Source organism: Micromys minutus, assembly GCF_963924665.1.
Source record: "Micromys minutus genome assembly, chromosome: 2".
In the NCBI taxonomy this organism is placed as follows: domain Eukaryota; kingdom Metazoa; phylum Chordata; class Mammalia; order Rodentia; family Muridae; genus Micromys; species Micromys minutus.
This window is the reverse complement of record NC_137971.1, coordinates 13,112,314-13,250,365: the sequence shown is the minus strand read 5'-3', so window position 1 is coordinate 13,250,365 and position 138,052 is coordinate 13,112,314. Positions and strand designations below refer to the sequence as shown.

Genomic DNA, 138,052 nt, shown 5'->3' with positions numbered 1-138,052 from the left:
CCATGATTACTGATTATTCTATTTTTACATTTATAGACCATTTATATATTCTTATAATGGAAATGTTTACTCAAATTTTTTTTTAGCATTTGAATTAAGATCCTTTTTCTCCTTATTTGTTTTATCAGTTACACACACAGAGAGAGACACAGACTCACATACACACATTACATTTCATCTCATGGTTTGTGGCATCCATTTTGACTTCACTTAAATGCCTTTGATAAACATAGCTTTTAACATAGCTTTTATTAATCAATTTATGTCTTATTTATTTCCATTTCTTAGGGCCATGAATATCTTTTCACTTCTAAGTTATCATTTAAAATAACACCAACCTTCTCCCATTTGCTTCTGAATCACGCTGTTCGTGTGTGTGTGTGTGTGTGTGTGTGTGTGTGTGTGTGTGTGTGTGTGTGTGTTGGCTGTAGCAAGAGGTCAACTATACAAGGCTTTGGGTTCAGTCTCCAGCACTGAAACAAACAGGTAAGTCTTTCTCTTTGTGGGACTACCATTCTCATGAGAGGCGTCTCTGTGTGTGCGCTGGATGCTTCCAGACTCCGTTTCCCACCGGCTCATGATACACAAATGCATGAACATGCTTAGAACCTGCTAAGATTTTGTTTTACACTGAAATTGCACAAAATCCAAAGGTTAACTAGACATCTTTGACATATAGAGTCTTCTGGTTCATGAGCTTTTCCCCCCTAAAATAAAACATGGAACGTTTGATAAATTTGTGTGTCATCTGCACACAGGCCCCCCGCTGGTCCCCATATCAATGCAGTTTTAGTAAATGCATTGCTGAGCCAAACACCTATGAGCTCCTTTTAAACCTCATTCACTAAGGCCCAGGGTTTGAAATAGTATTTCATGGTTTTATGTATTTTATAGTTTATATGTTTTATAAACATATGGTTCATATGTCTTCATGTTTATAGTTTATGCGTTTGTCTGCTTTATCCCAACTGTTTACATGTTGTGTAGTTTACGTTGTCTGTATGTCGTTCTGGCTGAGCTCCAGGTTCTGGTCTCAAGCACTGGCCTCAGACACTTGAGAAGCTGGCACTGGAGACACGGCCCGGTGCATCTGGGCGACGCTTCGTGTGTTTGGCACTGTTTGAAATAACAGCCATTGAAATTCCATTTTCTGTTAGAAGTGTAAGAGATTTTTTTTTTCCATATTGACTTTTTATGTAGTAAAGTTTCTGTACGTATGTTGAGAAACTTGGAGGATCTTTTTGATGTTTTATAATCTCATTTATATCATCTGCAAATGTTTTATTTTTCTTTTTAATCCTCATACATTATATTTCCTTTTCCTCCCTTATTACATTCTCTTGAGTAGAATCTCAAATAGAAGTGACTGGAGTACACATCCTTATTATTCTGAATTTTAATAATTTTTTTTGTGGCTCTGGGGGTTGTTTTCAACATTAAAGGAAAAAAAAATTCACTATCTCACCACCATCCTTACCATGAATCTTAAAATTAAATTCTTTATCAAATAAGGAAGCTTCTTTAAACACTAATTTCTTTTTTATCATTATGTATTACATTATTATATCTTCTATTTTGTTTGAATGCCCTGTCACTGAGCTACACCCCATTCCAGTGCTCTATGTGTGTGTGTGTGTATGTGTGTGTGTGTGTGTATATGTGTGTGTGTGTGTATGTGTGTGTATCTCAAATTTATCTGGCCTCTAGCTCACCATCTTCCTGTCTCAGCCTCCAGCATTCTGAATTAAAGGCCTCTCTCTCTATCTCTCTCCCTCCCTCTCCCTCGCCCCCTTCTTCCTCCCCTCTCTATTTTATGCACACTTGCCATGCACAGGTGTGGAGGTCAGAGGCCAGTTATAGAATCATTTCTCTCCTTCCACTTTTGAGTTCCAGAGATCAAACTCAGGGCGTCAGCTTTGCATCCCGAGGCAGGAAGTACCTTTACCCACTGAGCTATCCGCTGCCCCAGGCCCTCTTTTTATGTAGATGCCGGGGATATGAACACAGACTTGACAGCAAGCACTTTACCTGTGGAGCCAGTGCTTGTCACAACCATCTGTTTGGGTGGTCGTGCACGTTTTACATGTTTCATTGTGTTACTGTAATGCTCACTATATAAGAATTAACCAGAGTGTTGGAGGGATGGTTCAACGGTTAAGAGCACTGGCTGATCTTCTGAAGGGGCCTGGGTCCAATTCCCAGCATCCACATGGTAGCTTACAACTGTCTGTAACTCTAGTTCCAGGGGACTGAATAGTCTCACATAGACATACACGTAGGTAGAACACCAATGCACATTTAAAAAAACCTACTTCTTTATCCCCATAATAAACTCAGTTTGATCATTCTTTTTTATGCCTTTTAGATTGATATGCTTACAATACTAAGGGTCAGAAGCTATAATAAGAAATAAGACCTTTCCAAGAAAACCTTCCACAAGAATTATAAATTCTCCTTGTTTTTAAATGTAAAACTAGGTACTGGAGACGTGGCTCAGCTGTTATTACTGCAGAGGACCCAGGTTTGGTCCTTAGCACCCATGTTGGGCAGCTCACCACTGCATGGACCTCCAGTTCCACGGGATCAATCGCCCTCTTCTGGCCTCCGTGAGCATTACACTCACTTGGTGCACATAAACAAAAATAAACAAACCAGAAATGGTAAAGTTAACTATCAAGCATTTTTAAAACAAATCCAACTGTAATCAGAAGGTGAAATTGCTATTCCTAATTTCTGTTAGCATACCAGGTTCACTTCCCAGTAACAACACCAGCAATTAAGACAAAAATAAGCAAAAAGAGCAAACTAAATATATAATTAGGGTAGCTCCTTAAATGTATAGCATGATTTACAAAACCGATGCTTGGCTCAAACCGATGTTTTCATCCAGGCGCTCAGTAGGATGAGATCATCCAGAAAAGCTGGACACGGGTCCCTAAAATAATGCTATATTCTTCAAGCCTTCCTGTGGATCTGAATAATGATCCCCTCGTCCTTTTTCATATCTCTCAATAAGCAAGAGAAACACAGAAGAATAGACACCAAAGAAGTAGCACTAAGCTCTAGCATCTGATGAAGGTTGCCCAAGGCTGATGGACAGATGGGTGTGCTCCAGACTCACCCCAACAGCTCAGTTGCAAGATGGCCATTGCTTGTTCTTGCTTCAGTGGCTGATCGAGCACATTGCTATAGCAGGACCTCCTTCCTCTGAAGTTCCCATTTCTCCTGTGCTTATTCTTTGGGATGCTTGCATAGAGTGAGACCGGGTATCCTCTTAAACTTCATTTATAAGCAAACCCCAAAGGGTAGAATTACGGGTGGCAGACATTTTGTTGTTTTAAAGCAAGTTATGAACAAATACTCCCATATGTGTGTGTGTGTGTGTGTGTGTGTGTGTGTATACTTATATATACTCCAAATACTTAGGAGAGGAACAACCTGGGCTATCTGTGGACAGTCTTCTTTGGAGCTCTGAATAGTCAGACAATGGTAGGCCACACAGTTCCATAGATGGTCAAGGTGCTGTGATCTGGATTTTCCCAGCTCAAAAAGTTCTGGATTAAAGGTGTGTAGAAAAACATGAACTCATTTTGTTATACTGTGGCAGAGGTTCTAGTCTTCTCGGGAATGAATTCAGTCAAGAGGCAGAGTTTGAGTGAAAGTTTATCCAGCAAAGCAGCCGTTCAGTTGGGGAAGTTGAGCAGAGAGAGCCCTCTAAGGAATTGGAGTTCCAAGGCAGAGGAGCATACTGGGGTCTGCGCTGTGGGTTTTAAATAAGTTTTAAGGACTACTTATGACATGGGTGACATGCTCATTAGTTAAGGTGACTCTTTTCCTGTCACAAATCATGGTGGATGAGATCTTCCTTTTAGAGTTTTCTATCATGATCTACACAAAAAGAGAGGGTTATAAAAGCCACAATGTAAGCAATATTAAAATGACTTCATGAATCCCATAATGAGGATGCAGAGCCCTGTGTATTAGTCAGGGTTCTCTAGAGTAACAACTTATAAAATGAGTTTCTCTATACAGAGGAAGGTTTACTAGAATGTCCCACAGGCTGTGGTCCTGCTAATCCAACATAGCCAGCCAACAGAGGCTGGCTATGAATCAAAAGTCCTAGATCCAGTAGCTACTCAGTCCATGAGGCTGGATACTTCAGCTGGTCTTAGTATCCTCTGGAATCCTGAAGAGGTAGGCTCTAATGTAGTGGATCTCAACCTTCTTAATGCTGTGGCCCTTTGATATAGTTCCTCGTGTTGTGGTGACCCCCAACCATAAAATTATTGTCATTGTTAGTTTATGACTGTGATTTTCATACTGTTACAGGTTTTGTAATGTGAACATCTGTGTTTTCTGATGGTCTTGGGTGATCCCCGTGAAAGAATCATTCAGTCCCCAAGGAGGTCATAACCCATGGATTGAGAACTACTGCTCCAATGCTAGTGAGTGGACTTGTTAGCAAGGTGAGAGCAAGCAGGCAAAGAGCAGACATTTTCTTTTATGTCTTTATATAGGCTTCCAGAAGAAGGTGTGGCCAAGATTAGATATGGATGAAAAGTGTATCTTCCTGTCTCGAGGTCCAGATTAAGATGAGTGTCTTAGTCAGGGTTTCTATTCCTGCACAAAACATCATGACCAAGAAGCAAGCTGGGGAGGAAAGGGTTTATTCAGCTTACACTTTCCACATTGCTGTTCATTACCAAAGGAAGTCAGAACTGGAACTCAAGAAGGTCAGGAAGCAGGAGCTGATGCAGAGGCCATGGAGGGATGTTACTTACTGGCTTGCTTCCCCTGGTTTGCTCAGCCTGCTTTCTTATAGAACCCAGGTCTACCAGCCCAGGGATGGCACCACCCACAATGGGCTGGGCCCTCCCGGCCTTGATCACTAGTTGAGAAAATGCCTTACAGCTGCATCTCATGGAGGCATTTCCTCAGCTGAGGCTCCTTTCTCTGTGATAGCTCCAGCCTGTGCCAAGTTGACACAAAACCAGCCAGTACAGTGTATGTGCCTTTTCCCTGCTCAAAAGATCTAGATTAAAGGTGTGTCTTCCTCCCTCAGAGATCTAGAGTAGATGTAGTCAGACAACCAGGAATAGCTATTATGCTTTGGTAATGAGTGTGTGTGCAAAGGTATGGCGGGAACAACCCAACTGCAATGTCAAGGATGTCTAACCTCAGAAAGGAGTCTGTCCGGAGATGCAACTCCCACAGTGTAATGGTTATTTTCCTTTGCTACCCACAAATCTACCCCCTTGTCTGTGTGCGGTCTGTGGCGGTCCCTTCTTGGAGTAGATGTTAAGAATCATCCTTACCTGTAGTTTAGTCAGTTGTGTTAGAGGAACTACCCAGGAAAGGGAAATGGCACCTGTATATGTTCTTCAGGGAAGCCTACGGGGTGCCTGTCAGAGGCTGCCAAGATTAAGACTGACTTTGCTCCTTTTCTCCTGGAGTCCTGGCTTTTATACCACCTGACCAGCTTGGTGTTTTCATGCCCAGACCTCTCAATTCTCCTCTCTAGCATTGCTGACCTTGTCATTTGAAGCATAATGGTCCCTTTGATCCCAATATCATACTAGCAAGAAAATGGCCAAACACAGTAGATCGTCAAAAAGTATTTGTTGGTCTTGTGGATGTTTACATGTCTTTTTTTAAAGATTTATTTATTTTATGTATATGAGTACACTGCAGCTGTCTTCAGACACACCAGAAGAGGGCATCTGATCCCATTACAGATGGCTGTGAGCAACCATGTGGTTGCTGGGAATTGAACTCAGGACCTCTGGAAGAGCAGTTGGTGCTCTGAACCACTGAACCATCTCTCCAGCCCCTTATATGTCTTTAGAATTGTTTCTCTATACCAAGGCTAGATTTGAACTCCGATTCTCCTGCGTTATCCTCCTGAGTGATGGGACTGAGGGGCAAGACAAATTCAGGCAAATAAAATGGATAAATGAGACAAATAAAACATGTTTTTCAGAGAATTTAAAAGAGTACCTTCTTACGTCCTTCCTGAAAAGACTCCTGTCTCTATCATTTTTAGATATTATACTATTGGCATGGTATGTAGCAAAACTTATATTTTTTCCAAGTTGTATTTTTAATTGATAAACAACATTTCTATGTTAATGGAGTTCCATAGGCCAATAGGTACCTGTATGCAAGCTTGAATTTAAAACTGGTATTTCTATGTGCTACCCAACATATGCTTACTTACGCCATATTGTCTGACTTGTTTTCCTATAGCTGGAATAACAGATTGATTTCTACCAACCTTACTTTGTTCTATTTTCTGGCCACATGGACAACAGGAGTGGGCAAGAGGTGTGTGTATATTATTGTAACAGGGCCTTATCCTTTAGTAGGGCCTCAACACCTTAGCATGACTGGCTCCATAATGGAAGTACGATTCACGTCAAACCATAACATTCAACATGTAGACAGTGCTACTTGTCAAAATGAAAACAAAGACCTGGTCTACCGAAGTCCATAGTTACAGGAAAGTCTCTAAACGCACTAACCTTGCTTTCTGGCTCCTGCTGTTCTGCCTCTGGCTGACTGTTCCTGTTCACTGAAGTCTGTCAAGCTAGAATATGGTTCTCGTGCTTAAAAGCTCATGAGGAGAAAGGCTTAGGGAATCCCAACCCCCAGTGCAGTTGCCAGATGACTAATAAATACTTCCTACTGGCTTAAACCCGTGCCTGAACAGTCTTCGGTGGGTACTGTACAACATTTCTAGAACCCCCACTGAGATCCCTGGAGGCCAGAACTCAAGACACCAAGGGTCTCAAAGCCCCTCAGAGTAGGGAAGAGTGAGGTCAAGGTACACACAGCCTCAGTTAGGGGACATACAGCTTGAATTCCCCATCCCTAAGACTCTCTTTGATCAATCGTTGCCTAATGCTTTGGAGGGATCTCACACCTCCACCCCAAAGAAATCATTTAGAAAGTCTGGTCTATTACCCCTGGAGGTAAGTCTGGTTAAGGTACCAGTGTCCAGGATTCATGTGAGATGTCACTAGATTCTCCCAGTCTGTTCATGTGTATGAATATGTGGTAGCCACTCTTGGTTGTCCCCACCCTCCCACCTTCCCTCCCTTCCTCTCTCCCTCCCCACACCTGTGTGTGTGTGTTTCTATTAATTTCTGTTAGTTCTGTATTGACTTATGGCCTTCTCTGAGACCTACCCTAAGACCTGCTCTTTGGTACTGGCTGGTTTTGTGTCAACTTGACACAAGCTGGAGTTATCACAGAGAAAGGAGCCTCAGCTGAGGAAATGCCTCCATGACATCCAGCTGTAAGGCATTTTCTCAACTAGTGGTCAAGGTGGGGAGGGCCCAGTCCATTGTGGGTGGTGCCATCCCTGGGCTGGTAGACCTGGGTTCTATAAGAAAGTAAGCTGAGCAAACCAGGGGAAGCAAGCCAGTTTATAACATCCCTCCATGGCCTCTGCATCAGCTCCTGCTTCCTGACCTTCTTGAGTTCAAGTCCTGACTTCCTTTGGTGATGAACAGCAATATGGAAGTATAAGCTGAATAAACCCTTTCCTCCCCAACTTGCTTCTTGGTCATTATGTTTGTGCAGGAATAGAAACCCTGATGAGGACACCTTTCTTATTGGGGATCTGAATCTTTTTGGCTCTGATAGATCATCCAGAATACCCATCCCCAAATCCTCTGCCTCCTCAAGTGCTCAGCTGACTCCTGCCCATGCTCAGGGTTAGTCCCGGTCCCTGTGTAGAGGTGATGAAGGGTTGGGCCTTCCTGCCATCTAAGTAGAATGCAGACAGGGCTGGGGAAATAGTTCCCCACGGCATGTATGCCCTCTGCTCCAAGGTCAAGTGATTGGGACAAGGCCATTGCCACCTTCTTTAATGATCAGACATGGTTTACAGATACCCAGTGAAAATGTGATGTCTTACCTTCTGTTCGAAGACTATCTCCTAGCTGAAAGTTCTGTCTTCAATTAATAGATATAGTTAGGCTATCTCTCAGGTTGTCAAAAAAGATCCTCCAGGTTATGGGCAGAAACCAAACCCCAGGACTGTTCCAACATCAAGTTACTGTAATTGTTCAACTAAATTCAGCTGCCTCCCTCCAGACTAAACAAGACCCTTGGAAACAGAAAGAAACTCGCAGTCCTTATTGCCTGGCTTGGGGAGATGGACACCCTGGTACCCAGATGGTCATACTGGAATATGTCTCTCCTGCCCATGAAGAAGCTCATGAGTCTGATTCCTCCAGAGAAACAGGTGCACAGTGTCTTGGACCTGAAAGATGTAAAGATGGAGGCTTCAGCCTCCTGCTGGCAGGGGTGAGTCAACCCATCTTTGCTTTTAAGCAGACAGACCCGAGAGAAGTTGCAATAGGCAACTTGCATGAACCAGGTTGCCTCAAGGGTTTTAAAGACCTCCAATCCTGTTTGATGAGACACTAAATGTGGACCGCCTGCCTTTCTCTCAGAGCCTCTCCAGAGACCATATGCTTACAATATGTAAATGACTTCCTTCTAGCCTTGAAAACTAAAATAAAGTATGATAGGACCACCAAGCAATTGCTGCAAGAGTTGCAGACCTTGAAAGCCCAACGTTGTGTATCAGTGGCTACCTAACTTGGGTACCAGCTGAGGAGAGGCCAAAGGAGCCTGTCACTGAGCAGAATTGAAGCTATCCCCCAAATCTCAACTTGAAAGACTAAGAGATATGCTCAAGAGTCCCTAGGAGCAGCAGAATGTTGCTGCTTCTGAATATCAGTCTGTGGAAATAGCAAGTCCTCTATACGTCAGCACAAAGAGAGACACCACGCCCCTAATCTCCACTGAGAGTCAACGAATAAACCAAGACATTCGAGGCTTTAAAGCTCTGACTTCAGCTCCTGCCCTAATACTACCTGATGTACCTGTGTGTCCCTAAAACAAAAGACAAAAGGAGGTTTAACCCAAATTTCAGGGCCATGGAATTGCCTTGTGATGTACCTGCCCAAAGGATTGAACCCTGAAGTCACAGGATGGACAACCTATCTAAGAGCTGTGGCAGCTACTGCTGGTCTAACACAAAACACAGAACAAAAAGGCTAACTCTGGGTCGAGATAATATACCCATTCCATGCCCTTGAGGGTCTCCACTGAGAAACACTAGAAAGCTGGTCACCTAATGCCTGTGGGACTCAGTACCAGGCCCTACTCCTGGACCACCCTTGAGTCAGGTTTGAGAAATCCACCACCACCATCCATCAATCCTGCTAGATGATGATGGTCTCTTGCCTGATGCCAACCTGCAGGTGCTCATCCATGATGTCACAGATGAAAGATGGGACCAGGTGCTGCTCCAGTCTTCTCTGGTGAACACCCCACAATATTAGGATTGGAATATGAAGTCTTCCCATAGGTTCATATGTTGAATGCTTGCTTGCCAGGTGGTAGTGCTACTTTGGAGTCTCTGGAAAGTTGGAGGTGGGATCTAGGTAGAGGGTGATCTCTGGGGCCATGCCTTTGAAGGATATACTTGGACCCCTGTCCCTCACTTGCTCTCTGCTTCCTGTTTGGCATGAGGTAAAGAATCCCTTCTACCATACACTCAGTCAATCACGATATCCTGCCCAAGCACACAGAGCAAAGCAGTCGTGGACTGAGCCCTTTGAAACTGTGAGCAAACAAAACCAAACACAAACAAATGACCGAAAAACCCCAAGACTTTTCTCCCTTAAGATTCCGGTTTTTGGACATTAGGAATGTGGCTGGAATGACAAGGACTACCCGGTGAGAATTAGTCTGAAGCCGGGCTAGGGAAGATGATCTATAAAGAGTGGTCTTCAATCTATCTGAAATCTTAGCACTCTGGGGACTGAGGCAGGAAGCTCAAGAGTTCCATACCACTGGAGGGATGGCTCAGTGGTTAAGAGTGCTTGTTGCTCTTGTAAAGGACCCAGCATCCATGGTGGATGGTTCACACCTGCTTGCAACTCCAGCTCCAAGAGATCCGATGCCTTTTTCTGGCCTCCATAGGCTTTTGCAAACACATGGCGCATACACAAATACATATATAAGTGAAAAAAAAAATAGTTTTACAAGAAGAGTTAATGACCAGCCTGGGATACATCCCTGTCTCAATGAAGAAATAAAGAAGGGAGGTCATGGAAGAAAATTATTTCTATGCCAAGACTCTCCAGGGCTCACTCTGATCAACTCTATGTCATACATACTAGTGTAGCCTGCAACATCCTTCATATATGTTTCCCCCAGAGCTACTAGTGGTTTATCATCGTCCCTGTTTCTAGGACATCTTACTCATTACTATTTATCTGGAGGAAACTGATGATTTCTGCAATACCAAAATGCATCCAAACTGAAGCCATGGCAGCACAGACTTGGAAAGTGAGTATGTTCTGTCCACAGTCTGTAACAGAGAGGACTAAGGACGAGGAGCTGCATTGTGTTTGCTCATGGGAACACCCACAGTTGGTCACCAGGTCAACTCAGAAAAACAGCTCAGATCCTCTGATTAATTCATCCCTCTTCCATGCTGAAGCCATTGGAAGGAAACACAAGGAGGAAATGTCGCAAACATAGTATCATTTCTGTTCACCAAAGTTTATATTCAACCCAACATTTCCAAACACTTCCCTAAATGTCTCAAACTGACAGCCCATGATTATCTCTGGGTAGGAAACATGTGAGCAACCTCCCCTTCCCCACCTATGACCACAACCCATCCTGTCCCCAGCTCAGTGCACACTGTGATGAGAATCAACACACACGGGGTCAGGAGTGGACACAGAAGCTCAAGGGTGCAAGGTCAAGTCACAGGACTTGACCACTGAACCCATTCAAAATTTCCCTATTATAAAGTGCAGCTAATCAAACTTACAAGGTGTAGTCGAGCTGAACCTGGTGATTACAGCATCGCATTTATCGGTAGCACCTGCTTACATCACTATTAATGGCAGAATACTGATGTCCTATAACCCTTTATGTCCAGTGATATAAAAAGGCCTTAAGAACATGACTTTCCCAGAGTTTAGTTCCGTTAATGTACTCAAAATCAATACGGTTTGGTCTGTTGTTTATATCTCAAAATCCAGTTTGAATCTATCTGTAGAATTATTAACTTTATGGGATAAACAAGCCAGTAATCTGTTATGAACCAGAGTTGTTTTTGCTTCATAGCAAGATACAGTTCCGTGTACCCCCCCCCCCCCATCTCCTCCCACACAGTTCTTGGCAGAACAATTTTTGAACATTCAAGAGACCTTTTTTTCACTTGGGGACACATGGTCCAGGGATGCTTCCCCTATCTGCTTGAATAATCACTGATTGAAAAGCGGTGAGTTTTCGAGGCTTGCTTTGGGAGCTGCTAACATGCCAACGCTCAATTCCAACTTTCTCAATATTCTCCTTAATCCACACAGTCCTTACCTGGGATCTTTCAAACATGCTGGTTTTTTTTTTTTTTTTTTTTTTCACTCATCAAAACCAAGCCACCAGGTATCAATTCACTTTACCTCCCATTTGATATCCTCGAACTTACTTTTCTGGAATAAATATTCTTTATTTGTTCTGGGAAGCTTAGTTGTATCACGGGGAAGAAAAAATTTATAAGATGGGGTTTTTTACATTGTAAAAATGGGAAGTATTCACTTCAGACAAGGTGATGTTGATTTTAAAATGAGTTGGTTGATCCACTCTGAAAATTTGTGCCTAAAAATAATGCCTGAGAAGAAACGGTTCCTGTGGGGAATTGTTGGAATGACACAGGGTAAACTTGACGTCTCTTCAAATCCCATGGCAAGCAGCCCTGAGGAAAACATGGACCTATGATGCTACTTTCCTCCTTTCCCGTCCTGTCCCCTGCCCTCCCCCCTCTTCTTTCAGAGAGAAGAGAGCATCTTGCCAAAGATTCAAATTCATTCCTTTCGGGTGTAGTTTAATTACACAAGTCTTATGCTAATTACTGTTGTACTGCAGATTTGGCCGCTTGACAAAAATCTCAAACGTGTGCACACAAGTTCACAAACTCTGTTTCAGTGGCCCAGAGGGGCTAGGAAGGGATTTCAGAGGAGGCCAATCCACCGTGAGGCTGGCTTTTTTTTTTTTTTTTAAACTTACGTGTAGCTTGTAATTTGTAGTTTCGTAGGAATTTGTTTGACTAATGTGTGTATGTGATTAGCTGCCTGTTAATCTGAAGCCCGGATCTATATTCCTTAATATCTTGGGATGTTGACTACTAAATGACAGACCAAAAGCCTGAGAAGTCCAAACTTCCTCATGGCTGCTACTCCTACACTGGCCATGTAGTCTTCTCACCTCAGACCCTTGGCAGCGGGGACGTTGAATTTCCAACATCCGGCATTCATAGAAGAGTGTAGATTGGGAAGTCCCAGCAAAGCAAGGGGGAAGAGGTAAAGATGTCCTCATCCTCTCTGAGATTCGGGGGGGGGGGTGGCATTGGGGAAGAATTCTTTCAGTGGCCCGTTCCTTGATTTTAAGAAGGGGCTGAAAGAGCCTGTAAGGAGAGGACACTTGACATAGAGGAAGTGAGACCATGGGGTGCTTGAGAGACAAAGTAATAGCAACTAGAAGGGAAGCCATGAGCAAAAAAGCAGAACCACTTAGAAATTGAGTTAGAGGTTTGCACTGTTGAAGGCAAGGTATCATCTTTCTTCACGTTGTGTTAACAGAACCCAAATAGATAGTTGGGGGAAGCTTGGAGGAGCAGGTATGGGTTCTGTCCTCTGCTTCTTTTCCATAAACTTCTTTTCATGAAGTTCAGGGGTCAGGGGAGCTACAACTACATTAGACATTCAACAAAGATTGACTGGTCAAAACTGGGACATGGTATTTGGGGCAACCTGAATCTGTGTTCCCAGGAAACTGTCACTCATATCTGGGTGCAAAATAAATTATTCCTTATTTCCTGTGAGATAAGAACTGTTTTGTGTCAAAAATATTTATCTATGGAAAAGTTTTTTTTTTTTCTACCAAAAAATAAAAAAATAAAAATAGTGAAGTCATACCAGTTCTGGGCCACCAGCACTGTCATTACACTGTGTGTTCTTTACTGATAGCACCAGAAGTGTACTGGGGCTAGAAAGCTAGTTAACAGTATCGCTGACAAGTTGCAGGGCTTGGACTCAGAGCAGGAAATAAGAGCAGTGAGCGGATCTAGGAAGCAGGAAGATGGATGAAGAGGTGAGTCTGCCCAAGCCCCGGCTGCAAATCCTTGAGCAACAGGATTGTCTTATAATCATCTTTAACCACACTGAAGTTTGAGAGAGAACAGCTCCCGGGATAATTTCACAGTCTTGAAATCTGTTTGATGTGTTGGTAAACATGTCAGCTCGGTATTCTCCCCCTGCCTCTCATTACTGCTTCAGTCCCGAGGGTAGACATTCACTGGGGACTTTCTTAGTTGGAAGGGGAAACAGGAAATGGGAGGCCAGAGACTACCAGCGACTACCATGCTTCAGCTCTTGCTGCTGCTTGGTTCCCGCTCTTACACACCTTTGGCAAGCTCTGGTGATATGGAGAACGAGAGCAAATACGTGAATTTAGGCTAACCAGACTTTTTTTCCTCAGATGAATTCAGGGGCGACATTTCTGAGTTAATAAAGGACCTGAGGAAGAAGTGGTCCTGAGCAATAGCTTTAGTCTCTCTCCTTGTAGCCACACACTCCTGCCACAGCCCACACAGCCCTCCTCTGTTGGTATTCAGCCTGAACCACTCCTCCACTCCTCTCTGAGGGAACAGCTCGCCCAGCCACAGCAGTGAGTCCCAGAAAAGTTTGCTTCTCTAGACCGTAATGGACCTGACCAGATGCCGGATCTGATAGGACAAAAAAGCAGGAGCTTCATGAGAAGGGAGCTCATTGGATTTTTGTTTGTTGTTCTGCGCCTTAGTTAGCAGAAGCTTTCCTAGATGCCTTCTGCTGGAAATAGGCCTGTCACAGTAGTGACATCGACGGGCACCCCCCCCCCCCCCCCCCCGTCCCTAGCATCATGGTATTTCCTCACCCTAGGTACCCATTCTCTTCAGTGAGGCAAACATCTTAAGGATGCCTGGAATAAGTAAGGGCCTTTCATCCTGTGGTTTAAAATAAATACAATTCCTTCATGATTCCTTCACGAGATAGCTTAAGATTATGTGTGTGTGTGTGTGTGTGTGTGTGTGTGTGTGTGTGTGTGTGTGTATTATATCACACATACCACACAGAGGTCACCCTATGGTATTTGATAAGCTCTAAAAGTAGATTAATCACACGTTCTTGAGTTCCCCATAAGCCCCATTGGCAACAGAGAAAGAACAAGAAACACGGAGTCCATTATTCTCAAAAGGAAAGTTAAGAACTGACCAAGCAATAGAACAAACACCTCCACACCATGGAGAGGTCTGCGAGATGCCCCCCGCAAGAGAAACCTGGACAAGAGGGTTTGAAGGTATTTTTCTCTTATACACAGTAAGAATATGTAATAATAAATAGTTTAGAAAACCCACTGTTTTTTTGTGCTGTGCAAATGTGGGTTTTTATGTAATTCTTCACCTAAATGGTTTATAATCATAGTTTTGCAAGTGTTCATATCTTAAGGGAAAAAAAATCCTCTGGATACTAGCTATGTCTTCATGAGACGAAAGTTTTGTCAATATAGAAAAGTCTATAAAATAAATTATCCTAAGTTCATGCTAGAATTTAAAAAATGCTAAAGCTGAGAGGTTAGAAGAAAAGGAAATCTACTGAACATTTCAACTGTGCTTAAAAATACCTTTATTGTTGCATAGGAAACAAGAGAGAGGCAGAGGTGGGTGGGAGTGGGGGAGGGACAAGGAGAAAGACTGAGAGTGTATAAAATTGTCTTCTTGCATTTAAACATGAACAATAAAACCAAGCCTCATAAAGACGTCTAGGTCCATGTCACCGTCCAGCAACAGTAACCACAGCTCTGGAGACACATTTTACCACTCCCTGGTGAATAATAATGGAGTCAACAGTAGCCTCAGGAATTGAAGAAACTCAGAAACGCAGAGAAAGTCTGACTTCAGATGAAATTAATTACTATTATCCCTGAATCCTAGGACAGTTCTCCCACTGTTCTCTGAGGCAGGGTTAGGAGTCTTTGTTCTCTGGCTCACAAGCACCTTTTACTACTTAAAAATTTCATACGAAAGTAAAAATGTCCTATGTGACAGACACCAAACTCTTTGTAGGCAAATGGATTTCAGGTCGATAAAGACAAGAAAATATTTATCTAAAGACACATGGAACCTGCAATGGCCGCTTTTAGTCCCTGTCTCCACCCCAGGGTTAATGTTTGAATACAGGGCCTTGTGAAGGGCAGGCAAGCATCCCATCACAGCCCCCCATCTCCGTTTGCACAGGGACAGTTTATCATATTCCAGATCCTCTGCACTGAACTGAATATGGAAAATAAAATACAAACATATGGGAAGATCAGTGACACATAAAGGCACACAGAAGAGAGAGCAGCCAACAGACACATGTTTGAGCTGACAGGTTTTCCTGAGATCTAGCTCAGAGGTCCTTTGAAAGTTTGGCCAGTCTCCTTTTAACACACCAGTTTCACATAGAAACAAGTCACAACATTCGCAAGGCAAGATGTTGTTTTCCTTCATGTAGTCAGCAAAAGCATAGCTCTAAGATTAGGCTGTAATGATAAAAGAATTCGGGAGCAGCTGATTTTAGACTTATAAAAACAACTCACCCTTATGCCTCAAGGCATCCTGAATATGCAGTGTGCAACGTGCTTCAAGTGTTAAGGCAAGTTTGCTCTTTTGTAACACAGTGAACTCATGTCAAGGAAAAAATGAGAAATTATTGTACAGAGTCATCTATGAGTTGGTGAGTAACACCTATATCATAAAATCATCCATTTTACTGCCCTTCCCTTAAGTTCAGGACACAGAGGCAGGAGGATCTCTGTGAATTCCAGGCCAGTCTGGTCTACAAAGTGAGGTCCAGAACAGCCAGGGAGGTCACACAGAGAAATCCTGTCTTGAAATACCATAAAGCAAAAGAAAGCAACGCTCCCTCCCCATCATGAATTCTGTTGTTCTAAAGTCCATGAGGTTAATTTATGTTTCTTAAACATTTAGGAGTGGAACGTTAATTTATTAATGGTCATATGTGAAGGTCCAAAGTTTTCTGGTATTTATGGATTAAGTTGTGTGGAATTTCAGATATCACAGTACTATTTTTAAACATCCGTGCTTTTGGGAAAGGTAGGGGATAAAAGCTTGTGATACATTGCTTTAAGTCAATTAGGGAATGACGAATATGCTTGAATAAAGCTGTTAAACGTTTCTTTGTTATTTTGGTAACTAGCTGCCTCTCATAAATTATCATTTAATTTCCCTGTCTCTAGGAGGTAGTGTTCTCACTTACCAAACCATCAAAATGACATACACAGCCACACTACATATGCTCCACAGCAATAAAACAAAAACAAAACAAATAAAAAAACCACGGTGCCAGCAACTGCAACATTTGCAGATCTAATCACCTCATTAAGTTTTGTTAGGTTTTGTATTTATAACTGACTGCTTAAGACTCCAACCACTTCTTTCGGGTTACTTTAAAGCCACCATTAGCAGATATTCGGAAAGAGATTTGTCCCCTGTTACAAACTTCCCAGTGACTCACAAGTTACTCAGCTGACTTCTCTACACCCAGTACTCCACCCAAGCTAGTTCCCTCTGCTGTTGGCATAGCAACAGAACATCCCTAATGCCAGAAGGCGTTGCAGCCTCTCGAGTCTAGCAAGGGGCCTCCTAGGGGCCCCCCCAGATCTAGCAAGGGGCCTCCCAGGAGTCGAGCCAGAGGCTCCCCAGTGTCTAGCAAGGGGCCTCCTAGGGCCCTCCCCAGATCTAGCAAGGGGCCTCCCAGGGGCCCTGCAGGGTCTAGCAAGGGGTCTAGTTCTCAAACATCTTAACTCTAGACTGACTGCGTCGGATTGGCTGCCCCACTTCCTGTTCAGCGCCATAATACTCTTCCTGAGGTTGCGTTTTCTTAGATTTGACCAAAACATGCGAAGCCAAGCAGGGGTGGGCATAGACCAAAATAAAGGGGCGAGACAGCAAGGCAAGCTGGAGATGCTCTCGCTGCTCGTGCAGAGACGCCCCGATAGATTCCTACCAAGCCTCCTTCCAAACAGACCACAAAAAAAGCTAAGGAAGCGTTGGCCAGCAGGGGGGCGAACGGGCCCCGCGGCTTCCGGCCCTGCCACGTCTGAGGAAAAGCTTTTGTTGTTGTGAAAGCGGAGACTGCCAGGGGGCGGGCACGCGGGGGCGGTGCTCTCGGGCGCGTTACCCAGATGATGTACCCTCCCCCCCCCAGGGAAGCTGCTTGGGAAGGCGGCTGGCACATCAACCTGCAAAGGAAATGGAGAACGGAAGCGCGCCCCCCTCAGGCCCGTCCAGAGGCCTAACACTGTTTTTTCCATGGAGGCCATCCCGAGGCTGACGGCCACGCGCGCGTAGCCGAGCTCTGGAGCGCGCCGGCCAGTCCTGCCAATCACGAACTGTGCCCGCCTTCCGCTCGGCCCCGTCCCGCCCCTTGGCTGAGGCGCGTGGGGGGGGGGGATCTTGCGCACGCGCAGTAGGAGTTAGACAAGTACATCCGCCCGCTACGGTCAAGCTAGCCAATCGCACGTCTCTCCTCCGGTGGGGCTCCGCCCCCGGGGCGAGGTCAGTGTACTGAGGGCGCTACGCTGGTTGTGTGTACGCTGTCTCTCTGCTGCGAGCATGGCTGAGGAAGGTATTGAGCTTTTTTTCCTGAGACTGGTCTGAGCGTCAGGCCTGCGGGTGTCTGAGTATCTGATAGAGAAGCTCTTGGCGGCGTCGCGGGAGCTCGGCCTCCTGCTCTGTAGGGTAGAGGGCTTTCTGTGGTGAGGGAGGTGGAGGAGCGGAGGAGATGGAGGAGGAGGGGAACGGGGAACGGGGGGGTTGGAAAAGAGAAGAGCGCGGGAGGGTGCAGGGGGAGAGCGCTTTCTGTGGTGAGGGGGGCGGGGGAGGGAGTGGAGAAGGAAGGGAGAGGGAGGGGGACAGGGAGGTGAGGGAGAGGGGGCGGAGGAGTGGGCGGGGCTTGCTGGAGAAGATGGGCGGGGAGGAGGAGGACGGAGGCTTTAACCCTAGAAAACCAGAAAGGGCTGACGCTGGCTTCTGACACCTTGGGACTCATTCCTGGTTCTAGGCACAAAGCTTTTTAAGATTCAAGATTCGGACTGTATCGTTTTTATTTACGAAATAATAACAAAATTTAAAATTCTTGTCTTAAGTGTAGTTAGTTCCCATCCCAGAAATGCAAATTTTGGGGGATGTTTTGAAGGAGAAAAGTGAGAGTCAGTGAGACATTAGCCGGTCTGTTTGTGAAAGAAACAAAATTTGGTTACTCTCCATGTGGAGAGGTAAATGGAAAAATAAGAAAAGAATTTGAATAAATTACAGCTACATATGGTTGGGAGAAATTGCTGGCCTTTTTGGTGTTTAGTTCACTGAAGGAAATTTTGTTGAGAAAAATTGAGGTCTGTTTTGAGATAATTTGATTATCATTTGTCTCTTTTCCTTTTTAGAAGGAAATCAGGAAATCACTTCCAAGATGGAAAACCCAACAGATTCGGCATCGACTTTACTTGACAAATCGGCTTTACCTGAAAAATCGGCATTACCTGACAAGTCGGCTTTACCTGACAAAACGACTTTACCTGACACTTCTCAGACCAGTGAGAATCCACCATCACCCCCGACTTCACCTGACACCCCTCAGACCAGTGAGAATCCACCATCACCCCATTCAAATAGTTCAGGAAAACAAGTATGAAAATCTTGTGTTGTCCTCTACCACCTTCCCATCTATTCTGTGTTTCAAAATCGTCTGATAGTGGCAGTTTTAAGGGAACTGGAGTGAGAATTAATGTATAGCCCATACTATTCCGGCTAATTGCCAGATTTTCTTCTCAAATCAGTTCATTTTAATTTCTTACCAGGTTACTGAGATGCTCGAAACCTTGGTAGTAGCTGGTTAGTTTATAGTTCTGAAGCATCTCTAGTATTGTCAAGCAAATACTAGCTGCCAGTGACTGGTGAAGTGTGTCAGTCCTGTTTTAGTTAACCTTGCTAAAGTAAGACTAAAGTTAGCCTCTGGAAGTTAGAGACATTGATGAGGCTCGCTTGAAATTTGTGGAGACAGAGGGGACTGGAGAGATGGCTCAGCGGTTAAGAGCACTGACTGTTCTTCCAGAGGTCCTGGGCTCAGTTTCCAGCAACCACCACATGGTGGCTCACAACCATCTGTAATGGGATCCAGTGCTCTCTTCTGGTGTGCATGAAGAGATCAATAGTGTATATATAAAACATAAATAAATCTTTAAAAAGTTCTTAAGAGATTTGTGGAGACAGAAAGCCATCCATTATACCAGTCATAGAAGCATACAGCCTTTATTTCTAAAAGATTGATTTAATTCAAGAATAGATTATTAACATTTTTGATGTTTTGTGTATTTTTCAGCCTATGAGTGGAACACTTAAAGAAAGATTAAAGAAAGCAAGATCTTCATCTCATTCTTTTTGTAGTGTGGTGAAGCGTATTAAGGTAGAGAATGAAGAAAATGATCAGACCCTTTCAGAACCAGGAGAATCTTCAAAAGAAGAAAATGGTTCAAAGACCCAAGAAAGCTTGAAAAATAAAGACAATGAGCCTGAAAAAGAGAGCTCAGAGAATAAAAATCCATCTGAATCTAAGTCGCTTGAGAATAAAAATCCATCTGAATCTAAGTCACTTGATACTGGGTCATCTAGTACCCTACAACAAGATTCTGAGAGTAAGACTATTAAACAAAGATTAAAGGAAGAAAAGATAAAATTGACTAGGCAGATTCAAGAGAAGGAAGACCTTCTTCGGAGGTTAAAGCTGGTCAAGATGTATAGAATAAAGGTGAGAAGAACCATTGAATCATTTTTACACAAATTGCTGTAATTTCAAAAATTGGAAATAAATTTTAGTCTGGTAAGCAAGAAACCAAATAACCAGAAACCTGGGTTACAAGAGCTTTGACTAAAATAGAAGTAATTGGTTCAGAGTGAGGCAGGTGAACCTCTTCAACAAGAGGTAAAACTTAGAAAGCTTTGGCTTTTGTTTAATGCACAGGTGAAGCCAGCAGCAAGATTAGAAGTGTGAATTGTTAGATGAAGATGTAGTGGGAACAGACCAAAGAATGCTGGGTGCTTTGAGTAACAATCATGCATCTGATAAAATGTCAGGCATTTTGAGAAAACATAGACTTAAGGTTTCAGCTCACATGTTGAGTACATAGAACACAGGTGTCTGGAAGGAAGAGTTGTTTATTATCTGTGGTTCTTAACCCATATAATACCTCATTCTATCCCAAAATGTGGAGTAAATGACAATAGCATATCTTATATGTGGTTTTGGATTTTTAGGACTTTTCTAAACGTAGCTGATTCTAAACGTTAAATACTTTAAACTTCGACCTTTAAGAACAGTTTGCAGTTCACAGAAAAATTAGGAAGGTATAACACAGCATCCTGTCTTAAAAGTATAGTTACAATACAAGAAGTGTATTGAGAACCTCAATTTGTTCTTACATTTAATATGTGAAAAAAGGTTTGCCCAGAGCGTGTACTGCCCTTTATGCCTGTGTCACTGGCCATTAAAGTTAGACAGGAACTAAGTACTTTAGCTGCTTGATGTAAGTTAAAATGCACAGCGTCTGATTACAGACTGACTTTCTCTGTTTCAGAATGACGTGACTGAGTTAGAGGATTTAATAAAGAAGTGGAGGAGATGTGGCCAGCGGCTGCTGCGTGAGCTGCAGTCGATCATGTCTGAGGATGAGGATGAGAAACTGACCCTCACCGAGTTGATCGACTACTATGGGATAGATGACAAACTGCTTCACTATAATAGAAGTGAAGAAGAATTTACAGGGGTTTGATCCTTTTCTTTTTAAGGCCTTTTTCCCCTCTTCTTGGGGTGATGGTATCATACCCAGGGCCTCAAGAAAATGTGCTCTGTTCCTGAACTGTACGATTGGGCCCCTTTATAGAATATCTTTGGGAATGGCAATGAAAAGAGAAATGTTTTAAAGGGAAAAAAAGGTCTAAGCTGTTATGGCTTAGAGGGAGGAATGTGAGCAGTTTGGGATATTCTGACACAAAATTATAAAACAAAGCCTAGTATTTTGGATATGTTTGCTAAAGAAAATATTTAAGTATAAAAAATTTAAATTGTGCTTAAAAGGAAGGAAGTTTGGATAATTCTAGAAACCATGGTTAATACATGATTTTGGGGGCAAAAGTTTTTATATTCAGTATTAAAAAGTAGTCTGTTGAATGTCTAAACCTCCAGTGGCATAAATGTACCTTGCTCCTCCTAAGTTTGTGGACCTATCCTCATCTAACATACTATCTGCTACTCTAGCAACTGATTAAACTTACATGTCTACAGTTTACTCCCGTTTGTTGTTATTTTCTTTAGTTAGTAAAATGAGCATCTGATTCTTGGGATGCTTCATATCCATATTTCCTACTTGAAAGATCCTGGCATGAAAGGTTCTTCACAGTTGCCTCTGTAGCTTTATCTGTGATAGAAATTGGAACCTCAGCCAGAACCCTGTCTCAATAACTAGGATACCTCTAGTCTTAGCTATATGTGAAGATGTGACATAAGCTGGCCCAGTTGCTGAGAAAGCATGATGCTGTTGCTGTAGTTACTGTATGAACTTGAAAGACACAGGGCTGTCATCTTTAAGAATAGCTAGTCTGTATAGGCAGATAGACGGAGGGAGAGCCTTGTGGCTTCCTTGTTCTGTCTACTAATTATTCCTGAAGCTTCATGATTTCTGCTTTGAGATCTACAAAAAGTTTTAGTTTCTAAATGGCCAGTATTCTAGAGTCTTTTCCAAGAACTTTTAGTTGAGCACATCCCTTCCCTTCTAATCTAAAAGTTCTTGCTGTTTGATACAATGGGAGATTCAAACCTGCACACACTCAACTACCATATACTACATGTATGAGTTCTCTCTTGCCATCTGCATTTGTGAATCTGTTCTTCTTCTACATAAGGTCATAAATGACTATATCACTAGTTGGTAATGAACTGTAAAAAAAATTATGAACATAATTGCTGTTCAGCAGAAGCTGAGAGGCATTGGTACCATGAACAGTGTTGAAGGATGGGCCAGAGCATATGATACGAGCCCTACTACCAAAGGACCTGTCAGACCACTGAACTGGAAGGGATCTTTGGAAAGTCGTCCTCCAAGCTCAGCTTATCCATGTTTCAAAGCTGAGACAGCTGAGGATGGAGCACCACCAAGAATTGGTGATAAGCCAGAAGTGGCACAGGCTGTTTGCTCCATTAAGAGCAGAATTAGCCCAGTAAATTTAGGACATTGCCTTTTAGCTAAGAGAGTATTCAGGCAACTCAAGTGACATGACTGTAATACTAGGAAAGAGAAAAACCAAATCTAGTATATCCATGGTTGGCTCTACAGTTGTCAGACCTGGAGATTCCATGCTAAGTATAAAGTGCCTGTACCTCTTGATCCCATCCCTACTCCTCAGTTTCTCAGAAGTCATACAGGAAGTATGGCTTCTCTGCTAAATCATCTAAACTCCATAGAGAGTCAGTCTAGTGAAGAAAGAGTCAGCAAAGAGGTGTTGGTCTTGCTGAGCATTCATGGGAAAAATCAGTTAATATACCTTGAGAGTTTCTTCTAAATGGATTTTTAAAAACTTTTTTTACATCTGTGATAGTTGGTGGTAGTAATTTTTTTCCTCTTATTGGAAATAGCTTTTTTCCCCCTTAAATATATTCTGATTACAGTTTCCCTTCCCTCTACTCCCCGTTTCTCCTTCCCCTCCCATCCAGATCCACTCCTCTGTCTCAGAAAACTAAAACAGGCTCCTAGGGATAATAATAAAATAGGATTAAAAACGGATAAACAAGAATAGGGCAAGACAAACTAAATGGAAAAAAAATTTTTTTGAGGTAGTCTATGTAACCCATATTGGCAGCTAATTCCAATAATTGTGAAATCACAGGAGTATGCTCCTAAGTAAAAGATTTGTTTTGATTACTCTTTTTACCCATTCAAGCATGTGCTAGATATTGTGATGTACATTAAGCTTAAGTCCAGATTATAAATTACAGAAAATTGGGAGGGACATTGCTATCACGTGGGGACAATGATAAGTGATCCTGATGTCATTTGGAATCAGCAAACCACAGCTATTGGAGAGTGGGATGGGATTTAGTTCACCAGCGAGTTGTCTTACAGAATTAGCATATTTTACAGGAGTAGAATGAATTAAGGGAGTGAGCACTTGTTTGCTGAACCCTTTTTGGGTAAAACATAAAAATTGAGTTCGGTTACTATAGGGAAGGAAGGAAGACTGTTCCAAAATATAGTTTACAATCTGGTGTTTCTTGGCTGAAAACCACTGTTCTTTAATATAAACGACACTGATATTTTACTCATTTATTCATGTAGGACAAGTATCTATACGGAGTAACCACCTAAACTGTATTATTAAAAATGTGCGGCTAAGAGGTGATCCACTTAAGTTTTCTGATACGAGAGAAAGAAGATTCTATCCAAGAGACATTAGTTCAGGCATTGGTCTACCTTCTGCTGGTGTTCTACATTGGGACGAGAGCAGGGAATGTTTTCATCCTCAGTCTTTCTACTTCAGCCTGCAGTATTGAAATCTGCTCAGCTTGCTGCTTGGAGAGGTGTGTCAGCTTTTGCTGCTTCATCAGGTTGTCGTAGCGTTCTTTGGCAATCTTCTCACAGGTCAGCTTAGAGCCTAATCCAGAGATGGAGTACGGAAGCAGTTACTACTCCTATGGAAGCAACCCTAAGATCAGTCCAGTCACAGGGGATGCTGGGAGCTGTGACTGTTGTTCAGCTCTCGGGAACTGGCTAGAGTCCCTTTAATTGAGAAAAAGAGCTCACCTATTACATTGCAAATGTCTTGTCTCTCTGAGATGGCCACCAGTTCTTCCCGTAGATTACAGCTTAGAGTGTAGTTAGCTACATCCTTCTGATTGCTGTATTTCCCCAATTTCTTGAGTAGTTTTTTGCAGTTTTCTACATTCTTCTTGTGATTCTGAAATTTTTGTTCCCACAGAACCCCAAAACAATGTTGGAAAAAAGTTCATAAAAGATTTGTACTTTTAAAATACTTTATCATCACTAAGATAATAATTATATATATATATATATATATATATATATATATATATATATATATATATATCTCCATCCCCCTCTGTTGGACAGTCTGTCCATAGTAGACACTCAGGTTTTTTGTTAAAAGATAGAATGTTAATACCACACTTCAGATAAGATTTTATGTGGTCTTAACAATGAACATTTTAAAACTTTGGCAATTGCTTCCCTTCAATCTTACATGCTATACAGTAAACCAGTTTTTTTTATTGTTATACTAAAAAAAAAAAAATTCCAAAATTCGAAGAAAACAATTAGTACTTGTGTGGCTCAGATTTAGCTACTGTGAAAGCAAGTCCACGCTCAGAGATTATTTCCAATATCCAGAGAAAAGCTGCTGCCTTATCACTGGCTATGGCTACAAAGACACATTCAGGGGCCTCTGGTTTTCATGAATATCAGTAAATTATCAAGTTCCTATTAGTTGTGACTGAAATATTACTTTGTCCACATGAGTAACAATGTTAGCTTTATAATAACTGATAGGCTTGAGACTGACCTTATCTATAACACTAATGGTTTGCTCCATTATTCCGATCTGAATGGCAATCACATTCTCGTAGTTTGGTTCATTTAGGTACTTTAAAAAAAAAGGGGGTGGGGGGAAGGCATCACAATACATGCAAGGATAATTTTTATTTTGTTTAGGTAACTGTAAGCAGCTTTGAAAGTTATAGTTATAGCAAATATCTGTATGTTAAGATTTGGCTTTTGTGCTATAAAAGTTACTTGTATTTAGCTATCAATACACTCTATCCATATGCTAATTATTACTTGATTTTTTTTTTTTTTTCCATTTGTTCAACTCACCAAACATAGTGTCTGTGTGAACTAGCCTTCAAGAAAAAAAGAGGGCAAGCAGAAACCATTAGTTACCAGCAGATATGTCCCGTGTTAGCAGAGGCAGTTTGTGAGGGGTTAGGGTTTCTCCAGACTTGGGAAATCAAGAAAGACTTAATGGAGAAAATGGCCTAAGTTAAATGTTCACAAACCAAGTAGATAAGGTGGAGAAGGGCAGGGGACAAGGAACAAAGGAAAGCAAGACTGGAGTGAGGTGGGGGAGGGGAGGATGTTTCTGATCCGGAGCCCTTGAGAACAAAAGCAAATCCTTTTGAGCCCTTGAGGGATGGCTCGGTTGAAACCATGTTTGCCTGATAAGCAGGAGGGTCTGACTTCAGATTCCCAGCACTAGGGGTGCCCTGGAGCTTGCTGGTCAGCCAGTCCAGCTGAAGTATGTGGAAACATTCCTAAGAAAAACACCCAAGGCCGATTGTTAGCCTTCACACCCTTACCCCTCCTTCCCTCCCTTCCCCATTTTGTTTGAGAATACCGGATGGATAAGAGTTATACCTTACTTTCCCTGAAGGCAAGTTGAAAGACACTGTCTACCTAGGGGCTTTGTGGTTTATTTGGTAGCTAAATAGTATCGTTTAAAATATTTGAGTAGACATTACTAAAATCAAGTAGGAGTTCAGTATGACAGCAGTATACAAAATAATAAACCAAGTGGATTTTGAGAGGAAAGGGAGGGGTGGGGAGGGGAGAGGAAGGAAGAGAGACAGAGACAGAGAGAATCAGAATGAATAAGAATGAGAGACGCCAAGGCAAGAGACTAGTTAGGGGCTAATTATAAGACAGAGTATCTTATAGAAACAGGAGACAAAAATCGATAAATTGGGAAAGACAAGTACAGGAACAACACCAAAGCCGACTCAAAATTTTAAACCTGAGTGAGTGTCTAGAGAGATGGGAAATTTAAGAGTCTCGGAATAAGCAAATTAAACCTCTGTAAGCAAAAGAAATTGGTCATGTCCACAGATCTGGCTTGGTGTATGCTCGCCATTAGGGAGGCTTCCTATTATTTGTGAATGAGCTCTTGCACGCATGCACACACACACACACACACACACACACACACGCACGCACGCACGCTGGGACAAGGAAGACTTGCCTTCTGTCGATCTCGAGAGAAGAATAGCATCTGGATGTCCCAGGCCTTCTGGTTTAGGTCCTCCATCTCCATCTCCATTTTCTTGTGCTCCCACTCAATCTGATATATTCCTTTGTGGACCTCTTTACTTTCCACCATGCTAGCCACTTTCCTTTGTCCTTGAGCCTAAAACGGTAAATGAGTAGTCACGCTCTGATTCTGAACATCCGAAACTGCTCTCCAAGACTCAGTCTGATAACCTGTATGGGTTTGGAAGCCTTCACGTCTGTGCATCTGATCCTCCTGGATAAAGCGTGCAGTTAGCGTGGTTAGGCACACCAGCATCTATCTTGTAGCTAGTAGCAAAGAGTTGGATTGGAGGTACAAACACAAACTCCCTAATTTTGGTCTGTCTAACTTCCTAGGTTGTCTCGACCAATCTCGTGGCTTAAAATTATCTATTGGTAGATATCTGTGCAATAATCTATATGCAATTAGTTACATGTGATCTATAGAGAGGACTCGACTCTGAACTCAGTCAAGGTTAGACATTCCACTGAAAAGTTTTAAATACGTCTTAAATTAACAAAGGTCAAAACTCTTCACTCTCTGACTCCAGCCAAAGCTACAGTCTCCCAGTCTTTCCACCCACAGTTATCAATACTATTTTCAGCTACTCAACATACAACTTTAACTATTTATTTATTTATTGTATATGAGTACATAGTAGCCATCTTCAGACACACCAGAAGAGGACATCAGATCCCATCACAGATGGTTGTGAGCCACCATGTGGTTCCTGGGAATTGAACTCAGGACCTCTGGAAGAGCAGTCAGTCCTCTTAACTGCTGAGCCATCTCTCCAGCCCCCAATTTTAACAATTTTAAGATCTTCTGAGACATGATCTTGGTACGTAATCCAGGCTGGCACTGAACTTGTATCTTTCTGCCCTGGCCTCTTGAATTCTGGAGTTTATAGACATCACCAAACCTGGCTAAGCATGATGTTTTCTGCAAACCTCCACTCCATGTTTACCAAGAACACTTGAAGAACGTAGAAGGCTGGGGACCCTACGTTGATTGTCTAGTTTTGGCTCGAGATTGGAACCAGCATTTCTGGCTCAGAGGAGTGGTTTTGGTAGTGAAAGGGTAAGAGAAACCAAAACAGAAAAACTGAAGCAAAGCAAAAACTAGAGAAAAGCTAAGGGAGAAAAGATTGAAAGAAAACAAAAGAGAAAAGACACCCTGCAAGTCCTGTCAACCAAGAATTTAAGAATAGTGTAGTTACAAAAGCCATGTTTCAGAAATGAAGGCTAAGTTGGATGGATTCTAAGTTTGAGGCCAGCCTAGGCAATGTAGCAAGACCTTTCTCAAAAATCGGAATGAAGAGTGGGATATTTTTAAATGAAGGACAAAACTAAGACATTTTGAGGGGAACTGAGTGGATGGAAGAAATCCAGTGTTCGTGGACCAGTTGTGTAAAGATGCTAAAGGAAGTCTTCAAACAAGGTAAGAGATAGTAGAAGGAACTCAAAGAAGGACAGGGGTAAAAATATTAAGGAGGAACTCTGAATACATATGTAGATGTAAAAGCCATTCTGGTTCCTAATTACTCCTTTTAAAAGAAAAAGGCACACAACCGTCTCCATACGTCAATGTTAATGAGTGCATACTATGGAAAGACAGAGTGACTACAGCACGGAGCCCAGGTTTAGAGAGGCAGAGATTCCAATACCCCTAAAGCTAAGTAGGCATTAATTCAGATTTCCTTGCTATACAGTTAAGAAAAAGAGAAGTTTGCATCAGTAATTTAACTGTATGTGTGTGTGGGGGGGGGGGGGTAAAGCCAAAGCCAGCAGAAAGATAAGAGTAACTCGGATGGATGGATGGGTGGGTGGGTGGGCGAGTGGGTGGGTAGATGGATGAGTGGGTGGATGGGTGAGTGGGTGGGTGGATGGATGGATGGATGGATGGATGGATGGATGGATGGATGGAGATATATAGGAAAACATAAAGAATGAAAGCCATGAAATCAAAAGTTGGTTACTGAAAGAAAAAAATCAGTAAGATTGGCAAACCTTAGCTAGATTAAAGTACTGGTGGGGTGTGGTGGGGGTGGGAACTCTCATATCTAAAGCTAGAATTGTAAATAGAGATATAACAGAACTATGTAAATCAAAGAGATTATATACTACGGGTTGTATAAACTAAGGTACATTAGAAAGGACATTTAACCTCACTGTCCTGAACTTGTTGTACCTTAGAATCATGTAGAAGAGATTTTTATAAATACTTAGAGATAGGGGCAAGGTCTGGACACATTTACAAAGTTCTATGGGTGATTCTAATGGCAGCTACTGAGAGAAAACACGGATACAACTAAGTTAAGTACTGTCTTAGGGTTACCTTTGCAGTGATGACACGCCATATCCGAAAACAACCTGGGGAATGGGTTCATTAGGCCTACCTTCCACGTTAGTGTTCATCATCATCAGAAATCAGGAAAAGAACCCAAACAGGGCAGGAACCTGCAGGAGAAGCTAACGCAGAGGCCATAAGGGGGAGTGTGGGGGAGCTGCTTACTGGCTTACTCCTCATGGCTTAGCCTGCTTTCTTATAGAACCTGAGAAGGATGGACCCATCCACAAGGGGTAGGAGCCTCCCCACCAGTCACTAACTTGAGAATGTCCTCCAGGCTTAGCTAATGCCCCATCTTTATGAAGACATGTTTTCAATTGAGGCTTCCTCTCTCCAGTGTCTCCAGCTTGTGTTAAATTGACGTAAAATAACCAGCACTCTTACCACGGGAACGAGAGATACTATAAAGCATTTTATACAAAAGGCAGTATGTTTATAAAAAAAAAAAAAAAAAAAAAAAAAAAAAAAACCTATAATTACCCGAATCACAGAATTCAAGTCTTCAATTATATTCTTATTGATGAGAATTGCATCAGAATACTCCAGAATAAACTGGAAATTCTCCAGTTCCACTTGTCCTTGTTTAAGAAGAATCTGCACTGTCAAATTCACCTGGAATTTCACTTTCTCCTCCTGTAATCTAAATGGAAAAAGACTTCAAAGAGTATTTGTGCACGTTTATGTTTAGTATATGTTCGGGTTTTCTAACTTCACCTATTGTATGAGACTTAGAATTCTGACCGAAGGGATGCACCCGGGGTGACACAGAGTCACCCCAAAGATGAAACTATCTAGAAGACCCTCCAGGCACCTCTTCACTTTGAGCTGGGATTCTACTTGGATTGTTGAAACAACAGTGTGGACAAAATTACAGTCATAAACGCTTCAAGATTAAGAGAAAAATTGTATCATTTGTATTGCAATGAAAAGAATTTTTAAATGCACTAGAAAAGCTCTAAATAGAAGTTTGACCTTATTGATTTTTAATAATGTAACAATAATATATATATGCTACTTTTCAAGTCTATTACATAATTCATATTCTCCCTACAGTCTACATCTAAAACTGATATTTGGTGATGAATTTGGGATGCTCACACAAGTATTTATTCATGTGGCTGCACATAGAGCCTTTTGAAGCAAAAACTTTATATAAAGCACCCAGGCTCCATGAAGAAAGACATAAACCGGGTGGGTGTTTATAGAGAAATTATCTGGAAATCTGCTTGGTCTTCTACTCCATCTTGAGCCCAGAAGTCTCTCCATTGGCAGAGACAGGTTCTTTGTATTTTTATATGGTGGGATCATATTTCCACAAAAGTACAACCCCCTCCCCCAAAGTTTGCTTTTGTGTTAAGACAACACTTGGGGAATTCTCTTTTGAAACTAGTCTTGTGTAACAAAGTGCACATTTTAAAAAGAGAACATTTCAGCCCAGGGCCAGGGCCGCAACAGACAGAGCCCGCAGTGGCTCAGCCAGGCAGGAGGCTGGCACTGCAAAGATGGCCCTGCTTCCGAGAGCCCAGCTCACGCTGTGGCTGTGGATGAGAGACACGCAGGCCCCGGGAAGCTTGAGTTACCGGATGAGCTCGTGGAACACTTTCTCGATCTCCTGGTGCACCGCGTCGTCCTCTTCCATACGCTTCCGGAGAAAAGTGGTCATTTCCAGCATGCAGGCGGCCTTCTGCTTCAACTGATAAACGCAACCGCAGCGCGTCAGGGCTTAACAAGCCTACCTTTCTCGGAGACTGACATTAATTTAAATCTCTTCCCAACCCTTTTGTAAAACATGGCTGGCACATTCCACAAGAAAGAACGTCAAGTTGGCCTCTTGCTGGAAATCAAGTGTGCAGTTGTGCGTGTATCATGTACCTGTATATATACCATTTTAAAATCCGTTCCTATCGCTTTAGATGAAAGTCTAGACTCATAAACACTTAATGCACATTTGCCAATCTGATGCTGTGTGTCCCCACTTTAGGGCGTTAGGAGGGAGGAGAGAGAGGTGTTCAGGAGGCAGCAGGCCTCTCAACAGCTAAACACGCTCTCGGCCCTTTCCCTTTATTTCATCCTCATCACCTCTCCCAGCACAGGATGAAGCTGCTTCTGGCCAACTAAATATAACCCCGTGTAAAACTAGACCGTTTCTAACAGTGCTGTCCAGGAGAAAGGCAGTGTGAGCCACACGTGCGATTTCAAATGTGTTGTGGTCACTTTATCAGAAGTGAAAGAAAGAGGTGGATTTAATTTTACTAACACTTTTTACGGAACACGATCTCTCCAAGATATTATTCTGCTCAGAGGCAATGCAAAAATTGTTAATGAGACATTTTTCTCTTGTTTCGTGGTAGGTCTTCTTCCCTTGCTTTATGGTAGGACTTCTAAATCTGTATGTGTTTTCCACTCCGAGGACATTGCAGTTCTGGGCACATCTATTTCCAGTGCACAGTGACTGCTTAACACTAGTGGCCCTCATTTTGGACCTTGAGGATTTACATCATTGGAAATAATACTTACTATGTGACTTCTGTTATGTTATTATTGTTATTACTAATTACCACCCAGCAAGAGAGCCTTAGTCTTCCTGGATACACTGACAGGTGTGTTATTTTCTATTAGCACACTTAAAATACAATTTAAAATGAAGTTATATACTTTGTATTCATTTTCCACTTTTGCTCGTCTAGCTGCACAGAAGTGTTCCCAGACGGAGGGGTCCAAGCCTTCAGGCATGTAATTGATATTGTCCAACTCATCCATGGATTTCATTAGCTGGGCAAAGTTTTCCTTATTTAACTTGCCGGATCCTGGTCGCTCTCCATAAGGAACAAGACTGGTCACATCTGCCTGTGTTTTCTGTTTGTGAACCCTGGTATTAGCAAGAAAAAAAAAATCCATCAACCTTTAATACTCTCACAAATACCAAAACCCAAACCAACCAACCAACCAACCAAAAACAAACAGAAAAATACTGTTAAGTAACAGACAGTTAGCCTAAGCCTGACACTGTATGGTAATTTCCTTTGTCACTTCAGGGTTGGTGAGTGGGTTACTTCAGGGACAAGTGCCCATTTTATCTGTTTGTACCCTAGGTCCCTAAACATGCCCCAGAATTACAGACATCTGTAATTATTGTTGACAATGGCAGCTTTTCCTACATTAGGAAACCATTTTTTTTCCCTGTGTATTGTAAGCAGGCAGGCAGACACCCGATAGTAGTGTGAGTGACCCCTGGGTCTGTCTGGCCAACCACTTCTGGCATCTTTTCTTCAATAGGGCATGCCTGGACATAGGTAGAAAGGGAGAAGGGCCTTTTTGTCTGCATTGATAAATTAGCTTAGTTTTCTTGGGCTGCAGCTGGGAAGCAGAGAAGGTTACAGAGTTGTGTTGGGGACACCTTGTGGAGACACTTGACAATGGACAGACAGACAGTGACGTATCTCTAGACAGGTAAGTCAGTTCTGAGAGAATCTACTGACCCAAGGCCAGCTCTGGGTTTGTGAGACAGTGGAATTAGATTTCCAAGCAAATTTATTTACCATAAGTGCTTCCCCTCAGTTTATTATGTAGCACACCCCTAGCTAGACCTGAGAGCTCATTACACTGCAACCTCCACACTTAAGAGTCTGAAGCAAGAAAATAACTAAAAATTCGAGACCAGTCTGGATCACATATTGAGCTTTCAGGCCAGCCAATGCTATGGAGTTAGGGCCCTGTCTCAAAAGATGAAAAATAAAATGAAAAGGTGCTTTTCTGAAAATAGGGAAACTGAGCTAGGGAGATGTCAGTACTGTACAGGATAAACACCGGTGCTCAGTCCTTGGCACTTGTATGAAAAAGCCGACTGCTGTGGATACACGTGTGAGCCATCCCAGCCCTGGATGTGCGAAGATGGCCAGATCCTGAGGCCTCTGGCTAGTCAGTCTAGAAAAACTGACAAGATCCAGGCCAGAGAGAGAATCTGTCTCAAAAACTAGAAACAACAATAACCGAAAAGGTGAAAAGGAACTGAGGAATCGAATCACAGATTGATGTCTGGCTTACACACACACACACACACACACACACTCTTACTCACACACATACATACACTCACACACAGACACATACACTCACACACAAACACACAGGTACACACACGCATATACACCCACTTACACACATATACTAATTTTTCTCTCTTATACACACACACTTGCACAAATAACACATACATATACACACATATACAGTCACACATAAACACACACAGATAAACATACTCATACTCACACACACCTACACACACACCCATTCATATACACACACTCGAACAGACATATATGCTCACACACAAACACAGATACACTCATTCTCTCTCTCTCTTTCTCTTATACACACACACACACACACACACACACACACACACACAGTGGGGTAAGGACTATGGAATGAGAAACTCAGCCATGAGACAACTAGGTTAACTTCCCAGCGTTTGTGGTAACCTGTTAAAGGCTCAAGCATACGTTTGTATCCCTTACACAAATCACTTTGCTCCTTTGGGACAAACAGTGCAATTCTGTATTGCATTTGTTTGAAAATGTAAATGTATTATGTTAGAAATCAGTAAAATATTCCAGTACTTCTCCCTGCCTAGAAACATATTTCAGAACTCTAGGTAATCGTTATTTTGAGCTATCTTTCTTTTGCATGTTTTAATTTTAAACTTTATTACAAAAAGCACTGCAGATGAAAACTTTGGTCCTGAGGATAGTCACATGAGATTTTTCTCAGCAAAAGCAGTTTGTGGTCAAATACATGGGGGAGGTGGGTGGATGCTGCTGTTTTGCTATTCCTGAAAACTCAAAAGCCACTAGCAAGTTTTGGGAGGGTCTGCAATAAAGAATGCCAGTTAGCTGTAAAAACCAGTATGTCCTCAGATGTGTTTCGTCTTAGAAGCCTGTCTCCTGGGACACCAGTTTACACCACAGAGCCTGCCATGCTTGTTGGAATATGTCTTTGGAAAAGATGTATGCCAGCTCAGGTTAAGACTTTTCATGTGTGAAGTGAGGACACAGACGCTTCACTCTTTGTAAAGAGTGGAGGAAATCATTACACTTCATCCTCTAGCACAAGATGCCTTCACTTCAGGATGCCTGGCTGGTTGTTTATCTGATCGGGAAAAGGTAAAAACTTACAACTGTTCTGCTTTCTAACATTTGCTTGCTAATTGTTTCATTTTTTTTTGTGCATGTGCACACATGTCTCTGTGTTGTGGCTCACAGTGAAGGTCGGAGGGCAACTGGTGGCAGTTGGTTTTCTCCTTCTACCATGTGGTTCTGAGGATATCGCTCAGGTGCCAGGCTTGGCCCTGCCGAGCCATCTCTCTGGCCCTTACGGTTGTTTTAAAAAAGACCCGGATCTCTGCACCTCCCCACCCCCCAAATTTAATAGCATTAGAGAAACAGACCTTGGCCGGCGTTTAAAAAGTTTGTAGAGGACGTCCACATAGTGGCCAGAGATGTCAGAAAACTCCTTTTTGAAGCTGCGATCCAGGATCTAAGGATAAACACACCACCTCCAGGATTGCAGAAACACACAGCCATTTCTCAAATGATTTATGCAATTTCTAAAACACACTCGGTACCACTGTGGCTTTGAGACCTGGACTGTCTGTCCAGTTACTGGAGAACAAAGTTATCGGAGATGCAAAGACTTCCTCAAAGATGTGTTCCTAGGGAGCTTGCCAGTATATCAGAAGTGCTACGTTATATAATAATTTTTTAAAAAGTCATCTAGACGTGTGTCCAAATAATATTTACTCAGGAAATGCGCATGTTATGTCCAGCTCACTCTGTCCTCTTCCTTCCCACCTCATTTTGTCCCATTGTCTTTGTGTTATTCTGGCTACTGCTTCTGTTACAAAGTGCGGGCTGGCTACTAAGCTGATTTTATGGGGGCCTCACAGAATCCACAACCCCAAGTTCGAAGACCCTAAACTTGATGACCTCCCTAACATTCTTTTTCCCTTTAAGAAGAAGCTTAACAAAAATTCCTTCTAACCCAGAATGAAATTCATCTGCAACGGGAGGGAACAGGAGAGTAACCCACGAGGAAACTAACTTACGCCCTGGTCAGCCTCCCCCTGGAATCCCAAGAGCAACAACTCTGCACTGCCAAGTAGATGTGCCTGTGACTCACTTTGTCTTCTGCCACTAAGATGTCATGGTTCTCCTTGAACACGTCCAGATCCTCTCTTGCTTTCTGGATGGCTTCTGAAGTCTTGGTCTACGGTAATGGCAGACAGTTCATTGGAAATGGAGAGATCTCAAGTCAGACAAAGCTACGTGTGATTCTCAGAATAGGAAGAAACCTCATAGGATACATCCGCTGTCTTTGGAATGGCCTCCTCCTCTGTTAACAATGTCTAATATTCTGCGGGATTGTATATTTCAGATACGGTCTTGTAATTAGCTCAGGCTGGCCTTTAGCCTGTGGTCCCCCAATAGTGCTGGATTACAGGCATGTCCTACCATGCCTGGAAAAAGCTCTTGGCATATATTATAAACAGACTTTTTCTTCTATTTTTTTTTTTTTTTTTTTTTGAGACAGGGTCATCTCCTATGTAGTCCTGGCTGTGCTGGAATTCACCATGTAGCTTAGGCTGGCCTCTAACTCAGAGATCTTCCTGACTGCCTTCTGAGTGCTGGGATTAAAGGTGTGCACCACCACACCAGGCCATATTAACAGACTCTTAAAGAAAGTACATATGTCGTTATGATGCAGTGCATGTTTGGTAATGTGCTTAATTAACACGGTCGACATAGGTTGACACCCGTTGAAACATGTATTGATAATTAGCATTGATCCTCATTATCTCTTTAATAGATCTTATCTATTCACATTGATATTGTGATTATGAATATGAACATTTCATTCTAAGTTTGTCATTTCTATGTTCAGTGACACCTGGGAATAACAGTGTGGTCCAGAGAAATGTCCAGTGAACAGCTTCAAAGACTACAGGTCTTGATGAAGGTCTACAGCCAGTTTATGGCTAAACTCTGGATTTTAACTGGGAAAGGGGATGTTCCTCTGTTTAGCTCTGGCTATCCTGGAACTCACTCTGTAGACCAGGCTGGCTCTGAGCATGGCTGAAGAGAAACAGACAAAGGAAAACTATGAACAAGCCAAATACTATTGTAAAGGTCCCTACCTGCCTTTCTTTGTAGCAACCCTCTTGTTTCCTAAGATTACTTGATTAGAGTAGAGTTGAGGACTTTTATCAGATAAGGCTCCCCGAGAGGGATCTGTGTCTAAAGGTGGGGGGAGGTGACGGAGAGCTCAGGACTCACTTTCTCCTCCTGCTTCTTCACAAGGTAGTTGTTCAGGAACTGTTCCCGGGAGCTGAGTTCTTCGTCCAGCAGCAAAGAAAACACAATGTTGTTTATTTTCAGTTCTTCCTGTGGAGACAGGAGGAGGTGCTCTGAAGTTCAGCATCCCTAGCTGAGAGAGAGAGCTTCCTGCGGGTGGGCACAGACTTGACCCTCATCAAATGACCTCATGGGACAAGGATGCCTTATAGGAAAGTTGAATGGGGGACTTTTACAACAGTGTTTGGTTATTTTACCTCGTGTCTCCTTTCACACACACACACACACACACACACACACACACACACACACACACACAGAGGAATATTTAACGCACGTGGACTATTTAATGAGGTACTATGCAGCCCAATGTACTTGTCATCACCACTCAGTTAAAAAACAATCAGTTTTGACAGCACAGAATTCGGTTGTCATCAGAGGCTCAGCCCCAGTAGTGACCAGAGTTTTGACTTCAACAATAACCAGCTCTCTCGTTTCTGTCATTCTTGGTGTGAGCCCCTGGCGTGGTGGCATTGCTTGTCATTAGCAATATTTTGTCACATCCTTGTGTCTTCTTAGGCCCCTTCTCCCTTTCATAATTCATTGGCAGCAACCAGCGGTCTGTAGACAGGTTTCGTGTCTCCCAGCTGCTTACCTGTCCTGCAGTTTGTAAGGATCCCAAGTCTGTTTGAGTCCTTGTAAACTGGCCTCTGGATCCAGAAGCCAAGTCAGACCTTGGTTGGACCCTTTTGGCAAAACTGTGGGTGCCTCCGTGTCCTCTGGTCAGGGCATACACGACATTGTATTATCTTTGGGCGATGTTTGTAGCTCTGAATGCTCAAAGCACAAGCCCAGAAAATCTACCCAGGCTTGCAAAATGGTTGTTGTCTGTTCTCATTTTTAAAATATAACTAATTGAAATATTGTATAGAGAAGATATATAGAGTGCCTGTGTATAGTTTTGTTGTCAGGAGTAGAGTTTGTACAGGAGAGTCAGAATCGATACCAGAAAGTTTATCTATTTGGGGGCAAGGCCCCTGTTGTCGGTATCTGAAGGTGGCAGGTGGTTGCCGTTGACTGTTAAAGACTCTGGGATCGCAGGAAGAGGGGCCTCTGGGCACGGTGTGGAGAAGTATCTGGATTAAGGTATCGGGAAAGACCCATCTTGACTGTGGTCAGGATCACTTCCTGGGCAGGGGACCACGGACCATATAAAAGTAGGAAGAGGCATGGGGCAGTGCACATACATCCATTGTCCTGACCACACATCACAAGATCAGCGCTGATGACTGGACTTCCCCGTACGACAGTGCAAAACTTAAAGTCGAGATGCAGTAAGCTTGCTCTCCCTTAAGATGCTTTTGTCGGATTATTTTTATTGCAGCAACAGACAAGGAAACAAAGACAGTGAGCAACTGGCATTTCCTTCTTAAAATGTAGCCAACCTATAAATCTGGAAGAACTTGATGAGTTTCAACAGATTGCAGCAATACTCATCAATTAATATTGTTATTGTGATCAGCGGTGCTGGAGCTGTGCACATGAAAGCAAGCGTTCTGTCCCGACCCTTTATTTCTGATTCTTAAACGTTGTCCCTTAGAGGAGAAGGGACAGTAGCTGTAGTGTCCTGTGGACATGACCTAGCAGTCTGATCCCCTGGTGCATTATCTGTACCAGAAGATAGTCTAAGCATGTCTTAAAAAACAACAACATAGTAGCTTTATTGAAGCATTTCCCATATACCATGCATTCTGCCCCTCTGGCACGTGCGCACAGCTATGTAGCCGCGGCCACAGTCAAGTTTGGGACCTTCTGCCATTCCGAAAGAAAATCCTCCCCACGGCTACTTCATACCCACCTCTGTCAGAACCTCTCAGAAGTTCCTCTCTTTCCCTAAAGCAGCCACTTATCAGGATGCTGGAGAAGTCAGTAGGAGAGAGTAAGTGGAGCAGCGCCAGTCTGGGGTGGGGGTGGGCGTGGGGGTGGGGCAGGACCGACCCTCTGGGCATGCAAAGCCTCCGCACCAGGTGAGGCGCTGCTCAGCTTCCTAGGGTGGATCGATGTCCTGCAGGCTAATTAAATGGACAAGATACAGAAACGGAAGCTTCAGCCTTCGTTTACCTGGTTGATGACCATCTCTGCCTTCACTCTCCTTTCAAAGAGTCTCTTCAGATGCTCATCAAAGTTCTGTGTGTTCTCTTGAATAGAATTTTGAAGTTTCTTCAGTTCAGCCTCTAAAGACTAAATGGGAGGGGATAGGCTAAGTAAATGCTTATCACAACTGGGGTTTGTGTTTTGCTGCAAGGAAAAAGCAGGGGAAAGGCTGGGAGTACTACCGGGACCCACCTAAAATACTGTGTGCTTGGAATTTATTTCACGCTTCATTTTATTCCCTCCTGTCTGTCTTCCTGTTTCTGTCTCTTTGTCTCTCACTCACTCTCTGCCTCTCCTCTTTCTCTCTCTCTCTCTCTCTCTCTCTGTGTGTGTGTGTGTGTGCACATGGGTGTGTACACACAGCTGAGAATGCCAGAAGAAGGTGTTTCGTGTTCTCCTTCATCTCTCTGTTTTATTCTCTGGAGACCACTAACCTTGAAACTCTTCATCTAAGGCCAGGCTGGCTGGCCAGTGAGCCTCCACCTGTCTCCCCACCTCTGTGCCCCATCCCTGGGGTTACAGGCCTGCACAGCCATGCCTGGTTTTTTCCAAGTGAGATCTAAGAATTCGAGCTCAGGTCCTCAGACTGGTACAACAAGCACCCGGCAGTTCGCTGAGCCCTCCCTCAGCCTGGATGTTTGCTTTTAGAACTACATTGATGGAAGACCATGTTAACGATCATTCATCAAGCAGGCCTAATCAATCAAGCTGCAGGAAATCTTCCCAGAAAGTTCTGACTACAGATAGTGATTTACAGACACACAATTTAGCCCTGAAAAAAAAAATGTTGCTTCCCCTCCCATTATTTTTGAATATCTTGGAATTTTTATGTTACTTATTTTGTTCTGATATTTAATTAATTTTTTATGTACGTGTGTGTGTGTGTGTGTGTGTGTGTGTGTGAATATACATGTGTGGGCAGGTGCACGTGGAGGCCGGAGAAGAGTGTTAGATCCCTCAGAGCTAGTTACAAGCGTTGTGGCTAGCCTGACACGGGTGGCTGGGATTCGAACTCTCCCACCCTCATGACTGAGCACTAAGCACTCTTAACCGTGGAGCCTTCCCTCCAGCCCGGTGAACTTGATTTTGGATTACCGAAAAAGTGGAGTTCAGTGTCCAGCGTTTGGGACAAAGACGGGAGTGTGAAATGAAAACAAGATTATCTGGGAAGAGATTCTTTGTGGGAGCACTAGGCTGAGCAAAACCAAAAACCAACAGGGAAAAGCTTAAAAACACAAACAAAAGAGTCCAACTGAGGATAAAAAGTAACCACAGAGGGTAAAACTTGCGCTTTGTGTTTTTGCTCTGTTTGCTTTGTTCACCGTGTGAGAGCAGGTGCTGGGAAGGCAGAACACCCACTGGTTGACACAAGCTAGAGTCCTGGGGGACAGGGATGCCTGGAGGGACTGGCTGGAGACAAGCGGTGGGGGTGCCTTGATTACTGCCTGATGTGGGAGGGCCCCTCCGGCAAGTGATCCTGGGTTGTGTAGAAGGCAAGCTGAAAAAGCCAAGGAGAGAGCAAGTTGGTACTCAGTGTCCTTTCATGGCCTCTGCGTCAGCTTCTGCTTCCGGGTTCCTTCCCTTCAGGACGGACCGCAAGCTGTTAGGTGAAATACCTCCTTCCTTCCCCGAGTCGCTGTTGGTCGTGGCATTTTATCACAATGATCGAAACCAAACCAGGACAAATACTGATAGAATCAAGCCCGGGGTTTCCCCCGGAGGATACCAGGGGCAGACGCTCAGGAAAGTGAGGCTGAAAGTAGGAACCATTATTATTATTATTATTAACGTTAAAACACGGGGTGAACACGGCTTCGCGGCCACTGCTTGCACTAGTTTGCTTTCTATTGCTGTGATAGACTCTGGGATCAAAAGCAGCTTGGGGGGAGAACATTAGCGTACATGTCCAGATCACTGTCCGTCACTGAGGGAAATCAGGCAGGACCAAGGCGGGACCACGGAGGCAGCTGCTTGTCTTCAGGCTCACATGCTGCTACCCGATACTACCCAGGACCACCGGCTCGAGGGTGGCACTAGCCCCACACTAATCGACATCAAGAAAATGTCCTGTAGACCTGGTGACCGGCCATTCTGATGGGAACAGACCGGTTCCCCCCCTGGCTTCCGTTTGTGTCAAGTTGACAGAAACTACCTGGAACTTTCTCCTTCACTCTCCCGGCATTTATTTGGGCTCTTTAGCTTGTTTTGGCTTTTAAACTTGAAGACACAAGTGAATCAAAAAATATGAGCAAGTTAACTGTAGATTCAGAGAAGTTGCTGGAAAGATAATGCTGTGAGGAAGATGTCAGGTGAACTATCTTGTCTTGAGTGTTGGTCTCATTCCATTTCCATCACAAAAGAATAAATATAATTCACCCTATTATATAATCATAAACTTTTTTAAAAAGAGGGGCGTGCAGCCCACATTTCCCAGACGCTTACTGGTGTCCCTGCCTCTGCCTTACAGGCGTTGGCATTGTGGCTTTGCGCTGCCATAGCTCTCACCTACGCGTATAAGATATTTTAACGTGGGCATGCGGCTTCTTTGAGCTGGAAGAACATAAAAATGGAACTATATTACAAAAACCTCAAGTAAGAACTGAACTGTGTGTCGTGTTGACTGTATGTCCCTCCATCTCCCAAATCCTTTCCCTGGGATTGAGACCGAATTAACCAGAAGCACTGCTTGAATGCAGACGGCTGGAGCCTAGAGATTGCAAGACCTAGCGATGTCTTGCGGGTGCTGTGATAGGTACTCCTTAAACATCTGAAGAAAGAGCCAGGGATCAAATGAACGGCAACAACTCAGAAAGTGTTAACATTAATAAGCACTTTAAAAAACCTGTTATGTATTTCTTTTTAAAATAAAATGTCCCCAGTCTTTCAACTTTATCTCTCCCGGACCTCTCTAAGTTCTCAAAAGAATTTAAGTCAAATCCCTATCCCTAAGCCATGAGAGGGCATTAGAAAAAAATAAAAAAAGACCTAGAGAATCTAGAGAAGTTATATTAACATTTCTGTCCATCCACCTTTCTGTACTTGTCTCTCTCTTCGTTCAGCTCCTTGACTTTCTTCTCGTACTCCTTGAATTGCTTCCTTTCCTCTTCACTCCACAGAGCGTCCGGCTTTGCCATGAACGCGGGCTGAGGGATCTCCTGGAGATACAAGGAAAGGACATGGAAGCCACACCGATGTTGCGGCACAGGAACACTTCCCAGCTCAGACGGCAGTGACACGGAGCTGTGCAGGAGTAACAGAAGCTCTGGTGGAAGGCTGTGGGAAACCTTACAACTGGGTCCCCGTGACACTGAGAGGGTGATGGAAGTGTCAGGGTCGCCTGGACTCCGAAATGTTGGTATCTCCTCAGCTAGAACTTCAGGGAGACCTGAAAATGTCACATCCGAACAATTGTAGGTGAAGCGAGATCACTGTCTGCTGGTTTGTGCTAATCTCCTCTTTCATTATCTTATTTTCTCCTTTTTCTCCTCCTCCTCCTTCTTTTTCTCCTCTTCTTCCTCCTCTTCCTCCTCCTCACCCTTTTCTCCTCTTCCTTTTCCCTCCTCTTCCTCCTCCCCCTCACCCTCCTCCTCCTCCTCACCCTCTTCCTCCTCCTCTTTCTCCTCACCCTCCTCCTTTTTCTTTTTCCTCCTCTTCCTCCTTTTCACCCTCCTCCTCCTCTTCACCCTCCTCCTCCTCTTCACCCTCCTCCTCTTCCTTTTTCTCCTTTTCCTCCTCCTCTTCTTCCTTCTCATTCTCTTCTCCCCTCCTCCCCCCCCCCCCCGTGATAATGAGTGTATGTGATAACAAAAGGCAAGTGTCTCGTTGACCCGCTGTTGTATCTTTCTAGGTTACTGAATATTGGGGCTGTGGAATTTCTAAAACTGAGTTCCACAGAGAACAAGGGACTTAAGAAGCCCTTTCTGTCCCATTCCGTCTCCCACAAAGATAGGCAAAACCTCTCACCATCCTTAGGATGTCTTCCTTCTTGACTTCCAGAACTCCCCCCATCATATCCATCAGACCTCTGTGTCTCGCGTCGGAGATCTGGAAAAGAATGGGGGTCAGAGAAGGTGTTTGAAGCAGAGAGCTCGCCTGCCAGACAGCTGCCTGCTATTAGAATGAGACCTGGGGAGAGAACAGAACAGCAGCTGAGAGCCCAGTGACCTCGGATGGAGGCAGATGCACGGTATGTTTATACGAGGGAAAGGTGTTAGGAATTTCAGCAAAACCACGAACCTGTGCTTGCTGCAGTTGCTCCATTTCAAGGGGTGAGATCAATTCTGTTTTGGATTTTTGCCACGGAGCAATGTATTTTTCAAATGTAATCTGAAAGAGAAAGTTTCCTGCTGAGTTTCTTTAAAATCAAACCAAAAGTTCCTTCCATATACTCTGGAGAAAAGTTAAATGGTATTAAAGGGATTAAAGGGAACTTTCCAGATTTTGCAGCTAGTTACTTATTGTGGTATGAAGATAATGTCTACAATGAGAGAGCTGGAAGAATGGTCCCTCTCAGATCTATTGACTTCCGAGTACTGTCTCCTCTAAGACAAAATGGTATGAAATTCAAAGAAGTATCTTCTAACATACCTAAAGAAAAAAAAAAAAAAACAAAAAACGAAGGTCTTATTAGAGTTAAGACCCTGGGGTGTTCAAGGAACCATGAACCAGAATGTGTGGTCATAATGGAAAACCCCTAGACAAGAAGGAAGTGAGAGTTAAAGTCCAGAAAGGTCTGTGGGCTTTATTCCCAGTGGGGGCGTTGAGTATCTTGCGCAGGGGCCAGGAAGGGTAGGGGCTTTGTAGATTTCATAAAGCAACCGCTGTCTGGAGTGTGGAATGGTTTTGAGATAAAGCCAAGCAGATCTGGAGTTTCACTAGCGTGGCAAGAGTGTCTTCCATGACAGGGACCACAGAAAGTGGCAGAGTGAGGTCTCACTTGTCACTTTGCTCCAGGGCTCAGGACCCACAGCTGAAGGTAAGAAGAAATGTGTCGATCAACAGCAGAGTGCCCAGGGGAAGCTATTGCCCTCAGAAGCAGGACAAGGGACAGCACTTGGGTCCCAGTTCTTATTCACAGGCTGAGAGGCCATGCCCAAGGTGGGTCACTCTCTGCACTTCATCCTCTCTAGTTGTGAAGTGGAGATCAAGCTTGTATAATCACTGATGCCCCCCCCTCCCCCCAGTCTTTCTGGGACACTTGGGCTGCCTGGCATCTCATATAATTTACCATTGTCACTTCTAGACATGGTCATCTTTAGCTCCCTCCCCAAATCAGTTGATTTCACACAACCAGAGTTTTTTCCTTTGTGTATTTTCTTTGTGTTTTTAACTTTAAAAAGATGACGTACGGTTCCTTCTAAGCACCTCGGCCTTTTATCTTCTATTACTTCCGTGGGACACATGGATGACTATAGAACCATCCCTTTTCCCTGGGTCCTATTGTATGCCAGATGACCTAGAGGACTGCTGGTTTTCCATTATTCTGTTGGGCTTCTACTTTTAGTACCTATTTGGCCAAAGGGGCTTCTTGGGCAGACCTAGAGTTGGAACTAAGGGAGTGTCTTTAGTAGAAGAGATGCAAAATAGAAATTTCCACCAGAGGTTAAACTGCGAGGACACACAAACTAACGCTGCAGATAGTCCTCTGAACACCCCACAATGGCCCAGCCTTGGGGTCCTGCTCCCTCAAGGTGTGGCGCTTAAATCTTCCCTTGATCCGTGGTGTTCATAAAAGAAACCTCCCTATACTTAAGGCTGTGCCCCTTCTGTTTGTTACCTGAAACCTAGTGTTGCCTGAATCAGCTGCTTCCAATACAACAGACAGACAAGGGGATGGGCAAGCTGGAGCTGTCGAGATCTCCCGAGGGATAAGGTAGAAAGGGATAAGATGGGAAATCTCTACCTCATCATCTTCCACAACAAGGGCTCTTTCTGGCTTCTCGCTGTCTTCAAATACTGGTTGCCAGACTGTTTCGTCCAATTCCAGGTCTGAGATGATTTCTGCAATTCTGACATTCTTTTCTTTTACTCGTGCAATTTCAATCTCTTTTTGCTTATAGGCAGCATCAAATTCACCATTGAAAGTCTTTTTAATATTGTAAATGATATCCTGAAACAGCAATAGGTTATTGAAATCGCATCGTATCTTACGTCTTTTTTTTTTTTTTTTTTTGATAACATAAGTACATATACACCTCTAAGATCAATCCAGAAATTATCATTTAGGAAGGTCAAACTCATCTTCCCACACTGATATTTACAGCGTATCATTTTTAGGTTTAAAAAAAAACTGCGGTGGTTTGTAGTCGGGTTTGAATTACAGCAGCAAGATTTACACCGTAACGATCTCCTTCCTAACTGTGAGATGTAATTCAATATGCTGGCAAGTACTGATGGGTACTTGGAATTTCACTGGACAATTCTCTCTACTTTTTCCGCATGTCCTTAAAAGTCTACCATAAAATATTTATAAAGCAATGTACGAGGCTCAGCACTTCTTCCTTGGAAACTTGATGGAAGAGATGTGGAAGGAAGAGCCTTACAGAGAAGGACCACTGGGTCCTTCTGCTTCTTTATAGAGTTAGGTCATTCTCAAGTAGAGAGCGAAACTGGAGTTAACCAGATAGGTCAGCCAATAGCTATGGTGGCAGAGGGGTCAAGTGGATCGCCCCAACTCAACTCAAGGGCTAAAGGTTCAACTTAAAAGTGGCTTCTCTGATTCAAACTCTTGTTTATGTCATAACCATGGTTCAGTCTATCAGTTTCTCCCATCAAAGAAGAAACCATTAAAGTAGTCTGTAAATGATTTAACACCTAGCAACAGAAGGTATTTTTGGGCTCAAATGGCTTCCTTATAGAAACATGGCAAAAGAAGGGGGGCAGAGGCTGGTCAAAGGTGACTGGCAAGACAGTTCTGTGGAAATAAACAGAAGTGCCAAGGGTTAGAGGAGGGGGAGGAGGAGGGAGAGGAAAGGAGGGGAAGTGGAAATTTCTTGTTTCTTTGGAGACTCAGTTGGGTCATGTGATTTTTTTTTCCCCTAGAAGCTGTGTTATGAGAGTATGTTTTGCTGAGAACAGACAGGTGGTGTTTTTCTGGAAGCTGCCTGGGGAAAAAAAAGGCACGTGATGTTTTGCTGGAGCAGATGCTTGAGAGGATATGTGATGTTTGGAAAGGGTATTCATATAACCCAACAGACAGTGATGATGTTGTGGCATTGGTTCGCCTTGCATTCTTTGCTGATCATTGTTTGTTTTGACCTCATAGAGAGAGAGACACATCAAAGAACTGCTCATGACATTCTGGCAGTTTCTGGCTGGTTCAGGCTGATTGGCAGAGCCTCACCTTTTCTTCTGGGTTGAACTGCCTTTGCTGGTTCATTAATGGTGTCTGTGAGTGGATCAAGCTACTGCTGCTGACTCATGTGAATTAAACTGCTGATATCCTAATGACAAAAATTGGAATTGCCCCAAAGAATTATTTGTAAACAGGTTTATATCCCTCCCCTGCCCTATTAACCTTTCCTTTCCACTACCTCTGGTGGGTGGTAGGCTAGAAGGGAGGTTAAAACATTTAAGAACCCTTATTAAAGTAAGTTTTGAAGAAATCTAAGCCTACAGGAAGCAAGCACTGAGACAAGGCAGAAGGACCTTCGAGCTCAGGGATAGCGAATGAAATTTCACCTACTATCTTAGTTGTTGATTTAAAAAAAATATTCAAGAGCCTTCTTCATTTCAAGTGTGTCCTGAGACGGACTTGTTTGGCAGAAATGAAGGAGTGGTATTTTTATGGCCCGGGGGGGGGGGGAACCTCACACCTTATTTTGAGGGTGTTGTATTTCTCTGAGTTAAACAGATAAGCAATCACTTTTTGACCTTACAGAACCTGAGTGCTATCCAATGAGGAGATCTTTAGTTCAAGCATTTCTTTGAGCTAACTAAAGTTCTACCCCAAATGTTTATTGTATAAGGGAGACTATTTGATAGAAAACTGGGTATCATCAAACCCAGTTTGAATGGGTCAGAGTAACTTTTGCACACCAACTGTCTACAAGAAACCTATGCTAGTCATTTATGTATTTCCCAAGGCATATAGAGATATAACTTGGTTATTGCTAGGGTGTTTGTTTTTTGGCTGGTTGGTTCTTTTCAAGGCAGAGTTTCTCTATGTAACAGACCCTGGCTGTCATGGTACATCTCTGCAGTCCAGGCTGGCCTTCAACTCAGAGGTCTGCCTGCCCCTGCCTCCTGAGTGCTGGGATTAAAGGTGTGCACCACCATACCCAGCTAGGCTTTAATGTGAGCCTCTGAAAGTCACCTTGGGGGGAATGTTATAGATGTTTTTATAAATAAAAAGGGAAATTCACTCACTTTTAGCAATACAATTTGGTTGATTTTCTCCTCTCTGGAATGAAGTTCCAACTGGTTTGTCAACAAAGACATGTCTGCCCCAAAATCAGTGCTCAAACTACCAAGCAGGTAATTAGGCAGGTTGGTAGTTTGTACTGTCTTTTCTTCCTCCTCTTCTTCCTCATCTTCCTCTTCATGATGCTTTTTAGCCAAAGTGGCCGGAGACTGGACCTCTACAATTTCCTTCCGGATCTTAAATACAGTGAGAAAAATGACAGAGAGGTTATGCAATTAGAATTCTACAAAGGACAATTTTCTGGTGATTTAATCATTTCACAAATCATTTTAAGAGGTCAAATTATCTTGCCAGTGATTCAGCTCGGTGTGGTGGGTGCTGAAAAGGATGCAGAGGAGATTAAAGTTCAGACACTGACTCACTGTAAACCTTGTTAGTACACATTATTTATGCATGTGTGCCAGAGTGATATCTGCTTGTAAATATTCTCAATCTCTCTAACCTAAGCACGGAAAAACATCTTCTCCTCGTATTTTATCAGGGAACTTGTTCACACAGGATTAGAGAATGGAATTTAAGTATGCCTTCATTTTATGTTTCAGAAAAAATAAAAAGGGGGGGGGTGCAAAGTTCTGGTCAAAATTAAGTTACGACAAAGGGACACGGTTTACTGCTTTGACAGAGGCTGTTGTTTAGAAATCATAGTCTGGGTTGCTTTAAGAAAACTATAAATTCCATCAACAGAGATTCAGTTTGATTTTTGGTCAATGACCATAAAGCGTGGTCCCTAATGTAGGAGAAGACAGAGAAGGGATATGTAGATCAAGACAGCCTCTGAGCAGAATGTGAACAGCACCCTGCTTCCTTTTTAAAAAGCATAGTCTCATACTTGAAGACCAATCAACATATATAACATTTTAATTTGGATAATATATATTACCTATTTGCATGTATATATATATATATATATATATATATATATATATATATATATATATATATATTAGTTAGGGTTTTATTGCTGTGAAAAACACCACAACCAAAGCAACTCTTATAAATAAAACATTTGATTGAAGCTGGCTAACAGGTTCAGAGGTTCATTCCATTATCATCAAGGCAGGAACATGGCAGCATCCAGGCAGGCATGGTGCAGGAGGAGCTGAGAGTTCTACATCGTTATCTGAAGGCTGCTAGTGGAAGACTGACTTCTAGACAGCTAGGGTGAGGGTCTTAAAGCCCACACCCACAGTGATGCACCTACTCCAACAAGGCTACACCCCCTAAAAGTGCCACTCCCTGAGCTAAGCAAATACAAACCATCACATGAAGATACAGTATATAAATTAGCCAGAAATATAAATGTACATTATATGCAAACAGTGTTAAATTTTATCTCAGCACAAATCCACATGTTGGGTACTGTCCTAGTTAGGATTTTTATTGCTGTGGTGAAGCACCATGAGCAAAGCAACTTGGGAGGAAAGGGTTAATTTGGCTTACACTTCCACATCAGTGTTCATCACTGAAGGATGTCAGACAGGAACTCATACAGTACAGGAACCTGGAGGCAGGAGCTGATGCAGAGGCCATGGAGGGGTGCTGCTTACTGGCTTGCTCTTCATGGCTTGCTCAGTCTGTCTTCTTATAGAACTCTAGGCCACCAGCCCAGAGATAGCACCCCCCACAATGAGCTGAGCCTTTTTCTTATCAACCACTAATTTTTAAAAAAATGCCTTAAAGCTGGGTCTTATGAAAGCATTTTCTCAATTGAGTTTACTTTCTTTCTGATGACTCTAGCTTGAGTCAAGTTGACATAAAATTGGCTAGCATAGGGATCCTTAATAAATTACAACATACATTGTGTACACACACACACACACACACACACACACACACACACACACACACACGTTTAAAGTGGTACCTTAAGACACTCTATCTCAGTCTTCTTTTGCTGAATAACTTTATTCAACTCCTTCAGCTCTTCTTCGGTGCGCTCTTTCATGGGAAAGTTGTCAACCACATAGGGTATATGAAAACACTCGGGTGGAAATCAACATGAAGTAAGTTAGTTTTCTGCTATACTTGTGGCAATTTGGGAGAGCATGTGGGGGGGCACGTTTCCTCTCATCAAAATTAACCCAGGTTATTATGCAGTGAGTGAAATTGACACTGGAAACCTTTAACATAAAGTGATGTAACACATGACCGTTGCCTGAAACAGCAAGCTGTTGTAAAGGATTCTTTGTAGAGCAATGATTCTCAAGAACGGTTCCCACATTCTCTTTTCCCCAAGATACTTTGAGAATGCCTAAAGACCTTTTCTATTGCTACTGCAGCAGTGTGGAGATGTTAATAGACAGAGGCCAAGGATGTTGTGAAAACATCCACCAGTACATAGGACAGCCCTGACAACAAAGCGTCGCCCACCTCTACATGGACCACTCTACGTCGCCCACCTCTACACGCCACCACCCAAGTACATAAAGTACAGCGAGTGTGAACTTTGTCATCCAAATGGGGAAAGGTAGGGAAAGGCACATTTGAATGAGAGAAAGGGTGCCATTAGTAGCTATAGAAGGACATAAGCATAAACTTTGATGGTTGATTGCCCTGCGCGTACCCTATATGAAGAGGTAAAAGAACCGTGATTTAGACCACGGGAAGGTAAGTGGAGGTACAAACGTGAACAGTGTTTTGTCTTCCTCTTATCTCTGTGGAACACAAGTGAGAGCCTTTTGGGGTGGAAGGCACTGAGAGAAGGATGCAGGGGTGTCACAGAGGAGAGAGCAAAGTGTGCTAAGAACAAACTGGAAACACACTGGCTTCAAAGTACATGAGGCTGAGCAGAGGGAAGGATGAACTAAAGGAAGGGGACACTCCTTGTAGAAGGTCACACACATGGTGGAAGGGGACACCTGGTGGAAGGGGACACAACTGGTGGAATGGAACACACCTGATGGAAGGGAACACCTGGTGGAAGGGGACACACCTTGTAGAAGGTCACACACATGGTGGAAGGGGACACCTGGTGGAAGGGGACACAACTGGTGGAAGGTCACATACCTGGTGGAAGGGGACACACCTGGTGGAATGAAACACACCTGGTGGAAGGGGACACACCTGGTGGAATGAAACACACCTGGTGGAAGGGAACACCTGGTGGAAGGGGACACACCTGGTGGAAGGTCACATACCTGGTGGAAGGGGACACACCTGGTGGAAGGTCATACACCTGTTGGACTTCAGTGGAGGGAGTAGGAGGTTTTGTTCTGAGTGGATTTTCTTTATTTCAAAAAAAAGTTATATGACCAAGCTTTCTCTGAACATCTTCATCGGCTGGGATGCTGTGCCCGGGTTATGTGTCTCTTACCTTTAGGGCACGGCCCTTCACAGCCATGGAGTTCCAGCATTCCTCCTTGATGAGCTCAGTTAAGTAGCTTTTGGCTAAGTTGTGCATCTCCACATCTTTCCTTATCTTGAAGAAAGAAAAAAGAAAAATACATGAAAATATGACCACATAAGGAAATAATGCTGTGGTTGGCCCCTGATTAGCCAGGGCTGCTCACGTAGTGGGAGAAATTTTACAGGATTCCCCTTCACTTTGAGTTGCCCTACACTGTGAAGAGCTTGTGGGTCACACAGCTCTATTTTGCAAATGCCCCCTAAGGCTTGTGTCAAGACTTAAGATTCTCTGCCTTGAAGATTGCCGTGTAAATATAAATGCCAATAAGGCAGCCAGATCACATCCATGACCAAAAGGGGCAGACTGCACCTCCCAGGGGAAAGGGACACAGGGTGGCCGGTATAGAGAGACCTGGGGCAAGTCAAGAGAGATGTCTTCCTGCCCCGCTTCTCTCTCTCTCTCTCTCTCTCTCTCTCTCTCTCTCTCTCTCTCTCTCTCTCCTCTCTCTCCTCTTTCTCTCTCTCTCTCTCTCCTCTCTCTCTCTCTCTCTCTCTCTCTGGTTGCACACACTAGAGGAAAACCTCAAGTGTCACTCCTCAGAGTGCCTTGCTTTCTGAGGTGCTCCGTCACTGTCTTGGCCTCTCCAAGCAGGCTAGGTTGCTGGTTGATTGAGTTTCAGACTTGTTCTGCCTCGGCCTCCCCAGCACTAGGATTACAGATACGGACAGCTGACAGCTACACCCAGTTTTGTTTTGTTTTTAAGCCTTTCCAGCCCCAAGTCTTCCTTTTTCATCAAAGAAGACTAAAATTTGTACTTTGAGGTGATGTAGGAAGACATTCAATGCTAGTCTCATTCTTGTCAGCACATGTCGAAGGGCCAATTTGTGGGCGGTGGGTAGAAATTTTTACTTAACTTCTCTATTATTTATGTTTGCACTAAAGAATACACATTTATCCGGGAAAGCAGATTGTTTACTTTTCATAAGTTTATAAGCATCGGTGTTACTTCGTTGGCTTTGTCTGCTGATATCCCTTAATAGATAAGCAATTAAGTGTCCCCATTTAAGAGTCTGCCCAGAAGCATGGTATCAAAGTGACCCACAGCACTCCTTAGTCCTTAGGGTCTTTTCCAGAAACTTCCTTGCATTTCACTTTATTGGCATGGTTATTTCCAAAACTGGCTAAGTATCATCTCTCGGAATAACTTTTTCACATTCCCTTTAATTTGTTTTGTTTTCTGATCAATTTAGTTTCTCCTTTTCCTTCTGACCCATTGAGTCCAGGGCTCACCAAGGGTTGTCCTTGGCACACCAGTTGCCAGAGCCCCCTTGAGTTCCAGGTTTTCAGCTCTCCAACTCCCCGCTGAGTCTCTTCCATCAGCTCCCTTAGATTCGGTGCCTAGGACATTGTTCCGATGGTCACCACTGGGCATTGTGTCTTTCTCTACTGTGGAACCCCATGGTGCGGGCTGACTATAGTCCTGGGCTCTTTAGCACTGAGACCCCTGACTGGGGGGTGCCACTTCTCCTCCTAGGGACTCAAATTCTACCCCCAAATCTGCTAATAGCTAGCTGGGCTGATTCTGCCAGCTATGGGTAATTCTCTTCAGGGGCACTAAAGCCGGGGCTGGGGTTTCTTCCTAAGATGAGAGCTTTGGGAACGCACCATGGGAAGAGCCTTTCACAGCATTGTGGGGGTTTGTTTGTTTGTTTTGATGTGTCTTTCATGCCATCCTTAGGGGCTTCAGTGAGGCGTTCGAGTACCTTTGCTAGCTCCTCCTCACATTCATCGTGAAGCCTTTCCAGCTCGTCAGCATCCAGGCAAAATTCCTGTTCATCTAGTTTTGCGATCGTGTCCAGCTTTTCATTTTCCTCCATCATAGCTGCGATCTGAATTTTGGAAATAAGAAAGGACGACATCAGGCAAAGACTTGAACAATGAAAGCGGCGCTGTATTTCTCTGAACACCCTCTGGAGTAAGGAACTTGATCATAGGCTTGTTTGTGGCCATTGTAGCTTAAGGATTGATACTTAGAAATTCATTTATCCAATGACAAAAGCAAGAACTTATCACGGTGTCAGACTGGATTCACCCAGAAAGTCTCTGGGAAAATAGGTCAGGAATTTTTTGCGTTGAGGGTTGGTCTGTTGCTATAAAGCTAAATACTGGCTTCCAAGGTCTGGCTGCCCCCAAGGACAAGAGAGTCCTCATGTATACCAAGTGATGCTAGGTGACCTTGCTCCTTAATTTAAAACTACTGGTTGAATAAAGATGCCAAAAGCCTATGGCAGAATTGAGGTATGTGGGAGTTTGGTTCCTGGGCTTTCGGTCTGAGGAGAGACTGTGAAGGGAAGAGAGAGAGTGGAGAGAAGAGAAGACGCCACAATCATGGATTGTGAGAATTAGCCATGAGCCTGGCCACTCCAAATCAGAGCAGCCCATAAAGACTATAGCAAGTTATAACTCAGGGTTATTGATAGGAAAGTAGACATTAATAACTTAGAAGGTAGACACCTGCCCAGTTTGCAGTGTTTTAAAGGCCTGTCATAAATATAAAGGTTTTGTGTCTTTGATCTGGGAACTGAAAGGTCAAATGTTGGGTACAAACCCCTGATTGGGCTTAAATATTTACTATAGCTTTTTTGTTTGTTTGTTTCTGGAAACGACAAAAATTATGTCGCTTAAGGGTTATTTGAAGTGGAACAATTCTTAGTGAAAGTGGGTACCACCATCTTCTAGACTTGGGTCCTGGACAAGCTGATGAAGCTCACTGAAGTAGCACATGGGTTTCTGAGCCAAAAGAAAGAAAGAAGGGAAGGAAGAGAGAGAGAGAGAGAGAGAGAGAGAGAGAGAGAGAGAGAGAGAGAGAGAGAGAGAGAGAGAGAGAGAAACAGAGAGACAGAGACAGAGACAGAGACACAGAGAGAGTAAACTAGCTAGTCCCCGGATCAGTAGGAATTCTTCTCACTGTGGACATAACAGAGAAACTAAGCAAGCATTCATTGCTCTCATCTTCCTGGTGGCAGACGTGATGGAACCAGCGACTTCAAGCACCTTCCTTCTGGACTCCTCCATCACGCACATCGTACTGTGAGCCCAAATAGATCCCTCCTCCCTTAAGTAGATTTCCTCAGGGTATTTTACCATAGCAACAGAAAAGCAACCAAGGCTTTTAAAATTCAAACAGCGGAGTAAATGTCCATGGAATGTTTGTTTCAAAAGAGAAGTGTAAAGTTAGATTTACTCTCGAGACATCAAAACATTCACGAACCCGTAATGACTAAGTAGCTTTGTACCGGCGCAGGGGAAGACCAGCAAGTGGCCGTTCTCAGGACAGGGAACCCAGAAACAGCTCTGTACTTGGAGAAGCACTCCAGACTCATGCAGAAAGGGATGTGAGCTCAAGCTAGAAAAGCATTGTGGGAAACGGGTTATGTATTTGAAAATCCAAGATCATTTCAGGCCCTTTATACCATTCATAAATGTGAATGACATAGCAGTTAAAAGACTATCAGACAAGGACATGTGAGACTTTGGAAGACTTTCACTTGTTTAGACAGCATCTCACTAAGCTGCCCAGGCTAATCTCTCTACCTAGGCTCCAATGAATTCCCACTGATTTCCCTCTTCCTGTTCCCTCTGCCCCTGGAATAGGCAGAGCTTTAGGCTTGCACTTCATGCCCAGCTTTTGGAAGGCTCTTTACAATTAGAGACAAATACAAAAGCTATGAAGGTAAATTAGGGACCAAGCCATAGTATTAGCATATTGTATTTAAAAGGGTATACTTTAAAAAAAAAAAAAAAGAGAGAGAGACAGAAAATGGTTGCTGTTGATTGAATCGTATATCCAGATGGATTCGATTTTATTTCCTTATTAGTGTGAGGGCGCATGGCAGGGATGCTGTGCCTCACATATGGAGATCACAGCAGACAACGGTGGGAATCAGTTCTCTCCTTTCATAATGTGGGTCCTGGGGAATCGAACTCAGGCCATTAGGCTTGGTGGCAAGTGCTTTATCCACCGAGACATCTTGTCGGCTGGAATCACGTATGTTTGCAGAACATTTTTATAGGCTGAAAGGTATAAACTATCAATTTTATGCAACACAGCCTAACAATAAGAACTGCCTGCTGGGAGAATGAACCAGAGGAGGCCTAAGTGAGCAGCTATGGGCCTGAGCTGGAGAGGAAGATGCCCAGGCTGAAGCCGAAGGAGGGACAGCTCCAGGAGGGAGGTTACAAAGTGATGGAACTTAGGAACTTTGTGTGGCTGCATACTGAGGATGGACTTGTTGGTGTAATGAAGAAAAGGTAGAAAGCTTAAAAACGTCATGTCAGGAGTTTGAGATCTATGGCAAGGTGGAACAGGACAGTGGCCACCTTCAAACACCCCACCCAACCCAACCCAACCCAACCCAAACAAACCAACCCAACCCAACCCAACCCAACCCAAACAAACCAACCCAACCCAACCCACCCAACCCAACCCAACCCAACCCAAACAAACCAACCCAACCCAACCCAACCCAAGTAAAACCAAATGTCTGTGTACAACTTTGAGGAAAGGAAGTATTAAAATACAATATGAGATAGAGTGAGTGTGATGTAGTTAAAGTTTGATCCTGTTATAAAATACCCTGAAAAGCCCAGGAGGTGAGGTCCTCACATTGTATGAAACAAAATAAGCTTCAGTGCATGGGACCACCGTACTTACAATCTGAGCAAGCTCCTTAATTCCTTTTTTAATCTCCTTTCTTTTAGGGGAAAAAATCTTCACCTCTTTTTTGATGGCCTGAAAGGGAACAAGAACCGCTCTTAGTAAGGCAAGGGAGGATGGTGGAGAGACCGCAAGAACTTCGGGCAATGTATGAGCAGTGCTTCTTTAACACGGAAATAGAACGCTCACAAAGACTATAATATAAAATATAGAGGGTGAGGGAGAGTAGGGAGTGACTCACCCAACAAAGGCTTGCCGCACAATTGTGAGCAGCAGAATTTGGATTTCCCCAGAAACACACACACATGCCAGATGGGTGTGGCAGCCCACCTGGCTTCAGAGGGCAGATTCCCCAGCTCCAGCTGGTTAGCAACGCTGCCCATAGCAATAAGCTCTGAGTTTGATGGAGAGAGGCTGCTTTGGTGATTAGGTGGAAGAGTGATGGAGGTTATTCCTGCCATCAACTCGGAGCCGTCACATGCGAGCACACATATACACGTGAGCTAACACGAATGTAAAAACATGAATATGCATGCAAGAAAAATGAAAAAAAAAAAAAAAGAAACCCCAACTATGAACTCTAATCTCTATGATAATCTATTTAATCTAATGGTGTTTGCAAGGGACCATTGAAAGAGCATGCAACCGGTTAGAAAAAAGTAGAGAGACATGAAATAGTAACTGACAAAGCCAAACTAACCTAGCTCGAGCGAGGCTGGATCCAGACATCACCTTCATCCCTCTGCTCATCTTTAGGGTGTCCTTAGCCGTGGGTGCCCTTCTGTTCCCAACCCGTCCCTCCGAGACAAACATCCTTCAAAACTCAAAAACACAGTCTCTCTGGTCCTTCTGGGCTTTGGCTTTCCTGATACTTTTGTTGGGTTTTAGCTTAAGTATAGGTTCTTAAGTGTGGGTTGATGTTAAGGTGATACATGATTGGACAGTGAAGAGGCAGGAGGGGAAAAGGCTGGGAAAACGGAAGAGGAGGAGAGAAAGGGGATTCTAGGGAAATCAAGATGGAGCTGGAGAAGGAGAATCTAGATCCAAGCGGTTGTAACTGGCAATAAGTAGACATGAGTATTTTAAGGGTTTCTATTGGTCTTTTTAACTCATATAGAAGGTCAGTTTGTATCTTTGTCTATTGGATGTAACCTTATTGTGTAGAGGGTTTCTGGATTGAGAATTTAATATATATAAACCCATTTGATAAGCTACTGGGCATTGGAGTCATGTTTGTACCAGGCGGTGGAGGAAAGAAACACACCGGGGCGGTCATATCCACCCGGGACAGAAGCAATAGGGACAGTGGAGTGAACCAGGCCTGAGTTCTTAGAGGTGGCCTGGAGTGCCAAGTGGTGTCCGGACCAAATGTGTGGGCGGCATCCGAGGAGTGAGACCGTGGGGGTGATAGAAGGATAAGCCGTCCTTACATTACTTACTGCAACACTTAAGGCCTCCTAGAACTTAATCAAAAAGGCTGGGTCTGGCTTCAGCGTGTCTTTACTTTTAGGAGAGCCCCTTGTACGAAGCAGTGCACTGCCAAGGAGTGTCTCAAGTAACTTCCTAACCTCCTGGGTTTCCACGTGAGCAGAATGCATTTGGTGAGTCACAGAGTGTCAGTTCAAACCCACCTTACACTTTACAAACAGTCTTTGTAGACCAGGTGTGGTGGCACACACCTTCAATTCCAGTGCTGAGGAAGCAGAGGCAGGTGGATCCCTGAGTTTAAGGCCAGCCTGGTCTACAGAACAAGTACCAGGACAACCAGTGCTACACAGAGAAACCCTGTCTCAACAGAATTAATAACAATAATAGTAATAATAATAATAATAATAATAATAACAACAACAACAACAACATAAATACCTCTTCCCTTTTTTGTTGGATCCAGGGAATTTTCCTGTTATCAGTGACTAATTCCTCTTGTGATGAATCCAAGCTCAACTTTTTCTGAGAGAGATTAGAAAGAGACAGATAGTTCTTATAAACTGTCGACGCCCCTCCCTCTTTACTTCACATCCTTTCATTGAATCCCTTTACACTTCTCCCAGGTAAGAAATAACGCCAGGAGTGTGCCTACCTAAACAGATTCTGTAATCGCCACGTCTCGGCCAGCACAGAGACCGAAGTGTTTTAAAGACTAATAATAGAACGTCAAACGGCATAACTTTAGCGTCACTTCAGCGCTGACAAAGCCTAACCGCTACTTTGCAAGTGCCATGAAAGTCACTCAGGAAGAGGGAAAGAGGACACAGTTCCCATGTCTTTTCTGCTCTGGGGACCATGGGCTTTCCCCATCAAAGTCCATCCTATTTCTTAGGAGCTTACTCTTTCCTCTTCCCTGGTAGGGTTTGTTGTTTTGTTCTTTGTTCTGTTTTACAGCCCTCACCCCATTTCCTTCTGCGTCATGTCTCCCTCTTCTCCTGGGTCTCACACGGGTGAGATGCTCTGTTATCTAGGAACGCTGTCCTCAGTGGGCTGCTATGCTCCCCGTCCCCACACACAGCCTGTGTCTGAGATCCTCTTGGGTATCTCCATGTTATGGTTCTGCTGTTGCCTTGACGGCTGCCTCTCTCTTTCCTCTGCTCTGCTGGGTCTTCCCTTTGGCTCTCTAGAAGCATCCCCACCTACTCCATTTCTGCTTCCTGCCATTCATTGCCTTCCCAAGACTTTCAGTTCACTCCACATACACATCCCCTGGCTCTCAGTCAGCATCCCCAGTGCTAGCCTCTTCCAAGAGCTCAAGGTTCATCTCTCCCATGGCCTGGGTCTTTTTGGAGTTGCTTCATGGATGCTGTATAGACTTCTCAAGCTCAGAATGAGTAAAAACAGACTTTAGATTCTGTCTTTTTTTTTTTTTTTTTAAATTGTGACAGCGCATTCCATCCCTACTCAGGGTGCCACCTTCTACACAGCTGTTCAAAGGTGTCTGTGAGTCATCCTTGCGCTTTTCCCCTTCATCTCCATCTAGGTCCATCCCTTGGTGGGTTCTCCTAGTCAGTTCTGACACTGACCTGGAACCCAGCACTTCCTCCGCTGCTGCACTCCCCCACGGCCGATATCTCTCTAGGAATCCCCTTGCTCCCACCCTGTGTCCTCCAGAAAACATGTCTCTCAGACCAATCACTTCGAAGCTAGAAACGAAAGCCTGGTTTTGCTAGTCCTCGGCTTCAGTAGATACACAGGCGCAACAACAAAAATCCAGGCTCTTCTCTTGGTTTCTGAAGCCTGTCCTTCAGGGCTTCTCTCTCCCTTTGTCCTTGCTCACATCAACTGTACAGGCCTTCTGCTGGTCCCCACAAATCACATGCCAAGCTCCCCACTTGTGTCTATCCTATATGAATGCTTTGTAGGTACCCAATAATTATTTGCTGGATGCCTTTCGACTCTGTCAGAATGGTTTTTCTTTCTCTTTTATGACAGAGGAACCATATATAAAAATGTAATTGGCAGAGGCAGGACAATCTCTGAGTTTGAGGCCAGCCTATTACAAAAGCAAGTTCCAGACTAGCCAGGCTGTGTAGTGAGACTTGTCTCAAAAGCTGAAGCAAAGCAAAGCCTAAAGCAAAGCAAAACAAACAAGCAAAACCCAACCAAGACATAACTGGCACTTGAGTGTCAAAAAAAAAAAAAAAAAAAACAAAAAACAAAAAAAAACCAAAAAACAGCAAAGCTCTGTTGCTTCAGAATGGCCGATTTAACTGTGCAAAAGTTCAATGAGACAGAAATAGAGAGGGGAGGCAGACACATCAGTGGAGCCAAGTTTTTCTAGCTATATGATATTTTTATGTGTGAGTTTATTTCAGTGTGATTTTATGCACTTTTAAGAAATTATTTGTTGAACAACCTAGTAAGTCTTGTTTTCTAGGGTGATACTTCCTAAATCGTTAATATTATACAGAGGTGGAGAGACCGCTTCGCCCAGCCACCAGTCTTTGTAGACAGAGAATCTTGTGTCCAAGTGGAATGTGGTACCTGTCAATGAGAAATGTGATGACCTTTGGATTAAGCAGGAAATAGGAGGAGAGACATCTGGGAGGGAGAAAACTTTCTGGGGCGGGGCAAGGTGGAGAAGATTCTCCCAGAAAGCCATGGCAAGATCAGTGTTTGGCACCTGAGCACGGATAACCGGTCATGCAGCAGTAAACAGGTTAGAATAAATGGGTTAATTTAAGTTATGATCTATTCAAAGAAGAGCCTAGCTCTGTGGCCAGGGTATTTATAAATAATACTTTGAGTCTGAATCTTATTTCTGGGCCAAATTTCTACAACTATTGATTTAAAAAAAAAAGTTTTGAGCAAGTCTGAATCTTATACCATCATCAAGTGAAATCTGAGATATAATGTTTGTGATCATTTTGAGAAAAGCTTAGTTTTCTATCAGATGTAGCTTATATTCTAGTTGACAGATCACTGGCCATCTGGTAAGAAAAAAAATGGGGTTACACGTGTGCTTACAAACTATGAGCGGGAAAGCTGCACATCGTTTATAGAGAGGGAGAGAGCAAGCTAGCTACTTGGGATTCAGCTGCCTCCTCTTCTTGCTGCTCAAACTGGGGATCTCTCGGCGATGCTAAGTAGTCACACTCCTCTTCCACTGTCTTGGTCAGATTGATTATTAGCTGATGGCAGTGTTCAAAGATCTCATTTGCTATATTTGCTCCAAGCCGCCTAATATTAGAGAGAGAGAGAGAGAGAGAGAGAGAGAGAGAACATAACCATAAAATCACTTTAAAATAACCGCATTTATCAGTGTTATTTCCAGATAACTACACAAAGAGACCTGGAGAAGTTCTCCACAGTGCCCTTTCGTTGCTGGGCCTTTACCTCTCAGAAGAGGACACCTTCATGGGCTCCTGGCCCTTCTTGGGTGATCCCTCCGTATGCAGTCCTGTACCCTTCAGAGAACATGGCCTCTGGCCTTCACACAGAAGAGCCGCTGCTCTAACTGAGGCCCTGGAATGCACCAGGCTTTGTCACATTCATGATCTCAGTTGAACTGCCTCCATTAAACTGCTGGGGCATCCTCTTGGCTGCCGGTGTAAGGTAACCCAGCATACAGAAAGAGATGCCATCCATCTTGGTAGGTAGGGGGTGAGAGGGATGAGGGAGGGGGAGGTAAGGCGGCTGGCAGTGCTCTTCTGAGGTTTCTACTTCAAGCTCCTACCTTCAGATTCTACCTTGGTTTCCCTCAATGGTGGACTACAGACCTGTAAGCTGAAATAAACCCTCTCTTCCCCGAGTTTCTTCTGGTCATGGCTCTTACCAGGGTGAACTTATCAGAGAGCAAACTAGGTCAGCACTGACATGCTGAGGCAGGCAGAGGAGATGGTGACCCGAGACGCATTTCTACCAAGTCTACCGAAGCTACAGATCTCCCACCTTGAGGGACACCGTCTCAGACAACTTAGAGCAGGGGTTTCTCAGCCTTCCAGATGCTGTGACCCTTTAATATAATTCCCTCATGCTGTGGTGACCCCAACCATAGGAAGGATTTTCGTTGCTACTTCATAACTGTAATTTTGCTACTGTTATGAATCGTAATGTAAATATCTGTTAGGTGGGATATCGCGGCCCACACGGGTAGAGGTAAAAGTATGGTCGCATGCCTATGGTCCCACGGCTCCTAAGTCCTGAACCAAGGTTCCAAACACGGCTTTGATTAGTGTGGGGGCTCAGACAATCGGTGACAGCTGGAGACGTCTTTCCTTTTTAAACAGGTCTCCTGCACCGTAAGGGCATGTTAGGAATTGTGTATTAAGATGAGTCTCTATGTAACTCAAGGCTTTCACATACGGAATGGGCACGTTCGTGCAATCTGGAAGGGAGTCTTTGGGATAAGCAGCTCCCCAAAGTGTTAGGACACAAACATCTCCATGGTATGGACTCTTTCTTGCGTTACCAAGGCTGTGTTTTACGGTTGCCAAACGGAGCTTAGTTTTGGTGGCTTCCAAGTAAGGCTGCATTTCAAGTCCAAGCTGTCTTTTGGTGTTACGTTATTGATTTGGGATGAGTCAATTCCCAGGGATCAATCCCTCTGAAACACCCTTTCACATGCAGCCAACTAATCCAGAGGCCCACACCCCAGCCACCCAAGGATGAGGCCCACACCCAAGACACTCTTACATCGGGGGCCATTATTTCTTGGCCGTTAACAACCTCAGGGGCAAGTTCCAGACCCCAGTACCTGATGGTCTAACCCATTCCAGCTTCTGACCAGATCCTTCTAGATCCTTCCTTTAGAAACAGTCTTGCCATGCTCCTTCCTCGGACCCTTATCCACCCTGGTGTCTCCCGCATGGCTCCCACAGCAAGCAAGGTGTGCGCCCTCCCCTCAGACCTCTGTGCACGACAGCCTCTTGCTGGAGAGACTGCCCTTCCAAATTGAAAACACCGTATCGTATCACACTGTGCACCGTGCACGGAACTTACTTCCATTTGAGGTAGACAATGGTGTTGTCATCCTTCCCATTCACCAGGATGTTCTGTCCGTCCATCGACATTTTTATGCTCTGAATTCCATGCCCCTGGTGAGAATGACTTCGACACCGAACAAAGGTTTCCTCAATAGTTTTAGGGACAAAACGGAGAGATTATAAGTTGAATTCTCCATTACACAGTACGGTGTTGTTGCTGTTTTTTTTTTTTTTTTTTTTCCCTAACACGGTCACATGTACCTTTGCTTGTGGGTAATTTTTTTTCTGTACTTCTGAAGACCCTTCAGTTGGTACAAAAGTAGCTCTTGGTAACACACAGTACTTAAAACTTCTAGTTCAAGCCAGCATTGACTTATTTTCCCCCTACTTTACATAACGTGGAAGGAGGGGGCTCGGAACCAGTGGCTTAAGGCAGGCCACCAGACACCCACCCTTCCAGTGTACTTGCTGAAGGCTGTGGAGTCAGGGGAGGGACCTTGGGTGAGGAAACCTTGGATGCCTCCGATGAATCAGGCGGGATATGTGTTCTGTAAAGTGGCTGAGTGTGTTTAGAGAAGGTGAGAAGAAACCCAGGGAAAAAAGATAACATGCCCTGGGGTGTGCTAATGAAACCAATTAAGTAATCCAAACAAACGCATCACTGACGGATGCAATGCGGGACAACAGTTTAAGCTTTAGCGAAAACCTACAGCTGTTGCCCTGGCCCTGGAGCCTGATTCTTTCCACATAGGTTTGTGAGGAGACAAGAGTTTCTTCAAGTAGTGTAAGATAGAGAAAGCTATCAGAGAGCCTGGTATGAGATCTCTTCTGACTCCACGGCTAGCATTTCCCCTGAAAGCTGTGAATATATGCCATCAGGAATCTTTCAGAAACATTTATATAAATATAAATTTTTCACATAAGCTGTAGAACAGTATATGCATATACACTTACTTTATACACCTTGCTTTTCTACTTAACAATCAGATTTCTTGGGACGTTTTTCAGACTGTTATAGCTGGCTCTCCCTGTTTTGTGTCATGGCTGCCTGAAAGTTCATGTCTTATTTAAGTGCTGATTTTGTACCATAGTTCATTTATTTATGTGGTCTTCTGTGCAGGAAACTGGGAATTTTCTTTTCTTTTTTTCCTTCCTTCTTTATTTTTATTTATTTATTTATTTATTTATTTATTTATTTATTTATTTATTTATTTATTTATTGTCACTGTTCCATGAATAACTTCATCTGTGAGTTGCTTTGCTGTGTTGGGTCACTGTCAGCTGCACCAAGCTCCAGACAGTGCATTGTGGTTTACAATTGTTCATTAAAAAACAAACTAACGAAGGAACAGCCTCTAGACTTGGAGAGATGGCCCAGGACATAAAGTGCTGGAAGTGTAAGCCTCACAGCATGAACTTTAATCCCCAGAACCCACTTGAAGGCCAGAGGAAGTAATTCAAGGAACATCCAATGCCCTGCATGTGTCCACAAAGACTTCTCCGGGAGCTTGTGGGCCAGCTAGCCTGGCTTTGGCTGCAGCAAAGGGAAGCTTGTGCTCTGACACCTTTGCTGCAGTGTGTGTGAGCCTGCACCCCACAGGGAGCATGAAAACACACACAGTTAACACACTGGGAAGAGAGAAAACCCAGATTTTCCTAAGAGACACACAGTTTCCCCCTAGAACCGTACTGAGTTTGTCCAACTTTCTTCTAAACGAGAAGAAAGCAACTACTATGTGCCCAGCCAGAGACAATGGTATCTGTGGACGTGTAGGAACGTTGTCTCGTGATGAAAACTGAGTAAGAATCGCTCTACTTTCTGCAGAAGAGAAACCGGTCTCGGTTTCTCAGAGGTCTGCGGGCTCTGGAACCCTTCTGCTCCCTCGGTATCTTTGAAGTACAGCAGCAACAAGCCAAGGCCCTCCAGACTAGGCTACCATTGTTGCTAAGCGCGTCATTTTCAAAAGCCACTTCCTTCCCATGAGCCTCTGGGGGCCAGGAAGTGGTTTCTCTGACTTCACAGTAGGAGTCAGAAGGTCAGTGCCTCTCAGTGAGTTTTCGAGGAACAGCTTGTCCATCTGCAGTGCCCTGCCTAGTGTTCTGTGAGGGTCTCACTGCCCTGGCGGTGTTTCCTTCTTTAGAGTGGCAAGCTGACTGGTCCCTACCCCGTGTGTTTTTATATAATTTAGCAAAAGCACTTATTTTAATTTCATGTATATGAGTGTTTTCCCTGCATGTATGTTATGTGTGCCACATATGTGCTGCTGTCCAAGGAAGCAAGAAGAGGGCGCCGGATCCCTTGGGACTGTGGATGTTGGAAACTGAGCCTGAGTCTTCTGAAAGAGCAACAGATGCCCTAACCACTAGGCAATCCCACCCCCACCCCTTTCTCCACACAGATTCTCTTTTTTGTTAATTTACCAGAGTGAACATATCTCGGATACAGAGAATTCCACATTTAGCTACTGTCATAAGCCATAATCCGTGAGAAGACATAAAGATCGTTCCGGGTCCGTACTGTTTGCTCTGTACTTTCTGGTGAGGCTTAAGTACGCAGACGCCAGTGTGTTCCTGCCAATCAAAGCAAAGGAGAACACTGCTGAAAAGATCGCGTTGGTTTTTCGGGCATGTGTTACACGTGTGGTCAGGTTCACATCTGGGGATTCTTTCCTTGTGTGAGACAGAGTAGGTCCCTGTGTTTATGCTGTGTATCAATTACAGCTACATCTTTACAAATAAAGGATGATTTTTGCTAGCTAAGGAGCTTGCCCTCCCTCTTTCCTTCCTTCCCTCCCTCCATCCCTTCCTCCCTCCTTCCCTCCCTACTTTTTCCCTCCCTCCCTAATTTTTCCTCCCTCCCTCCTTCCTTCTCTCCCTATTTTTTCCCTCCCTCCCTCCCTCCTTCCCTCTCTCTTTCCTTCCCTCCCTCCCTTTCTCTCTCCTTCCCTTCTTCTTTCCTTCTTTCCTTCACTCCTTCCTTCACTCCCTCCCTCCCTCCCTCCTTCCCTCCTTCACTCCTTCCTTCCTTCCCTCTTCCAGTACTGGGATCAAACTCAGGTTCCTATGCATGACAAGCAGGTACTCATAACCACTGGCCTACATCTCGGCCCATAAATGGCTTCTCTGCGTGTGATAATGCCATTAAGGATCCAAGCCCACGCCGACAGTCTTGGTTTTCAGCCATCATTTTCATATACCACTGTGCACAATCAAACAAAAGTCGCCAGTCTCCTCACCGTGTGTCCCATGCACACCCCCTTCTGCAAGCCTCAGACATGACCTTCCTTCTGCCTGAAAGGTCCTTCTCGGCTTCACCCAGCCCTGCCCCCTCTCCCTCCGTCCACCCAGCCCTGTTCCCCTCCCTCCGTCCGCACTTCTTCCTCGGGGTGCACATGCTATCTCCGGGCTCCAAAGACAAGTATAAATCTTGCTTCTACAACACTTCTATAATATCCCACCTAATATCATGAACCGTCTCTTCTCTTTTTATTAATTTCCATGTCTAATACAAACCACACAGAGAAAAGACTAGAGAGAAGAAAAGAATAATCTAAGGAAGCCTTGGGGGAGAGTCTCTTCCTCCCAGGCATCTGAAGACGGGCGTCAGTGGGCGTCCAAAGGTAGCAGGCAAGGCACTGGGCTGGTACACGCAACAGGAGATGTCACAGAATGGTAGGAGTTTGAAGAGAGGTGAAGTAATGGGACAGGGGCATAGTTTAATTGTGTTGTGCAATTTTACTTAGTGCCAAGGTAGAAAGTTTCCCAGGAAATGGTCTGCCTGTTAGCGCCTGGCGTCTATGGAACAGCTCTTATAGCAGATATATATTTTAAAGTACTAAACAAATACTCTACCACCTGCCTCTGTATCTGACATGAATGGTGTATGAGGCATAAACTCGAGGCCACTCCTTTGTATCCGTGATGGAGCAATGGGCGATGTCGGCCACCCTAATTAAACGTGATGCTGATACTACCGCTCCTGGGAAGCCATTTGCTGACTGAATTAATCTGCTAAGGCAGCCAAGAGGGTCTCGTCTAATTAATGCGACATCAGTCTTGAGGCTTAAAGGCTGGCATACCTTCAAAGGCATCACGTAGCTGCAGATATAGGGCACCTGGCTGCAGAAGCCATAGATTCTGCTTTCTGCAAAGCCCAGCACAGCAGAAGACAGACTGTGTTCCACCTCATACAGGAACTTGTGGGTGAAGTTGTCTTTTAGCCTTCCTCTTTCGTCAGAAAAGTTTTCAGGAACCACTAGAATAGCAAAAGAGGGGAGCTTACACACACACACACACACACACACACACACACCCCTGCAAGTTCATGCTGAAAATCATTACACACCATTATGGAACAAGAAAGGAAAAACGTAAACATTTAATTAACAGGACTGAGGCTATTTGGTGATTTAAAAAAATATTAAAAACAATTTGCCTCAAACAGGGATAATTAATGCTGACAGTAAACTATATACCACAGCTTTTCCCTTCAAATTAGCTTAAGATTTAACATTAAAATAAACAGGACAGTACGAAGATACTCTCCCCACCCCCACCCCACCCTTTCTTCCTTTCTTTTTGGATAAAGATGTTACTGGCCTCAAACTTTCCACAATCCCCCTGCCTCTCAAGTGCTGAGATTACAAGTGTGGTCCTTCCACCCTCCCCCCCCCCCTCTGTCCTCTCCCCCCTTCCCCTCCCTCCCTTTTTATTTGAGGCAGGGTCTCACTATGCACTCTGGTTGGTCTGGAATTTGCATACAGACCAGGCTTTTTTTGAATTCAGAGATCTGCCTTCCCTGCCTCCTAAGAGCTTGAATTAAAGGCATGAGCCACATGCCACCATGCCCCCTCCCCTCTTTTAGATTCTCAAATCCTAAAAGTACTTTGAGGTTTCCTAAAACATTATGTTCTATCATTCTATACTTTCAAAATTTCTAGCTAGATAAATTTGCCATCTGAGACAAAAAGAATCCCTGTATTCTCTCAGCCTTTTAATGAACCCAGCGAGCTTATTTTATACATCTAGGTAACTACACTGTAAAATAGCTGAATTTAACTGTGAATATTTAAAATCACACAGAACAAAAACCATCACAAAACGGCAGATCAACTGAGCTCTGAGGCACGGAGGAGGCTTCACCTCACACATCTCTCAGTCTTTGTAAAGATGCATTGTGAACAACCACTTTACCAAGAAACCAGAGATGCACTCGAGCCACGCTTCGGGCCGGGGAGGAGGGGCTGAGCTGCTGATTTTACCTTGTGGTAACATGATGGGCAGGGTGAAGTACTCCAGCCTGCTTCTTCCCATTTCTGGAAGTGGAGACAGCACCAGCACTTCGACCACATCTGATTCCACGACTGACACTGTGGATATCTGCAGGATGTCCTTGCTTGTCTCTGAAAGTGAATGGGGTGTGACTCTAAGTGGTCACTGAGTTTAAAGAATCCTGTATCATTCTAACTGGGATATAAGAGAGATTACTTTCCCCCAAATTCTCAGCATGATCCTTTGTTAATATTTAACATTTTAAACACACACACACACACACACACACACACACACACACACACTCACACCAAGTTGTATTCTTGTGTGTCAAATGGAGACACTCCTTCACTGAATCTCAAGTCGCCAATCTTATTGACCTGTAAGTAGGAGTTATGGGACCTATTTGATAAACAAACAGGAGATACTTCTGATTTTCCAGAAAGGTGGGTTTAGTCATGCCTATGTTCCAACAGGGGTTGGAGTCTGCCATCTTTGTACCTCCCATCTGTATCCTGTGTACTCGTGCCCTGGCTCCCGTCTGGGTACCAGTCAGTTCCAGGGCTCTTACACTGGGTACTCTCATGTTCTTATTGCATACGCAGTGGAGATGCTCCTGATGCAGAATCCGACCCTTGGGAAGTCCTGCTCACTGACTTTCGCTGTGCCACATTTACCTCACCCAAGACTGAACAGCACTGCCATTTCCTGCCCCCCCCCCCCACGGCATTCTGCAGCTTGGCGTCCACATTTCTTAATAAGGGAGTCAGGGGCCGTGTCAGAAAATGTTCTTATCCTGGATCTTACTGTTTCCTCGTTTCTTTCCTTGTCTATTCCCATTATCTCCCTTCATCCCTTAGCCCTGGCAGGACGCAGGGCTCCCATCTGCGACTTGGAGCCCATCAGGAGACATACCACCCACCGCCGCTTCCTGTCTCCAGGCATCCAGCATCCGCTTTGACACTCATTCTTCTTCCCTCAAGAGGCGGGGACCTCCCTTCTACTCAGTATTGACACTCATTCTTCTTCCCTCAAGAGGCGGGGACCTCCCTTCTACTCAGTAGTCACATAACTATTCTCACTCTTGCTGAGCTTCCCACGAGCTTCCCACGGCATCTCTGCGTGTGCTGTCTCCGCTTTCCCACCCGTGTCCTCTCTGACCCACCTGTCTCTCGGGGACCAGCGGCTAACGGACCAGCATGCCCCGCTCATGCCTGTCAGGCCTCTCCCCCAGTCTGTCTTCCTTGGGCTGTCTCTGGAAGGGATGCCGCAGGCCCCTCACTACTTGGACCGTCTGTGGTTTTTGTCGTACTCTGCCTGTGGTTTCAGCGAGAGCTCAGGATTCCTGTGGCTGTCCAGCTTTTCCCTTCCCACCTACAGGCCAACCTTGTGGTACCACCAGTGAAAGTTTATTCCTGACTAGCTTTAAAAGAAGTGAGACTTGGATTGTGGTTTTTTTTTTTTCTTTTCTTTTTAATTAGGCTTTGACAATTACTGGGAGGTAACCCCTAATCGGTGCTTCTAACGCTGGCCTGGCTGCCTTCCCAGTGGCATCATTCCTCCTGATGCGTGCTCATGGTAACTCCTCTCTCTCTCTCTCTCTCTCTCTCTCTCTCCACTCCTCTTCCTCTCTTTCTGCCGCACGACTAGGTAATTAAAAACCCTGCCCATCTCTAATCTCTCTAGTAATTGGCTGTAGCCGTTTTTATTTAACTAATAGTTTTAAATTCAGAAACACAGCTTGCACAACCTCGAGCTGGTACCGGGTAACCCTGAGGCCCAGACCCTCTTAGCATTACAGTGCATAGCAACAGAGCAAACCTCTGACCGGACCTCATTAGTTAACAACCGGAATATTCAATGAGCATATGCAATCCTCTCTGCGGTCAGCCTTAGGCTCTGCTGAACAAGGCGCCATCTGACTTACAGACTGGGTTGCTTTTTGGCCCTAGTGAGCAGGTAGGTCATGGTTTTGACAATATGGGAGCCAATGGCTCAAGAAGACAGAATGTCAAGATTACCTGCCAAAATTGTCTACTTATATCTTACGTCAGATCTGAGCCTTGAGTTGTAGCACTAATGTGCGCCGTCCTGCACATATGGAAACGTTCTGAATCATTACTTCCCCTGGGACACAGTCTCCGTCCTTCTTTGTCACCCCTCAGCTTCATTCACTCTTACCCCCTTTTCTGAAGAATCACACAGCACTAAACTGTTTGCTGGACCTTTCTGTCCCCCACAAGGCCCATGTTCAACACTGTACGTAGTAGGTGCCTAGTAACTTTATTCTAAATAAATGAATGAATTTGTAAATATAGCTTGGGGAACACACATACATTTGGGACTAAAGGAATGTAGAAAAATTAATTATTAAACAGAGGTCAGAGGTAAAAAGTTTTTTTTTTAAACAATTACAGTTACAAACCATCTACTCCTCTTCTTGTGAGTAGATGTTCAGACCTTTTACTAATTCAGTAGTTGATACAAGGTTTATTTTTTTTTTGTTTTGTTTTTTTAAAGCATCCGTTACATACTAGACAACTCTAATACTCTCAATTCCTCTAAATATAACATAGAAACTTAACTTCTATTTAAAACTTCATTTTTCAGGAAAATACAACACACATAATTGTCTTGATATAGTTCAAAATTTAAACTTTCAATTATTTGGCATAAAGTGATCTAAATTTTAAACTCACAAACACCCTGTATCATACCAGTGAATCCAAAAATCTGAAAAGACTTTGAGGGTCTGGCATCGATGACAAAGACGTTTCCTTCTTCTGTACCGACTAACAGAAAGATTCCTCGCTGGTCATAACTGGAAGAGAAGAAATCCAAAATGCTGAATATACTTTGTTTCAGCACTCTGTGACGAGTGAGCTTTCTGGACGCGCGCGACCACAGAAGCACGTTCAAAACGAGCCGCGCTTAGCGTGGGTGGCCTTTATTTATCGGTTCATTTATATTGTGCTGCTGGGTTGGAACAGTGTCCTGTGCGTGCAAAGTGGGTGGGGTCATCTACGGTTAGGCTACACCCCCAGCCGTGTCGTTTGTGATTTTAGAATATTCTCTGACCTTATAAAAGCAGACATGTTGATGTGGTCATTCCCCTCTGAGCCAATGCTATCCCAAACTTAATTTGTAAATACATAAGCAAGGAACCGCAGGAGGGCTGGAGACGTAGCTCAGTTTTGGAGGTCTCGCCTACCGTACGCTAGACCTCTGGTTCAGTCCTAAGCACTGAATCAAAACAAAACAAAAGCTAATAGCCAGCCAATCAAAAAAACTCCCAGGCCAACAACTAGCCAATCAAAAAAATGCTCAGAAAAGATAGGCAGATATTTTAAATTGGTAATGTAAGGAGTATGAGTCCAGCCATCTTAGGGACAACTTATAAAGAGACAGTTGTGTGAGTTCAGCCATCTCAAAGACACACACACACACACACACACACACACACACACACGCACACGCATTTGTAAGGAATGCCATCTCAAAGATAACATCTCCATTTTGTGGGAGGGGTTAAACTACATTCATGTTCCCAGGCCCAGAAACCAACTCCTATCCTGATTGGTGGAAAAAATGAAACAATAACTTGGCACAGATATTTATGGTTTGCAAACTTAAATGTTGAGATATTCCGGCTTGTTGTTGCAATTAAGACTCTGTTCTGTGGCCCTGGTCAATCAGTAGGGGCTTGATTACAGTAGATTTTTGTCATCTACATTGACCTGGTGTTTAAATATGTTGGATTTAAGTGGACTCCATAACAGTAAAATACATTGGCAGATTAGCTAGTGATGGTGTGGCCTTTCAGTATCTAATAATTGCCACATGGAAAAAGAGGAGGAACCTAGTGAACCCCTTCTACATTTTTCTCAAAATAGAAAAGAAGGGAACAATATGAACCACAGGAAAAGAAAAAGGTCCCGGAAAGAGGAGGCCCACAAAAAGACACAGTTCAGAAGGGCAGGGGACAAGGAGGAGAGTCGCTCCTGCTTCCCCACTGTGCTGGAGGCCACAGAGATCAGGAGGGACAGTTTAGACACTGTGACTAAATTGCTTTCATCTCCGAGATACAATGTAGCATCAGCATCTGCAACATAGTAAGTCCGAAACAGCATGCAAATAGAATTAAGGGTAGAAACCACAGTCACCTCCATGGACATAGGTAGGAAAGGCTTTGACAAATTTTAATGTATCTCTTCAATAAGAGTGCCAAAATTCCGAGGAATTTCAGGAATATGTCTGTACCTAGCAAAGACTATGTATGACAAACCTGTAGACTGAACTCTACAAGTTGGGGAGCAGTCGGAGGATATCTACTAAAATATGGAGAGAGGAAAAAAAGAATGCCAAAGCTCCTGCACTGTTTGATAGGATGCCAAACATCTCAGGACAATGAAATGAATGAAACAAGAGGGACATTGATAGGAAAGGAAGAAATCAAAACATCCTTTGCGAGCCACACTTAGAAAGACCCCCACAGACTTCATCAGAAAACTCTCTGAGCAGGTAATACTGTTCACTAGTTAGGAATATAAAGTCGACACACAAGATCCAGCAGCTTTTATGTATACCAATAAAAATAGGCTAAAAGACAAGAAATTTGGAAAAATATCCAATTCATAACAGATGAAAACAAGCAGGCAATCAAGCAAACGAACCAACCAGAGACCTAAGAATAACCCTAACCAAAGGTGAAAGACCTCAGCAATGAAAACTTCACTCCCCGAGAAAGAAGCTGAAGACGCCAGAAAACAGAACGAATTTCAGCGTCCCTGGACTGGCAGGTCCGGTGTTATGCAATGTCTCTCCCAAAGCCCAACACGTTCACATAAGCTGAGCTGCCCACAGGAGGCCTGAAGGAAATCCAGTCCAACTGAGATGCTTAGAAGAAACAGTCCAATCTAGGTGCCTGGAAGAGGATCAGCCCAACTGAGCAACCTGCAAAGTACACTCTGTAACCTGCTGAACTTTCTAGAAGCTGTGCACTGTTCTCCCAGTTCTCTGCTTTAGTGAGCTGACTGATACTTGGGTGGGCTTTGGTGAGATAGTTGTCTTTGAATCATTTCTGTTGCCTAGGAGTAACCCTCATTCATATTCCTGTAAGCAATTCTGCGGGCTAAGGTTTTGTTTGTTTATTTATCTGGTCAACTTGACCCAAGCAGGGGTCATCTGGGAACAGAGAACTTCAATTGGAAAATGACAGCATCAGATTGGCCTGTAGCCAAGTCTGGGGGGGGGGTGGCTCATTTTCTTGACAGATGACTTACGTGTGTCTGGGCAGGTGGTCCTGGGTTGTTGTATAAGGGAGCAGGCTGAGCAAGCTTTTGATCTACAGTGGTGACCTGCTTGCAAGATACAACAATGTAACAATGGCACCAAGCTTGTGGGAGGAACCAACCCACATCTGACTAGACTTAAGGTCCATTTCATGAGAGGAAACCTACGGGTCAGAGACCTAGGGGGAAGCCTGCATATTACTGTTCTGCTAAAGGAACAGAGTCGTAAAATGATTCCTAGTGACATTCTGGTCTCCTCATAGCGTCTTGCTCAGCCACCGCCAGAGAAGCTTCCTCCTGCAGTAGATGGGGAATGTGGAGACAGTGTGCAGAGAGGGAGAGACCCCAGAACACTCAGTCATACATGGGGCATCTTCATAAAGTCCCTCCCCTTAGGACTCAGGGGACCCCCGTGGAAGAGGAGGCAGAAAGATGGTAAAAGCAGAAGAGATGGGGAGGCAGAGGAAATGAAGCCTTCTCAGTACAGCAGGGCTGACGCACACATGAACCCACAGACACTGTGGCAGCATTCACAAGGCCTGCATGGGTTTGTGCCAAACGGGGTCCCAGTGCTGAGGTAAGTGGACGCGTGTCCCCTCCCTAACTCAGAAGCAATCTCCAAATTGATTATTACTTGAAACCAATAACTAGTTTCTCCAGCCGAGTCTCTCTGGGGATATAAACCACTCTAAGTGCAGAATCCATATCTAGCACTCAAAGAATTTAATGGGGGGGGGCGTGGTTCTATGTCTCTTAATGTTTAGTCAGGGCATTTTAAAAAACTTTTTTTTTTTTTTTTTTTTACATTACTGGTCCTTTGTACATATTATGGCTTCCACTTTTGTGTTTTTATTGGAGGTGTGTGTGTGTGTGTGTGTGTGTGTGTGTGTGTGTGTGTTGAAACTAGAAGGGGCCATAAAGAGAAAAGAGAGATCTTAAGGAGAGGAGCAAAGAGAGAGGATAATGAAATACGAAAGTAGAAAATGTATCTTACAGGGCAGCAAAAGGGGAATAGGGAAATGGGAGCGCAGGAGTAGGGTGAGCAGAGCTCAGGGTGTGCAATAGTATGGGGGGGGGTTGGGAGCAGAGCTTGGAGGAGGGCTGGGAACAGAGCACCGGGCGGGGCGGGGCGGTGAGAACAAAGCATGAAAGTGACCCACGAAACTCATCACTCCGTATAACAATGCTCAAAATAGCAGAAGTATCTTTGAAAATATTGCTTCAAGGATTTGAGATAATTTAAGAAAAATGATGAAATGTACAGATAATGGAATATTTTGCCACTACCGAGAAGAATGAGGCTCATCTCTAATGCGGATGTTGAACATTCTCCAGTGGGGCTGGGGAGATAGCTCAGGTGAGTTTGAGCCCCAAGACCTGCCTGAAAATAAATCCACAATGGCATGTGTACTCTGATCCCAGGGTTGGGGAGGTGGAGACAAGACCTTTGGCTCTCATAGGTCAACCCGTCTAGCCCAATAGGTGAGTTCTAGGCCCAGTGAGAGACCCCCGCCCCCACACAACCTAAACACCCCGAAACCAAGGTGGATGGCACCTGAGGGAACACACACACCCAAGGTTGACCTCTGGCTTTCACAAACTTCCACATGTGTGTACACCCTCACACGAGGGCACGTGTTCCAGCCTGCTCTCAGTATTTGAAGACTGTGTAAGTAAACAAAAAAGCTTGTCTTTTTGATTATTTGTGGGTAAGAATGTCTTTGAAGAGAGACATTGGTAATGGGCTGCTCCTGGGAGGGAACTTTCCACTCTGCCTGCCTTCCTTTTTGAATGCTCGAACCCGAGTGAAACTCCCAAACATGGGAAATGTGTAGAACCCAAAAGCAAGGGCGTTTCACTTGCGCCCCCTATAGACAGGTCTGATGATAGCATGCCTAGTGTAGGTGATGCTTACGTCAGTATCTTCACAGGTGACTGGGAGAGGAAGGTCTGGTGAATCAGCTGAGGGGACTCCACGTCAAGGATGCTCAGGAAGTATACATAGCCATCCATTGTCCCTACGGCAGCCGACGGGGAAGAAGGGGAGCAAGCCAGAGCTGTTGCCTGTTGAAGAATGAACCCCAGAGGATGAAGGGCGCACCATATGCAATAAACCCTAAGGGGCCTGTCGCTCAGGGTTACAGAGCTTGCTCTTAGCACGTCCCAGGCCTCCAGTCTTACCCTCAGCCCACCTCCAACCCTACCTCAAGTGCTTAGAATTTTTCAAAAGCCTGAGAGCTTGTTTTGCTCCATATTTCTGTACAGAAAGTCAACATCTCTGAATCTGACCAACTGCATAAGCAACCACAGGAATCTTTACGTTGTATTTTTATGCTAAAGCTTAGAATGACAGCGTCTAAAGGGACATTTAAGAAAACTAAGCAGTAGTGCTGAAGGGAAACATGCCCCCCCCATGTCACAGGGAGACTCGGGGGTCCTGCTTATAGATTCTAAGTTCTGGATATAAGGGGATTCAAAATTGGACTCAGATGAACTGCCAAGGACATTTTTATTGCAGTTTGAGAAAGAAAAGAAGAGAGACGGGATGGAGACGTGTCTGCTGCTGTAAGGACAGAGATGGAAAAGAGAAAAGTTAGGCTGGTGGGTGACTCTCAGAGCATTCTCATAACCAAGGGGGCTGTTTCTGCATGTATTTATGGGTGCAGTATGGGTGTATGTGTGAATGGGTTCTACGTGTGTATGTGTGTGTGTGTATGTGTGTGTGTATGTGTGTGTGTGTGTGTATGTGTGTGTGTGTATGTGTGTGTGTATGTGTATGTATGTGTGTGTGCGTGTGTAGGCCAAAGATGATCATCAGCTTCCTTGATGGCTCTCCACCTTATATACCGGGGCAGGCACTCTTGCTTGAACCCAGAGCTTGCTGGCTCAGCTGGTCCACCAGCAAATGCCATTGAGGCCTGTTTCCAAGTCCTCCCACAAGCTGGGACCGCAGGAGGCTTCATATCTGCACAGCATTTACACAGGTGCTGGAGACCCGAACTCTGGTCCTATGTCTATCTGCACAGCTGGCCACCACATCTTCTCCCAGCTTCCCTCAATGGGCTTTTATTATTACATATTAATTGAAGCCTTTACGGTCCTCTATAGAATGTGTGTGTGTGTGTGTGTGTGTGTGTGTGTGAGAGAGAGAGAGAGAGAGAGAGAGAGAGAGAGAGAGAGAGAGAGATCCTTCCCCAATTATTAGACAAGACTTTATATTGTTACTTTTGGGGGGAAGGGACTTATAATTGCAAGGTGTAATATTATATGGCATGGTGCTTGCTTAGTATCTATACCTTATATCCTTGGTGTAAGCATTTTAGGATTGAGAATTTTAATTTGTAGGTGAAAAGAACTGGAATTTCCCTACCTTCTAAGACACAAAGGAGGAAAAATCCAGCACGGTTACTATTTAGGTCTTCACACTTTTTTTTTTTTTACATTACTTTATGCAAAATGTATCTCGGATTATTCAGAGGCAATGGCACACTGAGAAAGATGCTGTGGGAGTTTGCCAGCTAGCACCGGGATGTCTTCCTTCTATGAAAGCTTTGGATACCCATAGAGAAACCCACATCCCATTATTTCTAGGGCTCAGAGGGATGACTGTGACCCCATTTTCAGAGCTGAGCTTTTGAGTAGCATTAACTGTCCTGTCATTCACCAGATTACACCCTTAGGAGATAGTCTTTGAGGCCCCCGGTTCCTTTCTGTGGTACCGTAATGTGAGCCTGGCACCGTGGCGGGTAGGTATGACTAAATCAGGGCTTCTTACATTCTACCTCTGTATGCAAACCAGTGCAGTAGGATTTCCAAAGACCACTAGATGTGAACACTGGAGGTCAAGTAGAGTCAGAATAGATATTTTAAGCTTGGGTTGCTTGGGCACACTTACTTGAGTCCTCAGGAAAATCCTGCCTGTATAAGTGCCGTCTTCTATTGATAAGATGGAAACTTCCCCTGAACTTGTGAGCGTCTGTGGGAGGAAGACGGGTACACTGAATGGACCGTTAGACTCCAGTATGGGAGCACATGCTGATCGGCTAGTATGCTCAACCCGAGGGCCAGTTAAAAGCTTCACTGTTTCTATAGGTTATTAATCGCTTATAAATTCAACACTGACTCTTATTTTCTGAAGAAATGATGTTACCCTTTTCTTTATCCTCTTGCCCCCACCACTCAGAAACAAGGTTTTGAATAGAACCCAGGCTAAGCTTGAACTTCCAGTCCCCCTGCCTCCCTTCCTAATGGAGGATTACATTGTGGTAGGATTAATTGCCCTAGGATTATAGGCACAGATGTCATACGTGGGCTCCTTGTGTGTCTGTGTGTGTGTGTGTTTTAAACAATTATCTTCAACACTTAGGAGGTAGAGGACAAGCATCACTGTGAGTTTGAAGTCAGCCTCCCTCCCCATACCCCTGACAACCACTGATCAGTTTGTCTGGCTCCATGGCTTTGCCTATTCCGGAAATATCTCGTTAGATGCATACAGTGTGCAGGCTCTTCCCACACTGGCTTCCATCACTTAGCACTGTGCATTTACGATCCGTCCAAGTCTAGTGCTGGCCGGACAGCTTTATTTCTTTTAATTCCCGAGCCAGGGCGCACTGCACGACTGCGCTCCAGTCTCTGTGCTCACTGGTGGATGCGTGAGCACCTCAGTGGTTCATAAAGTCTGCGCCATTATGAACAATGCTTCTGTAAACATTTGCGTGCAGCTCATTTTTGGATGGCATCATGTTTTCAGCCCATTTGGATAAATACTAAGGAGGATAGCCGCCGGAGCATAGGGTGCCGCTTTGTTTTAAAAGAAGCTGACAAACCATCTTCCAAGTTGGCTCTACCTCTGTTCAACAAGGGAGTGCTTCCCTTCGCTCTTGGGCTGCTCGACAGCGGCCTCTGTTGGCAGCACTTCAGATCTGAGACATTCTAATAGGCGGTGGCATCTCATTGCCACCATTTCCTAAGGACAGATGTTTACAGCATCTTCTCCTATCCTTATTTTCTGTCCATATGCCTTCTTTGTGTAGAGCCCATTCATTTATCCCCCCCATCCCCTTATTTCTGAATGACATTGTTCACTTTCTTATTCTTGAATCCCACATGCTTCCTGCAGACCCGGCTGCCCTGTCCTTTGTCAGCTACAGCTGCAGAGATGTCTGTTCCTTCAGGCTGTGGTTTGCCTTTTCCTTCTCGTAGCAGAGGATGTGCCTAGGGCTCTCTACTCTGGAGGGTTTTCACAGAGCATTTCTGGTCAAACGCAATGCGACGATTTATTCCTCTGCATGTTCTATTTGGTACTGCAGTTAAAGGGCTTGCCATTGAGCCCAGGGTAACCTGGATTTGACCATCACCTTTTAATAACCTTGTAGTTTTGCTTTTATATTTGTCTACAGTTAGTTTTGATATTTTTGGAATGTAAACAATTTGCATCTAGTTTTTTTTTTCAGCACCATTTGATGAAAGAAGGTAATTGTCTTGGCTACTTTGTCACATTTGTTACTTTGCTACTTTGTTTTGCTGTGTCAGGCACGGTGGTAGCACTTACCTAGAATTCCAGCACTTTGGGGAATGGAGAATGAAGTCTGTAAGTTCAAGGCCAGCCTAGGCAGCCTAGCAAGACTCTTTCTCAAAAGAAAGTTTAAAACCCTAAAAGATCATTTGATTATATTTATGTGGGTTTATCTATGAGCTCTTGTTTTCTATTGCATTTATATCTTATCTTATTCTTTACGATTGTAGCATCAGCTGACTGTATTGATTTCTCAGTACCTCACTGATGCCTTCTTCAATAGGATGCTGGTTGTTTTTGTGTTGAATTTATAATCAATCTTTTTTTTTTTTTTTTTTTTTGCAAAACAGCAGTGATAATATGACTAGACTTAGACTAAGTCTGTGGCTCAGTTTTGGAAGAGGTCACACCTTAACAAAGCTTCAGCCTGTTATTCATGTCAGGGTGATGGTCTGCCATAGATTATGATGATCATCTGAACCCTCCAGTTCCCTTTCCCAGTGGATGTTGACAATGGTCTTGGAGGTCCTGGAGGAGGAAGGGTGTACTGGAGGTGGGCTCAGTACTACAGAGCATGGGGCCAGGGTCAAACATGCCCGCAATCTTTGTAAAATGGGATCACTTAAGAATTAAAGATGCCTCTGGGCAGTGGTAGCATTGCTGACTGCATACTTAGATTTTCTTTCTTTTTTTTTTAAAGGGCTGTGCAACGAATGAAGGGGCCATCATCAATGATTTGGTCTACGTTTGGTGGGAAAGGTGCGGTAAAAGAACCCGTGCTGGAAGTAAAGCAGAAGATTTTTGGCTAATATTTAGCCAGGCAGCCTTTAATACCAGCACTGGGCGGCAGAGCCAGACAGATATCAGAGTTCGAGACCAGCCTGTTTACGGATGGAAACCTCATCTTGAAAGACAACAACCTGAGTCCTGTCGTGTTCCACCCCGTACACCATCCCTTACCAGGAAGTATTTGGTTCCAGGTGAGACAAAGCTGACGGCCTGAACTTTCCCATCACAGGCTTCTAGGAGTTTATCGAGAGCCGGCTCTGCGCCAAATGTGTAGAGATAAACAGACCCCTGGAAAGGCCACAGGAGAAAGAAAACATAATTATTGAACGTGTCATTAAGTCAGCAAATACTTGTTTAATGGCCACTGTATGCAGCACACTGCTTGGGACCAGGCGAAGGGAAACCACAGACTTAAATAAAGTCTCAGAGGAACTTAAAATGTAGACATCTCATTTATTAATTGAAATACGTGAAAGACTCAGCGAATCAGCAGGTACAGCAAGAGACAAGTGCGTGGGAGGAAGGCCAGGGATGGGATATGGAGCCTGTGTTGTGAAAGGTCTTTGGAAGTACAGCCTTTTGGGCTTTTACTCAGAACGAGAGGCCACCTTGGGCTCTGAGTGGTTGGGATAAAAGTTCAGTTTGTATTGGCCGCTATGCCAAAAGCACATTGCTCTCACCATCAGACATGTAGAGAAACTTGTTAAAATGTCCTGCTAATGCCATAGCTCTCTTCTTCCTAGTCACTCCACCACACACTTATATATAGCATATATTAATATATATTATATATATTAAGAACCAATATATATATGTATACATAGAGACTAGACTATATATAGATTGACTAGTCTACACACACACAAACACAGAAACACACACACACACACACACATACACACACACAGACTAACACTAAACTCCATTGTCAGATATCTGATTGGCCAGGCCAATCAGATCTCAGACTTCTCCTGACCAGACTGGCTGATACAGGTAGATGGGTGACCAAGTTAATCCACCACGTCTATTTCAGAGCAGTTTTACTTTATAGCTGGTAACTTTTTTCCAAAGTCGCCAGTAGGACAGAAATATAGGCAGGAGTAGCAGAAGGCTCTAAATACCAGAAGGAGAAAGTTTCCAAGGCAATAGAGGCAGCAAAGGGGAGACAGAGCTAAGAGACATGGAAGGCAAGCCCCTGGGGGCGGGGCACGGATTCGAATTCACTCTCTCCTCTGATGGTGTGTATACATAGCCAAGCACCTACTTCTTAATCCAGGTCTTTGTTCAGAGAGCTTTCCACGTGCAGTAGAAAGAGTGCCGATGGGAAGACAGTCATTATGCACACACCCCCTTTCTTTATTTGCACTGTTGGTGTCTGAAGACCGTGCAACCAGAGATCCCTGTCTACTGTACCTTGTCTGTCTGAATCAGCAACATTTTATAACTAGGGGAGAACACCAAATGTGCCACTGGCCCATCAAACTCAAGGAAGGTCTTCACTTGGTACTTTGAGTCTTTGATGATGAAGGAGTAGATCACACCATCCTGCAGAGGGCACACAGTGAGACGGACACAAAGTCAGTGTTTGCCAAAGTACAGACGGCGTCTGACATCAGACAAGCCAAGGCTCACGGACGACTGCCTGCCCCTGTGTGTGAGCGCCATGTCTGGTTACCTCTAGAACATGCAGTTACTTTTAACCATGTGCTTCATTATGCAGAAAGCAGGACCAAGGTTGTAGGGCTTGAGTGTTAACTGTCCTCATTGAAAAGGGCGTTAGTCCTTGGTGTGTTTTTAAATCACTACGAGGTGCAGTTTTTTAACCACATATGTGACACCGAAGTAGAGACATGCTTTTTATTTACTTCCCCAGCCCCGGATGCAATGCTAGAACATGGCAGGTGTTCAGTAAAAATGGGCCGACCAACTGGATGCTGAGAGATAGACTTAATGACTTATTTCTGCAATGGTCAAGAGGCCTGGGGGAAAGGTAGCCACCTTTGCTACATGGAACTCCATTGTCACTAAGCTAGACATGTAAGAGATTCGACATCACATGGCAAGGTGCTTCCCCCAAGCGTGTGATTGTTCTCCATCCCTCATCAGTACTGGTAAGAATCTTAAAGCTCCCAAGTGCAGACCAGATGTAGGAAGTGGGAGGGGGTTTTCTTTTAAAAACTCCAGAAAGGCAAATATGAGTGGAGGGTAAAGCTCAGAGGCTAACGTGCCTTCGGCCTGATAGACCCACATTCATCCCAATGACGTCACTGCCTCACTGGCCTCAGGGAAGCCACTGGCAGTGAGGCTGACAGACAAAGCTGACAGCGGACTAGGGACAGCTTCACCTAGACCTGAGGTTCTGATGGAATGCTGTCACCAACCTTAACCTTGATGGCACCAATGGCAACCACACAGAGACATGTGGTCTGCCCCCTTTTAAAACTTCCTGGAAATGTGTGTTCTAGACGATAAAAGCATATCCCCTGGGATGTGATGCCCCAGGTTCAACTTCCAGTGACTGCCAGGAGACATGATACTTTCACCGATCTGAGGAGCACGTTGGATTTCTACCTGACAAAGTTGTGGGGTACAGCCTGTGGCGAACCCCATCTGCTTAAGCAAATGGAGACGGATCTTACTGAGCTTCATCATCAGCTCTAACAGACGAAAGACCCAAGCTCATTTCTGACAACCTAATTCATTACTGTAGAAACGGGCATGGGGCTGGGCTGCAGATAATTGTGAGTTTTCCCCCTGGGTAGTAAGGACAGCAGGAAGTTTCCTTTCCTTTCCTTTCCTTTCCTTTCCTTTCCTTTCCTTTCCTTTCCTTTCCTTTCCTTTCCTCTCCTCTCTTTTTCTTTCCTTTCCTGTCCTCCCTCCCTCCCTCCTTCCCTCCCTTCCTCCCTCTCTCCCCCCTCCTTTTTAAAAAATTGATTGATTTATTTTATGGAGTACACTAGTTGTTTACAGACAGACCAGAAGAGGGCATCTGATCCCAACACAGATAATTGTGAGCCACCATGTGGTTGCTGGGGATTGAACTCAGGACCTCTGGACTGCTGAGCCATCTCTCCAGCTCCAGCAGCAAGTTTCTAAAGCCCACTTTTGTCCATTTACAACAACCCAGACATGATCGTTCATTTACTTGTCTTTCCACCCCCCCTTTTGCATTTAATGGAAAGTTTCCCTAGTAAACTTTTTATTGTAACATTCAACAAGCAAACTATTTTAACTGCTAATCTTAAAGAACCCAACATGCCATAAACAAACATAAGCAGCAGCAGAAGGGGCTGCTTTTTTTTTTTTTTTTTTTTTTTTTTTTTTTTAAAGGAAGTGAGGAATTCTGAGAAATAAAATACATTACAATTCCAGAAGTGAGGATGCCGTCCTTCTGGTACACCAGCGTGAGTGGACTGATTAGCTGGGCTCCATCTTTGGGGAAAGAATAAACAAGAGAAAAGTGATGATGTAATTGAAAGAGCAGCAATAGCTGTATGGGGAGGAGTAGCCATGAAAGTCTGAATGAGCACGGGGACACCAATGGAGAAGTTAGGGGAAGGACTGAAGGAGCTGAAGGGGTTTGCAACCCCATAGGAAGAACAACAGTATCAACCAGCCAGACCCCCCAGAGCTCCCAGAGACTAAACCCCCAACCAGTGAGTACACATGGAGGGACCCATGGCTCCAGCCTCATATGTAGCAGAGGACAGCTTTGTCTGGCATCACTGGGAAGAGAGGTCCTTGCTCCTGTGAAGGCTCAGTGCCCCAGTGTAGGGGAATGCCAGGGCAGGGAGAGGAGGGAGGGAGTGGATGGGTGGGGGAGCACCCTCATAGAAGCAGGGGGATGGGGAACGGGCTAGGGGGATTCTGGAGGGGAAACTGGGGAAGGGGATCATATTTGAAATGTAAGTAAAGAACATATCCAATAAAAGAGAAGGGAAAGGTAGTGAGGCTGCCCTGGCGGTCTGGAGCACCGGCCTGTGGACCCGCGTTAGAGACCTGTGCAGAAAGTGTCAGAGACTGAGAAAAGCTGGAGTCAAAGACCCATGCCATCAGAGCCATCCTGCCGCTGGGCTGTGTACTCAAGATGTGTGTGTCTGATAAATTTATATAACCCACATCAAATGGCACCTACATGTTTGTCAAATGAAGCACAGCAGGGAAAATTTCCTTCGAGAACATTTGTTATTCATAAGATTTTTGACTTTGGCGGGGGGATAACTTAGCCATGTTTCCAGTTTGTGTAGGAGAATATGCTAATGGTGTGGGCTCAGATGGCATCCCCTAGAATCTTTGTCTGCCGCACAGAAGCTATTGGATGCTGGAGCTGGGAAACAGCTCTTTCCTCATGGTACGGCCCAGAAGTCCCCACGGCAGCACAGCTGCAGCTGGAGTCTTAAGAGCCCAGGCCTGGAAGAGAGGCTGCTGTTTGAAGATCTCCCTTCCCAAGCCATGGCTAAATTCACCTGCAAAAGCATGATTCTGATCTATCTACATTTCTACTTAGGAGATGTCTTTATGCTACGTTGCTAAGGCGACGTGTCAACTTGTATGTAATTAATATCAGTGTCCCATGAGGATGGGAATTATGTGACATTGTACTTGTTATTGTATAGGTTGTCTCTGTTGTCCCTTGGCTGGTCCTTTCCACATTATAATGACATTGGAAAATATGCATTTGTCTTCAAAAAGTGTGTGTGTGTGTGTGTGTGTGTGTGTGTGTATGTATGTAAAATCCAGGCTGATAACAGCCTGAGAGCTGTGATTATAAACTCTTGTGAAACCACACATGATTAATAAATGTATATTTAAAGGTATTTATAATATACTGAAAAAAAAACATACAGGAAAGAAATTGTGAACAGTGCTTAAAACAACGTGATTAAGCCCAGTTGTGTAAAATATGTTCAAAATGCGGTGGGTGTTCCGGATGCATTTGTTACAGGAGTTCATTCTGCAAGTACTTGCAGAGGTCACGTGATTCTGTAGTGGGATTAAACAGAGTCCAACTATTAAGTGACCTCAGCTGATGGCCAGGAGAGAGGAGAGGCCACTGTGCTAACATAGGGTCCTGGAGCACATGGCGTTCCAGTGTGGGCGTCTAACGCATCTGAAGGTCGAGGTGAGGCTGGGGAACGGTCCACACAGAAGTGGACAAGAAAGAAATGGACAGTCCTCACAAAGGTAACCTTAAAAGGCGCGAGAGAGCACAGGAACAATAAAAAAGTTTTAACAAGTTCAAGTGGAGGTCCCGACGGAAGGAGCCAGCAGGGGCTTGCTCTTCGAAAATGTCCAGGTAATAGTGCTGTCGATTCTCTGTAGAGAGTAGCAGGGCTGTAGGGCCAGTCACAACATGGAGGGATGCGTGAGAAAGCTTCGCCAAGGCAGTGAGAGTCGGGGATTGGCAGAGGGACTCCGTGAAAAATACGGAAACTGTGGAAAGGGAATTTCCCTTGTAACACATGTGAACCAGACCCTGGGTGACACAGAGGAAGAGAGGGAAGAGAGTGAGCTAGGAAGCAGACCTGTGGCCCGCTAGGAAGAAGCACTGCTTAGCAAAGACTCATCCTGGGACCGATGGAAAATGACGTCACAAACAGGAAGTGGGCCCTCAGGACAGCAGGGCCAATGAGCTGGGTGCTAGGCATGCGCAATTTGAGCCAGCTGCTTGCTTTGGATTGGATGTAGATTCATGGCAGAAAGGGCCAGGTTTGTTGCAAAGATTAACGTGTGAAAAGACAACCTGAAGTAGAGAGTTTAGGGTGCAGGTTTGAGTAGCTGGCCCTGGAGAAGCTCTCTCTCCGGAGCCCATACTTGGGCTGGGGGGGGGGGTGGGTTCCTGTGCTCCAGGCCTTACACTAGCCACACATCTGATGGAACGAAGAATGGATACCAGATGTAAGGGAGAGCTGATAAGGTCCTCCTTGAAATAAACGACACGAAAAGGGGCTTGTGACATAGCACACGTAAAGAGGTAGCTGTCACAGAAAGGGGACTTGAAAGGAATGGGGACAGAAAGGGACCATGGTTAGCTGACTAAGCAGAACAGAGAAGGTTACCAGCTCGGAGATCAGAACTTGGGAGTCCGAGGCTTCATTTCCCGGACTCTGGTGTCAGCCCCACAGCTCACAAGAATCTACGCTTGCTTGTTGTGACATTATGTGTGGTGGGAAGGGAGGCTGCGTGCGCTACAGTTTGTATGTGGAGGTCAGTGGACAAGTTGCATGTCTTTATCTACCCATGGGGATTCTGAGGATTTAGTCCAGATTGGTGGGCTTGCTGGCAAGCAGCCTAACTTGCTGAGACATTTTACTGGCCTAGGAAGACAAGGGTGCTCTGTAAATCTCGTGTGTTGGGGAGCTACGGGTGCATCTTCTTGTGGTGTCCTGAGGACTTTATAACATGAATATGTAAAGTGGTATCTTTTGGTATCCTCACACTAGGAGCCTATTAACACTTAGTAAATAGTGAGTAGCCGCAAGGTGTGTCCACAGGACCTGTCGATAGAGAATCAGACTTAAAGAGGACCCAGGATGTCTCCAAGAAAGGGGAGGAATTGGGGACCCCCCAAAACTACCATCTTGAAGGATAAGCAAAGCTCACCCCACAGCTGTATTTCTGGACTCTGGGGCAGAGCCGTTTCTTACCCGGAACTGGGAAGTCCTCTGCCTTCTGAAGCACAGTCACCTTCAAGGTTTCTGTGTTAATCATCAGGAGATGACCCTCTTCGCACCCAATGTACAGGTCGCTTGATGGAGTCCAGCAGTGCATGGTCGGGTGAAGAAGAGGGTATATATCATCCTTCGGCTTCGGGAGAGAATAGCACCCGTGTGTTAAGACAGCGATCATAGTCCACAGAAACACCCACCTAAAAACCGGTCACCAAGAAACCCGAGCCAGCAGCCAGCGTGAACGCATCGGTCTTTCGTGTCCAACGCTAGAGTCAGATCTCTTTCCCCCTTGCTCTATATTTTTTTTTCTTTTCACCGTGAACAACCAAGGCTCTCCAGCCAATGCATTCAGAGTGCTCTTGCCATGGGTTCGGATGAAAGGTTTGATTAATACACTACTAACTGTTTCTTGGTGGCCACTTTTGGCAAATTGGTCACGGAATACCCCTTTTCGGGAAAGTCTGTCATTAGCATCCTTGCTTTCTGGTCTTCTTGCAAAGGTCAGCTTGGAGCTTCTGTTCAGCTGGCTTTCGAAGGCAGTGAGCTGACCTTTAGCCTGATGCTGAGTCTCCTCTTATTTGGTCCATGATCACTCCATGTGCCTTTGGCTCCATATAAGGAAATATAACGCAAATAGGAATTGACTTTGGGCTCCAAAAACAGTTTGGACCAAGTTTAAAGCAGGTTGTTGTTTTCCATAAAAGCCTAGGGAGTGGGTGTCTCAGGTCCTCCTCTTCTTTTGGGTGACTCTTGAAAGTGTGCAAGCCATTCTTAGACTTGGCTCACAAAAGGAGGCCATAATTGGTTCAGGCTTGCCTTAGTTGGTGATACTGACTCTTCTCCCAGAGCCAACTCCAGAGCCTCTTCCTAGTAAGCCTTGAACAGACCGTATCCACTTGTCCCTAAAGCTCAAGGTGGCTTTGACAACTATATCAGAAATGTTGCCTGTGGTGCTAGACTTTGAATTCTGGATACTAGAATATGGCCTTCCTCTCTTTCTCTCCGTCTCTCCCTTTTCTCCTCTTCTCCATGTCTCTCCCTCTCTTTCTTTTTCCTTCCTTTTGCAGTGCTGGGGGATATTGCATGCTAATCAAGCACTCTACCTCTGAGCCACATCCCTACCTCATCCCTCCTTCTGTGTAACTATTGAAATGTACTAGTGTGTGTGCTTGTGAGTGCACACGTGTGTTCACACCTGCAAGTACATATATGTGCATGTATATGCCAGTGTGTGTTCGAGTGCATCTATATGGATGTGCACACATGTGTGTAAGCATGCACATGTGTGTGGATGTGTAAGTTTGCATGTATGTGTGCACACATGTGTGTGTACTTATTTGTGTATTGTTGAGCTTCCTATAGTTCTATGTGATTAAGATTTGTAGCTTGTTTGCTTCTGGTGTCCTTGCACACACTGACATAAACGTTGTTAACAAACTAGGGGTCAGTTGCCTAGCATGTTTAGATTCTTTAAGAGTTTTGTGTTTATGTTGCTGCGTGGTGGTAGCACATGTCTTTAATCTCAACACTTGGGAGGTAGAGGCAGGGGGAATCTCATGAGTTTGAGGCCAGCTGGTCTACACAGAGAAACCCTGTCTCCAATAACCAAAGAGGGAAAAAAAAACCAAAAAACCTGTGTTCATGTCCTGCTTTTCTCGGGCGCTCATTCATCACAACTGCTTCCCACACACGTTCTGAATAGCCACACGAGGTAACAGAACATCCCCTTCCCGTATGGAGTGTACCTACCAATGGGGGGAAGAGAGAGCAAAATAGTTGCAAAGTTGAATATGGAGGATGTTACGTGCTGAGAAGCATGTTGAAGGAAAGTCTCTAAACGTCTTGCTGTGAGCCAGCCACCCTCCTAATAGATGCTCTGTTGCCTGACAGCAGATAACACATTGCTGTTTTAATTTATGGATGATCCCTAATAGATTCTCAGCTCACATAAGTTGCTGATGTTGCCTAATCCAAGGGTCGCCTATTAGCTATTGGTTCCATGGCAGCCAGTGTGCCCAGTCTGGGTTCTCCTCAGTGGGACAGTCACAAAGAGAGAAATCAGGGCAGAGCAGAATCAGGAAGCAGAGAGGGGATGGTTGTGACAGGAATGTGGATTGCAGGAGCGATGGATATAAAGCCATAGGCTCTTCCTGACCTAGGGAGGAGAGTGGGTAGAGAAGTTAGCTGTTCAGATGGACCTCAAAATGTGACCAACACAGTGGTCACTCAGAAGAAGGTGCAATATGATGGTATTTTAAAGGGGGAGGTGACTTTAGTATGGCTGACCTATTTTATGTCTTCATAGACTTGGGCAGTTAGAAAAGAAAAACCCTAATAGGCACTACCCACTCACCCACTCCCAATTTAAACAAAAAGGTACCACCAACCAACCGGAGGGATTAGACCTGGGTGAATGGCTTTTCTGTGGGATCTGCCTGAGACCGGACTCATCAGGCAAAGAGGCACTGGCTGCAGAACGAAATTTAAACCCTCTTGCATGGTTCTGATGGCATCTGACAGACTACACATCACAAAAGGCCTCTTTTGTTACAGTTAAGTGTACCTAGCATATTCATTTATTTAGAGATAGGATTTCACTGTGTAGCACAGGTTACCCTGGATCTTTTGATCTACCTGCCCCTGTCCACCCGGTGCTTGTATTACACCTATTTTGGAAAATCTAAAAACAAACAAACAGACAACTACATCAACAACAAAAAAGACAAAATCTCTAAAACTGCACAAAACAAATGCCCCAAAACGCCAGCGATTCTATGTACGAAACAGAATGTGAGGATTAAAACTTGGAAACTTTTTGGCTGTGTAACGTTAAACTACAATCAGATCTCTTTTTCTCTTTTGTTTTGTTTTGTTGTTTTTTTTTTTCTTTTGTAAGTTTGATTTCATATTGTTTTCTTTACTAATGCACTTAGTGTTATTTAAGAATAGATGTGGGGGTATCTGGATCATATGAGCAGATGTCATGATTTCTTGTTCTGAGTTTTGGAAGAAGCTGGTGTGTCATAATTGTGTCTCAAAACATTTGCCAACTCAACCTCCATCTCCAGACCCCTGGGGTCAAGCATCGAATATTCTGATCACCTCAAGTCCACAGATGGAGAACAGGATCCCAACTTCATACTGGGTTAAAGGTTGGGACAACACAGATATGCTGAGAAATATTTGAGTTCATCAAAGAGATTCTCATTTAGCAAATTTTGTTTAAAAGGAAGAGAGAGAGAGAGAGAGAGAGAGAGAGAGAGAGACAGAACACAGACACTAGGCCCCTGAGCCTAAATTCATTTTGCTGGATCCAGTTTCTGCCCAGATAACATCTGCTTTTGATTTTCCACACACAAAACTGGATACCCCAAATAACTTGCACAATGTGTATCGGGCCTATTTGAAGGCCTACGGCTTGCCATTCTGGTGGTAGTTACCAAGGAGGTAATGGGATTATTTAATGTCTGTAAAAGTCCTCAGCTTTCCAGTGCTAGAGACTCTTACATAGATCAAGGCATCATTGATTTCTTTGCCATTTGTACCCAGGTCATAAGAAATGATGTTCTGGAGGCTGGAGAGAGAACTCAGCAGTTACAAGTGGCTGCTCTTGCCGAGGGTCTGAGCTCAATTCCCAGCACCCCTATGGCAGCTCACAACCATCTGTGACTCCAGTTCTGGGGAATCTGATGCCCTCTTAAGGCCTCCATGTGCATGCTGGATGGCACACAGATATATGTGCAGACAAAACATTTGTGCATAAAATAAAAATTCAAAAAAGTTTAAGAAAACAAGGAAATGACATTCAAGATTAGGAATAAAATTGAGGCATTTGGGAGACAAGCTCTGCCTATACATCCACTCACTGGACAACCACTAGTCAGTGTGCGTGTATGTATATAAAATGAAAAGGCAAACAACTGGGAAATTAGAGTGCTAGGCTAAACTCCAAGTAATATGCGTCCGTATGATGTAGTTATAACACGCAGCATTACACTTCTGCCCTCAGAGAGTAGTAAGGATACACAGAGCAGAGGCCCAACGAAAGGAAGCTATGTAGTTTATACAAGAACCTTGCTTAACACAGCAACTCCACCATGTCTAGGCATTTTTTTCTTTCTGTGGTGTGTGTGTGTGTGTGTGTGTGTGTGTGTGTGTAAGGGTGAAATGTACACTCTCAGAGGCTGGGGGTCAACAGCAGGCGCCTTCTCCCATTTCGCCTTTGCTTCTTAGGCCAGGACTCTCACTGAAGCTGGAGCTCCTCACTGGACCCCCTATGCTGGTCTGACTGCGGCACACTGTGGCAACCAGGGCTCTGAGCATCACCCACTGTGCCAACTCCGTGGCCATGACACAGAGGCATTTAAGTAGGGTTTAAAAGATTTTATAGCATCTTCCAAAGGCCGGTTGCCTGGCCTTTAAACGTTTTATATTGGACCCATTATTGAGTAGGAAGTGTGAACTATTAGAACTGCTACAGATTTACTGGAGGGAGGGAGGGAGGAAGGGCGGGAGGAAGGGGGAGAGGGAGAGAGAGAGAGAGAGAGAGAGAGAGAGAGAGAGAGAGAGAGAGAGAGAGAGAGAGAGAGAGAGAGAGAGAGAGAGAGAGACCAGGCAAATAGCTGGTTGAGCACCTTGTTTTTTACTTTGCTTCCCCCTTGTGGCTCAGACAGGATGGTGCACTTTCCAAAGTATGCTTTCTAGACTCTGGGCTGGACAAGAATTAGTGATGTTTCCCTTATTTACAGAAGAGAATTTCTGCGGTTCATTAGAGAACATACTATAAACATGAACGGCTTCTCTTGTTCATCACATTTTATGGCAATCTAGTCTTTCACTGTGAGTTGCTTCATTTTCTGCAGAGCCCTTTCACTTGGGCACACGCCCACCACCTTGGTCCCACAGGACATCATTCTAACAGGTTCCAGTGGTCCAGAAGACTGGTGGCCCTCATCTTTATTCATTCCAAATGCCTTGCCCTGTGACCCTCCTCCGTCTCCCTCCTGACCACCATTCTGAATCACATTTACTATTTTAGCCACTCTAGCCACAAAACTCTGTTCTAAGTCCTTCAAACGTGCCAAGCTGTCTCACCCAGAGCCTCTGGTCATGCTGTCCTCTGCTCTTGAAACATTTCTTCTTCTTCTTCTTCTTCTTCTTCTTTCTTCTTCTTCTTCTTCTTCTTCTTCTTCTTCTTCTTCTTCTTCTTCTTCTTCTTCTTCCTCCTCCTCCTCCTCCTCCTCCTCCTCCTCCTCCTCCTCCTTCTCCTCCTCCTCCTCCTTCTCTTCCTCCTCCTCTTTCTCCCCCCTCCTGCTCCTCTTCCTTCTCATTCTCCTCCTCCCCTCCCCCTCCTTCTTCTTGTTACAGGAATGGCTCCTTGTGCTTCAAGTCTCAAGAAAGAGGCTCAACCATAACTCGATCCCTTCCTTGCCACCTCATCCCATGTGCTGAGAGTCATGTCTCCCTTCGTGTTGTTCTTAGCCTGTTTCCTCTGACAGGGGTACTTCTGCTTAGTCACCACTCGGGCCTGCTGCCTGTCTGCTCCCTGGAAGGAGCTTCATGTAAAAGTGTAGAAGGAAGCAATCAGCTAGCAGCAGGGGCGGGGGGGGGGGGGATGGGTGTGATGCTGTTGGTAAATTCTATCATTTCAAAACTCCCTCCACCCTGCATTTGCTTGTGCTCAGACAGAGATGGGGGCTTCTTGCAGACTGCTCTTTCTTCTCCTTCTGTTAGCAGTGCGCTTCTTCTCCGCCCCTGTTCTCCCCCCTCAGACATTTTCTCCTTACTCACCAGGCCCTCCCCTTTGCTCCCCTGAGAACCACACTAACGGCCACTTCGCTGCTGTTGGGGGACAGGGGTCGACTTGCCAGCTTCCACCCTGCATTTCTACTTGCTTCTCAGTCCCTCAACATCAGTCTGTCCAAAATCAGGGTCACAACTGCCCTGCCACCATCTTCCTAAGTGTCCGGACCCATGTATGTGGGGTCTTTGCATCCTCTGTTCCCAGCTGCCTTATAATCAAATGAGATCTCACTTCAAAGACAGCTGCCTCAGAGCAAGCCAGATAATTACCCTGAATGTCTCTGCCTCTTCGCCCACCAGCCCAGCAATGGCTGACAGTGGCAATACAGGCCCGTAAATGAGATCCTTGGGCAGAGAGGTGGGGAAAAGCACGTCGGTTTCATTTAAGAACGTCCCGTCTTCTAGAGGTAGCTTTACTAACCTGTAGAGAAAGGACACACCAGAACAAATGGAGTAACAGGTCTTACACCATGTGGATGGAGGTCCTGTGTGTCAGTGGAGATGGGGAGGAGGTGTTCTGCCACAAAATGCACACAAGAAGATAAGGAACAAACGACAGCTTTTAAAACACAGGCCATGAAGTGACAAGTCACATGTGGTTGAGAATTAAGGGCAGGAGTCTTGAGAAGATCCAAAGTTAATGTGTGAAGCAGAAACTGTAAGCTTAAATGCTACGGGGAGGTCTGGGGCAGGCTGCAACCAGCAGAAGAGTGTCCTCCTCTTGTAGAGGTGACAGGTGACACTCAGTTCCAGCCACGAGAGTTGCTGACAGGCAAGAGCTTTTGGTTCTAAAATATTATCTGCATACTTGGGAGGAAAGATCTCAGTTTTGGAATGTTGGCAACTAAATCAAATAAAAAAATGTTGTGAGCTGAAAAAAAAAAAAACCTCACATGTATAGTCTGAATCCAGTCACCTCTGCAACATCTGATGACAAAAATCCATGTATCTACGTTATAGAGGTGGGTTTGGCGGGGGGCAGGTGAGGCAGAAACGCTGAGATACCTTGGGCAGCGGGCAGCCTAGAAGCCAGCAGGAAGGTAGTGGAGAGATAGGGGAGGAAGAGAAGCTGAGTAGTTTGTGCGCTAAAAAGACAGGAGGAATTAAGACATGACAACAGTGGGAACAGCCCGACATGACAACCCTGAGACCATGCTGATGTCCAGGCCCCTGATGTCACTGAGAGCCACGTCTAGGTTTGTGTACCTGTTGCGGCTGGGGTCAGTGTTGCTGGCAGTGGTCCATGCTCTCACCAAGGGGTTTGAGGGTGTCCTGGGTTTGTAAATGCATCCTGAAGCCATGTTGATGCCTGAGGGCCGTACTGAGATGGCTCAGCCCCTCGCCAGCCACCATGTTGGTGCCAGTAGTCACATGTGCTCAGGATAATTAGCCCTACCCTGCCAAGGGAGAGCTGACCATAGAGGTGTGGGCATGGGAGATCAGGAGAGCTCAGCCCCTCACCTGGCCAGTGGGAGTGCCAGCTCTGGCGGCATGGGTATGGGAAAGCTGGTGGTCTGACTAACCCAACTACCACTGAGGCCCAGATCTGGAGTTTTGGATTGGCCTACCCTGAACATCTTCTCCATCTATGAATTGCTGGAGCACATGAAAGGGCTGGTCCTGTGGATTGCCACCACTCAGGGAAACAGCAGGATACCTGAGAGTCTCTAGGAGGTTGATGTAGCGGAAGCCAGAGGCCTTGAAGTAGCCTGAACCACTCATTGCAATGAACACTCTCAAGTAAAGTTGTTTGGGTTGTTTGGGCAGAAGGGGTATATTGCATGACACTCTGTGTAGTGGCTATTCCTGGTTGTAAACTTGACCATATCTGGGATGAACTACAATCCAGAATTAGGAAGCCCACCTTTGATCTTGATCTTGAGGCATAGAGGCTAAGAATCTTAGGAAATTAAGGCAAGGAGATCACTGAGCTCAAGGTCATCTGGGACAAGCAAGTCCCAGGTGGTGGCACACATCTTTAATCTGGGACAGACCTTCAGTTGGAGACCTACATAAGGACACTGGAACAAGGAAGGGTCTCTCTCACTCGGCCTGCCTGCCTTCTGGGACTTTGCCTGCTTGCCTTGTGGGACTCTGCCTGCTTGCCCTGTGGGACTGAGCATCTGCTAGGTCCTTGGACTTCACAGCTGCTGCCGGCCATTGTTAAGGGATTGGACTACAGGCTGTAAGTCACCAATAAATACTTCGCTATATAGAGACTATTCATAAGTTCTGTGACTCTAGAGAACCCTGACTAATACACTCTGCAAGTTTCAATGCCACTTGGAACATGTGATGGAGATGTGTGAAAGACAGAGGCTCAGAATGGTGTGAGCACAGAGTGCTGTGCTTGCTAGAGATGTTTTATTTCTTTTCTAATTTTTATTATTTTATTTACTTGGACAGGGCAGGTCTACCAGGGTGGAGGGCGGATATGGAAGGGCTGGGAAAAAACTGGGATTGGAGTACGCGAGGTGAAGTTCCCAAAGAGTCAATAAAAAGTAAGTTTCAAAAATATGCAAAAAATGTGAGTTTGGAGAATTCATGGCATTAAATCAGACGTGTGTCCTACAAAAGGCAAGAAGAGAAGTCACCTACTCTATCAATAGACAGTTTTGTAAACTGTGGGGACAGACCTGTCTACCCTGGGTGCTTATGAAAATGATCTTGAAGGAAAAAAATGTGCTGATCAGAACTATTAGATGCTTCTGGTTTGAACAGGTTGCCCCCCGCCCTTCATTTCTTTCTGGCTTCACACATTACCTAAGGTGGATCTTCAAAAGTTGCAATTTCAAGAATATGACTTTCCAACATTTCTTGGTCTTCAGTGAAAACGGTCAACCTAGTGGCACTTTGGGACTTTGAAGTCTGTGCTACAGACATCCATTGTCCACTATTGCTATTTGTTCCAGAACTTTCCTTTGACACCTTCCTTTTTTAAATGGGGAACTCCCATGATTCTGCTCTGTGAGAACTCTGGCTTGGGTAAGGTGGCTGACTGTATGCTGTGCTGAACGCTTCCTATATCCGGCAGAGTCTTGTTTTACAGACTTTACTAGAGAAGCAAAGACACAGGAACCAAAGGTCACTGGTGTCCTTTTTATATAGTAGTCACATTTAAAAACATCAATTTGAGCAAATCAAATTTCGAAAAATTAAACACACTGGAACAAGCTCTCAGAGGAATCAAAGAGAAACTGACAGGTGAGAGACCAGTCCAAGTTCATTATGGAGACAGAAAATTGTTGTGACTTGTAACAGGCTGTACGTGTGTGAAACTTTGCTTGTGGATGTCACATGAGGCCACTTCATTCATTAAAGTGGCCCAAAGATGGCTGTGAACACCAGTGAAGACTACCTCATGGTTGTGGAACAGCAAAGGCCCCCTACCTTGTCCTGAAATGATATTCCTGGTTACTTCTTTCAATGCTCCACACACTCACTGCACTGGAACTTGATAAACAAATTTGGCGCCAGTTCATGGGGTTAAAGGAAATCTGGCTCACATCCATTCCAGGATTTGATTTCTTGCACAAGATGACATTGGATTCCCAGTTCCTTCAGTGAAAATGACAATTGATGAAGCATATATTTTGTTTCATTTTATCTCTGGAAAACACCTAATTTTCATACAACTTGCATCAAACAGGACATAGGTTGTGATATAATTTCACAACCTATGACATAAACACCGAACTTTTCAGTGACTATATCCAAATGGGTCCTTCTAAGGAATAAAACAGTACATATGTTTAAGCATTGCACCATTGTACCAGGATTATTTTGTTCTTCTTGTTTGGTCTGAATTTAACTCAAGCCTGTGCAGTGGACACATCGTCCCATTAGTGTCTAAATTTCTCAGTGTTGCTCCTGAGTACTGCATGTGGCTCTGGGTGCCCTGCACTCATAGATCATTTACTGACATTAAAAAAAAAAAAAAAAAAACATTTAAAACTCTGTTACTCGATTTGCTCATTTGAGAAAATAGCTTCAAACCCTGACAGCTTAGTTCTTTGCTGGAGGAATGGGGAACACATACACACATGCATACACACACCCACATATACATACACACTCGTGCACACACACAAACACACCCACATATACATACACACTCGTGCACACACACACCAAGATGTGGAGGTTCCTTCACCCTACTTGCCAGCAGAGCAGTGGTCAGAAAACTGCCCCAGTGTTCCCTGAACTTGCCTTGCTCCTGGCTGCTCCCTGCCTTCAAGGCCTGCAACCCACCGGAGGCCTTGGCCCAGCACAGCTACAATCCTGCTGGGGTCTCTGGCCCCCTTAACTGTTTTGTCTGGCAAACCTGTCAATCTTCCATAGAAACAACTGGAAGCCCGGGTCGCTGTTGGCACAGGAGCAAGGGTCACAGGGCACATGGTGCTATGGCATCTTAGATCATTCCAGTGAACTCACACTGACACAAGCCCAAGCCTCCTGTTTCTCTGGATGGTTCTATCGCTCATATGCTATGGCAGCCATGTTAGATATCTTCAGTCTCCTGAGGCCTGTATCCCATCCACCCCTTCCTTCATATCTGTGAAAAGTCTCAATTCTAACAAGCAAAACGGAAGCAATGAGATGGATTCCCAACCCCTGTGTCCAATCAGTTTATTCCCAGACCCCGTCAAGTTTAACCTCTCAGGCATGCTTACAGCCACCTTCGGGGAGAACTCCTGGCCCTCTGTCATAGTGTCTATGGGACACCTCACTATTCCCTCAGCCAAAGCTGTGTCTGGTACCTTGACCAACACTTCCACTGATGTCCAGATCTGTGGACGGCTCTCTTGACTGACTCTACATGGCATAGTCCTTCACACCAGATTCCACGTGCCCAAGGACTTCCTCTGGGCTCTTGGTATAAAGTCTAGGAGGTGGTGATAAACCTTGGTGCAGAGGAGCCAATGCCCTACACAATAAAGCTCTCATAGGTGGACACAGGAGTCACTGGGCAGAGTGACTCCTCCCACATCCTGAGAACCCACCTTTAAGATAGAGCAGTGCATTGCACTAGACGCCCTCTGCACCCAGAGCTCAGAATTCTGGTCTCTACAATTGAGACAATGGATTTCTACTTCTTAAATCACCTGCTTTGAGGTACTTGTTATTGGCGATCTCAGGAAACCAATATGAGAGACCAATATACTTCCCTGACCCCCTCCTCTACTGTTAGGTTAGATGGTATGATGGTTTGTATATGCTCAGCCCAGGGTGTGGCACTATTCGAAGGTGTGGCCCTGTTGGAGTAGGTGTGTCACTGTGGGTGTGGGCTTTAAGAGCCTCATCCTAACTGCCTGGAAGCCAGTATTCTGCTAGCAGCCTTCAGATGAGTATGTAGAACTCTCCGCTCCTGCACCATGCCTGCCTGGATGCTGCCACTCAAATAAAATAGTAAAACAAACAAAAACAAAAAGCAAAAAACAAAAAACAAACAAACAAAAGAAAGAAAAGAAAAGAAAGAAGAAGTGGTTCATAAGTGAAACTGAACTTGCTCTCTGAACTAGGAATCTTAGATTTTTGTGTAAAAATGCTGATGTACAAGCCTCAGTCACCCACAGGAACACATAGCACTTCCCACTGAAAAAAACAAATCCCAACACCCCAGAGAGATGTATGCCAGAGAGGGCACATGCTAATAACTCAAAAAGAACTGTTTGCTTTGGTGAAAGAAAAACAAAACAAAACTGCACACTTAGAATTGTGTTCCTCGTCCTGGTTAAGGAAACACCACACTTGTAAGAAGGGGAGGTGGGAATTCAGCTGTCATGGCTTCTGTCCTGACACGTCTCATACCTGAGCATAAAGATGTCACTAAATTATGCAACCAGGACAGTCATTCTCCCCTCTATCCCTTGTTTGGGGTTTTTCATGTGGATCCCCTTTGGTAAAATCCAGAGAGGGGAGATCCCGGTGAAACCAGGAAGGGTGGGGGAGGAAGAGGTGTAAGGAAGACTTACCAGAGGGCCAGCTCAAACTCTGGGAGAGAGGAGTAACTGGCCAGGTAGGTGCCACAGTAACTGAAGCAAAGTAAGGTGTAGTCCAGGAGGATGTCACCTAAAAGACAAGATCCAGGACTCGACTGTCACATCCAGATGAGCTCAGGGCCTCACAGAATGCTTCCCTGCCCTGGTGACTGGCATATATCTCTAAAGCGCCTTCCCAGGAGGTAGGTGATCCCCGTGGCCTTTGTCTGAGAGGTGTTTTTGCCCTGTTTTGTGACAAACAGGATCTTCCCACGTAGCTGAGGTTAGCTCTAAATTCATGATCCTCTGCCTCTGCCTCGAAAGCACTAGGGTTCTAGCCTTCCGCCACTCACAGCCGTTCTTACTGAGAGTGTTAGGTCTTTAGATTTTGGTTCAGTACTGAGCAAAGTACACTAGGCTGTCCCAGCCTGGTTTGACATGATCGGTCCTGAAATGTCTATAAATACGAGACATTGGGATTAGGACAGTTACTCAGGTGTCAAGCATCTTAGACATTATCAATATGAATTTATAAATCCTTAGGCCACACCTGGCCCTCAGCTCAGTTTTATCCAGCCCTTAGAACAACTTTCTTCCCTTTTCAAAGCCTTGGCAGTGAGATGCTTGCAAGGCAGGTCTTGGGGAGGCTGAGTGAGGGGCAGGACAGATTTCTCCTTGTCCTGTTCTTTAGTGTGGGTGCACAGGCCCAAGCTCGGCTTGTGTGCGTGCTCTGAGTATTTTAATGACTGTTTTTGTTTTTACACATCTCACTGTGTGAGTGTGTGTGTGTGTGTGTGTGTGTGTGTGTGTGTGTGTATGTGTGTGTATGTGTGTGTATGTGTGTATATGTGTATATGTGTGTATATGTATGTGTGTGTATGTGTGTGTATGTGTGTGTGTATGTGTGTGTGTGTGTGTGTGTGTGTGTGTGTTAGACTGTATGCCACATTTGTGTAGATGCCTGCAGAGAGCAGAGGAGGGTTAGATCACCTTCAGTTGGGGTCACAGGTGGCTTCAAACCTGTGGGTGTTGCAGGACCTGTACACGCTCCTAACTGCTCAACCATCTCTTCAGTCCTGCACTTTTGATGTTAGAGTGACCACAGTATATGTCAAAAATGTGACTTTGTCATTGAATTTATTCAGTGTGGACTAACAAAGAAAACAATGTGCATTTATTGGGAATGGGATGCAAAGGAATTTTTTTCCCTATGGGGTGAGACCTTAATACAACTACTTTATATCCTTCACTTTCCTTATTGTAAACATTAAAACTCTAATTGTTATGTAATGTTACAGTATTACAATGTCAAATTTTAAATACATGATTTTTGAAGAGAGTTTTTAAAAGTCTAAAGAGAGAAAAATATCTATATCTCTAACATCAAATTCGGTAAATTTCTTCCTGCTCTATTTTTGTTCTTTCAGACAGAACCTCATGGAGCCCAGGCAGGCCTTGGATTCACTAGGTAGCTGAGAAGAGCCTTGAGCCCAAATCCTCATGCCTCTTCCTCCCTCGTGCTGGGCTTAGTAAAAGTCCATACAAATATGCTTTCTGTATATACAACTTGGCTATTTATAGCTGTAATAAGTCTTGATTGAATATCATATGCAATATGGCTGGCTTTAAAAATACCATTTAGATCACGAAAAATGTTCTATCCTATTGGTTTCTTGTTTATATTACATTAAGCATTTTATCATGTTCCTAATTTAAAAAAAATTGGTTTGTAATGTTTGCAATAATAATCCTTCATGGGGTTCTTTTCAACATATTTACCACTGTTCATGTGCCAGGGTTTGGGGTTGTTTTGTCCTTACAATTTTACTCCTTCTAACTCCTTTGTACACGAACCTATAGCCATATTTCATATTACACCTCCTCAACACTGACTTCTGATTCTCACAGAGGACCCAGAAGGGCTCCCTCAGTTTCTCAGCTGGACCCCACAGCCAGCAAGCAAGAGGCCAGACTGGGAGAAACAGCCCCTGGATTGAAAACCAAGCCACCAACGAGTGTCTATGGTACTCTGACACTTGCGTTTTTGTGGGTGAGCATTGCTTGCTGGAGGGGCCCATGTGGAGTCACTTTCTCTCCTTCCACTTTTCCATGGGTTCTGGGAATTGAACTCCGGCTTGGGAAGTGAGGACCGTTATCTGCCGAGCCATTTGCCGGCCCTAAGCTTTTCAAATGCAGTTATTGTCAGACAGTTTTAATATAATTGATCACGTATGGCTTGTGATCTGTCTGGAAAGTCTCTTGCCAGACATTCCTATGCGATATTAGTCCTTTAAGGTTCGTAGGTGCTGTGAAGACATTTGGTTATATTTTTAAATATATTTTCTTCATTCTATTTGCATGATTTTTTTTTTTTTGCGATCTGGTGTTTGTAGTTTAACATTTGTTAGTAAATATTCCAATCCTTATGAGTAGGGCACTAGGCTCTTCCCCTACCCGAGATAACTATAATGTCCACACTTTCTACCCCTTTCCCAATGGCCTTGCTCATGTTGAACCCCATTTTCCTGTGATGTGTGTTATGATAAAAGGAAAACCGATCTTGACACATTAGTTCAAATATTCCATTTTTCTTAACATCACTGTTGAACAATCTATATCCTTTAGAAGAGTGTGAGTTTCTTGTTCATAGACCTCATTTTTCTGGATCTACTCATTGGTCTGGGTGTCAACTCCCCTAATTCCTGAGGACTGTGATATTACAAAGACCCTCTGCCCTGCTACCTCCTCCTCTTATTTATTCCAGAAACACTCTGGAATCATTTAAATCCTCCCTACTACCTAAAACAATGAACACACGAAAGACTCTCTGTGACAAATATTTTATATATATATATATATATATATAAAACAATCATGTTTTTTATCCTGAAATCTATCTCTACAGAAATATATAAATGTGTGTGTGTGTGTGTGTGTGTGTGTGTGTGTGAGTGTGATTAAGGTGCTCTCAGCTTAGCTCTGTAGCTTCAGCCTAAGCAAGCAATCAGAAGCTATTCAAACTCTCTCTTTCTCTCTCTCTCTCTCTCTGTGTGTGTGTTACATTTACTCTACATACATGGGCATTTATTCTGCAACCGATACCTTTCTAAGCATCCCTAAGTCCTAGCAAATGACGGTATCACCTATAGTGTTCTGTCCCGAAGCTATACATTTGTGTTAAATATGTTGTTGTATTGGTTATGCCTTCTGATAGATAGCAAATGACACTGACAATAACTGATGTCCTTGATGATCTATTTCAGTTTTTACTGTGAATCCTTCTAGGGATTTCTTATTCAACATGGACATTGTCTACTGGTTTGAATTAACTTCTAATTGATGCCCAGGTCTGGAGCCACAAAGCTAAGTTGAGGGCATCTTAAAGATGAAGCATGGTTGCAGACCCAGAGATGGTTCCCATTTAGGACTGGATTGTGTTTTCAGTAAGGTGTCTTAATCTGCAAAGAACACAGACCAGTTTATCAGAAATAACTTGTAAACTACAGAGACGAGGCTGACTTGACCCAACATGGTTCTGGAACTACGGCACTACCAAAGATAAGCTGCTGACTGTGCCGGGCATATGGGCTATTATTGTTAGTTCTGTGTGAGGCAAAGTCTTGATTTTAGTTCAGGGTGGTTGTGGAATTTGGATCTGTACTGGCTGGTTTTGTGTCAACCTGACACAAGCTGGAGTTATCACAGAGAAAGGAGCCTCAGTTGAGAAAATGCCTCCATGAGATCCAGCTGTAAGGCATTTTCTCAATTAGTTATCAAGGGGGGAGCAGTCCATTGTGGGTGGTACCATCCCTGGGCTGGCAGACCTGGGTTCTATAAGAAAGTGGGCTGAGCAAGCCAGGGAAGCAAGCCAGAAAGTAACATCCCTCCATGGCTCCTGCTTCCTGACCTGCTTGAGTTACAGTCCTGACTTCCTTTGGTAAAACCCTTTCCTCCCCAACTTGCTTCTTGGTCATGATGTTTGTGCAGGAATAGAAACCTTGACTAACACAGGATTCTTCTCCCTCACCTTCCCAAAGTCTGGATTACAGGTGTGTGTAATCACCCCTCTCAGACAACACTTCAGGTTGTCCTAAATGGGGGCAGGGATTGTTAGCTCAAGGCTCCTGGAGGTATACAGCTATGCAGGCATGGAAGTCAGTTGTATCTGTGAATAATTCAACAGTGATACAAATAATAAATAATTATGATGAGTGTTAGTTGTGTGTCTCTCTCTGTGTGTGCATTTGTCTGTGGTGTGTGCGTGTATGTCTCTCTGTGTGTATGTGTGTGTGTGTATGTTTTTCTCTGTGGGTGTATCTCTCTCTGTATGTATGTGTGTGTGTTTGTGTGTGTGTGAACTTCTGGAGTATCAACACAAAGTTAACATTAAGCACTATGTTTAGCCCCATTTGTTGTTAAGAACAGGGAGGTTCAGACTTGCTTTTAGTTATCCAAGCATAAGTTTGTATTAGAATTCCAATAAATCATTGTTCCAGAAGAGAACAGTTCTCCAACCCCATGTTTCCCACGGTTTAAAATGCAGGTGAGTCACCTGAGAAATCTTCTTCAAATTAAGGTGTTGATTTGTTAGGTATGGGCTGGGAGTCAATTTGTGTGTGTGTGTGTTTTTTTTTTTTTTTTTTTTTTTTTTTTTTTTTAAAGAGAGTAGTTGTTTCTAACTTGCCCAGGATTGTTTCCAGCTCACCGGCTCAAGTGAACTTCCCTTTTCAGCCTCTACGTTTCTGGGTCCAAAGGTGTGTGCCACCAAACAGGATGATTGTGGCCTTTGAGTGAGTTTTTTAGGTCATGCCAGTGTTGACAGGGAACATACCATGGTTAAGTCAGAAGGCTGTGGTATACTTGGTTAAACCTTTAGTGGTCAACTTGTCTGCATCTGTTTAAAACAACCTTTCACAATACAAACCACCTTCATTCATAAGAGCTAAATTTGTTCACATAATTTTTTTCATAGCCTGGTGTGGTGGTGCACCCCTTTAATCCCAGCACCCAAGAAGCAGAAGCAGGTGGATCTCGGAGTTCAAGGCCAGCCTGGTGCAAAGAGTGAACCCCAAGACACCCAGGGCTACAGAGAGAAAGACTGTCTTGAACAACAAACAAAACAAAACTCTTTCAGTTACTGGGGCCGAGGGGGTGGGGTGTAGTAGGGGGAGGGTCTCCCAGATACCTTTTAACTTGGTTTTTCTGGTCAGCGAAGGAAAGCTGTATATGTAGATGACGGGCTTAAATCTGCGGTCAGAGAAAGCCACGACTTCATTAGGGGCATTGGTTGCTACGACGCCTACAATCCCATTAATGCACTGGAGTACAGTCTTCTTCTTGGTTTCGAGGTTGATGAATATTACATAGTTCCCCGAAGGGTAGCAGATGGTGTGCTCATTGATAAAATGGATGTTCTGACTAGGGAATCCTTGCACCCATCTTTGAGAAAAGATAGATCACCATCAGTATCATCCGTGCTCCATGCTCCGTTTCCTTTACCACACAGCAGCCAGAAAGCCACCCCAACCATTGAAACACATCTGCTCCATCTTTAATACCCTTTCTCCTCCCTCCTTCAGAAGCACACAGGTGCCCACTGTGAGAGTCAATGGACTATAGAAATGTAAAGATTAATAGGTCTGGGGCCAGTGAGATGGCTCACTAGGTATAAAGGAGCTTGTAGAAAACAATGTATCCAAGGTCCCTTTCTTTTGACTTTTTAAAAAAATTAAACTCAAAACAATTTTTTTAAAAAAATCAACTAAACAAAAAACAAAAACAAAACAAAGCAAAAAAAAAAAAACTTTGAGTAGGACAGCATGCTATGTAGTTGTAAGCCATGTGACCTGCGTATAGTTTACACAAACGAAGAATACGTGGCTGTTTTGGACCTAAAAATACATAGGAACATAGGGAACAATAGAACATGAAATCCATGGGGACAAAGGAGTTAAAACATAAAAGGTACAACTTAGGTGAGGATTGTGTGGTATGTGTATTGGTGGAAGGAAAGTCTGAAATAAGAAAAATTCTATTTTATTTAAAGGTTAAAATATGAAATTGAAGGAATGAGCGTGAAGAACACAGGTTTTCTGAGCGGCCCCCCAACCCCCGTGACATGGAAGCGCACAGCAGCCACAGAGGGCAAGCAATCCTGCAGAACGCGGAGGAACGGAAAAGTCTTGTATCCTTTTCCAGATATCTAAGGTCCAGCAACTGTGCACAGGAATCTGGAGTGAGTGGGAAGGAGTTAGAAGGGAGGGACTTGGTGGCAATCGGCTAAGAGGATGCTGATGGAGAGGAGGGCTGAATGGGCTGCGGGAGCTCTGGAGCTATTGGGGGTGGGGGTACCGAGGGGGCGGGGGTACCGAGGCAGAGAGATGGAGGATACGAGGGGGGGCCCTCCCCAGCTCCTGTGGCCGCGGTGCCTCACCTCACCGACAGGGAGGCTCCGGAGTAGTGAGCAGAGGTAGAGGCAGAGCGTGAGCCAGAGACAGAGCCCTCGTCGCGCTCCGGGCCTTGCAACATGCCGACTTTCTGCCCACTTGGGGCTGCAGCCGTTACTCTGAGGCCCGGCCGGGTCCGGATCAGTCGCCCGCTAAGACGCCACTGTTTACACCGGTATCCGGGAGACCGGGAACCCCGCCCCCATTGGCTGGCGGACCCCGCCTATAGGCGAGCGGCAAGTGAAGCTCGGTTGTGTGGATGTGGGAGTGTCCCCGCCTCGGCAAATAGTTTCAGTATTAATAAATGTCAAGACAGCTATTGATTTTGCAGGCTGCCCCTGCCATGTTGCTCCTAGCAACATGCCGGAAATATTTCGTTTATCTCGCTGTACTGGTTGAGCCCGCTCGGAACCCAGTGGGCAGAAAGCAAAGTCAGAATCCAAAGTGTTAAGGGCACAATGGCTGCATAACCAACCCTTCGGGTATCTCCTCTTTAACTCAGAGGCAGACGGAAGTAACCTGGCGGATGATAGGCCATACATCTCTTCTCCCCTGTCCCATTCCCCCCCCCCTCTCTCTCTCTCTCTCACACACACACACACACACACACACACACACACACACAAGCTGTCTTTTGAGATGTAACTTGAGAGCTGCCAAAATTGTATATAAGATTAATGCTAAGGCATGTAACTGGAACTCTTGAGAATCCCGCACACACTAGTCTGTTTTATTCTTTCCCCTGGGAATCTTTCTTTCTCTTAAGCCCTGTACTTAAAAATCTATGCTAAAAGTGCATTTTAATTAACTTTCCTTTGAGAAGTCCACACCTACATGCTGGGGTGTGCCTTGTTCATTCCTTGAGTTCTTCCGTTCTTCTTTTTGAGACAGGTTCTTACTAGGACAGGGTCTTAGTCCTGGCAAACCTTTTGTAAGCCCAGCCTTTTGTTGGCCCCAGACTCAGAGATTGGCCAGCTTCTGCCTTTTGAGTGCTTTTACTTACGGTAGCTGCTGCCACGCTGGGCTTATTCTTTACAAACTCCAAATCTGTTTCCTATTGGTGTGTCCTGCAATTCCTGTGTATGCATGCACGGGTACATGTATTCACGCCTGTGCATACATGTCCATGTGTATCTGCGTCTGTGGTGTGTGTGTGTGTGTACATGTGTGAACACGTGAGCACATGTATGCACATATAAGCCCCGGATTCTGGGCTTTACCTGAGTCTGGATGCTCCTCTACTCCTCTACACGCCCAATTAAGTAAATTTCTCAGGCTAATTTCAGACAGTGTGGCGGCGTGAAGCTATACTTCTCTTCCTGAGTTCACAAACAATGTCAGTAAACGAGTTACTTCAGAAACATAAATGACCACATGTGTGCCTTTTCATATGTTAGAATTTATTTTAGAACAATGAGCTCACAATTTACATCCATCCCACTGGTTTTAATTAGCTACTACTTGACCATCGGCCATAACAGTTCCATTCGAATTACTATTATGAGCTCTCAAGTTACACCTTATAAAATGTATATGCACACACAATTTATGTTACAGAATATGAATGTTATGGACTGACTAAGAAAAAGAGAGACTGAAAGACCTCAAAGGGGCCTCACTGAAGGCAAGAGTGGAATCGGTTTATAGACACAAAGAGACTCACCGAAGCAAAGTACAGAAAGGTACCAACGGTCACAGGGAACCCTTCACTGACCTGATCTGACACAAGGCTTTGACAGCACAGAGCTCCAAGCAAATGACAACTTGAGTGGACCAGGTCAGGAAGAGTGCTGGTGCAGAGTAGAAATCCCACAGGCAGAGCTGAAAGCTCCTTGCCTGCTGATCTTGTGATGGTCTGATGCCTCCTAACCCAACAATGGCTGCCCCGTCTTTCGTATGATCAAGAGATGGATTTGTTCATTGGTTGCTTAGGTTTATCTGATGTGGTTTGGACATACCCACGTGTCCATTTGTCCCCGATCTAATTTGTTATTTTTATAGATGGTAATAGTTGGTGTGAACAACTTATCAATCTGTGTCTCCTGGTTGATACTTCACAAAGAAGAGAAAGACAGACAACTTGGAATTACTTTATAACATGGGGTCGTTCAGGGCAAAGCACCACCTGAAAGCAACAGTTGTATACAATATGAAGTCCCTCAGACTGAGCCCTGGAAGTCACAGTCTGAGGCTGGACAGACGTCCTCTGGGGGTGCTTTCTGTGTGAGGTCACAGCAGCTTCTACGAAAGGTTGTAATCTACAGTTTCTTATGGCAGCTGCTATCAAGTAAGTATGTGTACATTGACCCTCCTGACCTCATTTACTTTCTTTGCTTAAACCTGCATTAGTCATACAAGTCACTCCATTTTGACTCTAACATTTTTTTTTTCACCTGAATTCTTTTCTCCTTGATTTCCTTCAAAAGCATTCGAGCACCTCCCATACATTCAGGCACTGGGCGAGTCACTTGGAACGAAGTGCAAAATTTTGTCCTTGGTAAAACCCAGAGGAGTCGGGTTAAGATCGACTTTGTTGCTTAAGTACAGACTTTTGACAGAGAACATGTCTGAGTCCCCGGCTGCCGATGTCACCAGGACATAGAGGGACCTCTGATGGGAGAAGAATGCGTTATTGATTTGGGTGATGGTGGGTCAGACTAACTTAGCAGTGATTAAACCTTAGCAGTAGTGGTCTTTTACCCCTGAGTAGTAGGCCCTACTCACTGCATCCCTGAGGGTAGCATTTCCACTGCTGTGAATAGCCAGCCGTGTCTGCGGCTATTCATGGGAAAAGGGCGAACAAAACAAAGTATAAAAAAAAAAAAAAAAAAAAAAAAAAAACACACACACACACACACACACACACACACACACAAACTTAGGGTTTCATCGCTGTGAACAGATACCATGACCAATGCAGCTTTTATAAAGGACAATATTCAATCGGGGCTGGCTTACAGGTTCAGAGGTTCAGACCTTTACCATCATGGTGGGAAGCATGGCAGTGTCCAGCCAGACATGGTGCTGGAAAAGGAGCCGAGAGTTCTGTCTTGATCCGAAGACATACAGAAGGACACCCTCTTTCCCATGCAACTTCCTTTCCACACTGGGCAGAGTGTAAGTATAGGATATCAGAGCCCACCTCACAGTGACAGACTTCCTCCAACAAGGCCTCCTAACAGTGACACTGTCTGTGGCCTAATTCAAACCACCACAGTCTCCGAGTTGAGAAGATACGAAGTCAGAGTATTAACAATGTCATATGTGGCACAAATACCCCGGTCTTCTGGTTTTCCCTCAGTCTTGTAATAGGCTGAGGGGTGGCAGATGCTGAGATACCCCAGACTGCAGGAGGAAAAAGTGCATATTTGCTCTGACAGGCAATATAGCAGGTTCACTCCGTACTGTAGTTGTGAACAAAGCATTTTCAGACGATCAGCCAGACACCAGGCAGAGAGCTAAGCAGTGTCTACTCAGTGGTTGCAAATGGAACAGACTCGCTGTGAAGACATCGGGCCTTTCATCTCATTCTCGTCGCCCACCAGGTAGCTGTGAGTCAGTGAGCAAAAGCCTTCCAGTTTCTGCAGAGTAACCAAGGCAACCATTACAGCACACGTCAAAGGCGTTATTCTGAAGCGAGCCCGGTGAGGGTCCAAAAAAATGTATTGCTTAGTGGCATGACCTCAAAAGCAGTGGATTTTGAGTCAGTCCCAAGGGAATGCTGGGATTCTGCTCTGAAAAAGTGTCTGGCATTGGAGTCGATTCTGGACGGTGACTAAGGAAGTCTCAGGGGACAGTTTCCTTGCTAATACTTCCTCCTCTTTGTTTGCTATCTGTGCAGCCATCTGAAATCCCACTGGTTTTACCCTGGTTGAGTCAGAAGGAATACATAAGGTATAAATGGTCTGGCCTTGTTACCTAATTGTTATCTTGTGATAATGCTGCTGCTGCTGACAGCACGTTTAGTGGGTAACCTGTCAGAGCCTCAGCTGTTTGGGGTTTTTTTCCTCCTCTTACTGGGTTCCCCTGTTTATCTCAATTTGTCTTAACTTCTCACAAAAGCTTAATGACAATGACTATCAACATCTTCGATTTTGTTTTTAATTGTTTGATCTGACTTTCTGTCCTCTAGGGCCTATCACGTTTCTGAGTTCCTTCGGATTAGGGAAGAGTGCGTTGTTAAACAGTTGCGCATGCGCTGTGGCTTTTCCACCATTGAGCTGAGAATAAACCCCAGGTTGTGAAAGTGGGGATAAAGCAGTACCTGCCTTTGGATGATCTCCTCGGAAGCTGGGATTTAGAGAAGCGAGGTCTCAAACGACGGTTCTTCTCTCTGTTTCTCAATAGGTGTGATGACCAGGAAGACCAACGACATTACCTCTAAAGTTCCTGAGGCATTTTTTTTTCCTGATAATGATGTTTCCCTGGATGCCCTCAAAATGCTTTTGTGAAGATCAGACGAAACAGTTCAGAAGGAACCTCTAGCAACTTGGGGATTTAGGGCAGGAGGATTGTGAAGTGAAGGCCAGCCTGGGTTAGATGGCAAGAGTCTGACTCGGACAAAATAAAGTGGACTTCTACGTGAAAATGTTCAATACAAATGTGCGGCCCTGTTTCATAGTCGGTCCAAATAGAGAAATGTGGTCGATGGCACTTCTGTTTGTCCTTAGTCTTCATGGAATTTTAAAATTCAGCCAAATTGTTTTCTTTTCTTTTTAAAGATTTATTTATTATATATATATAAGTGCACTGTAGCTGTCTTCAGACACACCAGAAGAGGGCATCAGACCCCATTACAGATGGTTGTGAGCCATCATGTGGTTGCTGGGATTTGAACTCAGTACCTCTGGAAGAGCAGTCAGTGATCTTAACCACTGAGCCACCTCTCCAGCCCCAAACTGTTTTTATAACACAAGTTATTTACAACAACCTGTTCATTTTGAACCTAGCTCTTCTGGATTCCATTCCAAATCTTGCCTGTAGTTTCCAGGATTTGTTACCTCTGAGCTCTATCCTCTGCCAGTAATACGTTTTAGTTTAAGGACGCTGCAGAAGTGCAGCATTACTCTCTGGGGGATTTCATTTCAAGCCATAGGCATTCATCCTGGACATTCAATCAGAAGCTGTGCGTTCACCCAGCTCACAGCAATTTTAAGCTATATCCCCGTTTTTTTTGGAGGGTTTAAAGCTATGAAGAAATGTGACTCAGAACAGATGCCGTACGAGAGCAGTTTTAGGAGAGTCTAGGACCAGACTGGAGTTGGAAATCCAGCTCTGCCCTTTTAAAGTGTATTGATTTTGAAAAAGGCACTTGACCTCTGACCTCTAAGTTTCTCATCCATGAGATGGAACTATTGAGACAGCACTCAGTTCTTAGGAATAAAAACGTTTCACAGAAGACAGCCAACAGGATTATCTCTTACATACTGATCTGTGGTATTTTCATTAAATAATGGATTTCAACACGTTTTTACAGTTGTATAGATGGTTCTACTTCATCTTTTACACAGTTGTTTCTTTTGTTTGTTTGAAGACCATGTTTCTCTCTGTAACCTTGGCTATCTTGGAATTAGCTTTGTAGACCAGGTTGGCCTTGAACTCACAGAGATCTTTCTTCTGCCTCTGCTTCCCAAGTCCTGGAATTAAAGTTATGTGGCACCATTGACAGTTGCCTTTTAACAGTAGCAGGTTTTGTATTTCTTTCTTTTTTTATCCCATAAGCCAGAAATTTGATTTATCCATTACTTTCATGGAAAGTACTCTTTGGTAACATCCTTGGCCTGATATTCTTTGCTTTAGTCCGTAACCACTACAGAACTGCAACCAACCACTTCAGATGGCTTTCCCTCTCTATCAGTTTGACAGAGGACAACCCATCCCCTAGTTTCCTGTTGTCATTAACCTTAATTAAGTGACCGGTGCACAGCAGAAGTGCCTTCACCAACTCGACACACGTGGGCTCATCACAATTAGATGCAAGCCCTGTGCAGACGGTCTTGGCGCTTGTCCACGGCTTTGGCAGATTTCTGTGCTGGGCCATGGTGGACAAGGCTGGTCTTCAGCATCTCTTGGAGTGTTGACATCCGTCCCACCTCTAGCGGCAATGCTTTCCCCAGCCATGGTAGTAGATCGCAGGCCTCAGCCGTGGCAGGGAAAGGTGTCTGTCTATTCTAAAGACTCCAGTTTCTTAGCTGGGCTCAGATCACACTTTATCACAGCACTCGGGAAGGCAGAGGCAGGTGGGTCTCTGTGAGCTGGTGGCCCGACTGGTGTTACAAAGTGAGTTCTAGTGTAGACAGGACCATGTGGAGAGACCTGTCTCAAAAATAAAAATAAAAGATCATGCTCTTAATTACCCGCCCCCCAAATTACATAGTACAGGATTGCACAGGAAGTCCCTTGTTTCTCTGCCCCCACTTCATTCTCTGACACAGCAGGGCCATTGGCTAGAAGCTGTCTTCCAGATGAACGGAAAGTGGCCAAAACCCTTAAATCATCCGTTGGAGAACAGGAACAGGCCTCTCCCCCACCCCCTTTCTTCCTGTTGGAGGGACACACGCTTCTAAAGCTGTTGGCGTTTTTTTCCTTGTTTTTAAAATTTGCCACATGCCCATGTGCTGCAGCTGCCAATGTCTCACTTTGCGTGTCTGAAAGGTGATATACAGTCATGACATGTCTCTCTCCTATTGCTCCTTCCTTCTATGGCCACTTATGCTCCTGGAAGAATAGGAATCTGTAGTCTATGAATGCCTATTCATTGTCCAGTATATGAATGAACCTCAGCGAAGTCATTTTCCTCTCCTCTCCTTTATTTATGCGCCCCTTGTCCCTGCATGGCTTCTTATTGTGAAGTCTATCCATCCCCGGGCCTTTCTAGCTTGTTCATTCAGTCATTTAGCCAGTATCTTTCTGTGGTTGAAATCAAGAGGGCTGGCACAAAGCCTGTAATCGGACGAGAAGGAAGGGAGGTGGAAATAAAGTTTTTGAGAAAGAGGAAGAAGAGAAGGGGGAGGAAGGGAGGGAAGATGAAGGAAGACATAGACGATCCTCTCTGTGAGTCTCTGAATAGATATGGGTTGTTATGTATATTTTAAAGGGACCTGTTTATACAGGATTTATCCAGATGGGCAGGTTATATCTTATCAACTGGAGCAGAGATATTGTATGGCATGTTCTTTCATGAGTCAACTTAATTGAGTTCAAGAGAAGCAATACGGTAGGGTGCCTTGAAGGAGCACTCCGGTCAGAGAGAGCCAAGGGCAGTGGCGTGCGAAGGGGACTTCTCAGAATGCTAGAACCAGGCGTGAGAAGGAGCTGAGGTGGGCGGTGCCAAGTGGTACCTGCCCAGGTCAGAGTGAAGGGGCTGGGCTATCGGAGCAGTGATCTGTGGGAACCGGGCGCCGCCTTTTAAAATATTTACCGAAACATCTTTTCATTGAAGCTCTTTGATAAAAATCTGTTTTCTCAGCTGTGGACAGCTACGGAATTAATGAAATCAAACAGAAAAGTTTATGCAACCAAAGCCTTAGGCTAGAGGCCTAACTCTGACACAAAGAAAGAAATGAAAGTAATTGTACAATTGTATAAAAAGGTTTTAACCAAAGTGGAAATTTAAGTACTTCATCCTTCTTTTGGAGTGCTGAAATGCCTTTAGATTTAAATAGAACTTGGGGAATGGTAAGAGTCAAGCTCGATTAAACAGTGCTGGCCTGGCTGTGGCTTGGTCAGACTGTGTTTGGTTGGACATCGGCTCAGTCTGTCTCTACAGCCGACCTTGAAGGAGTCTTTATCGCTTGTGTGGACAATTTCCTTATCATAGGATGATGGCTCTTCTTTTGGGGCTGATATTCTCATGAGATGATCAGTCTTCCAAGTTCTTTTGCTCCTGAAATGCAAGGTGTCTTCAGGTTTATAGGAATGACTGGAGATTATCTGGAACATCCTCTGATATCTGGAATGGGGTGTTGTAAAAGCTAATAGATATTCCAGTCATTCGTAACTATAAATATAAAAGTTTTTATTAGAACATCATCTGCTAGGCAGTTAGCGAGACCTTCAACAACCTGAACTTGATCCTGTTAATATAGAGTATAAATTGAACGGTATGAAATTGCCCATAGTTCTTCTGGAAAGTTACAAAAGGCGGCTGTATCAGGTGGATACATCGGGGCAGTGATGGGTCTAACATGAAAGGTTAAAAACTATTTCTTGTCACTAGGGTTTTTAATTTTTTTTAATCTTCTTGCAATATAGTCTTCAGATTAATCTCTTCAGGCTAATTATTAAAGGTTACAGCTACAAGATATATAGTCCTGTGGCACTTTAATTTCTGTGGCCAATCGAGATATATGCCCAGATGTTTGAGTTCTGTGTTCTCAGCTGCTAGGTCTTAGGCATGATCTCTAGTATAATGAGGACTAATAAGGTAGCATAGTGGTTTTCTGTAACTGTGTTTCTCTGTCTTTATTTGAAGAGCTCATGTTTGCTAGTCCTTCCAGATGGAAAGCCTCACCTGCTAGGGTGCTGCCATTTTCTGGCTGCAGCTTTTAGATGCACCAGCCATGTAAGTCACTTTGACACGGTGTTCCCTAGTTCTAGCGAGCACAAGGAGAAGCCAGGATCAAAACCGGAGCAGGCTCCAAGGGCATTCTCTGCTCTTCCAATAATAGAGCTGGGAACAAAACCAGATATAGTCTGTCGTGAACAGCACTGGAGTTACTAGCTTTTAACAACAAGCTCCGTGAATCCTGGTGTTGTGAACAGCACCGGAGTTACTAGCTTTTAACCACTAGCTACAGGAATCCTGGCACGAGACTCTCCTCATTCCTAGACAGCAGTTCAGCCACACCCTCTGGCCTGATCTTTTTTCTACAGACTCAAAAGGCTAAATTCCTTCAGCCCGATGTGCTTAAATCAGCTTGTGTTCTTTCTAGGCTTCCAAACAAATGTTTCATGGGTGGAATTTTGAAAACACAACCGCGTTCCGAGGCTAATAACGTCTAGATGTCTCTTCTATATGCCGAAATGTACCACTGTGGGTGACAGTAGGGTTGGTGACTGACAGAAAAAGGAAAAGAACGTCCAGTTCAGGTGGCTAGACTACCTTAGTCATAGGTTACAGCTAGACCCCTCTGGAATGTTGGAATTCTTGGGAGAAATTAGAGCTAGAGCTGAGAGTGGGGCTCAGGGGTTCCGAGCTAGTACCGATGTCAGTATACTTTGGACTACCAAGGCATGCCAGTGGAGTGGGTGTGGGAGGTACGGAGGTCAGGGCCAGAGTCCTGTGTGAAGGCCTTCTGCCTGGAGAGATGGGGTGGCTCTGAGCGTCTCTGCTTTGGCTATCTCTAGGTGGCCAGCAAGTGATACAAGAAACCACATTTCCCCTGTGTGGGGGCGGGGTGTGTGTCTCTGTGGTATTGTTCCTTCTTGCACTACTGCTGCGGGAGCCCATCTGTGGTGGTCCACGCAGCAGGGGGATCGCAGAGGCAGATGCTTCCCCTTTAAGCTCAGGGATGGGGGCGGAGGGGACAGCTCCGGCCAGGAGGCGCGGTCTGGGCGGGGCTGAATTCTGGGATAAAGGGCAAGACGTCGCCACGTGCTTCCCGAGTCACTCGCAAACGGAACGAGACCCGTACCCGTGTGGCTCTTGCTCTGCACCGCGCAGCGATGTCCGGGCCATCCGCTAAGAGTCTGGGGAAGGGTGAGGCTGCTGGTGGCCCGGAGGCTCTGGGTTTCGGGGATGCCCCGGATCCCCGTGCGATCGGAGCCGTGACCGCCTCCTCTTTCCTGCAGGAAGCGCGCCCCCTGGCCCGGTCCCGGAAGGCCAGATCCGCGTCTACAGCATGAGGTTCTGTCCCTTCGCTCAGAGGACGCTGATGGTCCTGAAGGCCAAGGGAATCCGGTGAGGACGAGGGCGAGGGCTCCCGAGCCTCCGGGGTCTGGCGAATTTGCTTCAAACCCTGGGGGGGGGGGGGGCGTCGGCTTTGTGTTCAGGGAAAAAATATTCTCAGCCTTTTGTAGGAGACTTCAGTTGCACACCCTCTTTTCAAGGGGAGGATTGTCACGGACTCCAGGACTCCAGGGCGGCCTGTTTAAGCAGTCCGTGGCTCAGAAAAGTTGTCTCCTCGGTGAGGTTAATGGTTTGCAAGACTGCAGAACACTGAGGCGGCTGTCTGAGCTGGGGACCTGGATTCTTGGTGAACTAGAGGCTGGCTTCCCCTTACACAGAGGTCACCTGCCTAGCAGAGTTCTGAGTCATTTTTGTGCACAACAATTTGGGTTGTAAATACTGGGAAGGGTCCGAGTCAAGTCTCTTTGCGGCGCCTCTTTTGTCAGTCATTGACCCTCCGGTTATCTACAGGTGGCAAGTCTCTTGGCTTTTCTGATACTGCGTCCATTGGACCATTTTCCTTCCAATGCCTTGGGGAATCTTTTGAACAATTATTAGACACCTGCTGTTTGGGAAAAATTGTTAAGGAAAAAAATTCATGTTTGGAGTTAAACTTCGTAAACGACTTTTAGTCCATGGGGAGAAATGGCTAGGCAGGCAGTTCTTTTGCCAAATGTTAAGATGTGACCTAAAGAAGTATTTGAAAATGAGCTATCACTTTGTAGCAATTTTAATCTCATTTGGATGGGAGATCCTGGTTTCTAACACAAGAAACTAATTTTGGTATATATAATTTTCAACCTAAAGCAATTTTTTTCTGCATTAGTCAGGACTTTTACAGTAACAAACTCAAACTGAATTGAGAAATAAAAGTATTTATTGTTCTCATATGAGAGAGTCCAAGAACCGGACACAGCTGGATTCAGGGGGCACGATGTCTTGTGTTATGTATTTCCCACTGAAATTCTTCGTGGAAAAGAATTATATTTCCCAGCAGCACTCTTCTAAAGCAAAAATTGAAATTACTTTTGGGAGAAGGGTACTTTCAGATTAATGTGAATAACTGTTCTTCTGTGTTCACAGACTGATGTTGAACTCCAGAAAACTTTTCCTGGGGCAGTAACATCTTACACAGTCATGTGTGTTGTATAATCTCTGTAAGGAGCATCCACCAGCCTATAGGTTCAGCTGTACTGAGTGTTGGCTCAAAATACCAAGCTTGCAGCATTCACTTGAGCTCAGGACCTGCCTTCCATTTTCATGATATAATTCTCAGAGATGAACATTATTCTATGGCAGATGATTTTGTTTTTCCATGGCAGGTGGCCTGTATGTTCTGTTCATTATACTGTAAACCTTTTAATGTACACACACACACACACACACACACACTTCCATCAGTGTTCATGCTGCCACACTGGCTATTTGTTCTTGTGAAGGATTATGCATTGAAATCCATAAGCTAAATCTGATTTGTTTTGGATGAGGACACAGGAAATCAGACGTGTTGGGATGGCTTACTTTTGAGTGGTCTCTCCTAGTAGACATTGCTCCTGATTTGAGTTATTCGGAGACATCACTGTAAGGATTTAGGACACTTTCCTCCCTCTTACGATCTCTGTAGGACATAGGATGTACACAGTTACAATCTGGATTTAGCCCGGCTCCAACAAATTCTTTTATTATTTATTTTGTATACTTTTAAAATTTTATTCTTATGTGCATGTGTGCATGAGTTCATGTGCTTGCAGGATCCCACAGAGCAAAAGAGAGCATTGGATCCCCAGGAACTGGAGTTATAGTTGTGAACCCTCACATGGGTCCTGAGAACTGGACCCAGATCCTTTGCAAGAGCAGCAAGTGCCCTTAACCACTAAGCTATCTGTCCAGTCTCATACATTTTATGATTCAGAAACCTTTTGGAAGAAAACATATGAAAACGTGGACTCAACGTGGTTCATTTTATGAGATTGCTAGGATTTAAAAGAAATACCCTTCTTTATAAAGAAGGATCTCAAAATTCATATTAGCAAAGTGAATCAATTCAACCCATTTTGAACTGAATCAAAACGAAGGGAGGTTTTATCAGGCTGATTCTAACATGCTGAGTGGGCATGCGCACAATCTGATTGGTTGCCCCCTCTCCGGATGCAGAAGACACCAGCCTTCCCATGTTCAGCACAGCCCTGTTCACAGCGGTGTGCTCCCGATAGCCACTGACAGGTCAGGGGATAGGGAAAATGCTCTACACACAGTGTTCCACTGTTAAAGAGAAGGGAAGTCTACAGAGTGTGACAAAGATGGGTCCTGGAGAAGCTAAGTGAAACAAGTCAGATAAACAGAAAAGTGAGTATTGGCTGCTCGCCCGCAGGAGGGCATCCGAACAAGGCTCTTAAACTGCGCGTGCAGCGTGGTTCAGAAGTCTGCCTCCGTCTAAGGCTCACCGACTGAGCGGACGGCAGAATCGATCCACACTAATTCCAGGAGACAGAAACTGCCTTGCTCTCTTCAGTAGCCTTGTGTCTTTCAGGCACGAGATTGTCAACATCAACCTGAAGAACAAGCCCGAGTGGTTCTTTGAGAAGAACCGCTTAGGGCTGGTGCCCGTTCTGGAGAACAGTCAGGGTCACTTGATTACCGAGTCTCTCATCACTTGTGAGTACCTGGATGAGGCATACCCGGAGAAGAAGTTATTTCCCGATGACCCGTACGAGAAAGCTCGCCAGAAGATGACCTTGGAGTCATTCTCTAAGGTGTGTGTAAGAAATGACAGCTCTTGTTTGGAAACCCTTCTTTTAGACTAAATCAGCGCTGCCTTTGTGATGGTTCAGGGACTGGGGACCTTAACAGAGGCTCTACTGCAAACGCCCGGCCAGTCTCTGCTCCATCTGCCTTTCAGTCAGCCCCCTTGGCTCTTTCTCCTGACCCAGCCCTGGTGATTGTTTTTAATCTGTCACATGTCTTCCCTGCTCCCAGTTCTCGCCACATGTCTTCACCTTTGCTTACCAGGATTAGGCACGTTTTATGTTTATCGGACCCACCTGCTGCCTTCCTGAAACTCGGCCAGGCTGCTCCAGACCCCGGCTCTGTGCCCCACAGAGCCTCTCCTCATTCAGGCCTGCCTTCTCAGTTGCCCCGAAAATGAAGACTGAGCTTCCCCTGCTATCACTCACTGCCTGGTTGTGAGATCAGCTTGGGAGATGTCATACTGTGTGCTTTGAGACGGCCTCCTTGTTTTACTTCTCTGGTGCTAGTTCACCTGTGAGCAGATCTAAGAGGATTGCCTAGAGCAGACTCTGACATGTGTTTCCCATCAGCGTCAGCTCTTAATTGTCCCTGCCAGTCTTTAGCATGGACAGTGCACTGAGGGTCCCGGGGAATGTGCTTGTGTCTTCAGAGTGGATTCATTCAAATCAGAATTAGCAAAGAGATGACCAACAGGTATGTATTTAGACACCAAGAATAGCGGGGCTCCGCTACATACATTCGGATGAATTACTTTGGCAGTCTGGTAAGTGTACGAAGGAACATTTTGTCTATGAGGAAAGAAAGAGCTTTTAAGACATATTTAGAAGACTGGAGATTGACAAGGGGAACGTTCTGTTTTGGAGACATTGCGAAATGGCAAGGGAGTTGTCTAGCTTAGCTGGATGAGGGCAAGAGAATAGCGAAAGTGGCCAGAACATTTATAGGTAATGCTGGGGAGTTTAAAAGTGAAAATAAATGTAAAATTAGAAATTCCTTCTAGATGGCTGAGAAATGCTTTGTGGGCAAGAAAAGCTCTCTGCAAGCATGAGGGCTCAGGTGCAAATCCTTGGCACCCACAGAAAAAGCTGGGATGGCAGTGTGTGCCTGTAACCCTAGTATTGCTGTGTGTGTGTCTGTGTGTGTGTGGTAGCTGGGGGTGGTGTGTGTGTGGTGTGTGTGTGTGTGTGTGTGTGTGTGTGTGTGTGTGCATGTGTGTGCATGTATGGTGGCTGGGGTTAGAAATGAGCAATACCCAGATCCAGAAATCTCACACATCAGTCAGCCTCGCCTGAACAGCAAACTTCTGGCCCAGTGAAAGACCCTGTTGTGGTACTAAGATGACAAGAGACAGAGGAAGTCACTGATGTTCCACTGACCCCCGCATGCACATACATGGGTCTGTTGCACCTTCACACTTTGGTGCATGTAGCTCCTCCCCAACACACACGAGCACACACACACACACACACACACACACACACGAGTATGGTCAGGGCTGAGACAGGAGGTGCGCTTGCCTGTTGTAGAGGTGGTGGCTGTGGCTGCAAGGTTAAATTCTGGGGGAGCAATGCCAGGGCAAATATGTCTAGTCATCTGGGCGTGTGGCGGCAGTACAAATGCCTGTTAGTCCCTGCTGGTACCTCTTGGTTAGTCTATTTCTCAGTATGGTTTTAGAAAACTACCACAGTTCTAGGCCTATTTGTTCAATTCTAGGCCATCCAGTGTCCATTTATGAGTTTTCTGGTTCCAACTTGCTAAAGTAGGTTCTGTTATCTGCAAATGACAAAAGCTGGAGCAACCCCACATTCTAATTTACAAAAAAGGTTTGAAACACCAGGCCGTGGTTTCGGTAAACACTGCGGCTTGTCTACATTTGTCTCTACTCTGAAAGGATTCTAGTGTGTTTGTTTTGTGTGTGTTGGCAGGGCATTAGCCTCACCCTGATAAACTGAACACTCATTCTTTCTTCAGGTGCCGCCTTTGGTGGCAAGTGCTGTTAGGGCGAAGAGAAAGGAAGACTACCCGAGCATAAGGAAAGCACTGGAGGAGGAGTTCCGCAAACTAGAGGAGGTACTTCCTTCTCTTAGCTTCCACCATAAGAAATGACAATCTATAGCTGCATTTCTTGGCCTCATGCCTTCAAAAGCTCACTCTCCAAATCACTGTCTGACAACTAGAAATAGTATCCAGTTAAAAAAAAAAAAAAAAAAAAACCAGTCACAGCAGACTTCTGTAAGCTGTTCTATGAATGATATAAATCAAGACACCTAAAAGTACCATCATTGACTTTATTTTTATTTATTTATTTATTTATTTATTTATTTATTTATTTATTTATTTATTTATTTTTGAGACAGGTGTCCTAGGCTAGCCTCAAACCCATTACGTAGCCCATACTGGCCTTAAACTCCCGATCCTCCTGCCTCAGCCATGTGAATACTGGTGTTGCAGGCATGCCCGACTACTCGTGAAGTACTTAGCACAGCAGCATTCAAACAACAATGAGAAACAGCACCTACGTTTGCACGTCACGTGTTCCCATTTTCTGTTCTTGTCTTCTGTCTGTGCTCATATATTTAAAATAATAATGTTTTAACCTACTTGCAGTCAGACAGTAGATGCCATTGTATTGCTTCTCCCTGCTGCTGATGTAATAAAGGCTCCCCACTATGGAGTCTGTCAGGAGTGAAGGCATGTGGGGAAACCAGTGTCTTTTTTTGGGGGGAGAAATATCTTTCTTCCTGGCCTTGAGATACTCTGTTCCCATGTAGCCATGGAGAAGGAGAGGCTCCTTCAATGGGAATGCGTCCTAGCATCGTGTTCCTAAGTCCTGGCATTATGTCACTAAGTCCTGGCATCATGTCCCTAAGTCCTGGCATTATGTCACTAAGTCCTGGCATCATGTCCCTAAGTCCTGGCATTATGTCACTTAAGTCCTGGCATCGTGTCCCTAAGCATTCCATACTAATCATGAAGTTTGCTCCAGTATTTCCTTTCACTCTCTTCTTCTTACTAATTTGCTCCTTTAAAAATTTTTTTTTATTACTTTTGATTATGTGAGGGGACAGTGCAGGTGGGTGTGGCCATGGGTGTTGGATCTCCTGGATCGAGAGTTATAGACATTTCTGATGTGGTAGCTGGGACCCAGACTCCTAGAGAAAGCACTCCATGCTTTAAGTCTGAGCCCTTCATCTCCCCAGTTTCCATCTGCTAATTCTTACACTGCAAGTGCTCAGTGTTCCTAGCATCTGTTACACGGATGAAAAGTTCACAGGACCAGTTCCCTTTAGGCTGATGCCTGTGGTCTCTAAGTGTCCCTGCCTACTTACCAGGCCAAGGTCACCTGATACGGTGACCCGAATCAAACCAAGCCAGATGGAGGGTCCACAGCAAAACTTAAGCTGTGGCATTTTTTTTACTGGGAGCAGACTTTTTTACACCTTCATCAGGAACAGAATATAATGGCATTTGCCAGGATCAATGCAGTTGTCGTCTCCAGGGTACAATGACATTTGCAAGTTATACAGGGCACACAAGATCAGTGTCTAAAAGCAATTGTCCTGTCAAGCTTTCCTGAATGCTTCACTGCCTGAGGGAGTGCCTCAGTTTCTCAAGGACTGAAAGGCACACAGTGCCTGAAAAGCCTGTGGCTCATGCCAGGCCACCTTTATGGTTTGCCACTGTGGTTTTACAGATAGATTCTTCTGGCACTGAGCTGCCTTAGTGTCACTGAGAGAGCAGCTTGATCTCAGAGGACTTTCATGTGTATTATAGACTTAATTAATAAAGGATTTCTCTCTCTGTGCTCGTGGGTTTGAGCCATGATTTAGCATTCTGATATTTTTATTTGGGCCTGGTATCATGGATTTCCCAATCTCCTAAAATAACTTCCCTTTAATGGGGCATTTAAATTTGTGCCTATGGGAGTGTGTAGTTCAGTTTCTTTACTGGTAATTCATTGTGGAGTTATATATTTGTTCTTAAGTCAGATTTGCAGATTCCTGCTTCTCTGTGGGACAGAGAAGGTTCTTATTTTAGTGGAGAGAAGACAAATAATCTTTTCCACACTGCATAACTTTACAAAGATCTCTGCGGAAAACCACAGAGGCTGTCTATAATGGGAAAACTGGTTTGGTTCTGGTCTTTTAAAATTCTTTGTGTTGTAAGTGGATAATGAATTTTAGTCATGAGTGCCCCACCTCCTTCAGGTTTAATTAACCTACAGGCTTAATTAACCAAATAATACTCTCTGTCTTCCTCTTTGGTGACACCTTTGTATCAATTTCAGAAACATCCCATTTGAGCTTTACTGTTATTCAAATAATTGTCACCTGTTTAATCGTCAATTCTGTCTACTTCTAGGATGTTTTACCTATGTTTCCAACTAAAAACTACATGTAGAGAAGCACCCCATCCATGAAAGTACAGCTTGACAACTTTTTAAAACATGAACACATCGTAGTACCTAGCCAAATGCTAAGTTTGGGTTGTTTCCTACTTTATACAAATGCAGCTGTATACTGTGCAGGTTTTAATGGCTTCCTATACCTTACTTTAGGGTTATAAGATTCATTTACACTATGTATCTTTCTTTCCTGTTTGCAGTCCAGTGTTTTAAGGTTTGATTGTATCAAAACTTATTTACTCGGGACAAGTAACATGTTCACAGTTGAGCTATTCCATCAGTTTGAGAAGCTCTGAGCACCAGGGTCTCAGCAGAGTAACAGTTTACATGAAGCAAGAAGGAAATCTGGTTCCACGTGAATCGGGATTGGTGGGTTAAGTCATCTAGAGTCAAACATCAGGCAGTTTGTTTTAGGCATTTTAAAGCACACTGCAATCTTCTGTACACAAAGGCATAATTACAGTGAAACTCTTCTTGAAGTACATGTCCGTGAAGATGGGCTCAGGGAGATAGGCTACATGCATTATCTTGGGAAGGATCTGGTGTGGTCTTGGTCATACTGATAGTGAGGCCATCGGGGTTATCAGCCACCTCCAGCCATGGTTGTAGTGTGGGAGAGCCCTTGGCCATGCAGATGACAAAAAGGTCATATTAGCCACCCCCCCCCCCAGGCCTGGTTGTGGGAGACTTTGGGGAGCCAGGTATGGCCTTGCCTTACAGGTAGCACAAAGGTTACCTAGGCTATTAGCCACTTCCACTCCCAGCCTACTGGGAAGAACAGGTTATACATATTTTCCTTTGAAAAGACAGCCCTGCCTGTTTAGCGTTTCTGGTTTCCCTAGTGCTGTCTGTGAGCACAGGACCTCTCTGTACTACCAAAGTATATTACAGCAATTTTCAACATGTGGGTTGCCACCCCTTTTGGGGTCAAATGACCCTTTCACAGTGGTCACCTAAGAGTACATTATGATTCACAGTAGTAACAACGTTACAGTTATGAAGTAGAAATAAAAGTATCTGTATGGTTAAGGGTCACCTACCTTTCCTGTTGTTTTTAATGATGCCGTTCTATCTGCACAGACAACCTTATTTTTTACTTTCTTTAACTTTCAGGCTTTGGATGTTCAGAAAGACTACTTTGGTGGGGATTCTGTCTCTATGATTGATTATCTCATGTGGCCTTGGTTTCAAAGACTGGAAGCGTTGAAGCTCGATGAGTAAGACATTTGAATATTTTTTGCGCAGTTTGAGGCGAGAGTTGTAATATTACTTCTGGAAATTTTCTGAACCAAGATAAGTATTGCATGTCACTGCCATGAATGTAAGCCAGAAAGAGAGGAAAGCCCTGGGTATACAGAACCTGACAGGTCACCAATTCATACCACGTTCAGCCTAGGGGAGGGGACCTCTGTCTGAGACGTCAGTGTTTTAAAATTTACCCTCTGCTGGCTAAAAATCCAGGTGTGGATAATTTGTTTTAGTCTTAAGCACCTTCCCTCCCTCCATCAGTACAAGTTTAATTAACCAAACAGTGTTCTTGATTTTCCTCTTTGTTGGGACCTTCATATCAACGAGCCTTTCCTCCTTACTCGAGAGAGTTCCGTGCTGGTTTTTAAACTCATGCTTTGAGCTTGCGGTTAGCTTTTACTTCTACATCTTAGAAGTCACAGCGATCTTGGGGCTACCTCTATTCACATTTTCCTATAGAAAATTGCCATGTAAGGCTGTTGTCCAGCAAGTCTCGGTTTGAAGTTCTAACCACACAACTCTCAACTGGGCTTCCTCTTCCTAGAAGTGAAGACCCCAGTGCCACTCAAATCTAAAGCCTTTTCGTCTTCGGCTTACGTTTTAAAGAGCCGTGCTTAAAGATACATTTTTAATGTGTAGGAGGATAAACTGAGGTGGTGAGACTCTGGGTTGCCTCTCCAGTTCCTCTGGCTCACAGCCGCCATCTTGTTTTCCCGCAGGTGTGTAGCCCACACTCCAAAACTGAAGCTCTGGATGGCAGCCATGCAGAAAGACCCGGTAGCATCATCTCACTTCATTGATGCCAAGACCTACCGTGATTATTTAAATCTCTACCTACAGGACAGCCCAGAGGCTTGTGATTATGGGCTCTGAAGGGCAAGAGCCCTTAGCCAATGATGTTTTCCTTCACCGGTTGAATAACATGCTTGCATTTTACCCAGGATTCTCACTGGCTCGTTTCTCATAATTGGACCTTATGGTCTAACTGGGTTTCTTTCCTCTGAACACTATTTCAGAACAATCAGTTCTAGTGGTCTTCACAGTCTTCACTGCCCCCCCCCCCCAAACCGGAGCTGGTGATACTGGCAGAGGCCATGGGTGAGGAGAACCAAATCACCCTCCGGAAGAGCAGCAACCAGACGATCTCACTAGCCCCTACTTATAACCCTTTCAAATCCTTCCTTCCAAATTCTAAGTTAGACAGATATGGGTGTGTCATATGCAATACCGTTAAGATCACCTCAGCCAGTTCAGTATATAAGACTTAATAAGTAATGGCTGAAATCTCTATTGGGAAAGGTTAATCTTAATACTTTTATCGCTTCCATAAGAGAAGGTACTCTGGAAACATCATTCCATTTTAGGGATGATACAGGTGGTACAGAAGTTAAACGAGGCCCTAAGATGTTGGCAGAGGGATCTGGGAAACATATGCTGGAGGACGCTGCCATTAGGAATGGTAACCACTGACCGGCAGGTTTTCTGTAGGGGGGGTGACCCCTAAGGGAGCATAATAATCAGGCAAAGCTCAGAGCCTCATTTAGGGTTTAGCCTCCTCATAGTGATGTGAGGCCGCACCCTGACTTCACAAACGGGACAACTAGCATCCCGCCCGAGAGGAGCCATTTGTGCCACCGACCACCGGCCCCTAAGCAGGCCCTGGCGGTTCCTCGCGGATTTCTAGTAGGATGTGAGACCAGTGGCTGAGCGGAACCGCCTCCTACCGACTTCCTCCTTCGGTAGCCATAGATCCTCTATTCTCAAGCTAGCTGGTGTAACGCGGCCGCCTATTGGCTCGCTCTTTCAAACGCGCCAGGTATTGGCTGGAGCTCAGGGCTCGGCGACCAATTGCGGGGTAGGACCGTGGGAGAAGGGGCGGGCCTGCCTCCGTGTCTGCCGCCGGGCGACCCAACCCGTAGCCCCGGAAGGTTGATCGGGATGTCTTTTCTGTTACCGCCACTGGGTGGTTCGGTCTCACCCGCGCTGTATCGGAAGGGAAGACGATTTTGAGGTCAATTCTGAACTTTAGGAACTTCTTAAATTTGGGCTTCTCAGAGTAGGCTTGCCAACTTTTAATTTTGCACTTTCATTTTAGAAGAAAACCCAAGTGTTTAACCATAGCTAGCGTTTCTTTTTCTTTTTAAAATAAATTTCCGCTAAGAAAATGTGAGGGAACTTAGAGTATAGCACTAGGGTAAAGGAAGGTAAAGGAGGAAAGAATAGTCAATAATCTTAGATTATTGGATGCTCTTTAAGCCAGACACCTGTAATTAACATTAATTTTTTGGTTTGGATGAAGATAGGCAAGCGTAGTTCCACAGATGTGGGTTCGGCATTATTATTTGATGACACAGACAGGCAGGGCGATTTCGTTTCTGGGACTGCCTGTCTTTTGAAGGCTACGAAAGTCGTTCCTGCCACGTTTCAAATAATAGTTCAGATTTTGGGTTTTATTATTCAAATAATAATAAACACAATAACAGCTTAGCGTTGCTAGGTGATGGCTGCACACATCCTAAATATTAGATGCTTGCCATACTGATCCAAATAACTTCCCTAAACCACATGGTACTCTTACCTCCATGTTACAGATCAGAATGCCAGTGTGTTAGAAAACCAGGGTGTTGGAGGTTTTCTATTTGCCCAAAGTAACCCAGCTATTAAAAGGCGAAGTGATTCAAATGTAGCCTGTTTGTTGTAAAAAAGACTGCTCTTTAGATACATTTACACATCTATAAAGTTCTTTTTTTACAGTTCTTAGGTTTAGAGATTAAGCCAAGACAGAATAATGTGATCTGTTGTCAGTGGCTTCCACATCATTCCAATTGGACTACCTTAGAAAAGACAAATGACATCTGTACTGAATGTGTTCGGACTTCTCATGGCAGTGTTCCCTAAGCGATACAATGTAACCAAGTTCACCTTGTGTTGGCTATTACAGGTCATCTAGAAGTAGTTGGATCTATATAGGAGGGTGTGGGTACATTATTTGCAAATACTGCATCATTTTTTACATAAAGTTCTTAAACATCCGTGGAATTTAATATCCAAAGAAGATCCTGGAAATAATTCTGGGCACGTTTGGGTCATGTCTCTATTGTGGTTTGGTTTCTGCAGGAGTTGTTGATGCTCTTGCATGAGTTTTACACATTGCTGTCAGAATCTTGAAATTTTGCTTTTGACTATTCAGATATTATTATCAAGATGTATAGATGTGTCACACGTTATAAAGATACAGAAATAAGGAAACAAGCACTTGAAAGTCTCCTTTGACCCAGTTTTCCTGAAGTGGAAGGGAAGGTCCTCCTGTGGTAATTTTAGTAGCCACATTGTATATGTCCCAAAGTTAACACCATTGGAACAGGAGCTTCCCTGTGATCTTCACTCCTGGGAAACCCCGAAGGAGGCAGATGTGAGAGCAGATCCATTTCCCTCATCTGGCCCATGGAGTTCAGTGAACAATAATGGATCACGTCAAGTGGGCTTTCAAAGAGACGAGGATAATCATAATCTAGTCTCTGCTAATATAAAAAGTTTTTTTTTTTTTTTTTTTTTTAAGCACAAGGTGGGCATAATGGGGCCCATCTTTATTTCCAGCACTCAGGAGACAGAGGCAGGTGATCTCTAAGTTTTAGGCCAGCCTGGTCTACAGAGTGAGTTCCAGGACAGTCAGAGTTACATAGTGAGACCTTGTCTCAAAATGAGAAAAATGAAAAAAGAAAGCCCCCCCCCAAAACAGACTGAAATTGAGTGGAGAAGTTGTTTCCCTTCTGTAAACACATAAATAATTAATCACCTCAACAGAGACTCCTCTGTTTTCAGAAAAGCAGCGTTGGGACCAGGGAGGTGGCTTAGTAGGTAAAGTACTTACTGAACAAACACAAGAACCTGATTTCCACCCCCTGACCCACAAATAAGACCAGGTATGGTGGCTGGTGTTAGTGGTGTTAGTAATCCCAGTGCCAAGGAGGCTGAGGTGGGTCTCTGGGGCTTTCAGGGCAGCTCAACCTAATCAGCAAGTTCCATCTGAAAAGGCCTCTGGCCTCTGCCAGCCATTCACGCTCTCTCTCTCTCTCTCTCTCACACACACACACACACACACACACACCTTCACACACAGAGAAACAGTGGATATGATTATATTTCAGATGTCTGAAAACTTATTTCTAATAGATTTCTGTGACCTTATTAAAATTTTTTTGTGCTCGAGTTGGTCAATATAACAGAGATGCAAACAGGAAATAGCACAGATGGAACAGCAAAAAAAAAAAAAAAAAAAAAAAAAAAAAAAAAAAAACATTTAGGAGTTACCTACTGAATTTCTAAGAGGAAGCAGAGAACAAGCTTAAAGGTCATGATTAAAATCCTCCCGGGAAAACTGTTTCGATCTTTGGCAAGATTAAAAATCACATTACTGAAGTGTAGCCTGCAGCATTCAACACGTTCAGCCAGCATTAAACTGTTACCAGGTGAAATTAGTGCATTGAGTTGGATTCTATTTCTCGAATGTCTTCTTTATGGATGCAAAATGGGAAGGCATCATGTTATTACAATGCCTTCTTATTCATTATGGTTGCTCTTTCATTTGGGGGTTCACTGAATAGAACTCTGCTGAGAAGGTCAGTACAACTTCACTCCACACTCAAAGCTGCCCTGTATATATATACATGTAGTTGGTCATCATCTTAAAGAAGATGTAGGTCAAAGAGGCTGAGCATTTTGCCCAAGGGCCAAAGACGGGTGTCACAACCCGTCTGGTTCCACCGCCCATTTTGAGAATCCTGACCTTTCTTATACTGTCTCCCCAGGTGGAGAATGCTTCTTATCTATGTCCTAAGTAAACCAAATAGACTTGTACCTCAAAACTTGACCTCCCATAAACCGGCATACCTTTCATTTTGAGACTGGTCACTCTGTAGTTGGCCTCAAAGCTGTGATCTTCTTGCCTCAGACTCCAAGTTCTAGGATCATGACATAGTCCACAACAGTTTGCTTAGGCAAACCTTTTGTAAATGACAATCCCAGCTCTCAGATTTGGTCTTCTTTAGAACGAGTGAATCGTGAGAGGAGAACTGGAAATTTTCCCTCTTTTGGCATAACAGAACCTCTCAACTTGCAAATGGAATTCAATGCTATCCCAGCCATTGAAACAGCCTATAAACTATGAATGACCAAATGAAAACCTCCAGGCTAACTCGGGCCACCAACTGGATTTCATGCAGCTCAGAGTGTATAAGAGTGCTTTTCAAAACTCGTTTTAAGTAGCTGAAAATACCAAAATGTAAATCATAATACGCGATGTAGAGATCAAGTTGATCAGCAGTGAATGGTTTGTGACTCGTGGACCTGGAGTGATGTGCCAGCTTATGTCCATCTGTTTTAACACGGGTACCACTCTGAAGAGATGGAGGCTGCATGTGGGGGTAGGGAGGATATCAGGTACCTCTGTATGTTCTGCTTTATATTGTTAACCTAAGGCATCTAAGAGTTTTACACACACACACAGACACACATACACACACACACACACACACACACACACACACACACACAAGTTTAGTTCCATTAGTCAGGTTTCCTGGGGCATACCTATACCCATTCATTTTTATATTGCCTTTGGCTGTTCTTCCATTACAAGAGTCGAGCAGCTGAGACCTGAGAAGCCAGCCTTCAGTACTGACTCTGTGGGGAGAAGTTTCCTGACTTCATTTCATTGCATCTGGTGCGGACTAAGCTACTGGATAAGAGTGTTGTTACCAGTGTTCAACTTCCAGAATTCTTCTCTTACGTTTAGTAGCTGTGAGACGTTAGACACGTGCTTGGTCCTGTTGGCCCCCTGGTTACTCATCTTTCCCTTGGGATAATCCGTCTGTGGGGTATGGGCAGGACCACTTTAAGGGTACACGGGACTAGTAAAGCACCAGCAGGTCAGTAATGATCCATTTTGAGTTTGAAATCTGCCTTCCTCTCATGCTTTCCCCTTTAGAACCTGGATGTGTTCTCTTCGATGGTTGTCTGCTCTATTTATGTGAAAGGTGAATGGAAAACAAGACATAAAAAGGAGGGCGTGGCTGCTCCTGAGGGTGGGTGGGTTTATCAAAGATATAAGGGAGAATGCAGGCACAGTCGGAGGCAGAGACATCCAGGAGAGTCCAGAGTGAACAGAACACAGAGATGGGCCCTGTGAGGAGAGGAGGGAGGGAGGGAGAGAGGGGAATCGGGAGCAGAGGCCAAGAGGTTCAAACGGGTAAAAAGGGTGGTGTTGCCAAAATGGCTGGGTCATGTAGGGAAGGCAGCTGGGGGAGGGGCAGCCCAACATAATCCCTGGGCTGGAGGAGTTTAGGGTAAATTAGGGTGGGTGTGCTGGGAAAACCTGGTGGCCTTAGGCACCTCAGCTGTTTGTTCCAGTTTGAGACCTAGCAGGAGGTGCTCTTGTTTTCTTAGAAGCCATCTCCCCCCCCCCAACTTACCTAACAGGGTGTGGTCCTTGTTTCAGTTTTGCCACCGAGCCTGTCGGACGCCTGCCGTCTTGATAAGAGCTAGTGCCAGGGAAGTAGTCGCCTGTGAGAGCTGCATCTGCCACAGTGGAAGGTGAGAAGCTTCTCCCTTGGCGCAGCAAGGCAAGAGCCCATGACACCAGGTTTCTATTCCTGTGCACTTCCAAGCACCCATTCAAACATTCCTACGATTTCCTAGTTCATACATAGTGACTGTTGACCATGCGTTGCCATTGTAGCTTAACTCCCACGGGGTCATTGGGTTCTTGACTAAATTCTTGTAGCTGAATCATTGTTCTGAAGATTTAAAATGATTTTCTATTCTGTAGAAAAAAAGATGTCATTATTAGCCAAGACATTCTGGACGGGTGCCCAGAGTTGCCTATCTTACGAGACACATGATAAGGCTGTTACTTTAGTTTAAAAGGTTTGAATTCAACAGTGAAGCTCCAATTGTGTGCCTTTTTTTGGGGGGGGTGGGGGGACATAAACTCTCCACTGTTGGAACCCAAGACAATGGATCTTTTAAAAGTCTTTGAACTTTTAAAGTTCTTTGACTCAATTAAGTGTTTACTTTGGAGGGAAGAATTTCATTTTTCTGGGGGCCCTTCGTGAAGGAGCAGTAATCGCTGCCTATGGCCCAGAAGTTTGGGACCTGATTCACACATAGCTGAGGGCAAACGAGACTCTGGATGCTTTTCTTTCCTTGCCTGTCACTCTGTAAACAAACTGTTGGCAAGCTGTTCCCACTACATCTCAGTCCTGGAAAGTTTCAAGAGTTCCTTTTTTTCACCTGCTGGGGTGCAGAACCTCCTGGTGGCGTGGTCCCTGTGCTGCTGAGCTATGTATGTGTCCTTAAAAAGGAAAGCAACACCTGTCAGAACTCGAGGCTGGAGGAACTTAAATGGGTCTTGACCTCAAGGTGTCTTGGTCTTATTTTACTGATATTTTCTCAGGATGGGTAGAAATCTCACAAATGGGATGAGGGAGGCCCAGGGAGAGGCATGTGGTGTGATACCGAGGCTGGTGTTCCCTCCCGAGTGACGCAAGGTCTCGGCTCAACGTAAGTCTGTTGTCCCATTTGCTGAAGCAAGAGAAAATGTGGCTGTTTTAAAAAGACAAAATGTGGTGAACGAGTTATGCAGAAGGTACCATCATCTCTCTACCTGAGATCAGGATTTGTGATGGAAAGGAAAAGTTAACATTAGCCTGGTAAATCTTTATTCAAATCCTTTGAAATCCCAGTTGGGGTTTAAATGTCCAGTCTTCCTTCTGTGGATGAGGGCCCGCCAAATGTCTTCCTTGTGTGTCTAAAGCTAGAAGTACTTTCTGGGTCTTGGTTTGGACTTCCATATCTGGGGAGGTATCTGTGAGGGATTAGGTTATATAGGGGGTCCCAATTCACTTACCCTTTACCCCACCAGAGTGTTGCCAACTGTCAAGAAACTCAGTTTGGTTCTGGAGGGATCACACGGTACCTGGAGCCAGTAGCAGCGAGGCCTGTAAGGCAGTGACTGAGCTGTCGGGTGCTGTATAACCTGGAGATTGATGTCTGGGGACTTGACAAGATGCTTGGGGCAAGGTAAATCTTCTAGACATGGACCCTCGGGCTGGGGGAAGACACGTGATGGAGTTGCTTTCTCTGGATAGGAACACACACTGTATGGGCAGTGTCCCTTCTGGAGCCTGAGGCTCAGTGTGCAGACTCCTCCTGCAATGTCCCTGAGGTGAGCAAGTCCCCTCCCCCCTGGGCTAACCAGATTCTCCATCTTCTTGCTCTTGCCCTGCCCTGTAGGAAGCTGTCCCCCAGGGCCGGTCCCTGAGGGTGTGATCCGGATCTACAGCATGAGGTTCTGCCCCTACTCTCACAGGACACGCCTGGTCCTCAAGGCCAAAGGCATCAGGTGAGGAACGGAGACTCAGTGCTCCCCGAGCAGTGCTCCCCGAGCAGATGGAGCACCCGTCAACTCCAGGGGGATATTTAAAGTCTCAGGCTCCTGGAAGGGGCCCCCCTTCCCTTTCTTCTGAATGACTCCAATGGCTGATTTTGGGGCAGACTCTCCTGAACTGCTGAATTCTTTTCCAAATCAGGTTTTCATGAACTTCCAGACCAGGCAGAGTAAACTGAATGATGCTGTTTGGTGAACACTATTTGTTTAGGAAGGGCAGAGCTAAGCTCACTCAGGTCTCCTAACTGTCCCAGTGTCGTGCCTACCTCTGCCACAAGCAGCTTGGATGAACTCTGCTCTAACTACTTTTTCATGTCCAACTTTTTCTTATTTGTTCTGTCTTTCTACCACATCTTCCCCTCTCCCCTGCCCCATGGTAATCATACAAAAAAGGAGTTCAGGGACGTGGGATCTGCTTCATTGGAGAACTAGAAAGGGGCCTAGCACACAGTAGGTATTCAAAAAGTGTCTGTTGGGCTTGGGGATAGAGCTGAGTTAGTAGGAATTGCTTGTTCAGCATTTATGAACTACTGATTCACACCCAATCCTTTAACCATTCTTTCCCACCACATAAAACCAAGTGTCATCTCAGAACTGGGGAGGTAGAGGCAGGAGGATCAGAAGGTCAAGACCAGTCTTGCTTCCACATGACAGCCTGTCTCACACACAGAAAACAAGTGTCACGCTGGCCTCCGGCTGGACTGAGAAGTTGTAGGGGTGACATCAGCCTTTCAGTTCATGTGAATGAAGAGAGAGGCCGGTGTGGAGATATTTTAAATAAAACTGTTAACTTGCCTAGATGCACATTATAACATGCCTTTCTAGATTCTTTTCTCTTGCTCAAATCTACCTGGCCCTGTGGTTACCTATTCTTTCTTTGTGTTTAGAAAAACCAGAGCATACAATGCGTTGCTCACTTGGGGTCAAAGTGGCAGCTTAGGAACTGATGCAGATATTTGTGGGGTTTCTTTGTTTTTGATACAGTGTCTTATGTAGCTCAGGCTAGCCACAAACACATTATGTCTCTTAGGATGATCTCGAACTTGTGGTCCCTCTGACTCTCCCTCCAGAGCACTGGAGTCACAGCAGAGCATCAAGGTGCCTGGCTTCTGTGATGATGGAGACGAAACCAGTGGCTTCCCATAGCGAGGCGGGCATTTAACCAACGAAGCTACATGTTCAGCCCCATAGCTTGTTTTCCAGAGTGGAGTTTCTTAACCTTAGCACCACTGACTGACATTAGGGGCCAGGTAGTTCTTCGCTGGGGAGAAGGAAAGGGGGTTGTTCTTGTGTACCCCAGCTTATTTGTCAGTATCTTCCCCTTTACCAATTTGGAGTATATCCCACTCCCAGGTGAAAACCAAAATGTCCCTAGATGTCGATTTGCATTCCTTAGATGACAGAAGTAACCTCACTGAGAACGTACGCTTTGAAGATTGTAGCCATTTGTTTCCTTTAATCGTTTTAAGCACGTAACTGGTAGCTTCCTGGTTTCGAAACCTCCGATTAATCACGACAGTGAGTGTGGAAGGCTGAACGGTGACTGCTTGCTAGTGCACTGGACACTTCCTAGGGCTGCCCACGATCAGAGTGTGGATGCTGCACCGTTGAGATGGGTGCAGTTATGGGCACCTTACACGATGGGCACTGAGCATAGAGGGGAAGGAGTCAGCTAATACCTCAGCTTGCCCAGACAGCTTCGTGTGGGTTTTGTATTAACTGTTAACATTTGAACTTTTGTGGTTGTGAATGTCTTGGTTTGGAGATGGGGGTCTCACTGTGTAGCATAGACTGTTCTGTAGCTTACAATCAAGGCCTCCCGCCTCTGTCTGCTGGGTCCTGGGGTTGCAGATCTGAGCCACAAAGTTCTGCTGGATTTGTGCTTCCAAGACATAGCCCCCAGTGCTGTGCTCGAGTGTTTGCAAGGAGCCAGTCAGCCTGGCCCTCTTCTCACTGCAGCTACGATTTAGTAGATGACGTCAGGCATGGGATTCAATCACAGGAAAGGATAAAAGAAGCCATAGGAAACACCTAACACCTCTGCAGGATGAACACAAACATGTTACATATTTTACACCAAACTCCAGCGTCAAAGAAACAGTTTAGTTCTTAGTACAAATGTGGATGCATAGCTGCTCCTGTTTCGGAGTGAGCAAGCATCTGTCTTTACGCTTTTCACTTCTAGTCTCTCCCCCCCACACCTTTTTTCCCCTTTTATTTAAGGCATGAAATCATCAACATTAACCTGAAAAACAAGCCTGATTGGTACTATACAAAACATCCTTTTGGCCAAATTCCTGTTTTGGAGAACAGCCAGTGTCAGCTGGTCTATGAATCTGTCATTGCCTGTGAGTACCTGGATGATTTGTACCCGGGAAGGAAGCTGTTTCCTTACGACCCGTATGAACGAGCTCGCCAGAAGATGTTGCTGGAGCTATTCTGTAAGGTACGCTCAATTCTGAAGAGACACGTGGACCTGTTTTTGCTTTGTCTGTGCTTCCCCAACTTCAGTCTATTCCAGAAATCAATCATGAGCTGGTTCTGTTTAACCCTGTGAGCCTCTGAAGAATAGCTTGCTTGGGATTAGAGTCAGAGGTAACCACTGAGGCAGAGACTCACCTGGGATTAGAGTCAGGTGTAACCACTGAGGCAGAGACTCACCTGGGATTAGAATCAGGTGTGACCACTGAGGCAGAGGCTCACCTGGGATTAGAGTCAGGTGTAACCACTGAGGCAGAGACTCACCTGGGATTAGAATCAGGTGTGACCACTGAGGCAGAGACTCACCTGGGATTAGAGTCAGGTGTAACCACTGAGGCAGACTCACCTGGGATTAGAGTCAGGTATAACCACTGAGGCAGAGACTCACCTGGGATTAGAATCAGGTGTGACCACTGAGGCAGAGACTCACCTGGGATTAGAGTCAGGTGTAACCACTGAGGCAGAGACTCACCTGGGATTAGAATCAGGTGTGACCACTGAGGCAGAGACTCACCTGGGATTAGAGTCAGGTGTAACCACTGAGGCAGAGACTCACCTGGGATTAGAATCAGGTGTGACCACTGAGGCAGAGACTCACCTGGGATTAGAGTCAGGTGTAACCACTGAGGCAGACTCACCTGGGATTAGAGTCAGGTATAACCACTGAGGCAGAGACTCACCTGGGATTAGAGTCAGGTGTGACCACTGAGGCAGAGACTCACCTGGGATTAGAGTCAGGTGTGACCACTGAGGCAGAGACTCACCTGGGATTAGAGTCAGGTGTGACCACTGAGGCAGAGACTCACCAGGCTAGTATCAAAACAGCTGAGATTGCTAATCCTTTAAAAGGAGTGTTTCTCAAGCTCCAGGTACAAAATATTGGAATGAACTTGTGCCTGGAAGAAGGTTGCCTTGTCAGCAGGGCAAGAATGATACAATTTAGGAAACACGAATAATGAAACAGTGACAGAAGCATTAAGACCTTTGTAAATAATTAAGAATGATTCGGTGAGGGGCCGTGGAGATGGCTGATGTGGCACATGAGCTTGAGGACCTTTATTTTGGATCCTCAGCATGACACAAAAAGCTAGCTGGCGGTGCCTGCCGGCACTCCTGGTGCTGGGATGGGTGCAGGAGTATCCCGGGACTCCCTGGCCAGCTAGTCTGCCAAATCTGCAAGCTCGATGCTCACTGAGAAATTCTGTCTCAAAAAATAAGGCATTTTCCACCTGGATGTTTGATCTCCTGGATACATGTGGGGGAAGGAAAGAACTAACGGTGTCCTCAGACCTCCACATACATTTAACGGCATTCACACACTCATGCCATGCTTGCACACGCGCACACACAGGCACACAGGTGTGCACACACAAATATTTATGTGCACAACTTAATGTTGTTAATAGCTGACATATTGAGCAGTCGGGATGTTCCAGAGCTTCTCTGACTATGGATTCCCTTCTTGACTGCCCTTGTTGGGTATTGTCCCTGGTTCAGTTTTTCACATAGGAACACTGAAGCTTTAAAGTGTTCCACCTAAGAGTGTCCCATGGAAGTAGCTGGGGGGCGGTGAGAACTGAAACCCTGGGCTAGAGAAGTGCTGTGAGAAGCAGGAGATCCCCCAGAGCCTCTCACCAAGGACAGGGACATCTGCGTTGGCTAAGTTCTCCTGCGCTGGAGTTGGGAAGCTTCGCCGCATTTCGGTCAGAGTGGGAATAGTTCTCACAAACCTCTAAGAACCTGTGTCTTCTGACTAGATACCACACTTAAGCAAGGAGTGTCTGGTAGCGCTGAGATGTGGGAGAGACTGTACGGATCTGAAGGTCGCCCTTCGTCAGGAGTTGTGCAACATGGAAGAGGTACAAGGGGGCGTCTGTCCCGTCAGAGGCAGCGGGCCAAGCTCTGTAGTGTCTCTAACCTAGTCGCCTGGCATTGCCTGTTTGCAGACCTTTTGCTAAGCCTCGATGTGGTCCCTTTCTAGTCACCCAACTGTGACCTGCGGATGCCTGCCTCCCTGGCCTGCTCTGAAATGATTTTTGACAAGTTTTCCAGGATGATCCGTGAATTTGTCCTTTCCTGGTATGGCATTCCCTGAGTATTTCTGCAGGGCTTCTGCCAGTGAGGCTGAGGTATTGGTAGGAGGCTTGTCTACTAATAGTTCATTCGCTCACATTACAGAGCCAGAAGGAGGCAGTCCAGGACTGTTTCAGTGCTTCCCCATGAAGCCAGCAGGAACTGAGGCTCCTCCTCTCTGTCTGTCACATCTAGTGCAAGGTTTCATCCTTTTTCACCCTTCTGCCACCACCTTCCACTCTAGCAAAGAGAGCAGAGAGAAAGGTGACGTGTCTGGACCCTTAAAGGACTCACCCAGAAAGCCAGTGAGCTTACGCCTCAGTGGCCAGACTTCTGTCGTCAGGTCATGGCCATCGGCACTGGAGGCTGGGGGTTGTCTCTTAGTTGGGACACCCTGGATAAAAATCAATGTTGTGTATTTTAGAAAAGAAAGGTGGTTGTGGATGGACGAGGAGCAGTCCTGGCTGGCAGAGTGTTCTGTACAGGACAGTCACGGAGCTGTTCTCTACCCACCCATCCTGAGGTCATCTGTGTGACATTACCTCTGGTCTACAAACCAATGATTTCTTTTTATGAGTTACTCCCTCATATGGCCAGAAAAAAGAAAAAAAAAAAAAAAAAAAAAAAAAGACCATCTTCATTCCTTTCAGAGAAGGCTAGCTAGTCCTATTTTTCTACTTGACTTTATCAACTAGAATCAGATAAAATTCACACACACTCCATCGCCTGTCTTGGGGATGTACAGCTGCAGTATCTTTGTAAGGTGACTAGTAAGAAAAACTAACTTTTGTCTTGAGGCCTCAGACTGCCAGGACCCTACCCCGGGAGGCAGTAGATGGTAGGGTCTTGATTTTAGGTGTAGCTTTGCTGGATTTTAGGCTCTTGGGGAGGAGGAATCCTGGGTGATGGTTCTGTAACTGCTTCACCTACATCAACACTTCCTTTAATCACAGTTGAAGAAGACATCTAATAAGAGACTCTTTCCCAGGGAGGGCAAGTGCTGCCTTAATTAGAGGGAACCTTTCTGAATACAGAAATTTTAATGTCTCCATATTTAGTGGTGTTGTGTGTGTGTGTGTGTGAGAGAGAGAGAGAGAGAGAGAGAGAGAGAGAGAGAGAGAGAGAGAGAGAGAGAGAGATGGGACCTCTCTATATAGTCCTTGAACCCAGAGACCTGCCTGTTTTTGCCTTTCAAGTGCCCGGATTGAGAGCGTGAGCCACCACATGTGGCTGCTGTCTTTTTCTAAAGGTCATGTGAACTTATCCCATTCTGCCTGGTTACCTTCTCACGAATTCGTGAGTTCTGGGTCAGATTAAAGAGCCGGAAACAAAAGCCTGAATTCCGAGATCACTGTAAGTGCACTGTGGTTGTTCCCGCTGCTCTTCCGCACGAATCACTGAAGTTAGGATGCAGGTGCACATCTCTTGGCCTCCCTCCCAGGACAGTTAAGCCGGCGTTCTGGGCCGCACACTACGGTGGGGTGGTGCTGTGTGCACTGGCTCAGAGTGCAGCATCCTTCTGAGGCCAACAGAACCAGCACTTGGTATCTCAGAAGGGCTGCTCGCTAGGAATGCAAACATTACAGACACCCAGGCTCAGTGATGAGGTGGAGATCAACTTTCAAGCCTGTTTTGAACCAAGGTGTGATGGGTGCTAGTCTGGAGACATTCGGGGGTGAGAGCTGGTGTATGAGAGCAGAGAATCCCGGGTACAGGGCAGACCACGGTCAGAAGGCTTTTCCCCTGTCCAGTGAGTTTCCCCTTGATCCAGAAGTCCTGTGGAGTAACTGCAGACTGTGAGGCAGGAGAGTGATTTTCTCTTTCTTGCTTTGCTTACTGGAGGCCACCAGGACCTCAGAAATAGGGCTGGAGAGGGGACTTGACTGGAGAGGTTTCAAGGGACCAGGATAAGATGACCTTTGGTGGAGGTGCTATCCACGGTGATGTTGAAATTTGTCACTTGCAAACAGGATGTTACTGGGACTCGGAGAGAAGCTCCAGTTTATTCTGTGAGGTGTTTTGGGGCAGATGTGGGAGACAGAGCTTAGGAGAGTGATACGTGGGCTGCCCTAGGCCTTGGGAGTGGTTCCTAGGGGTTCACTAGAGGAGACTGGAAGGCTTAACCTGGGGTGGTGATGGCCTCTCACCACACTCCCTGGAGAACTCCGAGAAAGAGAACAACCCCTGACTTGTAACTCCAGCTGATGGCAGGACATCCTTCAGCAAAACAACTCAGCTGAGAGAGCGGAACTTACCGTTATGGGCCAGCCTTGGCCCTGGTAGCTGCCACTCAGGCTGCGTGTGGCCAGCTGAAGGTTCCGCATTGCTGCAGTAGGTTAGGAAGGGAGTTTTGTCCCCAGAGTATCAGTAAGAACATTAGCTGCAATATACAGAGTGCCAGACGCTGAAACAGCCAGTGGACATGAACAGTCCGAGCCATTCCTCCAAATCCTAGACTCAGAGATCCTAGTGAGAGTAAAACTTACTAGAATTAATTCTGACAGAAATGCCCCTTAATTTACACGAACATTTTTCCTGTTTTGTTTTGCTTGTTTGTTTTTGAGAGGGAGTCACATTATGTTGCCCTGGCTGTTCTGGAACTCACTATATATAGACCAGGCTGGCTTTGAACTCACAGACATCTGCTTGCCTCTGCCACCTGAGTGCTGGGATTAAAGGCATGGATTACCTCACCCTTCAAGTAGGTTTTACAAACAGGATTTTGAGTGGGCTGAAAAGCTGTAAACACACATGTTATTTCTGAGGAACAAATAATCCAATATTCTCTCTCTCTGTCTCTCTCTCTGTCTCTCTCTCTCTCTCTCTCTCTCTGTGTGTGTGTGTGTGTGTTTCATGTATGGGGGTTTAGGTGGGCTTATGCAATGGTGGATACAAGGAGGTCAAAAGACAGTCTCAGGCATTTGTTGGAAACAGAGTATCTTGGTTAGGGTTTTACTGATATTAACAGACACCATGACCAAGACAACTCTTATAAGGATATTTAATTGGGGCTGGCTTACAGGTTCAGAGGTTCAGTCCATAATCATCAAGGCAGGAACATGGCATCATCCAGGCAGGCATGGTGCAGGAGGAGCTGAGAGTTCTACATCTTTATCTGAAGGCTGCTAGTGGAAGACTGACTTCCAGGCAGCTAAGATGAGGGTCTTAAAGCCCACACCCACAGTGATGCACCTACTCCAACAGGGCCACACCCCTAGTAGTGCCACTCCCTGGGCCATGCATATTCAAACCATGACACAGGGTCTGTCCTTCCTTGTCCTCTGAGTTGTATACTAGGCCTCCTACCTTACTGACACTTGCCACACTTGCTGGTCCTGGGATTTGGCTTCAAGTTCTCATGTTTGCTCCCACTCAGCCCAAGGTCAAGATTTTAAAGCAAAATGTGCGGAGCCTAGCCAGAGACTCAATTTGCATTTTGTGGCCCTGAGCTCTAGGTGATTTTTCTCTTTTGAAATATGACCTGTGTACTCTTTTTATTTAAGATGATCTTTAAAAGTCCAGTTTTCTGGGTGTGTTGGTCCAGGCCTGAAGTTTAGTGCATAGAGGACAAGGGTAAGAGGGTCAAAAGTCTGGGCTAGCCTGGGCTGCATAGTAAGATGCTGTCTCAGAAAACAGCAGCAACCATAAGACTTTGAGGAATATTAAGAATTCACTTAAGGCTATATAAATAACATAAATAAAATCCTGGGCTTTGATCAGACCAACAGCCTGCTGTCCTGTCTGCCTGCCTTGAATATTGGCATGTGTTTTATGTTGTCAGGATGCTGTAGACTAAGCTCACATCAAACCTGCCTCTGAGGTTCAAACCTAGCTATTCTTGAGTCATTAGTCTAAGATGTTCACCCTTTTTAGTTTTCTTCTGTGTGGCATTGACTTTACCATTTCAGTGTCACACTCTGCTGGGCTCTGGCTTTCTTGTCTTTGTGGATTCCAGCATAGCCGGGTGGGGGTGGGGGGACCTC

General features: G+C 44.7%; 4 protein-coding genes across 4 annotated transcripts in view; 3 read left to right on the top strand and 1 right to left on the bottom strand.

Annotated features, from left to right (window-relative positions):
• The first annotated feature begins 17,641 nt into the window (after nt 1-17,641).
• On the top strand, nt 17,642-21,462 carry SFR1 (SWI5 dependent homologous recombination repair protein 1). The gene is made up of 4 exons (XM_080911662.1): nt 17,642-17,762; nt 18,577-18,818; nt 19,512-19,937; nt 20,764-21,462. Exons 1-4 carry the CDS (start codon nt 17,750-17,752, stop codon nt 20,956-20,958), a joined length of 876 nt encoding a protein of 291 aa, XP_080767788.1. The 5' UTR covers nt 17,642-17,749; the 3' UTR covers nt 20,959-21,462.
• Nucleotides 21,463-23,666: 2,204 nt separating this feature from the next.
• CFAP43 (cilia and flagella associated protein 43) lies at nt 23,667-106,865 on the bottom strand (the record flags this gene model as incomplete). The annotated part of the gene is made up of 40 exons (XM_080912081.1): nt 23,667-23,833; nt 23,983-24,136; nt 24,758-24,838; nt 26,210-26,374; nt 29,087-29,246; nt 30,187-30,299; nt 31,262-31,475; nt 34,056-34,144; nt 34,787-34,873; nt 35,941-36,048; nt 38,080-38,199; nt 41,142-41,267; nt 42,076-42,156; nt 42,349-42,438; nt 44,015-44,221; nt 46,480-46,710; nt 48,399-48,515; nt 49,848-49,952; nt 51,644-51,769; nt 54,595-54,672; nt 56,464-56,547; nt 59,115-59,268; nt 61,030-61,160; nt 63,435-63,584; nt 65,093-65,268; nt 66,275-66,415; nt 69,002-69,105; nt 73,491-73,639; nt 75,471-75,551; nt 78,051-78,167; nt 79,293-79,424; nt 81,244-81,311; nt 84,527-84,686; nt 90,623-90,773; nt 93,743-93,910; nt 96,328-96,424; nt 101,519-101,772; nt 102,767-103,002; nt 104,738-104,831; nt 106,837-106,865. The coding sequence occupies 40 exons, from the start codon at nt 106,863-106,865 to the stop codon at nt 23,667-23,669; spliced, it is 5,295 nt and encodes a 1,764-aa protein (XP_080768207.1).
• Nucleotides 106,866-112,358: 5,493 nt separating this feature from the next.
• On the top strand, nt 112,359-122,012 carry GSTO1 (glutathione S-transferase omega 1). The gene is made up of 6 exons (XM_080911320.1): nt 112,359-112,479; nt 112,572-112,680; nt 115,199-115,421; nt 117,388-117,486; nt 120,935-121,038; nt 121,789-122,012. Exons 1-6 carry the CDS (start codon nt 112,446-112,448, stop codon nt 121,940-121,942), a joined length of 723 nt encoding a protein of 240 aa, XP_080767446.1. The 5' UTR covers nt 112,359-112,445; the 3' UTR covers nt 121,943-122,012.
• A 7,102-nt stretch (nt 122,013-129,114) lies between these two features.
• The window catches only part of LOC308416994 (glutathione S-transferase omega-2), a gene marked incomplete at both ends in the record, with an annotated part of 13,329 nt that continues 4,391 nt past the window's right edge, over nt 129,115-138,052 (top strand). Inside the window, 4 exons of the mRNA XM_080912080.1 lie at nt 129,115-129,148; nt 129,362-129,470; nt 131,739-131,961; nt 133,754-133,855. Of these exons, the coding sequence (XP_080768206.1) occupies nt 129,115-129,148; nt 129,362-129,470; nt 131,739-131,961; nt 133,754-133,855 (468 nt within the window). The remainder of the gene's footprint in view (nt 129,149-129,361; nt 129,471-131,738; nt 131,962-133,753; nt 133,856-138,052) is intronic.

Coding starts and splice junctions, on each gene's coding strand:
- SFR1 (XM_080911662.1), top strand. Junction 18,819..19,511: donor CAAATAGTTCAGGAAAACAA/GTATGAAAATCT, acceptor TGTATTTTTCAG/CCTATGAGTGGAACACTTAA. Junction 19,938..20,763: donor TCAAGATGTATAGAATAAAG/GTGAGAAGAACC, acceptor TCTCTGTTTCAG/AATGACGTGACTGAGTTAGA.
- GSTO1 (XM_080911320.1), top strand. CDS start 112,446: ATGTCCGGGCCATCCGCTAAGAGTCTGGGGAAGG. Junction 112,480..112,571: donor CGCTAAGAGTCTGGGGAAGG/GTGAGGCTGCTG, acceptor TCTTTCCTGCAG/GAAGCGCGCCCCCTGGCCCG. Junction 121,039..121,788: donor GAAGCGTTGAAGCTCGATGA/GTAAGACATTTG, acceptor GTTTTCCCGCAG/GTGTGTAGCCCACACTCCAA.